Source organism: Acanthopagrus latus, chromosome 5 (assembly GCF_904848185.1).
Source record: "Acanthopagrus latus isolate v.2019 chromosome 5, fAcaLat1.1, whole genome shotgun sequence".
Lineage (NCBI taxonomy): Eukaryota > Metazoa > Chordata > Actinopteri > Spariformes > Sparidae > Acanthopagrus > Acanthopagrus latus.
Genome location: NC_051043.1, coordinates 1,386,927 through 1,531,105, shown reverse-complemented (window position 1 = coordinate 1,531,105; position 144,179 = coordinate 1,386,927). Strand labels below are relative to the sequence as shown.

At 40.7% G+C, this 144,179-nt stretch overlaps 4 protein-coding genes and 1 long non-coding RNA gene across 13 annotated transcripts in view; 3 read left to right on the top strand and 2 right to left on the bottom strand.

Annotated features, from left to right (window-relative positions):
* ydjc (YdjC chitooligosaccharide deacetylase homolog) overlaps nt 1-17,110 on the top strand; it is a 27,301-nt gene extending 10,191 nt beyond the window's left edge. The window contains exons 2-7 of one of the 2 annotated variants that reach the window (XM_037097988.1): nt 190-292; nt 1,125-1,300; nt 2,959-3,118; nt 5,099-5,198; nt 12,343-12,520; nt 16,302-17,110. In XM_037097988.1, the coding sequence (XP_036953883.1) occupies nt 1,137-1,300; nt 2,959-3,118; nt 5,099-5,198; nt 12,343-12,520; nt 16,302-16,632 (933 nt within the window). In that variant the 5' untranslated portion in view covers nt 190-292; nt 1,125-1,136 and the 3' untranslated portion in view covers nt 16,633-17,110. The remainder of the gene's footprint in view (nt 1-189; nt 293-1,124; nt 1,301-2,958; nt 3,119-5,098; nt 5,199-12,342; nt 12,521-16,301) is intronic. The other variant, XM_037097987.1, reaches the window with a different exon arrangement.
* A 10,025-nt stretch (nt 17,111-27,135) lies between these two features.
* Nucleotides 27,136-74,549, bottom strand: mamdc2a (MAM domain containing 2a). 4 transcript variants are annotated; one of them, XM_037097951.1, is made up of 17 exons: nt 74,514-74,543; nt 72,641-72,785; nt 59,726-59,991; nt 59,475-59,600; nt 53,299-53,549; nt 49,353-49,437; nt 48,737-48,871; nt 40,795-41,051; nt 39,656-39,749; nt 37,676-37,822; nt 34,602-34,867; nt 34,395-34,491; nt 32,203-32,349; nt 31,613-31,872; nt 30,363-30,447; nt 30,094-30,189; nt 27,136-27,491 (listed from the first exon to the last, which is right to left on the bottom strand). In XM_037097951.1, exons 3-16 carry the CDS (start codon nt 59,751-59,753, stop codon nt 30,128-30,130), a joined length of 2,040 nt encoding a protein of 679 aa, XP_036953846.1. In that variant the 5' UTR covers nt 59,754-59,991; nt 72,641-72,785; nt 74,514-74,543; the 3' UTR covers nt 27,136-27,491; nt 30,094-30,127. The 4 variants fall into 4 exon arrangements, with proteins under 4 accessions (XP_036953846.1, XP_036953843.1, XP_036953844.1 ...); XM_037097948.1 differs by having other exon boundaries at nt 30,184-30,189; XM_037097949.1 differs by lacking the exons at nt 72,641-72,785; nt 74,514-74,543 and having other exon boundaries at nt 30,184-30,189; nt 59,726-60,002.
* ptar1 (protein prenyltransferase alpha subunit repeat containing 1) lies at nt 74,538-90,634 on the top strand. The gene is made up of 7 exons (XM_037097980.1): nt 74,538-74,683; nt 78,171-78,340; nt 80,607-80,673; nt 80,948-81,052; nt 83,384-83,630; nt 84,650-85,002; nt 86,317-90,634. Exons 1-7 carry the CDS (start codon nt 74,598-74,600, stop codon nt 86,705-86,707), a joined length of 1,419 nt encoding a protein of 472 aa, XP_036953875.1. The 5' UTR covers nt 74,538-74,597; the 3' UTR covers nt 86,708-90,634.
* Nucleotides 90,635-91,816: 1,182 nt separating this feature from the next.
* apba1a (amyloid beta (A4) precursor protein-binding, family A, member 1a) lies at nt 91,817-142,566 on the top strand. 5 transcript variants are annotated; one of them, XR_005075035.1, is made up of 14 exons: nt 91,817-92,635; nt 112,621-114,237; nt 119,033-119,131; nt 119,247-119,286; nt 119,758-119,903; nt 125,641-125,673; nt 127,168-127,254; nt 127,806-127,991; nt 128,174-128,353; nt 128,666-128,878; nt 130,083-130,202; nt 130,312-130,452; nt 133,282-133,475; nt 141,253-142,566. XR_005075035.1 is itself a non-coding variant. In XM_037097940.1 (14 exons), the coding sequence occupies exons 3-14, from the start codon at nt 112,729-112,731 to the stop codon at nt 133,351-133,353; spliced, it is 2,826 nt and encodes a 941-aa protein (XP_036953835.1). In that variant the 5' UTR covers nt 91,817-92,635; nt 104,607-104,762; nt 112,621-112,728; the 3' UTR covers nt 133,354-137,636. The 5 variants fall into 5 exon arrangements, 4 of the variants coding, with proteins under 4 accessions (XP_036953835.1, XP_036953834.1, XP_036953836.1 ...); XM_037097940.1 differs by lacking the exon at nt 141,253-142,566 and adding an exon at nt 104,607-104,762 and having other exon boundaries at nt 133,282-137,636; XM_037097939.1 differs by lacking the exon at nt 141,253-142,566 and having other exon boundaries at nt 133,282-137,636.
* LOC119019433 lies at nt 99,967-106,304 on the bottom strand. Its single transcript, XR_005075049.1, has 3 exons — nt 106,221-106,304; nt 105,368-105,481; nt 99,967-100,089 (listed from the first exon to the last, which is right to left on the bottom strand). It is a non-coding gene; the product is annotated as an uncharacterized LOC119019433 (long non-coding RNA).
* Nucleotides 142,567-144,179: the final 1,613 nt, after the last annotated feature.

Sequence of the window (144,179 nt, the reverse complement as noted above, 5' to 3'; positions counted from 1 at the left end):
CATGATTTGCTCAGTGGGAACAACCTTCATCCCCTGGGCTAATCACTGTGAGAAAACAGCATCTGCTGCTGCTTTCCACTGGCCCTTTGTCCTCAGTGGTGTCATTGTTGCAGTTGATCGGTGCAGAGTCTGCACATAAGAGAAATAGACTACTTGAACATAAAGTCCTTCTACTCTGTCCTTCTTCAGGGGATTGTCAATGAGAAGGATTTTTCGACATTTTTGCTGGACCACCAGGCAGGGTTCATGTTGTGAGCCCCCAACTTTTACAGCACTTGGAAGGAGAAGATAGGCAAGTATAGCTTACAGTGTCTACATTGGACAGGCCTTCTCATTTGTCATTTGTCACTCCCAAACTTGACAGTTGGGTTTTCACGGACTCAGACTAGCTGCAGAACTCCTTGATCAGCCATGGGAGTGAGGTAGTTTAACAAGTCTTCAGAGTGATGAAATGCAAGTGGCAGACCATGCCGATGGTTTTCAACAGAGATGCCTGAACAACTCTACATGAGAAAAACTGTCAATAGTGAAAGCTAAATGTGTCACTGCACCTTCTATCTATAGGCCACAGTGAAATGTTAGTTTGAAAAAAAAGTGTAGGTAGACATCTACAATGTAATTTATCACAAAGTAAAAAAATATTACATATATAATTTACACTTGAAGAAACAGCAACAGTAAGACACATTTCTGTCAAAGTTCTGTTTCATTTTTATAACAATCCAGTATGCAGCATAGAGTGATTAAAATTCTGATACAGTACATGTGCTACAAGCAACATGAGAGCTGAGTCAGCAGCTTTATATCATCACATTTCTGGTTGATTTCAATATAGTTGATACAGATTTTGTTGATTAGCTGTGTCTAAAATGTTAATATGTTGTTGGATGTGTGTATGCCACATATGTAGGTTGGTGTTTTCTGTTTTAATGGATGACTCATTCACCCATTCACACAAACACACTGATAGCAGCAAGCTACTTGAGCGAGGACATTTTGACATGTGGACAGTAGGAGCTGGGGATCATACAACATATTCATTTATTGATTCATTTTAACCCGCTCAATCTGCTGAACCATAACCACCCTTATGATGTGTTCTGTCCCCTGTGTGTCCTCCACAGAGAACAGCAAGAATGCCACAGCCCAGAATGATGCTGGTGGTGACAGGAGATGATTTTGGCTACTGTCCCAGAAGGAACCAGGGGATTGTGGAGTGCTTCCAGGCTGGAGGCATTTCCAATGTGTCACTCCTGGTTAATGCATCTGCTGCAAAAGAGGCAGCGGATCTGGCAAAAAGGTAGTGCAGGATCTCATAAACGTGAGACATACACACATCTCCTTTAAAAAAAAAAAAAAAAAAGTAGTAGTAATATACCTGAACCTGTGTATTGATTGTTTGGTAGGTTTCTTACTCCCTCACATAACTAGCCAAACAACTGTAGCACAATGTCTGATGTGATGTGATATTTAGACACCTACAGCCAGTGCTTCATTTGCAAATCAGGAAGTTCCAGAAGCAGCAAGGCTGCTATTCTGGCAGGTCAGGGGGAGCAAAAAAGTGCCTGGAGCACAATGGACAATATTCAAGGGCTGGCAGAGAAAAAAATACTGGTTTGAAAACATAACAAACAGGATTATTTATTTACATATATTGATCAGAGCAGTTGCAGTAATCACACACAATCAATGTTATAAGACACGCCTGGGCAGCCAAAAACACCTGTCAGTCACATGTTCCAATAATTTTGCTAACTTGGGTTGGTTCAAACAAAAGGTGCTATCTTCTAAGTTTTTTTAACAGATCTTGGTGTAAATACCTGGAAATGGATGCTGACATATTGAGCTTGTTTCATATTCATATTTTGGCATCAAAACCAAATGTTTGTGTACAGCAAAAATAAAGGAATGGCCTTGCTGTTCCAATAGTTTTGGAGGGGCCTGTACATGAATGCATCAGAACTAACAATGAGTAGACTAACATTAAGTAGACTTAGACAAGCAGCCACACAGATGCATCAGCAGTCCAGCTGCAGTACTGTTCTTAAAGTTGTAGTCTGCAGCTGTTTTGTGGTGATATTTCCTAAAATTGTCATTATGATCTGACAGTAGACTACAGGTCAGCTGTGTAAAAATTCACCGTCTGTGGCTCCAGCCAGTCGCTCTTATTTGATTTGCAAGAATCCATCGCTCCTGAATCAATACAACCAATCAGAGCCAAGGGGAGTGTCTGAGAAGTGCCAATCATTCTCATGCATACACTGCTGGCAGCTCCCCTCCCTCACACAGTGCATACTAGGCATTCCCCCTCCCTCACATAGGCGCAGTGCCTGCTCTTACCTGATCAGATACTGTCATGTCCAAACTGTAAACAATGGCGGAGAACAGACAACAACAACAGAGCTGAAAAATGCCCCACCATTGCCCACATCAAAGAGAAGACATAAGAACACTGACAAACGCAGTATCAAAAGAAAGAATTAGACCGAGCCAGAAAGAAAACAAGGATAAATATCGGAGCGTCATTTCATAGGTGGAGGGACCTGCAGGATTTGTAAGGACTCAAGAGGGATGCAGTGTTGCAAAATATATTCTAGTGAGAGGTTCAAACAAAGGAATTGAATGAAATTAATTTTTAATATTTTGGATTGGATTACTGAATTGATGGAACAGCTAGTAGAATGTCACAAGAGACATGCAATACCATGAACAAGTCTATAATGGAATTACTTTCCTTGTATGTGAGATTAAGTGTTTTCTGACTGTGATTAAACAATTAAAATGTGTGCTTGGCAATTGCTAAATTGTTTCTAGGTGTTTGCGTAAGGAAAATTATTTGGTTGAAAAGTTGTTTTAAGTGGTTGCAAAGGCTTCCCAGGGCTTTTCGCCATAAAAAGTCTTGTCAGACATTTTCAGCCACCATCACATGATATTACAGAAAACTTTTTTTCCTGGCAGGCACGACATCCCCATCGGCCTCCATGCCAATCTGTCGGAAGGTTTTCCAGTATGCCAAAGCCTCCAGCAGGTTTCTACACTGATAAACCCACGAGGTGTCTTCCAAGGAAAGATGGGCTTCCGTCAGGCCCTGGAGAGGGGTCAGCTCAGCATGAAACAGGTATACTCATCCAAAGTCTTAGTTATGTTGTGTGCATGTATTCAGTGAGACCATAGAGCTACACCTGATCCATCCAGACTCTGGAAAAAATAAATATTTGTAAAAGTAAAACAAATGCAACAGAAATATTGCAATGACTAAAGAAACTGAAACTGAATATAATCTGCAAATGTGGGTCACTTCATGCTTCAAAAATCCAGAACTCTTCCCAGATCATGTTGTTGATGTTCTTGAATTTTTTTTATTAAATTCATGGCACCATGTACAATTCTATAGCAATACTCCAAATACTTTTTAAGTTAAGAATTTGAATTACACCCTCTGAGCTAAATTTCCACATTTTAGTAATTCCTTGTATGTATGTGTATGTGTGTAAACCACACCAATTTCTCTTTTTTCACTGGATTGAGTTGAAAACTGAACTTCCAAGAGAAAGTATGAAAACTTGGCAACTTACATGCATTTAAATAGTTGTTGCTGAATGGTTATGGTAATCAAATTGAAAACAGGAAGTCAAGTTTTGAAAATGAACTATATAGTTTTTTCATAAAGATCAATATTTTACAAAAGGGGACTTTAAAGTACTATGAGGACAAACAGCCTTTGTGGTAATAGATTGACATTTAGACCAAGAAATTCCAGTCCATTTTCATTTGAAACATGGATTTTAAGACAGTGAAAAATATATTTGACAAAAGAAGAATCTTTATTTGATCACCTATCATACAATGTATAACATAGTGTAACTGGTAATCTGCATTTAATCCATCTGGAGCAGTCGTGACTAGGGATCCACTCCAGATCTGAGGCAGTGCCTTTGGCAAGTGCCCCCATTAACTGGAGGATTAACTTGTTAGCATTGAGTTTGAGGTTAGAGCCATGCTACTTATGTTAGTCATGTTAACTTGATTGTATATTTGATCTGTAGCTTCATTAGAAATCATAGTCATAATTAGTGCTGGGCGGTTCACACTGAATAGCGGTGTATATTTTCGCTATGATATTAATTTTTAATATACCACCATAATGGTGAATATGATTACAAAATGTATGGAACGCCATGCTGCGCCGCGCGACACTGTTTCAGCCCGGATCCTTTTCAGTGCTCTTCTAAACAGGCATGCGATTATGAGGCATGGTGAGGGTAAACAGTAGTGCTTTGGTGTTACGTCACGGTGAAGATGTTCACGACTTCGTCCACGGATGCCAAGATGAGCAACTGAAAAGCCGCTGAGATCCAGGAGATGCCAGCTCTCTGTGATCTCTGTGGCTGTCAGCTTGTTGTAGTGGCAAGCTACTAACGGTCGCTACTGTCAAATTAAAAGCCCCCTCCAGGAACCCCGTTCTAAACTCCAGTGGGGTGCAATGTAAAGCTCTTATTTTGAAGACATATTTGACCTGCTTCCTGTTAACTGTCTGTTGCTTGAAGCAGCTAACGCGAGGCGCTCCGCTGCACGCTTCCTTTAATAGCGGGGGTTTAATGTCTGGGGGTGTGTGTCTGACTGAGGAGGCGAGAATATGGGCCACGGTCTATAATTAAGTAAATCTGTCAAGTGTCGCCACATTTCTTCCGATGCATATGTTGTACATCACTGTTCAGGTCCAACTTCGTGCTTCATGTCACATCACATGTTTATGCCTACCCCAGTGGTGGCTTTTTGGGAAAGAAGGAATATTAAACCTCCCTTTTAGATAGACAAGGCAGCCTTTACCTTGCAGCAAATGTGCCGCCTTTTCTATCTAAAAGGGGCTAGTAATTCCTCTTTCAACCTGTAGAAAATGCTGTTAACACCTGATTATGCATAAAAAAAAAATACCGTCATGTACCGTTAAACTGTTTTTTGATTTTTGAAAAATACAATGATAGGCATTTTTGGGCATACCACCCAGCACTAGTCATAATGGTAAAAGTCCCTTGCCACCCACTTAGAACTGACTTTTCTCAACAACCTAACCACCAGGTGTGTTTTTCCTTACCAGGTAGACCTGGAGTTGAGAGCCCAGGTGAGGCTTTTCAGGGAACTCACAGGTCAGCTGCCCCACCACATGGACGGACATCAGCATGTTCATGTACTGCCAGGTATGACAAGTCAATGATGAAAGCAAACAAACAAACCAAAAGTAAGGTGAAGTGAACAGTTGTATTGTAGACTCAGCCACATATCCCCAGTACATGACGAATCCTGCTAGTTGCTTCATGGCTGCAATTTTGAGTATTATATAAGGTACCAGTCTGTTTCCCATGTTAGTCCTTGGGGTGACTTTCCAAGAATGATGTATGTATGATTAATTATGTTTTTCATATTAAATAGATCATGATACTCATCACTTCAGAATGCAATTATGATTGATATGATGATTCAGTATTAGTTTTTTTATTTGTGAAAGTATATGAGTCAAACCCTCATGTAAATGCACAATTAAATTCATGTAAATGCATAATTACGACAAAAGAGGCACTTTTTAAGTGTCGATTCCTGAGTGAAACCTAACAGGTAGGAGGTTCACCATTACTCTACCTACTACCTGTTAGGTTGCACTCAGGAATCGACACTTTTTGTCTGCCATGATGGCATCATGCCAGAGATACAGCTGCTAAGGTGAGTTTTTCAAAAACCTTCTTTTTAGTAAACTCTGTGTACACAAATAATGTTCTCAATGCTAGTGTTCATGTGTAGAGACCCTGGTGATACTACAAGCAAAGTTTCATGTTGTGTCGAGCCTTCTTAGTGTTTTAAAAGTAGCGATTTTGATGCTATCGTAAAAGTGCCCCTGCACTCCATTGAAAATTAGCTTGCCTGAAAATGAAACCACAGTGAATCTTAAAAGTGCCTCTTTTGTTGTAATTATGCATTTACAGGAAGGTTTGACTCATATTCAATCACAAATAAAGCCTTGGTTGCTTTTTGGTTAGAGTTTCACTTTAAATTATATTTAAAAATATTACTATTAATATGGTGTTGGGGGAAATAATTAATGTAATTGAAAGGAAAGCATTAGCAAAATTATTGAGTGACCAAATTGTTTAGTGTGCATAAACCACTAACAATGACTTGAAACTCAAATCCTTGCTCACTAATCTACTAAGAAGTGACAACAACAAAGCACAAATTAAATTAAAGCTGCAAGCAGCGATGAACGGGCCCTCGCTGTCCGCGCACGTTGGGCTGCTAGTTGCATTTCACAATGGGGAGAAAACAAGCAGTAAACGTCATATCAATCGGACCATGTTTGTCTGACATCCTGTGTCCAGTGGGTGGCGCTGTGGATATGACACAGTTTTGATGCACAGATATATGCAGGGCTCCTTCCTCTACATTCCTGAGAGAGTTAAGTTACGAAGACTTGATGCTTCATGAAGAGGGACTGAAATAGACGGCACCACCACAGCCAGCAATTACGTCAGGCTGCGGCGCCGTCGGATCGCGCACTCACCTGTTACTTGCATGTCATGCTGGGGAGAAAACAAGCAGTAAACGTCATGTCAATCGGATGATGTTTGTCTGACTTTGTGTGTCCAGTGGGTGGCGCTATGGATATGACACAGTTTTGATGCACAGATTTACAGTGTGACTCCCTCTACATTCCTGAATAATCTGGTGAAGATGGGAAATTGTATGTTGAACTCATAAAGCCTTGATGCCTCACGGCGAAGGAAAAATTAGTTTCCACCGTCACACCCACCAGGTATGATGTAGCCAAAAGATTTCCATAACTTTTCATCTTCAAGGCGTGAATATGATACTGAGTGAGTGTGAAGACTGTGGTGTTAAAGCTCTAGGACAAGATAGTTTTCAAAGTAGGCATGAATTCGGGAAAAATGTCACCACACATCAAAATGACTGACTTCCTGTTGGAGTGACTGTATCGATCCCCAAGACTTTTTTGTGCGTCTGCTCATGATGAATCTGCGTAACGAATTTCGTTCATCTATACGCACATGGAAGGCAGGCAAGAACAATAGGGGGCACTACCGAGCCTGCAGGTCACGCTCACGCCCAATGACATTAAATTATCAAATTTTGCACCGGATGTGACTTATATTCCAAATTTGGTGAGTTTTGGGGTATGTTCAGGCTTCCAAAACAGCAGTTAAACCACAGAAGAATAAATCTTTCTCTTTCAATTACAATAGGGACCTCACAGGTCTGCGACCTGCTGCTTGTGTCCTAATTATGATGAAGAGATATTTATTGGGGTTTAAAGGGGTTCAGAGGTTTTTACCTGGTGTAAATGGAGCTGTAGTCAGCAGCACAACAGAGCTCTGAATGGAAGAATCTTAAAACACACTGTGCTTGCATCGTTCAAAGCTTAGAGTATATAGAGTCATTTTGGAGGAAACCTGGAAAGCTAAGTTTGAACTTAAAGCTGCAGTCTGGAGTTTTGAGATAGAAATTGACTTTTTGAAATTTAAATGATCCAGCTCCCAGGTCCCTCCTTCTTCCTCTCTGCTGCGCTGCCGCCCTGACTTCAAAGTCCCTCCCCACAGAGGAGCCTGCTGTGCATGAGCAGGCTTGTAACCACAGTTACCACTGATTTGCAAGTAATAGTAGGAAGCCAGATGACCAAGATGGCGCATTCAAAATAACAACAACCACATAAGCCCTGATTGTTCTATTTCTGACCAATACAACTAGATTACAAAGACAAGTGCCTCATGCTGACCACGGTATATATCCAGAGTAACAAACAATATTCCTCACATCGCGGTAGACAGAGTTACCAGCTAATCATTACCTGGTGCAACGCCATGCTGCATTTCTGAAGCATGAGTAACGTTATTTCTCCGAACCAATTCAACCACTTCAGAGTGTACTGAGCACAAACTAATGTTATAAGTGCCTGGTCACATGAAAGACACTTTTGCTAACCAGTAGCCATATAGACAAAGCCAAACACAGGAGTTAGCATACAAGCTAACAAGCTAGATTTACCAACAAGGTACACAGCTCGACTGCAACATTGGCGATATGCGCTATTGCGAGTATTACTGTAACCACCACCACCATAGCCTTTTGGTTAAAACTTGAACATATGTAAAGCAGGGGTCCTAACTTGTCCAGCAGAAATGCAATAAACTCTGCATCACTCTTGAGTCCTTACAAATCCCGCAGCTCCCTCCACCTCTGAAATGACAATTTTAGCAAATATAACAACAAAAATTGCTACAGACTACAGCTTTAATGTTTTATTATCATCGCCTATACTTACTAAACCGGTAAATCATCGACCATACCTGATGAGGCTGCAGGGAAAGGCCTTGCGTCAGTCCCCCAATTGGCCTTTGTAGGCAATATCGGCATCTCTCATGATCCATTCAGTATGTGAGGCAGCAGGACCAGGAAAGGTAGATGCGTCAGAGGGGAGGAGGAGGAGGAGGAGGATGAGGCCATAGAGAGTGAGAGAGCTACACAGCTTACAGATTGTAAACAAATCAAAAACAAAAGTTAGAAAAACGTTTATCAGAATAAACAGATTGTTTCTCGTCAGCAGGACAATGTAAATTTTAATACTACTGGTAACTCATTGAGACTGAGACCAACCCACTGAAGAAGCTAGCAATCGAAGTCAAGGACTTAGTAAAGGCTAAGTCAAAGAAGTGAGATTTGAGTTAAGGTGCCAATACAGCCAGATTGTCTGATGTCAGCTGGGAGGTTATTCCAGAGGAAGGGGGCATGATAAGAAAAAGCCCTGCAGCCAGCTGACTTCTTCTGAACCCCGGGAACTGTCAGGAGCCCTGAATCCTTAGAGTGTAATGCACAAGGTGGAATACATAGTGTAATAAGATCTGACATGTACAATGAGGCAAGTCATGTACAGTTTTGTATGTCATCAGCAGCAATTTATAGTCTGATCTTAGATGAATTGGTAGCCAGCTCAGTGAGGCTAGGATTGGTGGAATATGATAAACATTTCTTGTTTGTGTCAAGACTCTAGCTGTAGCATTCTGAACCATCTGAAGACTTTTAGTGCTCTCACATGGCAGACTCAAAAACAAAGCATTGCAATAATCTAGCCTAGATGAAAACAAAGACATGAATCAGGATCTCTGTGTCAGCCCTGGACAGGAAGGACCTAGTGTTAGCGATGTTGCGCAGGAGGTAAAAAGCAATCTTGGTTATCGTTTTGATGTGCTGACAAAAGAGTTACTGTCACCTGATCAAAGTGGTGTCTCTGTCAAGCAGGAGCAATGACCAACATCTAAGTTTTATCCGAATTCATGAGCTTGAATTTTTTGACATCCAATGAAAGGCTAAAAAAAAAAGGCTACAATTTACAACAACAGTATACGTCGCCCTGGGCTCTGGAACCCAACTCCTTGAGAGAGGCTGGACTCTCTTCTATTCTGGAGTTGCCCACGGTGAGAGGTGGCGAGCTGGTGTGGGCTTGTTTATAGCTCCTCAGCTCAGCAGAACAGCAGTGCAGAGTACCTGGCCTTCTTGGAGTCCCTGGAAGGGGTACTGGAGTGTGCTCCAACCAGGGACTCTGTCGTACTACTGGGGGACTTCAATGCTCACGTGGGCAGCGACAGTGTTACCTGGAGCAGTGTGATTGGGAGGAACAGCTTCCCCGATCTGAACCAGAGTGGTGTTTTGTTACTGGGATTCTGTGCTAGTCACAGTTTGTCCATAACGAACACCATGTTCAAGCATAAAGGTGTCCATATGTGCATGTGGCACCAGGACACCCTAGGCCGGAGGTCAATGATCGACTTTGTGGTCCTGTCATTTGACCTCCGGCTGTATGTCTTGGACACTTGGGTGAAAAGTGGGGCTGAGCTGTCAAATGACCAGATCCCGAGGGAGGCTTGGGACATTGAGTCTAAATGGACTATGTTCTCCACCTCTATTGTTGACGCGGCTGTCCGGAGCTGTGGCCGTAAGGTCTCCGGTGCCTGTCGTGGCAGCAATCCCCGAACCTGGTGGTGGACCTCAGAAGTGAGGGATGCTGTCAAGCTGAAGAAGGAGTCCTATCGAGCCTGGTTGGCCCGTGGAACCCCTGAGGCAGCTGACGGCTACCGGCAGGCCAAGCGAGCGGCAGCACGGGCAGTTACGGAAGCAAAAACTCGGGTCTGGGAAAAGTTTGGGGAGGCCATGGAGGAGGACTACCGGTCGGCCTCGAGGAAATTCTGGCAAACCACCGCCTCAGCGGTCCTCCACCAACACTGTCTACAGTGGAGATGGGGAGCTGTTGACCTCAACTGGGGACATTGTCAGGTGGTGGAAGGAATACTTCGAGGATCTCCTCAATCCCGCTGACATGCTTTCCATAGAGGAAGCAGGGGCTGGGGACTCAGAGGGTGACTCATTCATCACCCAAACTGAAATCACTGAGGTAGTCAGGAAGCTCCTCGGTGGCAAAGCACTGGGGGTGGATGAGATCCACCCTGAGTACCTCAAATCTCTGGATGTTGTGGGGGTGTCTTGGTTGACATATCTCTGCAGCATCGCATTGCAGTCGGGGATAGTGCCTCTGGACTGTCAGACCGGGTTGATGGTCCCCTAAGGGGGACCGGAGTGTGTGCTCCAACTATTCGGGGATCATATTCCTCAGCCTCCCTGAGAAAGTCTATTCCAGGGTACTGGAGAGGAGGAGAATTCGGCCGATATTCGAACATTGGATTCAGAAGGAACAATGCGGTTCGTCCAGGCCGCGGAACACTGGACCAGCTCTATATCCTCCGCAGGGTGCTCGAGGGTTCATGGGAGTTTGCCCAACCAGTCCACATGTGTTTTGTGGACCTGGAAAAAGCATTCGACCGTGTCCCTCATGGCATTCTGTGGGAGGTGCTCCAGGAGTACGGGGTCAGAGGCCCTCTGTTAAGGGCTGTACGGTCCCTGTACGAGCAGAGCAGGAGCTTGGTTCGCATTGCCGGCAGTAAGCCAGACCTGTTCCCGGTGCATGTTGGACTCCGGCAGGGCTGCCCTTTGTCACCAGTTCTGCTCATTATTTTTATGGACAGAATTTCTAGGCGCAGCCATGGGCTGGAGGGGGTCTGGTTCGGGAGCCATAGGATTTCATCTCTGCTTTTCGCGGATGATGTGGTCTTGTTGGCTCCTTCGAGCCAGGACCTCCAGCATGTGCTGGAGTGGTTTGAAGCCGAGTGTGAAGCAGCTGGAATGAGAATCAGCACCTCCAAGTCCGAGGCCATGGTTCTCGACCGGAAAAAGGTGGCTTGCTCCCTCCGGGTTGGGGGAGAGTTACTGCCTCAAGTGGAGGAGTTCAAGTATCTTGGGATCTTGTTCACGAGTGAGGCAAGGATGGAGCGTGAGATTGACAGGCGGATCAGTGCAGCGGCTGCAGTAATGCGGTCATTGTATCGGTCTGTCGTGGTGAAGAGAGATTTACCTGTCAGTCTATGTTCCTACCCTCACCTATGGTCATGAACTTTGGGTCATGACCAAAAGAATAAGATCCTGGATACAAGCGGCTGAAATGAGTGTCCTCTGCAGGGTGGCGGGGCGCTCCCTTAGAGATAGGGTGAGGAGCTCTGTCACCCGAGAGGAGCTTGGAGTAGAGCCGCTGCTCCTCCACATCGAGAGGAGCCAGCTGAGGTGGCTTGGGCATCTGTTTCGGATGCCCCCTGGACGCCTCCCTCAGGAGGTGTTCCTGACATGTCCTGCCGGAAGGAGACCCCGAGGAAGACCCAGGACACGCTGGAGTGACTATGTCACCCAGCTGGCCTGGGAATGCCTTGGGATCCTTCCGGAAGAGCTGGAGGAAGTGTCTGGAGAGAGGGAAGTCTGGGTGTCCCTGCTCAGGCAAGCAGACAAAAATGGATGGATGGATGGATGGATGGGCTACAACTGAGGTTTCAGAATCGCCTTCTCATAGTCCCGAATTAAACAACACTGAGGACTACCAGAAGCTTGTGGATAGACATCATCGGCACCTAACTCAAGTGAAAATGGCAGAGGGACATTTAAACAAATATTCAAAGTATTGTCTGTATATTGTTGATCCAGAAATTTTGGTCACATTAGACCTTTTAGACCAGGACCTATAATTAATTAATCACTGAACCAAGCTGTAGAAATAATTGGAACTCAAGCCTGTGCCATGATATATACATGTTCTTTATGAGTGGATGTAAGCCATTGAACATGAATGTATATAATACAATTTTCTATTGTTTGATTATTTTACATATATATTTGATATTCCAAATCATGAGTTGCTTGAGTGAGGCAAGAGAATTAACATTGATTTACTGTGTGTTGCAGAGGTGCGTGAGGTGTTTGCACAAGTCATGTCAGATCTCAGGATTCCGTATACTCGTGTTCCAAAGGAAGCAGGTTTACACAGCTGCCCATGGCTGCCAGCACACCTTCAAAGATTCTACACACAGGTGGAGAAGGATGCCACTGACTCTATCCCTGTCTTCACACGCTATGGAATCAGGTCTGTGTGTGTTTGTGTGTTTAAAAAAACAGTAAAATGAACACATTTAATTTTTTACATTCACATTTTACCACAATAGGTTTTCCTTTTCTGAAATAAAGTTAAGAGGAGGCTTTCTTTGTTAATGTTTACATTCATCATTATTTTTTTATTCACATTGCGGCCATTATTATTATTATTATTATTATTATTATTATTATTATTATGTTTGTCTGGTCTGGCAGAGGTCTGCGAGAAGTGAGAAGCCACAGCTAACATTAGCTAATGTCAAATATAGTAGTAGCTGCTGTCACCATTATTATGTTGTATTATGTTCTCTGAGCCTTTCTCCCTGTCTCCTGCTGCCCCTGTCAAGGTCACTCATCCTTTAGAGCCAATCCCGATATAGAATAAAACAATGTTATGTCTAATTGCTCTAGGTGTGATGCAAAAATCGTATCAAGCTTGCAATCGCGGGAGTTGAAAATGTTGGACAATTTTTGTATGACGCTATGTTCACACCTCAGAACTGTTTGACCTGAATTTCACCAGCATGTTCAGATCCCCACCAGATGAAGAAATATCCTGGACCTTGTGTATACAAGTATTCCAGACAGCTAAAAAATCCTCCCATATCCTCACTTTGGCCTGTCATAATATTTCTCTGCATCCTCTTCCTACTTACTAATAGTTGAAATGGACATTCAAACAATCAGTTAAAACTATCAAAGTACGGAAAGATGAAGCAACAGCAGCCCTACAGGACTGTTTTAAGGTGCACAGACTGGATGTGCAGATGTTCAGAGATGCTGCCACTCAGAATAACAACATCAGTCTTGAGGAATATACATCTTCAGTGACATCATATATCAAAAATGTGTTGATGACATGGTGATCACAGTAGGGTTGGGAGAAATAATCAGTTCTTAGATGCATCACAACGCAGACATGGACGATTTTGAATCGATTTACAAAAGTCAAAAAACGATTTTCTAAATTCTAAATTGACAACGTAATGTTGACGGAATGCAAGAGGCGGATTTTGTAATTGCGGAAGTGCAGCGCACGGACAGTCAATGGTGCGCACATTACAAAAAAACACGAGATGGCTCAGCACAACATTCAACCGGCAGCCTTTTTAACAGCAAGCGTGTGGAAGCATGGTTGTAGAAATCCACATTATGTTATAACCTAGTGAAATATTTTGCTTCAGTATTTATTTAATCACAAAAAACAACAGTTTCAATGTGGCAAAACAAAGTCTGCTCTCTGATTTACAGATTTCACTTCCATGCTGCTGAAAAACTAGAAGTTGAAGCATAATATTGATGACCTCCTGATATGATAGATAATGTTTAAATAAGCTCAGTCTGTGATCATTTTGTATTTGAAGTATATGGTTTGAATATTTCACTGGGTGTCAGTGGTCACAAGATGCATAAAGTTTTCTTTTCTAGTGTCATTTTAATCAGAAATTCCTCACCTAGAGGCAGAAGATAAAACAGATGCAATCAGTTTATAAAAGGTGTTCACAAACATCCTCTGCTTATCTTGGGAGGTGACCAAGGCCAAACACATCATCAGGATTATAGTTTATCTGTTTGTTATTATTCAGTTGAGATCCCAACAGGTCTCCCAGCACCTCACACTCATCCAGTGGCTGCAGAGCTGTTGAACCAACCCGATCCGCATTTTGTCATCGTGCGTCCACAAATACAAAGAGCTCAGACAGATCTCGAGACTGAGGGCCACCATGCACTCTCTAACCACTGATTAACTGTATAAACCTGGCTGTGCTGATAAGACATGAGGCAAGAAACTTTTACAAACCTGCCTATTGATCCGCTGATATGCTATTAGGAAGTTCAGTCTAGTGTATGTCACAGAACAGTTTTGGCTGATGCCCAGAAGGATGATCAGGTGCCCATGAAGTGCAAGTGCAAGCTTAGACCTTTGTCTAAGGATGTTTTTTTTTCTTGATGCAAAATTAAAACAATTAAAAAATAATAAAAAAAAACATTAATCAATACTATTTAAGCTTTTAACTCATCAGATCTACAATATACTGTGTGTCATCACACACATAAACACCTGTGTACAGCCCAGTAGCCAGGAAATTTAATGTATCTGCAAACCAGGTTCCAAGTAAGAAGGCCATTGTTCCAATATGTGTAAACATGAGACCACTGGAAATCTTTAAGGAGACTGTGTTACAATTGCCTGTGGATGGCCTCAACTAAATATACACATGCATGATTTAATAGTTAAATGCCTTAATAAATGAATAAATAGGTCATTACATAACAAAATGTTGTTGCATGCACTGTGACCTTCCGCTGGCACATTGCTACCTGATGAGCAGCAGGAGGGAAACAGAAACAGAAGAAATGCTTCAGGGATTTTATTTTATTTGTGTGGCAACAAAAGGAAAGACAGTCATTTTTTTCCATTAACAGATTACTTCTATGAAGAATTATTTGAATTGCTGAACTAAAGCATTACATTAATTGTTATAGCAAAAAAGTAATCCCAGTACTGTAATGGATTATTTTACATTACCCTCAACACTTCACATATAGTTTTATATGTTTAATTTTTGCTCTTACAACCCTCATAATTCCAGCTGAGGTTGCAAAGACAATTGTCTATTTGTTAAGGGAGGTTGGGAACATCTGTTGTTGTGCTTGTGGCTACAAAACCAGGTGTTTTCAACAAGTCATTGCGGTCCCTCCAGCCATGTCAACTAAAAACAGGACTTTCAAGTCAATACTACATGGTTTCCTACCCCTAACCAAGTGTTTGTCAAGTTTCAACACATCCTTTGCTGAGACATTAGCCAACATTTACTCTGTTGTTTGGGTTGGTGTGTAAGTTGAATACTGGACCAGGACTGAAAACAACCTTTTGTGTCAAACTTCTGTTGATCTGCTGATACTCTTATGAACCATAATTTTTCACTTTTTAAAAAATCTGTAATATATCCATCAATGCCTTGACTTGGATGGAATCCTACTTTAATAAGATGAAGCAGAGTAAGCAGGACCAGAGCATCTAATAGGATTCAATCTGCTTTTGAAATTACAGTGGTGCAGAATTGGATGTCCATACCTACAGCCATCAGAGACTCAGTTTAAAAACAGGCTCAGGTTTTGGCTAAACTAAAAAAAAAGGTACAAGTTACAAGTAATTTATATATCACTATACAACACACGGTTGTGTAAAAAGGTGAAAGTTCATAAAAACCTTAAAATCCTACAAATTACAAAACGTATATACAGTTATTAATATTCAATAATAAACACATAGTTTTGAATCTGCCTCAGGGTGTATTTACACAGCAGCAACACGGAGGTGATGGACTGAGACAGGTCTCTGTGGGCACAACACTCTCTAATTACATTTTGCCAGCCCGAGTCACATGTTGTCCAGTTTCTTTAGTTCATGTGCCACCATATTTTGATGCAATAGCATCAAAAATGTCATCACAAAAGATTGTCTTACCTATATGGTCTATCATACTGATTCTCCTTTTTTATAATTGTGGACTTGTGTGTAATATTTACATTTATGATCTTTTGTGTGTATTTTTTAGTGCTGATTTAGGAAGTGTGTTTGCTGTCCCTGTAAAAATTCAAAATTCAAATTTAAGTAAACAGGATTCTGACTGCAATATAGTATGATAGTGCTTTAGTGTTTCGGTATGTGTTTTATTAAATGTTCATTGACTGTGTTATTGCTTGTCAGTCAGCTATTATAATGACTGGCTGACAAACACTAATCAAGATCAAAACCATTTCCATAGGTGGCCTGATGTGTACCTGGGACTTACCACCATGGGCCAGAACATGTCCGTCCCCAACCTGCAGAGAGCCCTCAGTCATGCCTTGGCTTCATGGCCGTCAGGCTCTACCTCCAGCAGTGCATCAAGCTGTAATCAGTCTGTGATTACAGGAGAGCTCATGGTCCACCCCGGGTACCCCAGTCATTCCCAGGTGGGAGGCTGTGGAGAGGGCCCAGACGACTTCTCCCAGTCAGCTGACAGACAGCATGAGCTGAGCATGCTCAGAGACCCATCCCTGCTAGCACTATACAGCCAGAAGTGTGTGCAGCTCTGTGCTTTCAAAGACCTCTGACTGTCTACTGAAGTCTAAAAAAGGCAAACATGTATGTGTGTATGCTGTACTGTAGGGAACCACAGTGAAAGCCAGCTTCTCAATTTTTTTCTGTAAGTGAAACTACTGCCTCATGGACGCCTATGCCAACCAGTCAAGTTGCAGTTTACGTACATCCATGTCTGTGTACTCGTAACTGTAGTGAAGAATTTCAAGAAATGTAATTCAAAGTATTAAGTGTACTTTTTAGCAAAATGGAAGTTATCAGTATATTGACAGCTATGGTCCCTGTGAATGCTAATCTGATAGAACTGAGTGAATTGCTTCATCACACAGTGCAACGACAATCACAAGAAGCTCAATATCAGCAAAAACGGTCCTTGTGATAAGCGTAGTCAATTGGTAATATGACCCTTCTAAGTCATCGTAAGATACTTATAAACATTACTAAGACTATTTAAGTATGAATATTATTATAATAAACATATTTATTATTAAATTATGAGCCAGTTATAATTTGCCTCAAGGAGTGACTTTTTTATTATGTTGATAATTATTGATGTTTTAAATACATATCAGAATATCTTTTACAATGCACAGTTTTCCTCAATAATTGTGATGATTTTGATGATTTGCTTTCAAAGGACATTGCTGCATGGCTGTATGTGGCTGCAGCCAAACTGCAGTCACACCTCCTCTGCTCTGTTGTTGACCCCTAGAGCTGTTTGCTCTGCCCCCTCCATTTAATGCTTTCACAGATGTGACTGCAATCCTCTTGAAAAACTCCACTGTGAAGAATGCAGGCGACATAAACATTGTCAGCCTGATTAGAGTGATGAGTGTTCATATCAGGAGGAAATTAACTATCTTGAAGAGCGGCACTCAGAGGACAACCTTCTGTTCAGCATCAGTAAAATCTGATTGTTGATTCTAGAAAGCATTTTGTCAACAGCCTGGTCAGAATTTGTTACTGCACACTTCACCAGTTCCGGAAAGACTTTGACAGCGGAATCTGCTACAACTGTGGGAAAGTGTAAATTTAACAAGCGTTGTCTTGAACAACCAGAATTCAGTTGATTAAAAGCCACAAAATTGCATTGTGCATTGCATTGGATTTTGAACACCGTGTGTATGTACAGTTTTTAAAAAGTGTGTGTGTCACACCAGGGTTATTATCATTAACTAATTTTAATTCCCAGATAAAAACTTAACTAAAGCTACTTAATCACTTGTTAAACTAATTAAAACTAAACTGAAATAAAAAGCAAACTGAAAAAACAAATTCAAACTAGTGAAAGTTAAAAACTATAATAACCCTGACACACTAACTCACTCTATTCTTAATTGTTTGAGTTGGTCTGTGAATGGCAATAAATGTAGTTATTTTATTTATGTATTTATTTATTGAACTTTATTTTGCACTTTTTCATTAACAAACATACAGCTCACAGACATAGATACAAAAAGCAATGTATCCTCCCACCCCTCACCCTCAAGGCTCTCAAACAACAATTAAAAAAAAAAAAAGTAATAATAAACAGAAAAATACAAGGACAAGTACGAAAACAGTCAGACAGACTGGTGAACTGATGTTTTGAGCATGTTATAAGTAATTGTAACTATCCAATACACCTAGTGTCAGGATGTATCATTGAAAGGGAAAACCTTCCACAAATTCTATAAAGGAACTCCAGGTCAGGGTGAAGTTTTGTCGGGCTTTATATATGTTGTATCTCAGTTTCTCTAATGGCAGAAAAGATAGCACGTCCCTCAACCACTGCAGGAACGATGGGGCTGAATTTGATTTCCAATTAAAAAGTATAATTCTGCATGTAAGCAGGGAAGCAAATGCTAAAGCATCTGTTTGTAAATTTGAGACTTTGCAGCCTGGGGCGGTATGCCAAAGATGGCTGTGTGATAGTCAGGTGCTATAGTCTGACCACAGATTTTGGAAAATACATCAAATATCTGTCTCCAATAGTCGTTGAGGGCGATGCATGACCAGAACATATGTCCTGTTGTAGCGGGTACATAGCTGCACCTTGGACAACCAGGATCTGCAGTGGGAAAGAGTTTGGACAGTTTATCCCTTGAATAGTGCAGGTGATTGAGTACTTTAAATTGAATTAAACCATGGCTCATACACAATGATGAGGCATGAATACGTTCTAGACTATGTTGCTACATATCTTCAGAAAACTTAACCCCCAAATCTTTTTCCCGTGCCATTTTAGTTTTATCCCATGATATCGGTTTCACGTTCCTTATCATATTGTAAATCACAGATAGACATTTTCTCTCATAAGGATCCAGTTCTAGAATTGCATCTAAATGATTTCTAGGTGGTATGAAAGGAAATTAGGGGAACTTTTCTTTGGTAAAGCTACGTATCCAGAGAAACCTAAAATAATGTGATCTGGGTATATTGTGGTCATTTTCAAGTGTTTCAAATGAAATAAACATGTTATCAGAGTACAAATCACAGAAGAATATCAACACATTTCTATGCCAATATTGAAATGCATTGTTGACCCCAGATGGAAGAAAAAAGTGGTTATTTGCTACTGGGGAATACCTGCTATACTGCTTTAAATCAAAATGTCTCCTAAACTGAAACCATATCTTAAGTGAGGCTTTAACAACCGGGTTTGTGAAGTGTGTATAGTTGTGTGGTAACGTTGACTGAATAGTGGTTGGATAGTAGTTCCATGTGGACCCAGCCTGGACCCTGTTTATTCTCATATGTGTAAGTCCAGTGAATACATTTCACTATGTTAGCCGCCCAATAATACCAAAGAAAGTTGGGTACCAGCATCTTTAGGGACCTCCAGGTACATTTTTTTCATCCTATGATTAGAATTGTTCCATATAAATGAAGAGACTAGTCTATTTAGCTGTTTAAATGTTTTCAGAGGGATAAATATGGGGATCATCTGAAACACATCACGAAATCTAGGTAGAACTGTCATTTTAACTATATTGATGCAGCCTGCTAATGAAATCGGTAATGTTGACCATTTCCCCAGATCTTGTTTTGTTTGTTCTAATAATGACTTAAAGTTGTGTTTCTCCAAGTTCTCCATCTTGTGGGTAACTTTAATTCCTAGGCATGTGAACATATTACGTTCTATTTTAAATGGAAATTCGGAGTAATCTCCATCTGTGCAGTCAACTGGAAAAAGCGGACTATTTGAATAGTTCACTTTACAGCCTGAAATGTATCTAAAGTTCTCTAGCATCAACAATAGCTTTGGTATCAATACAGTCGGGTTGGATATGTACAAAAGTAGGTCATCCGCATATAGTGCCACCTGATGGACTTTACCACCACAGGAGATACCCGTAATACCCTCCTCTGCTCTAAGGGCTATAGCAAGGGGGTCGACCACTAGATCAAACAGATATGGGGAGAGGCCGCAGCCCTTCCTGCAGGCCCTGTGAAGGGGGAAATAGTCAGAGATATTGTTATTGGTCTACACAGCTGCAGTAGGTGCGTCATATATTATTTTGATCCATGTCAAGAATGATGATCCAAAGCCACATTTTTCCAAGACGGCAAACAGGTATTGCCACTCAACACGGTCAAATGCTTTTTCGGCATCCAAGGAGATCACCACATCTGTGGTCTCCTCAGGTGCCACATGCTGGGTGTACAGGACATTGAACAACCTGCACGTGTTATAAAATGATTGTCTACCTGGAATGAAGCCCGTTTGATCAGGGTCGATGACTGTTGGGATTACACTGTCGATAGGGGTGGCTAATATTTTAGTGAGAATTTTGTAGTTTAAAAGGATTACTGAGCCGCATAATAAAGGGTCTTTCTCTTTTTCTTTTTTGAGAAGTACTGACATTATCGCCTGAGTCTAGGGATGTATATTGATAAGGATTTAGTGATCCCGATGCATTGTCAATTCCTGCTTATCGATTCGGGTTTTTTTGGGTTTTTTTTTATGAATTCTCTTATCGATTCCCAAATAGGCTGAAAACCAAGTAGTACATGAGTACAGAAAAGAATGCAACCTGGTTCATTAAAATAAATCTCAGGTTTATTAATATAAATCTTAATTATTCACTGCTGAGAATAAACAATATTCAGATGAGTAAAATGAGTCCACAAGTCAAGAGGCTACTGGCTGGGGGCTAAACGAGGTCCTCCTGCTGCACTGCCACTGACGTTATCTCCAGACTGACTAACACAGCCAGCAGCAGCCTGACTCTGACTGCCTCTGCTATGTGAACATAGCTTAGCTAGCGGAGTTTTGATGCCTTGAACTATGTGCTGAGACCCAATTTGTACTTTTGCTGAAGTTTGGTGCTGTTCTGAGCATTATTTGTGACTTTTTGACGGCAGTTTCTTGCTAGAGGCATATACTGCAATGTATTTTTATCGTGCAGTCATTTCTGAGGTTGCTAAAACAATGCAAATTAGCAGTCTGCTAACTTGATCTCTCGAGGTGGGTCTTACTTGGTATCAGGGTGTGTTAAACCATGGATTAAACTTATACTGGAATATCCCTTTAAGTGTGAAAGAGAAATTTGGCTGTTGTTCATCCTAAGAACGTTATTGATGCTTGAAAAGGGCCAATAGAAATGATCTTTGGGCCACATGGGCTGCCCCAAGTAACCCTGGCTGCAGAACTGAGATCAGGGTGTAGGAGACACTACTGCTTGATAATAAGGGTAATTAATCACTGGCGATTAATCATACACTCGTGAATGGCGCACCACCTTTGTTGTTGAACTATTTTGAATAATCCGAAGGACATTATTCAAAACCCAACTGTACAAGTTTGGTTTGAACAGTTGGAATAAATTCCAAATCAGTTTATTCAGTCTCAGTATTCTGAAGCAGTGACTTCTTTGCACGTATCCATCGGTTCTCCACATTAAAATTAACTTCCAGACAAAGACAAACGCTTATATATGTTTATTAACTAAATAATTTGAGGTAAAATAAATGAAATGACAATTTTAGATGAACAACAACAGACAACAGAAAATGTAAAGACTGTAATTAGGAAAGTAATAAAGTTGTGTGACTGTCAACAGATGGTGAAGTTAAAGGGTAGGGTTTTATATATATTAAATATTACGGGAGTCATTTTTATTACTAATGAAACCCTAATCTCAATTCTCTTAAGTTCATAAGATAGAAGGAAGAACTTAGACAGAAATCAAAACTTTAGACCCCAACTCATTCTCACTCAGTAGCCAGAGGGAAGGCCGGTACTCTGCTGAGGAACTCTCGGTCCGAAGGCCCAGTGGGGTTTCCCCCTTGGAGCGCCGGGGGCAGAGTCGATCTCAACTGGGAGCACACAAAGTCTCTTTTGTTGGAGACTCCTTGCAAGGCTTCTGAAGCAAATAATGACTGCAGTGTTCTTCATCAAATGATCATAGTCTTGAAAAAGACTTTTTCTTTGTTGTTTCAAGTGGTGGTTCTCAAGTTCTGATTCTTACTAATTCAACTTCTTCTGGATCAGGCGGTGATACTTTAACGGTATATTAAAATCAAAAAGAAAATAATTTCATTCTATTAAAACTTGGATAAAGTAAAAGTGGTGGTTCAATTTGCATTTTTGGAGCTTGTTACAAAAAAAATGAAAGATTACTTAAAAATTAAAAAGAAAAAGAAATAAAGAAGAGAAGAGATAGAGGAGTGGGAGAAGTGAAGAGAAGAAATCAGGAGAAGAAGCAGGGGGAGAAGAGAGTAAAGGAGTGCAGAGAGTAAAGGAGTAGAGAGAAGAGAGAGCATGTTTCTCTGTTTTATGACCTGCAGCAGACGGACCAGAAGGGGATGGGGGCCGGCTGAGTGTCCCTCCTCCTGTGATCTGAGTTTAGGCTCACAAAAGTTTAATCTAACTAAACTATCGTATTTAATGTTCTGAAATCCTGTTTACCTTCCCAAAACTTCACCATGCTTACGAGTTGAATTTTTGTCTTTGTGAAAAGATGCAACATGATTATGATCACTTATCATTCAAAAAGAATTCAAACATGATTAAGGCATAAAACAATAAAGTATACAACATAAAAGAATAAAGTATACAATAAACAGTAGACACAGACTTACACATATTCCTTCTAGTTCTATCTTAACAAAACATATCAGACATTTTACTGGTAAATAAAACAAGTATTACACACAAAGAATAAGGATCTGTAAGTTTGTCCCCATCACCAAGGGGAGAGGCTGGTTTCTTCCAGACCTCAAACTCATTAAGTAATAAACTTCATTTGGGCTTGACAATTACAAGGGAAAGATCTATTGTATGTATCTTCTTAGGGTATTTGGGAATCTGCTAAAATTAAGAAGATGAAATTGTACTTTATTAGTTATTCAGAACGTATTGGAATTTGGATGAGGATAGAGACTGCAGTGGGATTGGAATGTCAGACCCAGGAACAACAACGGCCGTAATAAAAGTTTGACATGTGAGGTGGAAGAACACACAGATTAGGTTTCTCACCTAGCCTCCCCCCACTGGAGAATGTTGAGAGGGAGAGGGTTGTAGATCAGTAAGGCACATTAAATCACAACATCTGTGTTAGCAAAGAGTTCTCTTTTCTTCTGATGTAGAGAGAGAAGACTCTATCGTGCTTGACCTCATTTGACCTGAGGAAAAGGGGTCCATCTTCTGGATGGGGTGGGAAAACCAGATGTACTTAGTTGTTGTAAAATACTAAAAGAAGGTGATCTGTTTATAGCAAGAAAAACAACATCCTCCCACTCTGTGGGGAGGAGAAGATCTGCCAGGTCAAGAGGTTGGGGGGGGGGACTGGATCATGATGCTGGAAGAAGGGGCCAATTTGGGTCAAAGATAATCATGGCAGAACAGGACCACTTTAAGATGCAGAGACGAAGGGCTTGTGTTCCTACAAGGGAGTGGCACCATGTGGGCGGAGTTAAACTTTTAACTGTGCCCACACCCCCCACATTGAACCGCAGTACACTGATCGCAAAGTGACTTGTGTGGGCGGAGTAAAACGTTCATTTTGGCACCAAACCTGATCCTGATATAAATAATAATGAAAGGTGCCCCATACAAAAGCTTTTTATGTAATTATATGCCGAACCCAGAGGCGTAACATATCAGAGTTGATCAAACAATGGCACCTAATACATTTAACTAGATTATCAGCTCTCTCTGCGTATTTTAATTAAATCCAGCTAACAGGTGAATTTGGAATCGTATTTGTAACCTATACCTAGAAGAATATTTTTTTTACATCCCACAACAGATATTTATTTATTCATTAAAAAAACACACACACACAGAAAGGGCACTTTTTAAAGTGAAACTCTCGCCAAAAAGCAACCAAGGCTTTATTTGCAATTGAATATGAGTCAAACCTTCGTGTAAATGCTTAATTACGACAAAAGAGGCACAAGATTTACCATACTTTTGTTTTTGGGCAAGCTCATTTTCAATGGCAGATCTACAGGCACTTTTACGCTAGCATCAAAATTGCTATTTTTAAAATACTAAGAAGGCTCGACACAACATGACACTTTGCTTGTTGTATCACCAGCATCTCTACATATGAGCACGAGCATGAAGTGTACACTCAGGGAAAGTTCACACAAACAAGGAACCTGATGTAAGGGCCAAAGCAGCTCTAGGGCTTGTACACATAGATCTAGCAGGACCAATAGATCCACAGTCATCATTCACTGATGATTATTCAACTGCAGTGTCCATGTGCTTTCTAAAGAATAACGATAATGATAATGGTAATGATAATGATAATGATAATGATAATGATAATTATTATTATTATTATTATTATTATTATTATTATTATTATTATTATTTATTATTATTATTATTATTATTATTATTATTATTATTATTATTATTATTATTATTATATCATCACCCCTGCTCCACATGATGTTCTTGTTTTTTTTTTTTTCACCTGTGACTTCCATCTCAGCCATCAGTTTCGGACTGTTTTTCCCTAATCTCATTGCAAGACCTCATTAATCGTGGTCTGTTATTAATATGTCCCTACAATCTGGTTGTGTTCTCATTTTGAACAGGCTGTTGTTCATCTGCCTTTAAAGAAAGTAATATTGACTGATCACTTCCAAATAACTACAGGCCAATATCTAACCTGCCATTTTTATCAGAAATTCTTGAAAAAGTGGTTGCCAAACAGTTTACCAAAGACTGAATACAGGATCTTGAGACAGCTCTACTCAGAGTAACTAATGACACAATGGCGTCCTCATGACTGTTTGGTTTTGCTGGATCTTACCACAACCTTTTACACTGTGGATTACAGCATTTTTACTGAAAGACTTAAGCAATGGGTAGGTGTCTTTAGTGGCACCCTGGATTGGCTCTTCCTCTATCTGTCAGATGGGAGTTTTTCTATGTTTCTTCAATGTCCAATACTACTGCTTTGTGCTGTGGTGTGCCTCAGGCATCCTTCTTGGGTTGTATATTATTTGCATTGTACATGCTTCCCTTACGTGATGTTATTGGCAGTGTTACGACCCTAGAGGTCATAAATGTTTCTATTTGTGTTTTAATAACTTTTATCTGAGTGAGAGTATGTGTGCGTGTGATTGGTTGCAGGTGTGTTTGAGTGGTTGCAGGTTGCCCCATGGAGATGATTGGCTGCTGCCTTGGAACCAGAAGTTTAAAGGCTGGTTCCACCCTGTTCCTGGGGGCTCTCAACTGCTGTCCCAGACTGCCAACATGTGTGACTGTGTACCAGCTATGTATTCTTTTTTAAATAAAACTATATATAAAAACACTTTGCTGCTGGTGGTGTTTGGAGGATGGGAAGGGGGAGTCTCACTTTCACGTTGCGCCAGATTTTCCCCTAGGCCCTGGTCGCAATTGGCAAATTTAAAGACATTTCCTCAGATAAGACTGAGGTCCTTATCATTGGTTCAGACTGCCTGCTCTCTAAGGTCGCTCAATGTATTGGTTTGCTCACTGCACTGTCTGGTCTTAGAAAACTTGTGCTATTTTTGATCAGGCCAGGTATTTCGATAAACACATCACATCATTAACACTCATGTCTTATCCATCTGAGAAACATCGCCAAACTCAGATCTGTTTCACAGTCTGACCTACAAGTGATAGTTTATGCTTTTTTTCCATCCCCATCCCTTTTTACCTGTCCACCAAATTGTGAATTGATGTCTGTGATTAGTCCAGAATGTTGCAGCAACGCTGTTGATCAGGTCCAGCATGGCACACATCACGCCAATTTTATATTCTGTACATTGGCTTCCTGTAAATTATAAGATTCATTTTACGGTTCTTATCCGTATATACAGAGCCCTTTATTGTCAGGCTCCTGTGTATATTTCTGAGCTGCTCCATACCTTACATTCCAAGTAGGTCCTCTCATCAGGGCTTATTGGTTGTACCCTGCACTCGTCTGAAAATAAAAGGTAATCTTGGTTTGTGCAAAAGCCCTTGCAAGTGGTGGCTCCAAAACTGTCAGTAGCATTGTGTTATGCAGCTTGCATTAAAAAAAAACAAAACAAAAAAAAAAACTGAAAATGTATGTATTCAATTGATTTTTATTAATTATTACATTTTATTTTTCAAGCACTTTGTGACCTTGCTCTGTGAAAGGTGCAATATTAAATGAACTTCATAACAATTTACTTGTGTGTGCGGTGAGATGATTGGCTGCTGCCTTGGAACCAGAAGTTTAAAGGCTGGCTCCACCCTGTTCCTGGGGGCTCTCAACTGCTGTCCCAGACTGCCAACATGTGTGACTGTGTACCAGCTATGTATTCTTTTTTAAATAAAACTATATATAAAAACACTTTGCTGCTGGTGGTGTTTGGAGGATGGGAAGGAGGAGTCTCACTTTCACGTTGCGCTATATTAAATGAGCTTCATAACAATTTACTTGTGTGTGCGGTGTGTAACGTGACCTATAAAAGGAGAACAATGTGACTTAATGCAAGCCTCGCTCTGCTAACAGAGCAACAGTAGCTAACGTTAATTTAGAAATGGAGTGCACAGACAGCTGCACAGGTATTCAAATGTCATGGTGAGGTGATAATTACCATGCAACATATTTGAAATGTCTGTGAAATGATTCCAAATATAGCCCAATAATTACATCAGAATGTACTGAAAATTACTCCAACTTGAATTAATAATAATATTCTGTCTAACAGATTTCCAGGAAACTTACAACTGGTTTCTACTTACCTTCATTTGATCATACCATTTTAAGTTTAAACTGCTTTCTGACTAACTTCCTGAGGTACACAATATTATCATGTCATAATATTGGGGTCATTTTCAATATATTTTGGAATAATTATTGTGTTCATTTGAAGATGATTAAAAACATTGTATGCCATTTGTAACTATTTAATTACCTTAATTACCATGAAACAAAAACAAAACAGAAAAGAAAATGTAATAGAAAATGAAGGTGAATGTTAATATTATTACTCAAACCAAATATGGTTACTGTGTTCCCGTTTAGGTGAACATGCCCATGGTTTTCATACAAATAATGACGAATGACAAGCTGTAGTTGGGAATTATTCTTCAAGTGGCAATGGTGAATTAAGTTTATTGTCTAACATGGATGCTCCAGAAACACTCATGACAGGTTCATGCACTGTAGAGTCCAGAGTTTACAGAATGGTGAAATAATCCAGAAAATCTGAATCAGGCCAGTAGAGAAGCTACCTCTGAACCACTGCCCTAATATCTGATGCCCTCAGGAAATTTATCAAAATGGCAATCCAGTTTGGTTATCAGACTGAACAGGAAAGCATATGCACAGTTGAGTACTCATATTTTAATATCCTATATGATGCTAATGTGTCACAGCATGGATCCAACCTCTAGGGAAGGTTTCCAGCACCTCACTGAATCCAAGCCCTAAAAAGACACACACATGTACAAATGACACAGGATTCCAAAATCTATATGTGCTTTGATCAGGTCAGATCATGGTGAAATTATTAATTATTTAAAATCTGATTAAAAAATAATAATAACAATAAACAACCTTCATTATATTCTGAGATGAGATGTGTCAGAAATATCAGCAGAAGCGTATGTATTGGTATTCAAACATGAAACCTGTCCATAGTGAAGCATCTCCATCTCTTAAAGCAAAATTCAAACATCTCATACAAGAAACAAATATATACAGAGCTAATGAACAAACAGTGCAATGGTGAAAGCCTAAGTTAAAGAATTATTACAAACACAGGGTTTCAAGGTCTCAAGGTCTTATTTCTTAAAGGGAAATTCTAGTATTTTTAAACCCTATATTGATGTTTTTTGTGTATAAATAACCCATACTGACCAAATGTTTTGGAATCAGTCCAGTGGGTTGCCAAAGCTGGCGACCACGATACTGCTGCAATGTAATGGTTTGGGGCAGCTCCGTCTGTCAAAGTTCTGTCCGCTAAAATGCATGTTTTTGCCACTGACAGGCTGATGAGCTATTCAGAGTGTCGACAATAAGGAAATAATTCTTACAGAGAGAGACCTTTTTGTTAAATAATATGCTTCTTTTTGTAACCAGAAACAAAAATCGCACAAGATGTGAGATGTTGCAGGAGGATGACTAGAAACGATTATGTTTGCCACTTATGTTTAGCTCATTCGTGTTTTCTCTTTCATGTTGCCTCCCATGGGGCAGGGTCGCAACAATGATGGCGGAGCTTGAGAGAGGGCTTGAGAGAGGAGTTTGAAGTTTACCCAGAGCAACCAGCAGGAATCATTTCCACAGACATGGCTGATTGTTTCACTGATTTTGAGGTAACTACTGTAACCACTCACTTTGAGATTTCAGGGTGAGACTTGAATGAGACTTGTGTTTCTGGTTACAACAAGGATCATATGATTTAACAAGGTCTCTCTGTGGTAATCATGTCCGTAACATTCTCAGACAATCAAAGTAACAACCTTGGCCTGTTGCTGGCAAAAAGAAGCACTTTTCGAACACAGCTATACTGGACGGAATTGCCCCAAGGGATTATTCTGCAGTCGTTGGAGTCATGTCATTGAAAGCACTTACAATTCAACTAGATGGCAAGGCTGATTTGACAAATTATTTCATGTGGCTCTTTCTTGAGTGACCTATTGCAACATGGGGAAAAAATATGTGTTAATGGTGCAGATGAATGTAGTCCATAAGGAAGTTCAAAATTGTGAAAAAAAGACTGCAGTGGATTGGGATTATTATTAAATAGACTGTCACATGAGTTATTTGGCTAAACTGCTCCCCCATATTGTAGATTTTTAATGTTTTCATGGTGTTGTGTCCGTGTGTGCTTTGGGTATTTTGTTTCCTCCCAAACAAACTACTAGCCAAGGCCCAGCGCCACTGTGCACCAAAGTGCTCAAATGTTTCTTTCACCCTTTTTTTTTATTGCATGACAGTTTTCCAGTCCTGAGCTAAAAAGTTATCTGCCTGACATTTACATTGTTTTTATGTGTCCCTCTTGGGAAGGAATCAACTCATCAAACATCCAATCCATGAATTTCTGCCTGGAAATCAAGTGTGCCGTCAAGGATAGGTCTGCAATGTTCTATATTTCTCATCCTGTGAAAAGATCTCCTTAAAAACGAGCAATGTGTATCCAACACCTGACACATCTTTTCTTCTCTTTGCCATAGAACTCCACTGTTGTCCCAAAACATCAATGAGCCACAGTGTTTTTAAAGGGAATCAGAAGGTACACAGAGATAGACTAACACACTGTTGGACTTGGTCTTTTCATGGGATTTGTCCTTTAATACCTGTCCTTGGCTGTCATAAAATCCTGAGCTATTGTACCCTTTTTTCTGACATTGCAGGTTTAGTATCGTAGTCACTGTAAGCTGTCAGGTCTAGTCTTGTGTAGTAGTACAGTTGCTGGTGCTGCAAAGAGAAACAGGCCTTTATTTGAGACAGTCACTAAGAAAACAACCTTTTTAAAATGTTCTCCCTAGTATGTGCACTTACAACCTTGTCGTATAGTAACACTCTTAAGATGTAAGTGACTATCAGGCTTTAGAGGAATAATCTTATAGATCGTGTTCCTTTCAGGAGTCAGTCTTCCCAAAGAGGCATTTGTGTGCATTGCTATATAACTGTACCTCACCAACCCAAGCTGTAAATGAATATGACTGAAAAAGCTACTTTTCTAGATCTTAACAGTCTATCTATACATTTTTGTACAACTTGTTGTGCAAAAGGTCGACAGGGCTTAACACAAACACTGTGTAAAAAGAATGAGGTGTGACTGTTGTGAGATGTAACTGGATAATAATTTCCATATAAAATTTCTGTAATACAACTCCATTATTTTGCACTATGACAGATTAAAGAAGGATTAAAGCCTGTGAAATGAAGAAGGACAGCAGCACAGTATGGTGGAGGTCCTGCCAGCAACATTAGCATTGCTTTACAACTTTGTAAATTGTCTTGGTCAATTATTCACATTCATACTTCTGAAAGCCTCCCAGCCCAACTCTGAACAACTACCAAGCATTTATACAGAGAGATTCTTTGGCCTGGTTCAGTTCTCAATCTCATTGAAATACTCAGAGAAACCAGAGTATGGAGTGATGTCACCAGGATCTGAGGAAGAGGACAAGACAACACAGTGATTAGAATTTCACGCATAAAACAATGTATATAGAATTGCTTAAACACTGACATTATACACATATCTAAATCATTACAAATAACAATAATTAGGATTTTCTGTTTGTTAACAATGTATATGTTTAAGGGAGAGGTTATATACTAACCTTCACATGGTCCCCTTTTAAAACTGATGTCATCAATAGCAATATCACTTCGTAGTGATGGGCCTCGGATGGCCTCAAATATAATCTGCAGGAAACACAAAGTATGAGACTATGTTAAGCAAAACGATGTGAAATTGCATACACACTGTATCAAGCAGTTAAACTTGAGAAATGATGAACATTTGCATATTTTTATATTCATATTCTGGATCCATCCATCCATCCATCCATCCATCCATCCATCCATTTTCTTCCGCTTATCCGGGGCCGGGTCGCGGGGGCAGCTGCCTGAGCAGGGACACCCAGACTTCCCTCACCCCGGACACTTCCCCTAGCTCCTCCGGGAGGATCCCAAGGCGTTCCCAGGCCAGCCAAGCGAGATAGTCACTCCAGCGTGTCCTGGGTCTTCCTCAGGGTCTCCTCCCAGTGGGGCATGCCAGGAACACCTCCCGAGGAAGGCGTCCAGGGGGCATCTGATATAGATGTCCGAGCCACCTCAGCTGGCTCCTCTCGATGTGGAGGAGCAGTGGCTCTGCTCTGAGCTCCTCCCGGGTGACAGAGCTCCTCACCCTATCTCTAAGGGAGCACCCCGCCACCCTGCGGAGGAAACTCATTTCGGCCGCTTGTATCCGGGATCTTATTCTTTCAGTCATAGGCCTTGGGAGACCCTACCAGGGGCATTAAGCCCCAGACAACATAGCTCCTAGGATCATTTCAAACCCCTCCACCACGATAAGGTGGCGGTTCAGTGGAGGAGCCTATTAAGGATTTAATAGCTAAATGGACGCAGGATCCAACCATACGAATGCCATGGCCTCCCGTCAGGCCTCCCTCCAAAACACAAATATGCGAGGCCTGACTACACAGTCAGTAACTTATGAAACTCTCACTGGTCAACATCTGTATGAACAGCTAGTTCATTACATTCAACAAGCTTTTTTTAGTCTGGTCTAATACATAAATAAAAAACAACTCTTATGAATTCCTCAGTCATATGAACACAAGCAAATTAGCCATCATAAACATACCTCAGTCCCATAAGGCCAGCTGGAGCAACACTTACTTCATCCTGCTATTTACTATTGAGTTTGCTTTCAATGATGCAGATGTATATGTAAAAGATGTGTGGAGAAAAGTTAAGCTACCAGCAGTTGTTTAGTGTTTTATGGTGTTAGCCATAACACCATAAAGCCTACTGAGTGTAATCTACACACTGTAATGTGTAGACTATAATTTACACACTCACGTACCTGGTGTCGGACATCACACTTGTAGTCCACCATCGCCCTCATCCAGCTGATGCTCTGCTCACCTCGCCGCCGCCACAGCATCGTGTTGCGCTCTCTGCTGCCAGGATGCAGGAGCACACTCAGTATCCCGGTGCCAGATCCATACATGTGGTAGTAGAAGATCAAACACTGAGGGGACGAGGAACCCCGCAGGTCTGAGGTCAGCAGCCGAGCTTTGTGACCCGGACGCATGAGCGACCCTTCGATGTAAATGAAGTAGCCTGGAGGGGGCACACAGCAGACAAAACAATGATTGACACAGTGCAGAACTGTTGATACCAGTGGAGACAGCTGTACAAAAGACAAAACACAAAGGAGAACAGAATACTTTGTGAAGGAAAACAATTTGAACAGAGACATGTTCAACCGCTCCAGGACTCAGACATCTTCAACAGTATACACACACACACACACACACACACACACACACACACACACACACACACACACACACACACACCACACACAAACACACAGGGTTCCTTTGAGCCATGGTGTGGGAGTATGAACTCTGAATGGATTAATAAAGCAATGAATAAGAAATTACTCACCCACCCCAGTAGTGTGGTCTCCTCTTGGTCCTGTATAGGAGGTGGGAGTGTGTCCTTGGACTCGCAGCCAGTCTGCCTTGTCTTCCTTCTTATCCTGGATGTAGCCACACATTCCACTTTCAAAGTTGCACTGGCCTGGGAGGGAGCCTGTGGTGAAAACATGCACTGTCAATTCCTAAAATGGACAAGGACACTCGGGGCTACATTTGGAGCAGTTTTCATTCAAACTAAAGCATCACTCTTGGAGAGGAGAGCCTAGTAGGCACAGGTCAGGGGTGGGATTTCTATGGGATCACAATGTTCAAAGAAGAGGAAATAACACAGTGATCTTGTTCCAAAACATGTACTTGGCCACAGTTCATCCTTATAGCTTATTTGGTTATAATATTACCATCTTGAGGTTGAATTTCAGAAATGTATATGAAATAAAAATGAGATGGACAAGTTCTGAGAGAGACCAGGACAGGGCGGTTGATCCAGCAGCTCAGCGTGCAGAAGGTTGATGGGGAGATGCCACTACACTGCCATTAATTGAAAAAATGTTGCTAGATTATAGGTTACAAGGTTACAAGCCCTTGAGGTTTAAAGTCAGGATGCTTCCTATGGCTCCTCTGTAAAAGATGACCAGCGTCTTGCTCTGGACTGTAGCTTTCCTAAGTTTCCATAGAAAGTAGCGCCTTTTATTGTAATTTTTTTCTAACCAGCATGGTGATGCATGATGACTGAGATTTTCAGTGATGGTAATTCCAAGGAACCTAGAACTGCTGACCTGCTCCACCTCAGCTTCACTAGTATAGACAGGTGTGTGTGTCTTTGCCTCCTCCTTTCTAAAATCAACAAGCAGCTCCTTGGTTTTGATGACATTGAGCAGCAGACTGTTCTCTGTGCACCAGTGGCATCAGTAGGCCTATTTTAGAGGGGCTGCAAGGTAGAGAGAGCCCCTTCAGTGTGTCGTTATCCAGTCCATTCCACTGGTTCGTATAGAGAACGCCCACATCACTGAAAATCCAGTCCACGTTTTCGATCTTGCTTGCACTGGGTACCTGCAGCATGAGTACCTTGAAGCACACAGAGCGACTAGAACAGCATGAGGAGAGGAATGTGATGAAGAAGAATGGATATAAGGAAGTTTTTCAAAAAAGTAAGTATTCATCACTGCTGGCACTAACAGTTAGTGAGCTCCAGCCCCCAGCTAACAGCAGAAAGTCCCATGCAAGTAATGAACCAAGTGCTCCTGTTTGACAGATAAAAACCTAGCTTGCACACTATAGACGATCTCTGCGCACGTCTCACCTTTGTTGTTTCGCAGTCAAAAGTCACATTCCAGCTCTAAAAGAACGCTGGTACTTAGCTAGCTAGTTAGTCTGAACTGCATTGTGAAGGTCCAGGTTGTTTATAGAGTCAAGTGTGCACTCTTTTTACCATATACTATCTTTTGGTGAATTCCTTCAGGAGCCTCAGCTGTGTTTCTCACTTGACGCAGGAATACACATTGTGAAACAGGAGCTGAGCTCATTCATGTATGATTATCATCCGTGGATAATAATAAATAATAATAATAATAATAATAATAATAATAATAATAATAATAATAATAATAATAATAATCACTCCACCAGCCCTACTGACCTGTAGGAGTCAGGGCAGAGGAGCACAGGGAGTGAGAGGGAGAGACTTCTACTGGAAAAGGTGAGTCTAAAGGATTTCACAGGATAGAGTCATTTGTGATGCAGACAGTCTTGGAATTTTATGGAACTCAGTATGAATGAAATATGAAACATTTCAGTCAATGTGCACCATATAAGACTTATCTAACTTGAGCTTTTATTGAGGAGAGTAATGATTAGAAAGTGGAGGAAGCCAAAATATATATATAAAAGCTAAATTAGCCTGATCCAAATATTTTCAAGAGTATCTTAATATAACTTCAAGTAATTAAGTAATATCTTTCAGGGCTTGAAATTACAACCATTTTAGTTGTGTATGTGCCCAAAATGTAATCTGTGTGACTTCAAAATATTTGGGAGCAAACAGTTATTGTGTTGTGAGGCTCACAATTCCATTCCGGTAGTAGATTTTCTTGTGTTGACCTGGCCTAAGAAAACAATACAGTAATACAGAAGTTCAAGGGTCTCCTGGCTTATTTCGGACATCACCAATAGTTGTGGGTGCATTTCTTAGTGAGTTTTTACCTGCTGTGATTTGACAGTCTCCCAGCCTCACAGTGATGTCATCGATAGCTACTAGGCCACAATCCCAGAAGTTCCTACATATACTGGCAAACACTAACTGGGAAACACAGACAAATCCACAAATCCATTGGCTTGAATTTCAGTTCTTCAATTCAGGTCATTCAAAAACATCAACCTTCACATAGATCATCCATCAGTGCATTATACCTTGGAAAGCATGGGCTTCATGTAGGTGATCTCCACCTCAGTCCACACAGCCCTGGAAGTGTCAGCCAGGCTCCACACCTTCTCCTGGGCCACATTGTTCTCATCATATATGTAAAGAACCAGAGCATTGTCTACTTTCCTAAATCCATGAAGCAGGTAGTAGAACCTCACACAGTATTTGTAGTTCCCTGGTAAAAAAGGACCATGAAGCCTACCCATATAACCAGGCTTTGAGGTAAAAGGAGTGTTTGCCAGGAGGAAAGCACCTAGGAATGATCAGACAAAGAACATAATTCAAAACAAGTGTGGTAACGTTAGTTCAACAAGACATTACAAGCAGACTTTTCCTCAAAAAATATATTTAAAAAAAGAAATGAATCCTCCTCAGTCATCACTCAACACCCACTACATGTATCTCTATCTGCAGAGAAACTGAACTCTCACTGTATTCTTTTTTCTTTGAATTTCACTGTGTTTAGGATATTTCTGGGGGTCAACCTTTGGACAGTAGGTATAAAGCTACTAGCCAATAACAGCGTGTGGTCTGACTCTGTAGAAAACATAGTTATAACCCAATTCCCACAAATGCATCCATGTTTCTGTCATGCGTATGTTCCTTGCTTATAATTCCCTGCCACGGAGAATTCGTGGAGAGGCACGAGAAAACTGTGGGAGGAGAGAGGAAACAAGGAAATATGTTTTAAGAGAACTGAGAGGTCCTGTCCTCTGAAGCACCACATGATGCAAAGTCGTTTTTCTGATGACAGCTGTAACAGCTGTAGAGACTTCAAATAAATGTGTCTGAACAAAGCCTGTTGCCAAAAATGGATAACATTACTGAATTTATTTTTTTTTTTAAATAATAGCACAGAACTAAAAATTGCTGAAATTTAAATAATAAATGAAGTTACATTGAGGTGTGTAAGACATTAAAATATGCATATAAATTTAAATTTAAAAACAAGTAAGAATACACCAAGAAACACAACATTAAAACAAGTTAAGAAAAAGGGAAGTAGGCTGAAATAGAAAAGGTTTAAAATAATAAAAATTAAAAAAAAAAAATTAAAAAAAAAAAAAAAAAAAAAAAAAAAAAATATATATATATAAATATAAATATATATATATATATATATATATATATATATATATATATATATATATATATATACATACATAAATCATCTGATATGAGACATTTTCAAAACAAGAGAATGATTTAACTTCATGTGATTTAATAGACTGTGTATAGAGAGCTCTGACAAGATCTGCGGCTGTCTGTGATGGTGACCCTGCTGGAAAAACCAGCATAAACCAGCATAGACCAGCATATGTTTTGGTGTTATGTTTTGGTGCTGGTATGCTGGTGACCAGCATCCCATGCATGGGATGTGTCAACGACTTATTTCATATTGCAGAGTATGGGGAGGAGTGAATTTGGCTGTGAAAATCCAATACAGGGCACAAAGTCAGTGAGGTTGTCACAGAACACGTTTAATAAACAAGTTTATTGAATACAAGCTTCAAACCTGCAAGATTTTGGGCTCATTTGAGGGCACCCGAAACAAACTGTAAATACTGCAGTAAATATACAAAAATATAAATGCAACACTTTGTTGCTCCCATTTCTCTCAGTTTAAGTAAACAATTTTATAAAGTTTTTTTTTTTTTTTGTATGTCACCAGCATCCCATGCTACTGGCCAGGTTCATCAGCAACATCACCAGCAAGACTATGCTGGTAGGCCATCATAATTAATGGGACCTTGCTGGTGGACCAGCTTCATCATGCTGGTCCACCAGCTAAACCAGTATCAAACCAGCACTAACCAGCATAGACCAGCATGGAAATCGTGCTGGTCTATGCTATTTTTTCAGCAGGGAACTGGGACTTGGATATACTGAAAAGATCTAAGTAAAATGGTGTAATGTCTAAGAAATGGCCAGAATTCAATGGAAGCCCCAAAACTACTGAGGGCAGCATCATCGCTTACTGCTGCTCACTTTACACTTTGTTGTATCTATCTTTGGCTGTTCAAAGATAAGCTGCTGCTGATAGCACATAGCTTAGTTAGCTGTGGGGCTAAATTGCACTTATGGTCACAGTATAACACCAAGTCAGTTAAACTTCCGGGGTATCAATTTTTCCATTTAGGAAGCACAAGTGGTTGTGAATCAGTCTCACCTGCTTTAGTATAAATGAAAGTGACACCAGGTGCAATGGAGAGGCAGAACGTAGACAACTCCCAATAAAGGAATGGTTTTACATGTGGTGGCCTCAGACAGGTGCTCTCTCCTTATCCTTCCTGACTGATTCTTTGCTAGTTTTCTGTTCTGATATTGCAGATGTCTGCTCCTTCATGCGAGGAGGAACAGGAGGAGCACTGCCAGAGCCCTACATAATGACCTCCAGCAGGCTGCTGGGGTGCATGTTTCTGACTGTCAGAAACGGACTGCATGAGGGCCTGAAGTGGTTTGGCCAGACCTGTGCTCACAGCCCAGTATCATGCAGTTTGATTGGCATATGCAAGGGAACACTGGAATTGGCAGTTCTGCCATTTGCCCTGATAATGAATAATGCTTTCGTTGAGATTAGACGTGTGAGTGAAGTGTTCCCTTAATATTTTTAGCAGTGTATTACTAGCTGAGGGAGTCTGCCTGCACTGCAACCTCAGCTAACATCAACAGTGCTGTTTCTTCCCACTCTGTTGATAATGTAAGTTCATTTTCTTAATGTTTTAGAAGGACAGTGTTATGTGTTCACACTTATTTCTACTTGAGTATTTGTTTCAACAGTACTTTAATTTGAGTATAGTTTTTGGCTACTTCATCATTCTCCACTTATTGTCTCTCTGTATCTAAATTATGTGACAGTTATCAATAAGAGAGCTTATTGAACAGGAGAGACAAAATGCCTTACAAAGAAATCTTTCATTGTATCACACACACACACATACACACGCATGCACGCATGCACACACACACACACACACACACACACCAAACATTTAAATAATCCAGTAATCTACCTCAGAGCAGAGTCGGCTGTTGGAATCTGTGGTGCAATGTGACTCACCTGTTCCTGTGGTATGGTCTCCGGTCCTGTAGGCATTGGGCTTGACTGAAACTCTGTTCCACACTGTACTCTCTGCTCTCTCCTGATAGTACAAACAAAGCCCATTCTCAAAGTCACAGTTGGCTATAGAAGGGTCAAAGGTCGGCTCTGAAACACAAAACCCAGCATCTCCAAATGTGAATATTGTACATTGTTCAACTGAAATAGGAACGGTGTATTGTGGTTAGACTACCAGATCAAAAGGGTATTGTGCTATAATATCTTCCACAGTTTTAACACCATATTTACACATAAACATGCACAGAGAAATTCATTTTCATGTTTAGAGGAAGTCATATGTAGCAGTTTGCACAACTGTCATTAGTTCTGGGAGTCAAATATTCACAACATTATCTTTGTGACCTATTTGCTGTGCTAACAGGAGTGTGGTGAGTAGGGCACTGTCAATTTTATTGTGTTCAGTGCAGAGATTTGGAGTGTGTTACAGGACCAGTGTGTAGGATTTAGTGGCATCTAACCATGTGTTAATAGATTGCAGACAATAAAACATCATCACCCTCACCCATAATGGCTGTGGACAGACACAACACAATGGTTTGGTTTGTGGAGGAGGACCTGCCCCCTCCATAGATATAAAGGCTCATTCCAGGGTAACAACACGCAACAATTGTTAGTTTCAGTTGAGTACACATTAATGAAAAACATTTCTAGTCCTGTGGTGAACTGGCAACATGTCCAGGGTGCTTTCTGATTTACAGGCATACGGTAATTGCTGTGAATAATGGGTCTTGTGCTGCTGTAGTATCTACATTAATGTGACAACATTCAGTTCAGAGACCAGTGGTATTGGAAGTGTGTACACATCTGACCTACACATATTGTCATCCTGACTTTTGCAGAAATGTAAAGTCGACTTGCAAAAGTACCATCACAGTTAGGACTTTGTGTTGTGTCAAACATGTTTACACACAGACTTGGAAACTTTAGTCCATCAAGCAATTTTTGGTTACAGGTTCAATTTTCACATCCATCAAAAGCCTTTCGAGGGTTGTATGAAAATTTAGAGCCATTTAAAAAAGGAAAATACAAACGAATCACAACAGAAGGCCTGTCATGATCTCGTCTGAATATCTGCAGATCCCGGTGAATCTACAGCACACATTCATGACTTGATGTGATTTGACTCAGTGTGCGTAATGTTTTTTTTTTTTTATCAGATGGCAAATAGTTAAATGACAGGTTAAAAAACACATACAATAAACAGACTTGGTGTGCAAAGGCCTCTATTCCAATAAGAGGAGCATTTTTGAGCTGAATGACCTCATGAAGCACAAAGGCCTGTAAGACATACTCAAACCTTTTTAGTCCCTCAGCCTAAACCCACTTAAGCTTATCTAAACCTCACAGTTAGTTTAACACTGTGAGAGTTAACATAACAACCACTCTACTGTATGTTGGGCCCAAACAACTTGCTCTTTTCTCTCTCCTGTCATTTTTTCTTTCCCCTTTTGTCCTCCCTCTTCCTTTGTCCCTGGCCCTGCTTTTTATTGCATTTTTCTTAAATTCCTTCAGCTCTCCTCCTCATCCTCTAGTTTCCTCTTCTATCTTGTTTTCTCACTCTTCTTTTTCTGTTTAAAAATCTCTGCATGTTTCCTTTGTCATCTTTGTTCTATCCTGGAGTCTTTAGTGACAAGTGTCTTTGCTCTCCTTCAAGTGCCACCCAGAAAGATTGCAATTGTTGATGACTGCTGTGAGCTTACACTTCTTTAGTGTAATATCAATAACGGCATAGATAGCATATACTCCTCCATAAACTGAACATTTTTTCTTTGCAAGGTGTAATTTAAATATCAGCTTCTAGTGGCAACAAGCGCAACTTCAGACTTTGAGTCCAGCATATTTAACAGAGCCAGGACTGAGATACAGAACAGTCTGTGCCTGTGGTTAACCTTAAGCTCAGATCCACATTACTCTTCCAACCTGTGTCTGTGTGGCAGAACTCAGGGGAAAAGGAGATGTCATCGATCGCCACATATCCACCTCTGGCACTGTTGAATGCCACCTCAAACACCACCTGGTAACACACAGAGACATAAACAGCCACCATTAACAGATGGCTAATGAAGAGTATATAGCTTAGGCCTACTAATCCTGAGAATATGGGAAAAGGCATCTTGTGAGAGTATGACATATATACGGATAGATGAGACAGCTGTGGAAGCTAGACAGTGACATCAGTGCAAATTTAAGAACATGGAATAGTCAGCTAAGCGCTGCTTGATGGAAAAGCTCTGTATGACTTTTGGCTCGGCTTGGCAAAAAAAAAACGACCCAGTTACTAATGTTACGCAAGCTTCTTTCCACAGAGGCAGCAGCAGGCTGTGGGAGGCGTTCTGGCTGAAAGCACAAGGAAAGGAAACAGGAGAGACAGGGAAGAATACGCAATTCAAACTTCAGAGAAAAGCCACAGAGGAGTGAGAGCATATGTGAGTGTGTCTGTCTACTCAGCTGCACACAACAAAACAATGAGAGCGACGAGTACCATATGTTTTTTTCTTTCATGCTATCAGGAAAAATGTGATCTTTCATTAAAAAGAAATTAAACGAAGGCAATATCCGCCCGGACTGATGTGTCTGAAATGCACGCTAGAATAATAAAACAGAGACACTTTAAAAAATAAGTTCATGACAAAGAAAATGAGAAGGGTTAGCATCCACCACCTCACAAAAACAGCCTCCTGCCAGCTGAGAATAGAGCCAACTGCTTACTCACAGCATTCACAAAACTCACAGTGATTCCAGCAAAGGGGTTACCCTGCAATTAACATTAAATGATTTAAGCTGCTGTAAGCCTTGTTGTCATTTTATCTAACTGCGTGTCTGTTTTGGAATTGTAGTCCTCAATCTATCTTTACCTGACTCAGGCAGAAATGTACAGGACGAGCTTATGTTTTTATTCAGCCAAACAATGTTATTATAACCTATAGATATGATCGACAAAAAAAAAAAAAGCCTGGATTTGTAATAACTGGAATTAAACGTACTGATTCTTTTTAAACCAGTCATCATATGATGTTGACCTAGTTACTATGACTGTGGATACTAGCTCCAGTACTCACCTCTAGGGGGTGTGGGGCCTTGATGTCAACGCCCACCAGAGTCCAGCCAGTCGTAGCATACACCTCTGGCCTCCAGATCTCCTCATAGTGGCCAAGCTGGTCTCGGGTGAAAACTGAGAAGACGTTTCCCCTCTCCTGGTCTCTGTGGTAGTAGAAGGACAGGCATCCAGCCATGGGCACCGTTGTCATGGGTGAGGTCAGCTTGGCCACTTCCTGGAAGTGCTTGGCATACACAGAGTCCACATACATGTGGTGGCCTGCAACAGTGGACGATATACACAGATGAGCTGAGGGTACACAGTTATGGGCTGTTAGTCATATTTATCTGACACTTGTGAATTTCCAAATTGCCATAAGACTGTGCTCATGACAAAGACATTTACTAATGGATTGTTAGGATGACTGATGTATAGTGATTCTCATACACCTCCATCAGTGTTAGATCAAACAGAGATCAAACAGACATGTTCTTTACAGACTACAATGAGCACTGACTTCAGTATTTTGCTTTAAAGCATATAAAGCAGAGATATATAACCATGAGCCTCAGAGGTCCAAACATGCAGGGCTTCATTCTAACCAAACAATACAGCTGCTCATTTCACAGGCCAGCACACCTTCCTGATTACAGATTCTGCCTCCAGAACCATCAATCCAAGTAAACTGACTGTCAAACTACAAAGCCTCGGTCTCTGCAACCATGTATGCAGCTGGATCCTGGATATTTCCAACTGAACTGAAGTGGGAATGTTTTCTGACCCACATAGGTTGAGTCATGGCCAGGAATGTTTGCCTGATTCAAGTTTCTTTTAATGCAGCACATTACCACTGCTGTTGGTAGATGGTGATGGTGGCATTTGCACACAAGCGACAAGTAGCTCCCCTAAACATTGCTTCATATTTGCTGTTACCAAAGCAAATACTGCCTGTGACAAAACACCTCCTGAACATCGGGAAAGGAAGTGAGGGATTGGATTTAGTGCAATGGACCTTGAGACAATCTCTGTGCACCACATATTCTGACAAACCAGCCAGACCAGCCTAGAACACACACCACTGCTTGTTCGACTATCTAAGGGAGAGGGGGAGGAGCCCTCAGAAACAACTATACTTCTTAAGGAACATTAGGAAGGCTAAATTGCTGCCCTCTTGCTAGCTTTTACAGTGACAGTGATAGATAGCATTCTGACTGGGAACACCATAAACTGCCATGGCATGTTCACAGCCCAGGGAAGGAAGCCCACTGTCATAACACCAGACTACTTTTTTCAGGCTGAAAGACTCAATTTATCCACTACACTCCACTATTAATACTGTAAATGTCATGGAACACTGACATTGCGCATGCTATAAATAATTTCTCACTGTATATGTTTATAGATATATGGTCCAGAGGAGCCCTGCGATGGACTGGCGACCTGTCCAGGGTGTCCCCTGCCTTCGCCCTAAGTCAGCTGGGATAGGCTCCAGCCCCCCCGCGACCCTGCAGAGGATTAAGCGGCGTACATAGAATATGTACAGATGATGGATGGATGGATGGATGGATGGGTCCAGAGGATAAGCAGCCAATGTGTTTGAATATAACAGAATTCAGTTAATGATGTAGTATACAGTGTCACTGTTATCTGTGATCATCAAATCATGGAGGTAGACATAGCGCAACTGCACAGTCAGATTCCTCTTTACATGCCGAGCAGTATGTGCCTCAGTAGAGGAAAATACTCCCGAGCTGGAGGTGGGCATATGTGCGCAATGCTGCAATGCTCAAAGGAATTCACGACAGCGCTGGCCATCAGGGGCATTTTAGGAGCTTGAGCCTGGCCCATCAGAGATTCTTCTGGCCTCACATTGATCGAGATGTCAAAGACTGTCTGTCAGTGCCCGAGGTGTATCATCAGCAAGACCGCTGATCCAGAGGGGAGAGTGCCTCTGGAGAGTATAAAGACCTCTGCACCCTTGTAGATTGTGTGCATTGATTTCTGGACTGCAAAGGACTCTAACAACAAGTCTGTCGATGTGCAGGTAGTGACAGACCATTTTACCAGGCTAGCGCAGGCTTTCCCTTGACAAAATCAGTCCGCTAAACAGGTGGCGAAGCAACGCAGGGACAAGTACTTTTGCATTTATGGATTTCCTGAGAGGATCCACTCGGATCAGGGCGCCTCGTTCGAGAGTCAACTGATTAGCGAATTGTTGAAGGTTGCTGGTGTGAGGAAGCCCCGGACGACTCCCTACCATCCAATGGGCAATGGTAGTGTGGAACGCTTCAATAGGACACTAGGTAACATGATTCGAGCCCTCTCGCCTGATGCAAAGCACAACTGGCCCCAATAACTCCAAACCCTAACTTTCATGTATAACTGTACTGTACATGAGACCACCAGCTACCCCCCTTTCGACCTAATGTTTGGTAGAGTTCCGTGTCTCCCAGTCGATGTCCTTTTCAAGAACATCCTAAAAGATCCAGAGATTGGCAGTTATAACAGCTACGTGGTGTCTCTGACGAAGGACCTTCAAGAGGCCATGGCTATTGCTCAAGGGCATAGTGACAAGGAAAAGAGTCGCCAGGCTGAACTCTATAACCGCCGCACTAAGGGAAAGTCCATCACTACAGGTGAGTGAGTCCTGGTCTCAAACAAACGTGTCAGAGGGAAAGGAAAGACAGCGGACCGATGGGAGTCCACGATATACACTGTTGTGAGTGTGAATTCTTCCACTCACACATATCGGATCAGGAATCCTATGACTGGACAAGAGAGAGCTGTGCATCATAACCTGCTGATGCTTGTTAACTTCTTGTCTGTTAATGTGGACAGTGTCTCGGTTCACACCTTTCTGTCCTCCTGTGATAATGAGTCTGTTGATGTCATCGACATGTATGGAGTGATGTCTCTTGTGGAAGCGGGAGATGCTGGGAGCAGAACCCGGGAGTGGGTCGGCAATTTGACAAGCACATTTCACTTTCGGCCGTAATTCCATTTACCCACCCATTACCAATACCAGTACCAGTACCAATCCACAGAGAGAAAGGAAATGACAGGGAAGTGAAGGGACAGTCTGCGAGAGAGACAGAGAGAGAGAGAGAGAGAGAGAGAAATAGAGCACTGCTGCTTATACCGCTGCACTAGACTCTGCTCAAATTCACAACATGCTGGATACTTTTCTCAATACCCAGTATCAGCCTGAAAGGGAATACATAAATCTGGCCACACATCACTTAAACACAATATTTATTCATTTAGCAAAAGAATCTAAATTAAAAATCACACAAACTAAAAAATCCAGCATGAAACAAAAAGAGCAATGGTTTGATAGAGAATGTGCTGTATCCAGACAAAACCTGAGAAAACTATCAAACAGAAAACACAGGAACCCAAGTGACCTAATGGGACGGCTTGACAAATGACTCCTTCATGTGAAAAAAATGCATTATATGGAGGGAGAACTCAACAAAATTGAAAAAGCTATAAATGAAAACACCTTTTGGAAATTATGAAAAAACATCAACAGAAACCCATGTACAGAGACCAACCCGATTCAAAATAGCAGAATCTGGAAAAATTACTTTGATGACCTCTGTAAAAATCCAGAGTGTCACCATCTGATTCCCCACCAAATTTTAACAACAGACAAACTGAAAGAACTACAAATGACAGTGAAGGACACCCAGCTTGCGGTATAGACAGCAGTAACTCAGAGATGCTGAAACACAGTCATTTAAAACTCCAACTTGCCGTGCAAAAACACTTCAACTTGGTGTTGGCTGCTGGAAATTACCCCAGTGTTTGGAATAAAGGTTTAACTTCTCCTATATTCAAAAGTGGGGACAAGTACAACCCCAGCAATTACAGGGGCATCTGTGTTAACAGCAACCCGAGTAAACTCTTCTGTAGCATCTTTAACTCCAGATTAATCGCATATCTCACTGATCATCATATTCTGTCTAGAAGCCAAATTGGCTACTCTCTCCATACACTCATCCAACAGCATGTTCACAAAAAACACACAAAGATGTTTGCATGTTTTGTAGATCTAAAAAAGGCTTTTGACACAATTTGGTACAATGGGTTATTTTTTACAACTTCTACAAAATGGAATTGGGGGGGGTAACCAGTGCTGTGTCAAAATTGGAAACAAAAGAACAAAGTTCTTCAAACAAGGAAAAAGGGTGCTTCAGGGGTGCAACCTGTCTCCTACTCTGTTCAACATTTATATCAATAAACTGGCCACTCTTCTTGAACAGTCCCCAAGCCCAGGATCAGATCTACAAGGCAAAGAAATCAAATTCCTCATGTATGCAGATGACCTGGTTCTACTGTCCCCAACAGAACATGGTCTACAGCAGAACCTCTCTCTGCTAGAGACGTTCTGTCAAAACTGGGCGGTAGACATCAACCTTGACAAAACCAAAGTCATGGTATTCCAAAAAAAGGCCAGGCTACAGGAATCCAAACATGTTTTCAGAGTAAGAGGGACAACACTTCAGCATACAATAGAATATAATTATCTAGGCATCATCATCAGTGCAAAACCCACAGAGAAATTTAACCTTCAATTCTGCAAGGAAATCCTCAAGGTCCACAGAAACTGTCCAACCCATGCATGTAGAGCAGAGCTGGGACACTTCCCTCTCTCACTACACATGATCAAAAGGTCAATTAAGTTCCAGGTTCACTTAACACAAGCTGATCCTGATTCCTATCACCACAGATCCTTTCTCAGTCTCTGTTACTGAAAAACTCACCTGGCATCTATAGACAAAAACAACAAAATGATTTACATTGACAAATGGAAGAATGAAATTAAATCCATGCTATCACTCACTGGATAGAGAATATTCTCCAGCACAATATCTGGTCAGCATAAAAAAGTCCAAACAGAGATGCACATTAACAATGTACAGACTCATCGACCATCAACTACAGGTTGAAAAGGTCGGCATCAGAAAGAATGGAAGCCCAGAGAATTAAGAGTAAGTAAACACTGTTCTTCAGGAGAAATAGAAACTGAGGCCCATTTTCTCCTCTCCTGCCCCCTGCACCAAACTGAGAGAGAGGCTTTCCTCCAGCAGATAACTGATAACAGATCCATCATATCAGGGAACAAAATGTGATGAACTGTTAAAAGTATGTCTGGGAGAAGATCCACAATTTATAAAATTAGCTGCTCAATGTGTAACACTCTGTCATGATGCTAGAGAAACATACGAATGCTGATCAGAACCATTATTGCTATAGTATGATATTGTTGTTTTTATCATTATCATTATTATCATTTAATATGAACTATATGTGTATATATTTTTTTCATTGTATATGACAACTATGAGACTATGATATGAGAGAGAGAGAGAGGAGAGAGAGAGAGAGAGAGACTCTGTAAAACCCATGAAAGTCTTAAACAGCGCAGCACCGTGCGCAGGTGAGCTCTCATAGTCACATTTTTTTCCTTCGTCATCTCAGTTCTGCATGAGAAATTGTGCTTCTGCATGTGTCCTGTTTGTGTTTTCCAAATACAATTGTTAAAGATGCACTCATCCATTTTTGATATCAGCAATGGAACTAATAATAATACACGCACAAGAAGTCTCTTTATTTCTAAAGTTTCTTAAGTTTGCTATACGTTGTTTGACAAATGTTCAGCTTTATTGTTTTACCACATGTGATTCTTGAAGGGGTGTATATGAGAAGCAGAAGAACTTTGATTGTGTCCTCATGCTGATTTGTGATTTTTTTATTTATTCAATTAATTTTTTTACTCTGATGAATAGGGCTGTCAGGCGATTAAAAAAAAAAAATCTAATTTTTTACAGGATTTGTAATTAATTAATCTAATTAATCGCATTTTACTCTCTGCTCTCTCTTAATATCTGCTAAAGGTCCCCAAATAAAGAATTCGAATTTTAGGACATTACAAAATTGTATTGCATGACTAATCAACTGAATACACTAAGAAGAGGAGATTTGAAATTCACATATTTTTTGGTGAAGTGCGTTTCATTTATGAAATTTAAAAGAAAATGGTCAAGCACATCTCAGCAAACCAATTAGGTCAGATGCATTATTCAAAAATGCAATACAATTACACTTCAATAAATAAAATTCAGAAATAAAATAAGACTGAGTCTCAAATAGGCACTTAGGCAGACTCTCAATTCAAAATGAGCGCTAAAACTGACTCAATACAGCAATTTAAAATGAATACCAAAGCTGACTAAATATGGCAATTCAAAATGAATAGTAGAAGTATAAGGCTGTGAACAGTGACACAGAATTTGTCTTTAAAATAAGAGCTTTACATTGCACCCCATTTAGAACTGGGTTCTTAGCGGGGGGCTTTTAATTTGAAAGTAACGACCGTCCTTAGCTTGCCGACACAACAACAAGCTAACACAACCAAACAGCTACAGAGACCGAGGAGACGCTGCATCTCCTGGATCTCTGCGGCTGTCCAGTTGTTCATCTTCATGTCCGTGGATGAAGTGATCAGCTGTTCCTTGGTTTTAAAACTCCCTGGTTGTGGGTCGCACAACAGTGCAGGTCACTGACACCTCCGCCCACCTCAAGCAGAGACCAGCACATTTCTGCCTCATTTTTAGATAGAAAGCGAGGCGGAAATAAGTGTTCCCTTCAAGGCGGAAAATCGGAGGACCAAAACAGACCCCCAGTTTGCCGGCCTCTGTCTAAAACTGCGGACCGAGCCGCCTAAAGGCCCCCACACACCGCTCAGACGTCCAACTGTCTTATCCGACCACTCTGTTGCCTCTTGTCTGACCCGTTCGGCAGACAAGTTGCATTGAAACACACCGCATCGGCATGCTGCCTACTCCACAGTAGCGTGTACGTTCTGCACTTGCGCGAAATGTGATAAGGAGGTGGCGCTTGTGTTGTGAGTTGTAAACGAGAGGCTTATGCACATAACTCTCTTTACTTTCGATCAAAACGAAACTTAACTATTTCAGATACAGCTGCATACTAAACATGCAGTGAGGCATTACCAATCGAACGTAATGAATTCGGCCTGAATGGACAACAAAACATGAAAACAGGGAATGACGGAAGGGACTGCATAGGAGCTCCTGTTGTGATCTGTGTTGGGTTTTGGAATTTGACTTAAATTGCTGATTGATTGTCTGATTGATTGTCTTACCAAGCCAAAGTAAACCCCACAGTTTCCCACACATTCATTTATTTGTGGTGGTCCACCACAATATCAACATTGGCCACCACAAATTGACTTTCAGTTTTTGGAGTTACGTGTCTCGTGGTGAGTTTTTTTTAATCATTTCTGACAAATCTGGCAATGATATCAAATGTTTGATGCCTTGAAATATGTGCTGGGACCCTGTTTGTAATGTTGCTGAAGTCTGGTGCTGTTCTGAGCATTATTTGTGGTTTTTTTGATGGCGGTTTATTCTTGGACCCATTTACTGCAGTGTTTGTTGCTGTGCGGTCGTTTCTGAGGATGCTAAAACTACGTAAGCTAGCGGTCCACAAACTTTATCTCTCGGGGGGGGGGGCTACTCGGTATCAAGGTGTGTTAGACCATGGATTAAACTTACACCAGAATATCCCTTTAAAGGACTTGGATCGGGATTGGGGTAAAAAAAACCTGATCAGGACATCCCTAGTTGAAATCATGGCTATTACACGAACAGGCTCAAGGGGCTGTTCCTTTCATTTTACTTTCTCTTCTTTTGCATTAATTCCCTTTGATGCAAAGCCTGCGACAGGCTCCTCCACCAATTGTACTTGCTCAGTTCATTGAATAGCTGCTGACAACAGCCGACTAGTGCAAATGGTGCAGGACGGATCACAAAGACTAGAGTCACAGAAGCTTGCCGGCAGTCCAGACATTGGCCAATGCCTGACTGTCTGCCTGGCTTCCATGTAATGTCCCTACAAGTTATGGAAACAAGGCCAGTGTGTGAGTGTGCATATACCTCTCTGGTTATTGTGGGTGTAGTTTACCAGGTTAGACTCAGGCTCTCTTGCCACACTCCCCCCAACGTACCAGTTGACATTTGGGTTCCAACTGTTACTGTAGCCACACAGGTGATGCTCTTCAAAATTACACTCTATAACAGGAACAGCAAAGACAACCATTATTCATTACTCAGTCGTACTTATTTTATCATACATCCATCCATTTCCAACAATCATTATTAATAAATGGTAAATTTATAGTTAAATAAACCTTAGTTCATAATTATTTTACTGTTTTACTGTTACTGTTGACAAACAATTAACTATTCATGAAGCAATTGCAAAGGTTTATAATCATCAGTTTCACCTTTACAAAGACTATCCAAGTAATTTATATAGATGAATTACATAGTCTATTAACCATTTACATACCATTTAGTATTATAACTACTGGTTACAACTTACTTACTACAATAAACAATTGCTTACTCAATGGATTATGAAGCATGCATTCTTTGTTAACAGTGAGGTAACTATTAACCAAAGTTTAATCAACAATACATTAACCATTTATTAATGATGGTTAATATAAAGTGTTACCAACAAGTGACTTAACATAATCTCGATACTGACCTATGCAGTAACCAGGAACAATGTGAATTTCAAAGATGGCCACGCTGTTCCCTGAGCCATGTTCAGGTCGACCCTCCAGCAAAATCTGTGGCAGAGAGAAAACAGCCAGCAACATTACCAATGTTACATCAGATTAAATTAACATTGCTTAGTGCCAAAATCAACACATCATTGCGTGGCATATGACAAAATGCAGCTTCCCTTTGTTTTTCTGTTGGCCAGAGGACCACAGTGTTCAATTAGACTCGTATGGAAAAAACCATGTCAGAAATATGACTCGGTCCTAGCACAGTGACTGATCTGTAGACCAGTAGCACTATTTTAAAATAAATTCTCTGACTGGCTGGAAAACCATTAAGAGATTTTACAGTGGTGGAAAAAAGTTTTCAGACAGTGAACGGACACTTTTAGGTCTTCAAGTGCAATTTCTTTCAGTACAGTCACAACTAAAATACTAAACAAATCCTAAAGAAGCCATTGGAAACTTAAAATTGATTGGTTCCATAAAAATCCATAAGACATTTTGAGTATTGGGTAATTTTGGTACCAGTGATCCACTAATGAAAGTCGTCCTTTTTTATTAAAAGACACATTTTTATTTTTTTTTGCCGTGCATAGTGTCTATATAAAGCCAGCACATTTGAAAGTTCTCCAGAGACAAAAATGGCTAAGACAAGGAACCTAACGTAGGAAACATGCCTGAAGATTCAGATTCTCAGCCAGGAAGGGTACAGCTGCCGCCAGATAGCCAGGAAGTGCAGATGCAGTCCTTCAGCAGTTGGATACACAGAAATACAGACAAACCAACAGCTTGGAAGACAGACACAGATCTGGGCGTCCAAGGGTTTTTTCAGCAAGAAATGACCGCATCCTGATTCACATGTGCGGGGAAAACCGCCGAATGACATCAGCAGCAGTGGTCAAACCAAACCGGTGTCCAGTGTTCCACCTGCCCTGTGCATGGCCGACTTTTAGATCATGGGTTAAGGTCCTACAAGGCTGTCAAGAAGCCCCTGATCAATGAGAGACAAAGGTTAGCCCGGCGTCATTGGGCCCAAGCACACAAAAACTGGACAGCCAGGAATTGGAAGAAGATGCTGTGGTCAGATGAGTCCAGTTTCCAGCTTTATCTTCCTCCTGCTAATGTGAGGGTACGCAGAGGGCCAGGCAAAGCATTGTCACAAGCATGTACAGTACCTAATGTCAAGCATGGGGGGGCAGTATCATGGTTTGGGGATGCATGAGTGCTGCTGGTGTTGGTCATCTCACTGTCTGTGATGGCACACTGAACTCTGCCAAGTATTGTGCCATTCTCGAAAGCCACATGCTCCCATCTGCACGTGCACTGTTCCATCGAGGTCAAAACAACAAGATAATGCCCCTTGCCACGCATCCAGGACCAGTAGAACTTGACTGCAGGAGCACAGTATCCAGGTCTCAGACTGGCCAGCTCAATCCCCGGACATGAGCCCCATTGAAAATCTGGGGTGGATTATCAAAAGGTCCGTTTCAAAGCAAAAACCAAAGAGTTTAGATGAATTAAAGGCACTAATTCAAGAAGAACGGGACAAGATTACCCCTCAACAGTGGGAAAGGATCGTGGGGAAAATGCCAGCCAGGATTAGAGCCCTACTGCATGCTAATGGCAGGGCTTCTAAACATTAATTTGATAATGTGATGGTTTATTTATTTTTTGTTCCGTTTTGAACACATTCTCTGTTATTTGTTGACTTTGATACGGACAATGTTGAGGAACTGACATATTAAAACTGTCTGTCTAATGCAGCTGCACCTTTTGAAACACAAAAAAGATTTTTCCACAAATATTTCATGATAATATTTGAGATCGTGTAAAATCTTAAGGGTGTCCGAAAACTTTTTTCCACCACTGTAGAATGGCTTTGTTCATGGTTCTTAGCACATTTAAACATAAGGGCCTAGCCTAAATTATTCTTTAAACATCAAATCACGTGACACATTATGTCACTCGGCATGCACCAATTATCGGCTGAGCACTGTTATCGATATTTGATTACTTATTATTTGACACAATATTCATCTTGTTGACTGCTATAACTCGGTAGCAAATGTGTATCTGCTGCTTCACATCAATTTTGCGCTGGTACATTCACAAACCACTGCTTTGTGATATCTCTGCTGTTTATTGTCAAACATTTATTAACAAATCGTCTGACTAAGGCATGACAACAACAAAACACTAACTAATCTATGGTGACAAGACACTAAACAAAGAACAAAGAGGTGTGGTGGGGTTGGACGAGGTAGATGTAAATGTAGCTGTGTTCAGCAACACAGTAGAACCTGTAGTTCTGCAGTAATGCAGATTTTCTCTTCTGATTCTGATTATTTTTTTTCCCCAAAACTAAAAAGTACAGATTGTTTGATAAATTTGTCTGATGGAATTTGTGCTCCTTCAGAGATCGTGTAATTAAAGATTGACTGTTAAATCATATTTCGTGGAATAAGGATTAATTCATTTGTTTCCTTGGCACAAAAAATGGAATAAACAACAACAAAATCAACATTGGTGTCCTCATCAACTGTTGGCCATATTGTAATTGTACATATTAGTAGTGGTAATGGTCCAGAATCACAGAATCGGTGCATCCCTATATGTCACATCACACATCATATCGCACCCCATTATGTCATCATCTGACTATGCACATCCCAAGTCATATCACAATAACACCTCATTTGTCTTTAAAATTGAATTGCCCTCTAAGTTTGAAATATTGGTCTGCTACTGCGATCTAGGGAACAAACTCAGAGTCATCTACAAACTGTAGATGTATTCGTATCTGCCCAGACACAGACAACCCTTACAGTCAGTGCCTCAGAGCACACTGACCACTAATACAAGTTCTAAATATAGAGCTATAAACACTGGTCTGAAGCCATACTTAAGTCATTGGAGATAACTGTGTAGTCAGCCTATAAACGTTCCTTGTCTGCCTTTACTTTAAGAACCTATATATTGTTTTCTCATAATTCAGCATGGCATGTGGAACAACCACACAATCTGTCCCCATTACAGAGTTAATACCATGTTATACAATTTGTTCTTTTACAGGTTTGGTTTATTTATTTTAAGACTGGCTCGTTTCAAAGAATATTGTTATGGAAAGGCCACTGCTGTGGCTTATTATGACATCATTACTTCCTTTCAAGTACTTGTGGGCCTTGGCCTTAAACTCATCCTGTATTTAAGGGTGGTGAGCTTTCTTTGAATTTAGATTAGTAAGAAAAGCTAATACATATAAGTATATAACAAATACAACCACATTCCACAAAAGTTAGGACATTGTGTAAAACTTCAAAACAGAATGCACTGATTTACAAATCCATGTCAAACAAAGTTCAGTTGAATACAGTTCGAAGACAGAATACTGAATGTTTAAATTGATAATGTTTATTGTTTTACACTCAATACCTCAGCCAAGAAGGTTATAATTTTACCCCTGTCTGTTTGTTGTTAGCTGGTTGGTTGCCAGCAGTATTACAAAAAACTACTGAACAGATTTCCACAGAATTTGGATGGAAGCCCAGGATAGACCATGTAAACTTTTGGTTTGGATCAGGATAAAGGGACAGATCCAGAAACTTTGTTTCTAACTTTCTTGAACATTGGGCATATTTCAACATTGTTGTTAATTTCTCAGGAGATAATAATGCATGGATCTTGATGGAAGAAAAAATGATGCATATTCACTACATAGTGAAATTCTTGTTCTGATTTTGATGAGTGCAACATGTTCCAAAAAGGTGGGACAGGAGCATGTTCACTGCTGTGTTACATTGCCTTCTCTTTTCACAACACTCATCATTTAAGAATTTTGACTTAAAGAAAAAAATGGTCAAACTGAAAGTGACATCGTCTTAAAAAATGGATCACTGTGATTATGGTCTACACAGCCAAACCCACCTGGTAGGGGACTGTGGTGTTGGGTAGATCCACACTAGCGATTAGCCAGCTGTCAGAGGCTTTGTTGGCAGTCCAGATCCAGTAGTCAAAGTTATCACCATCTGGCCTGAGGTGGAGCTGCAGAGATCCCTGACCAGAGATCTGGTACACCAGCCTCACACAGCTCCACTCCTGCTGGTCCAGAACCGGACTGACAAGAACTGCCTGCTCTTGGTCTTGTAAGGAGGCTGAGTCCACTGTTATTAGATGCCCTATGACAACAAAATGAAACACATATGCATGTACAGAGATTATGAATTTTGTAATGCTAAGATTTTGAATCAATTTATAAACCAATCTTAATTTACATCGTCAAAAGATATGGTGTTCATACTTTGCTCATATCTAGAGAATTGTGAGTGTTTAATGAAGCAGTAACCCTAAATTAAGCTTCACAATAAATCTGTTTGACAGGCTTGTCTTTGGGTCCAAGTATAGCAGTAGTAATATAGTATGGTTCATTTTGCTGTTGACAGCCAGAAAACCCATTTACCAGCAACAGGATTTTGTGTTTTGAAGAAAAAAAAGGCAAAATGATGTGAAATGCAAGAAGCACTTTCCTTTTGGCCCAGCGCTCCATTGACTCAATGAGCTCTGGTGCTCCGTGTCAGCTTCTTGCAGAGACTGTCTGAAATGTGTCGGACTGAGAGGCTCTGAGTGAGGGCCATGCCAGTCTCTCAGAGTTGGATCTATTTTCACTATACTATTTGCTGTGCATCTCTTGGTCAGCACTGATGAAGTTATTGGTAGTTGTGAAGTTAACTTTTGTTTGTCACTATCCAGCAGTCAGAGCTAACGTTAGCGACGTCTGCCCTGGCTAGCTTGACCTTTAGTTAATACTCCTTCTTCTCAAGGTGCTTTACCATGCGTTCAGTCACAGTAACTCTCAATGAAATTACATACTCAAGCTTGAGGTACCAGACTAACTAGCAGCAGCGTGATCTTTGGCTGTGAGCCATCATGGCAGCATGCTGCTCATTCTTAATGTGGTACAGCATAGTGCTTATACTACTTCATAAGTGAAGAGTAGCATCATACATACTAATTAACATTTGACAATATTGCCTCTCTAGAGGAAATGTTCTTACACTGAGCTTCTGTTAGCACGCTTCACCTTTTACCTCAGACTGCCCTTGTGAAGCCATTAGTAGACAGAGTGTGGACAGGTAGGTTCTCCAGGTAGGATGAGAGATCATTTACAATAAATACATTTTTAACGTCCACTTTTAAAAGTAAGTGTGGAATGACCATTAAATAAAATTTGGCTGTGTCATTCTTAAGTTTAGACCAACATGCATAACTTTAACTTTACCAAAACTGTGGGGGTTACTTCACTACGGTGCCCCTGACTTCCCAAACAAGACATATGTAATGCTACTGAAATGATGAGGAACTCCACTTCACATGGGCTTTGAAAGTATATGGATAGGATTAGATTTTCAAAAGTTAATAAACATCTTGGAACAATAGCCGTTTTTAGCTGCTGTCTGGTTATTTGAGGGTTACTAAGCAAAATAGTGATGACCAGAACCCTGAGGTAGAGACTCCATCTTCATATCATGTCACAGATGAGAAGCTTTAATCCATTCATGCAGTCTGAAAGAGCAGAGGGGCAATTTAGCGGCTATAAAGTGTGTTTATGGAGAGTTGGTTTACGTGCCCTCAGTTCTAAATCAGGTTGGGGAGGGGAGGCAGGGGGATTTACAGTTGTATCAGTGAGCCCTTATTTGGTCAAATGAAGTTCATCAAGAAACTTACAAGCAGGAGAAGTGAGAATGCTGAACTGCAGAAGAGCAAAATCAACATATTGGACTCCACTGCTAACAGGGTACTGTGTATCCCAGTTCAATTGTCAGTCTCAAGGACTGCAACATGCATTTTCAGCAACACAATATGGTTCAGAGGAGAGGAGAGTTTTTGGAGTATTCTACAGACTAATGTGAAACTAACATTAGAAGAACTTTTCACCTCAAGTTGTCAACATATTTCAAATGAGAAAAGAGAGAAAAGAGAAGCTCTTAACAGACCAAAAAGAGATAAGAAGTATTTGTTGTGGTGCTCTGTGAAACAGCACTGAGTCCACTTCACCCTATCAGTCCCTGTCTATCTGTTTATCCTGTCCCAGCACAGCCAGAAGTCTTTGTCTCCGTTTGTCTCTGTTTAGAGAATATAATCACCTAGGACATCCATCCTGGTTTTAACCACAAACTCTGCCTTGGGTTCTTTTTCTGGTCCAGCCTCCTTAGCTCAAGCCCACATTGCCATGGAAACCAAATAGAAAACACTACTGTGGTCCCGTCCTCTTTTTATTGAGCCTATTTATTGCCACAATGGGTGTAGTCTATCACCATCTCTGAGCTCATTCCATCTCTGTCTGGTTAGGGGTTTTAGTGCAAACCACACTGGTACTCTGCTGAAGCTTCTGTTTGGGGTACAGCTCTATTTTTTTTAGCAGGGTGCTGTAGCACTGAGTGCACATTGAGCTCTGAAGGCTTGGCTAAGACACAGTTGGCACACACAATTCATGGTGCTGCCACTTATCTTAACAGTGAGAACATAAACTGCGCTGACAGATTATCATAAACAGAGACAGCTGCTTTGGGACACTGTGTGGCGTGATACGCACAACACAGCAGCCGGTGGAAAACAGAAAGGGAATAAAAAGTGATATTATTATGATAATAAAGTTGTATTATTACCAAAAAAGGTTGGTACATTTAAAATGTGTAATATTTCAACAATTACGTTTTAATTTCATAATGTGATGTGCCAAGTTGTCCCATACATGGTGGGCCTGCTAGAATCTGCAACTGTATGTTAACCTCGTAAGGAGCCACCATCGATAGATTCAAATGAACAGTTTTTTCATTGTTCATCACCTGTGTAGCGCTGGTGCCTCTGCTCAGTAACAGCAGGGACAGATGCCTCTGCCTGTGGAAACAAAGCTACCCTGGAATACTTTGTCTCAGCATCCAGTGTGTTTCACCTGCTTAGTGAATGTCAGTGCCACCACACTGCACTATACATGCAATGCTACAGTGATCTGCACTGCTTTTAACTAAAAGTTCTAAATGATAAAATATATAGTATAGTATTTATAAAATGGATACGTCAGACAGGGGCGATGGCGTCATCGATATGCAAAGTATGCGGATTCAACGTCCACACGAGAACGCGAGGGCTGCTTTTTTGGATTTTTCCACCCTGAGACAAGGTACAGGCACTGTGTTAAAAGATCCATGTGGACGATCAGCCAAAACAATGCAAAACGCGTTTACACACAAAAGCATTTCCACGTGGATGGCCCCTGAGACATTACTTACCCACTATCCACAATGCAGCACTGAGTTCTCTCCCCAGACAGTTTAACAACTATTAACACCTGAGCCCACCTAGCCCTAGAAGCCTACATGAGGGTTGGTTAAGTCAACAACCCACAAGTGGCCATAACGACTCTTAAACACAGAGCTCACGCATGTCCATTACAACTCTGTAAGGACACTCCCACACAGAGATTAAAAGCCTGCAACTTCCCTCCAGTTAGTGACAACTGAAGAAGCCTTCAGGATGAGAGGTGAAACATCCAGTCCAGCTGCCTACGATACAGCATATTATTCACATCCTTTTCTTCAGTAAAAGGACTAATGCTGTCAGTATTGCCACCATGTATTACTTCAAGTCTGTAGAACCACTTATCTGTAAAAAGTAATCTTGCATGCAGGCAGAAAAGCCTGTTGTCAGTTGTGACAATGCATTTTCATTCCAAGATGTTTTTTTAAGACTTTATTCATGTTAAAGGTGCACTATGGAACTTTATGGCCCCGGAACGCAGAGTGGGTGATGTTCTGACATTTTGGAGGGGGAGAAAGTCACTGAACTCCTCAAAAATCCATAGTGCCTGGAGAACTTTGGACCAAAACTAGGCAAAAAAGAACTACACAAAAAATAAACAAATTACAAACAAGTCATTATCTTTTTTTAGTGTTCAAAATAATAACTGATTACCAACAGGGATAGATGCTGTTGGGTACACTTGTACGGCAGGTGTGGTTATTAAAATTAACAGTAATGATTACAAATAATAGTAGAAATATGAATATATCCACCTTAACTCACCTCCATGTTATGTTGCATTCTGAGCTGAAACTAGAATACAGACTAGAGAACCTTAACAAAAACTACAACTATAATATACTATTTGCTGAGTATACACTGTTTAATTATGTTAATATTGCTACAGTGTAGGACACTGCATTAGTGCAAGTCAGGTGGATATTGCTATGGTAGCAAGGTGCATGATTGTCCATAGATGTTAGAATTAAATGTGCATTGATAGTTGAATAATACGATATACAAAATAGTGAGGGCACAGCTTATTGTTTAATAAACAATTGAATGTAACATTTTTGCCTGCTTATCTGTCTGATTGACAGATTTATTGATCACTGAGATAGCTTTGACTTGGAATGAAGCTGTTCCAATATATACAAAAATTGCTTCAATGTAGTTAAGCTACTTTTGCCGTATGTATGTGGCTTAGCTTGCTACATTTCTCTGGGGGGTAGCTTCGGTGTAGTGAAGCTTAATTCAATGTAGAGTAACTTGTAGCTTAGCTCACTACACTTTCCAAGTAGCTTGCCCAACACTGCATTTGACATAGGTGCATGTCTGTGTTTGTGTTCAGTTTTGTCTCTGAGTGCAGTGAGCTCTCACCAGATACTCTCTTTTCCCCATCTCTTCTGTACAATCATAGAGTAAGGAAGACTTCCTCTCTATTCAGCAGTCAGTCACGAGCATTACAGTAACTTGAAGTTAACTTAGGCATGTTCTTGGTTCGCTATGACATGAGAGTAAAGATGAATCCACTTTTTAATCCCAAGAGTTTCAAAAACAAACTTTGTTTAGTGTTTATTCTTCCAAAAGCTCTGGGCTCCAGCGGTCTCCTCCAGAGCTCACCAGCTCCAGCAGCTGTCTGCCTGGTAACCCCAACAGGGTCATCCAAAACATGTACATCTGTCCAGCGGTCCAAGTCTGTTAGTCCAATCAAATGCACAGTGAACTATGTCGGTTGTCCAATATCAGTATTGGAGAATTGTCCAAAAGGCATCAACACCACAATCACGGCTTTGAGCTCAAGTTTAGTTTGGCCGGTTGAAGTCTCTAGTAGAGCTGCATGATATATCGTTTGAGCATCATCATCATCACGATATACCTGTGAGCAATAGTCACATTGCAGGGCCTGCCATGTAGGAGGCAAATGAACTCATCTAATTTCAAGGGTACCTGACACACACTGTGCATGCAGACTCTGCATGCGCAGCAATCCACCAGTCACATTAGTTCTAATTCAGTGTGCCGAAGCAGACCACGCCCCTGAACATGGAGTGAGTCCTTGGTAACAACATTGAAAAATGAGCAACAGAGAAAATCGCTGGAAATTAAGACTTGGTGCCAAAAAGAAAAACAACATCAGTTATCTGGAATTATTTATTCATCAAAGTGGCTCCACCACCGTCTACTCGAGCTGTAAAGTTGGACATTTTAACACAGGGACTCATGGAGTTAACTTACTTCTCAAGCAGGTATCAACTGGCCATTTTAAGATCCGCAGGTTTTGGTACATCTGTGTTGGCTTAATATGTCGGCTTCTTGACTTGTCCTTGCCAAGTTTGATTTTCCAAATCAGTGAGTATATATTCAATATTGTTTTGAAATATCAATATATTTCTTCATGTCTAACGTTTTACTTTTGAGAGGTTATGGAGTATCTGTAGCCAGGTTCAACACCAGACCTGCACAGTATGGTAAAATGTTTTGATTATTTTATGATTGCAATATGATTCATGATAAGTGTGAATGATCACTGCTGCATGATCATTCTCATTTTCACTGGCAAAACTACTAAAATTGTGATTGTGACGTTTGTTTTATTACAGCTGGGCACTACAGCAGGCCTACACTTCAGTATAATGCTGAGTTTGTCACACATTTATGCTTTATCCAAAAAAAGAAAACGTGCATCTGACTTGGCCATATTTCGATTTGGCCTACATTACAATTAATTTGTGCAGACCTTACACAGTCACTCACAGGCCACAGACTGCATACGTCCCCAAATAGGTTGATTTACACTGTACCTTCTTCGTTCATGCTCCAGCTGCCATAGTCCAGGTCTGATGTGTAGCCACAGGTGCCCAGCTCAAAGTTGCAGGACCCGGGCAGCAGCTGCTCCTGCGCACTGACCAACCCGCACAGCACTAGAACTGCGAGAAGAAAAGAGCAGCGTTCATACACAACTAACAAGAACCCCAAAGTGAGAAGAACTCATCTGTGGCACACGCAGAAACAGTTGTAGGAAGCGTTCAGCTTCCAGGGAGAGAGACTTTACCGAGGGGAGAGAGGCAGGCGGCGCTCATCGTCTCCGCCGCTGCGCACAGTCTGAAGGATTGTCCTGATTGTCTCCCGTCCCAAAGAACTACAGCACCAACTGCTCGTCGAAATTGTCACCGACACCGGTTGTCCTGCACACAGTGTATGGATGTGAGCAGCATAGGCGGAGGGTTTATCCGGGTGGATGAATGGATGTCCCGGGGGCGGGGTGAGAGGCAGCGGCACAGATCGCAGCGCCTCTCCGCCTACATCTGCTGCCGTGCCCTGACACGAGGCAGCCACCCAACACACACACACACACACACACACACAGTAATTTACAGGCAGAAGAAAAACCAAAACACAGAGATTACACGGTTGGTGTCAATTGTCTGTAAATGTGGCATACATTGCGACACCTGTCACAATACACAGATCCGTGTGACCACCGTTAATGAGCAACTACAACTATTTCAGTGTCTCTAGAAACTTTATTGTCTATCACATTGTGACAGAAAATTACCTTCCAGTCAATAAATGCATGTGTGCAGAGCTAAACTGAAAAAAAAAAAGCATCTGTTTTGCCATATTGCAGGATGGGAACGGTCGTCGATGATGCACAATTAGATGTTTATTTATACATCTCACAAGAGAAGAATTTAAGTAAGTCAATAATGTTTCTGCCCCCATGGGTCTCTCTGTCAAAACAAAACATGATGGCTGCTGATCGATCTGCAGAGGTCATCTCCGCTTATGAACTGTAATGTTGACTGTGACTGGAAAGGGAAATTAAACCTGTTATCACATGGCCACGTTTCATACAGATGTGACAACTGGACAGATACAGTACTTAAGGGCCATATAATGAAAAGGGTTAAGTTGATGAACATGAGTCACATCCACCAATGTTGCAAAACATCAGCAGTCTCACAGCACTATGCAAATCAACAGAACGCTGAACTGTGCTCACGTGGGTTCACCCTCCGCTACATCTCTATGTATTCACTTTATTTCCTGTTTGGAAAACAAGGTGATTTTTCCAGGGGATGAAGCATCTAATCTGAAATATATTTGGGCGCTGCAGGATATACCAAGAGCTCAGAACTCCTCAGCTGCCTCGTGTGGAAACATATTACACATCTGGTCATGGTTATATTCAAAAACATCATATCCCAATGCAAATACAGCAAGTCTGCTTCTGCTTACTAAACAAAGTATGTGTTGCTTTGAGAAAGTAAAGAGGCTGCACCTCCATTCTAAACAGTCCTAAATAGTTCTTCTTTTAGTTTAACCTCAAAGGTTAAAACAGATATTTTTGATGGTGAGCAGGGACATGTTCATATTGAGGGGCTACTGCTTGTACTCATACAGCCAAGACAGCACAAAATAAAACAATTATTATATTAATTTCCTCTAGAGGAGCAGCTCAACCAACGAGGGGAAATGGGATGATGCTAGGGCAACTTGAACTTATTCTTGTACACATCCCTGATGGTGAAGTCTCAGGTCAGGTAATTGATTTTGAGCCGGGGAAACATAATTAGACGTTGATTAGTTGTCTCTCTACTAGAAAGAGACACAGACACCGACTCAAACTTGGTAAGGAAGGGCCGACAGGAACCACGACTGGTTGATGTAGCATTGAGGGAAGGAGCTGCAGCTGTAGCCTGACTTCAAAAATGATAAGACACTGGATCTGTTCTTGGATAGATTTCAGAACTTCAGAGATCAGAGAGCAGAGATACCTTGATTTCCGGTCCCTGCTGCTCATAGTTCTCACAAGAAGCTTGGCTGGGTTGGCAGGGGCAATGGAATTGACAGTAGCTTCTCTGGTCCCCAGGATACAAGCTAAAGTTGCTCCCAACGTGCACCTGTGACTCCAGCAGGCTAGTACCCACTGAATGATGCTCCTAGCTTTGTTTCTGGGCGTGACAACAGTGGGTATAACGAGGTCCTTTCTTTGACAGACACCTTTATTGCCTCTCCCTCCCACCCCCACTGTGGCAAACACTGTAATAGCTTTATGTGCAGTTTTAGCACAGCAGTACAGGACTCTATAGTCAGCATAAAGATGTGTGTTACAATGAGTTATAGAGGATGTAATATTGTTAATATAGATTATGAATAAGACCAGACCTGGTACTGAACCTTGTGGAACCCCTTTAGACAATGGTAAAAACACGAAACAGTCACACATTGTTGTCTATGACACAGGTAGTCTTTGAAACAATTGCAGGGATTACAATCAAAACCAATATCAGTTAACCTCTGTGAGTAAAGCATGGTCAACAGTGTCAAAAGCTTTTGTTAGATCCACAAAGAGGGCAGCACAGTATTTCCCCTTTTCAGCAGATATGATATCATTAGTAAGTGAGGTGATAGCAGTGCTATGCTTAGTTCTGAAACCAGACTGCTGAGGACTCAACACAGGATACACTGAGAGGAATGATATGAGCTGATTATTGACTCATGATTCCAGGACTTAAGCAAGACAAGGCAGTTTAGAAATCATCAATAGTTGTTAAGATCAGCTTTATCACAGCCTTTATGCAGTGGGACAACATGTGCAGCTTTCCAGATATTAGGGAAAACCCCAGAAGAAATGGATATATTAAAACGATAAGTAAGTTCATCAGAAATAAATGGAGCACAGATCTTTTAAAAAAAATATGGGTCTAGTTTGTCCTCCCCAGTTGCTTTCCTTGTATCTACACATTGAAGTATAGAATTAAAATTTTGTGCTTCCTCAAACCCATTTAGTTTGAAGCTTCTGCTGCTTAAATCGTAGCCAATGGCCTGATTGTTCAGATGGATCATTCATTTGCACAAACTAAAGTCTTGTCTTAAGAATAGTTTACCCAAAAGTAGGTTCATGTAAGCATTGGGTGACAAAAGCAACACTCCTTATGCTGTGCAAAAGGCATTCCAAAGTTTACCAGAACTTGAATGAGGTTTTTGCAGTCACTTGTTGAGAAATCAAATAGATATCTTCAAAAGTTAGTCTTTTACAGTCAGTAGTAGTGTTAACATATTTATGATTTGTATCAAATAGGTGCTGTATGCTAAGTCTGTGGCATGACTCAGTGTTAGTCTAGCTTTGTTAGAGCGTAACTGCCTTGCTATGTAGACTTTTGTTAATTTCATTTTAATTTACTTATTTAATTATCTTATCTAAGTCTGCACTTTCAACGTATCCATTAATGGTTTCTACTTGACATACAACTAATTCAATCATGAGTTCTGTAATCTGCTACTTTTACAGCTTGTTACTTGTTACTTGTCTTATTGTAGTCAAATCCAAGTGGGTAATTCAAGCCATTTGTGTTGGACCAGTTTCTTAAAACAAACAAAACAATTCCAGTTTAAGGAAGAGTCCTACAGAGTCTAGCTGCTGGAGGGAATGCTCAGCAAATGTTTCCAAAATGGTAGACTCTAAGCATTTTCCTCCAACTTTGATGAGCCAATAGCTGTTTTTATATTTCTGTACTTCCAAGGTACATAAAAGAAAATACACTGTGACAGCTTTCACAGTGTATTTTGGCTCTGTACTGAACACATAGTGACTGATATCAATCTAAACATCTCACTCTCTGTTATAACAAAATGAATTCATTTAAATATTTGTTTTTTTATATTTAAGGATTTTAGAATTTAAATTTGATCAAAAGTGTCAATTCAATTTATATCGCCCAAAATCTAAATTTGCCTCACTGGGCTTTACAATCTGATCTGTATACAACACCATCAAACCTTAGACTTTTGGATATGATAAGGTATACCAAAAACCTTTTTTGAAAAAGAAACCTCAGAAAAATCAACAGAGATGGGATCTCATGATCCAGTTCAAAGAGATGCACTGTGTACAGAATAGATCAAAATAAAAATAGTAAGATTACAATATGCAGAATGTGGAGCAAAATTTTAAAGACAGATTGTTACCATAAAAATAATGAAGATTGTGGTGAGAGCATGCTGATCTGGAACAAGAACGTGCATGGAGAACGTGAAAGTGGACACTCAAAAAACACAAGCACATCATTGACACAGAGGGAGAAGAGACAAGGACACCATTTAAACAAGGGGAGAGGGAGACGAGAGGTCAGATAAAAAATGTGCAAAATTTGTTTTGGATTGTTCAACAGGAAAAAGTGCTACAGGTCAGGGGATCATGAGAATTATTTCCTCACTGAATCTTGTTGGTCCTACATTATAGACAGAAGTACAAGCAGGACCAGAAGTGCAGCATTCTTGAACCTTTCAATCAGATGAGCTTAATGCATTTACGCTTATACTAGATTTAGATTTAGTAGAGTTACTTTTTTCAGCTTATTGAAACTATGAATATGGTACATATTTTTTGTATTGTGGTCACTTGTTGATATACCGTTGTATTTTCCCTAGACAATTTTCTCTAGTACTGGAGTTGGACAAGCCCACAGACCCATGGTCTGAAAATGGTATGGTTCACATTCTTAGACATCAGGGCAAAAGTAATCTGTAACAAAGCTGGAAAACAATGTGTATTTCTCATTTAACTCATGCAAGTCCATCCATCTATTACCTATAAAATACATTTTTGAATAGGCTGAATTATGTCATTGTGACACTTATTTTGATATATTATATTGTTTTAAGATTTTTCAAGGACCTGTGTGTGTTCTGTTGAAGACAATACAACACCTCTTACTTATCATTAACATATTTTCTGTCTTGTTGTATGTTCTGATAACATTAGAAGAAAGAAGGTTGAATCCATATCTGTGATGGTTTCTGTCCAGTCAACAATTGACTCCCCCACTATGGTTCCTCCACACCAGCACAACACACTTTTCCCACATGATCTCGATCTCTTATGTAACGCTGTTTGAAAGTTAAGTTTCAGGCCCTGCTCAGTTTCAGGTGGGGGAGTCAATGAGAAACTGTCATGTTGGTTCTTTCCTAAACACATATCTTTAGGATAATATATCTGTAATATATTTCTGTGACTCATTTCAAGTGTGGGATTTTGGATCAGAAACGATTGCAAAACAGGACATGTGTATAAAAAAAAAAAGATAAACTGCAGTAATAAAATTTTGGGAAGTTTAAACTATGTGGGACAAATTATGCATTAGATTACTTCAGTGATGAACTTCATACTGTTTTGCATACAACAAAAGGGACCCTATTTGGTTCAGGGTGAGAGTAGCAACATATCCCCCCCTTCTGGCAGATCTGTTTTGTGCTTTATACATATCCCCTAGTTGAATGGGGACACAGACAAGGGAAAAAATGTCAACACTTCACACACAGCGGTGGACTTCATGAATGTTTTTGTGACTATTGAGTATTTTGTGTTCTATTCATTCCATCCAAGAACAATGAGAGCTGAAGAAATCTGAAAATTTGAAGTGAAGACTGCCATGATATACATGTTGTTTACAAGTGTATTGCAAGTGCAATCTTCTGACCGTTACTGTAAGTCAACAGAGCTACTTGGGTAACAATCAGAGCCGGTCCTGACCTCCCTGGGGTCTGAAGCAAATTTCTGCTAAACAAAAGGGCCCTCTACCAAATGAGCTCAACCATAAACATCTACAGTAACTAAATGAAACATACATATTAATGCAGCTGTAATATTAATCCAAAATCCCAACCAAACCTTTTTCTTGCACTTGACACACAGGGGAGAGGCCCAAGAACAGAAAATATGAACGTATATAGCGACTCCAAACAAAAGATGACGTCACTGAGAGGTTAAGTGAGGGAGCATTGCACTGATGACTCGCTACACAAACAAGGAAGCCTTTTCCGTGTAGGCAATTGCTTTCGTATTTATTCTCCAAACAGCATAGCAAACAAACAAGGCAAGGCACGGCAAGATGTTCCTAATACCAAGTTTGCAGTTGGTTTGAGCCGTCAACAAAAAATACACTCTCCCTACTCACCCCCTCTCCATGCCACGGCCACCTACAACAGGTGAATATGTAGTCATTCAATCACTCAATCACTACTCCCGGCCCACACCCACATAACATGCGCAAAATGGCACCTACAACCCAGCCCCTAATTATTATCACTGTAATAATTACATCAGGGATGGGCAACTTTAATGATAAAGAGGGCCACAAAAATATTATCCTCACTACCTGAGGGCTTGTAATCGCAAACTTCCACAAGTGGGATGGTGTATCCCCATGATTCAATCAGCCAATTGAACACAGAGACAAAACATTCACATTCCTGAGTGATATACAATTATTTCAGTGCTACGACATCTCAAAAATCATCATTCAATAAAAAATAACACAGACACAAAGTGCAACAGTAATAACAAAAACCAATATTCATGTTTGATATTTCTACTCTCTGCCCTCCCATTCCGTGACATGTTTCATATTCATGCCGTGAAGGAGCAATGGGAGATTTTGAGCACAGAAAAATATATTTTGCTAACACATAAAAATTAAAGATGATTTCTCCCTGGGTAAAACGTGATTTCATTTGTGGAAACAGAAATATATTCTGTGCTCAATAAATGTATTTGCATGTTTGCTTTTATGCATTTTAAGGTGCAATAATAATCTCTGCGCTCTCACAGACTCTTGCTGGCTGCGCTGCAGACCGCTCACTCTTGCTCTCAATCTCTCCTTCTGTGCGCTCAACTTCGCATCCTTGTAGTGCGCTCCGGTGTCATCCATGGAGAGGCCATGGAGAGCAAGTGTGACATATGAAACAGGCTCCACTAATGCCTCTCTATTCATTAAAAAGGATAGATGTTTGTTCTTTGTGTTTTTGAGGCTGGAGGTATGGAGTGTGATCCGGGTGGAGAAGTAGCCCTATCTCTCTCATCAAGATACAAATTGTTTACATAATGTTCCTTCCGACAACACTGTGAATTATTGATATTTGGAAATTGACTCGCGGGCTGCACTGAGTAAGGATGAGGGCCGCATGGGGCCCATGGGCCGCCAGTTGCCCATCCATGAATTACATCATAACAAATAAACAAGAAACATGAAACCACGAAATCCAAAATTGTCCTCATTTACAGTCCATCAGTATAGTTCATCAGGATGTTCTTCTCCCTGGAATGCAAGTCAAGTCTAGTCAAGAAATTCAAACACACACACCTTCAAGAATAATCTTGACCATGTCTCACTGTCAGATGGTAAAGTCGATCAAACTGTCCAAGAACACTGTCCTTTCAGAACTGAGGGGTCAAACTTCCGCTTTCTGCAGGAGACATACTTTGGGTATGGGCCTTTCCAGAACTAGTCTTGGTCTTGATCAGCAACCGTCGCACAAATCCTCTCCCGTCTGGGAATGTTCCGCGGTGCTGTTTCCTCCACAAAGTTACGTTTGATGCCAGTCCACCCCTGACGTTCCTGCAACTGTGGTAGATATTCCTTGATATTCTATTGCTTCTAAAACAAATTGGACATGTACTGAACCTGCTTCCAGCATCGACAAGCATAGATGTCATCTCTTTGAAATTCCCCTGGTGGCAGGAAAGGGGAAGTTTTCAACAGCAAGAGATGATTGGGTGTTAAAGTCTCATGGTCATTAGGATCGGTGGAGGCCTTGGTGGACGACAATTAATGATGGCTTCTGCCTCACAGAGAACAGTATGAAGTCCCTCCTCATCAAGGGTTTGCACCTTAAAGATGGAATTCAAGACCTTTCGCACAGACCTGATCAACCTTTCCCAGGCACCACTGTGGTGCAAAGCAGCTGGAGGGTTGAAAATCCGCTTTATCCCCTTCTGAAGATGAACACCATTTATCTGAGTTTGATTCCAACCTCTAATGGCCTCTCTCAGCTCAAGTTCTCCTCCAGCTAACTTTGTTCCATCAACAGACCGTATTTCCTAAACTTGGCCACGCTTTGCCACAAATCGTCGTAGTGCCTTGATAAAGGAATCCATATCCAAAGAAGAAGCCACTTCGATGTGTATAGCTCGTATTGCCAGACAGGTGAATATCACTCCATATCTTTTTACTACGCTCCTCCAACTCCTGACCTCAAAAGGTCCAAAGTAGTCCACTCAACTCTGGTGAATGGTGCTTCATCTGGACAGACCATGTCAACAGGAACATCTGCCATCAGCTGGCACCCCGGAGCAGTTTGCAGCCTACGGCAGACAACGTACTTTGGCAAAATCCTGCTCATGGCTATACCAACCACTGGAATCCAGTACTTCTGACACAATTTAGACAACATGTAGTTTCATCCTCCATGACCAACTTGTTGATGTATGTGCCTTAGGAGAGTGTCCGAGATGTTGCATGGTGTTGCTATAGTATTGCTTCGCTAAATTTAATCTAAATTTACAAAGTTATGTGTAACTATTTACATTTAAATCAGTCAAAACGTTTCCTTTGGATGGTTGTAAATGTGCCCGCCAAGTCATTTTCACACTGCCAGACCTCAACACATATTCTCTCATACGTGGTGGCGATTTCAGTTGTTGGCCAGACCCGGTTTTAGATAGATAGTCCTCTACTAACCCCAACATGATAACTATGTAAGCCTCTCTCATTCAAGCCTCTCTCTCTGACTATGGTGCAATGTGTGGCACTCTCTACATCCAAAGTATAATAATTTCTGACCACTCTCCTGTTTTGACCATGTCCTTCCCTGTCCTCCAACAGACAAATGTACCTTGGGGGACAGAATATAGCATACGGCAATAATGGAACAGAAATCCTGCAAAGAGGAATCAGATCCTACACATGAAATTGAAGAGATTGCCAAGCAATCGAAGTCAAGTCCTGGACCTTTATAAAAAATAAAAAAAAGATTGGAGCTTAAAACCAAATTTTATCTGCTTACAGCTCATTCAACTGAACACTCAGTTTTACAAAATAAAGTGCTGTTTTACATATATGGAGACAAATCTGATTTTAATTTTTTTTTACTAGTTTACCAAAGCAGAGGCTCTAAAGTGAAACAAATATATGTCAGTGCATGCAAATAAATAAAACACTCAGGGACTTTTATTCCCAGCTCTACACCTCAGAGTCTCACAGTGATTATGATGCAATTCTTGACTTGACAGACAAGTAATTTTCTCAGTATTCCCAAACTTTCATTACAGAAGAGGTTGAAAGCGCCAGCATCTCTGGCAGAAATTTTTGTGGCTATTTCCTTGAAGCAGTCACGCAAGTGTCCAGGTCCTGATGGTTTTCTGCCAAAAAAGACCCCACAGAATACGCCTCCTGCAGGCCTATCTCCCTCATAAACATGGATGCAAAGATCTTAGCTAAAATCCTAGCTCGTAGACTTGAGAACATCCTCCCACAATTACATCCATAGACCAAACCGGTTCTGTTAAAAGCAGACACTCCTACTTTAACAAACAACGATTATTTGATATTGTTAATTTGGCCTCTGATAAAGTGCCTTAATGTGTAATTTCTCTTGATGCAGAGAAAGCATCTGATCGTGTTGAATGGAATTTCCTATTTGCTGTTCTGGATGAATATGATTTCTGACTAACTTTTCCTAATGGATGCTGTATTTGTGACCCTCAGCCTCAACTCATACCAACCCATGAGCAGTCAAGACCATTCGACTTACATCATGGAACCCACAAAAAAAAAAAGAGGAAACAAACAGAGGAAAATCTTGTTTGCCCTCTTGCAAATCTAATGGTCATTTGTAGAGAGGGAGCATACACACAAGTTATTAGCCTTGCACATCAGTTCAGATCAATTGATGCTTCTCCCCACTCAGATGTGGAACTTCCAGATGAAAAATCCATGCATCAGAATTGTGCTGCATGGCACAAAAACTGCCGTAAGCTTTACCAAACATCATTCTGAAAGATTGCTTCCTGCCACAAGAAGATCCTGACGGACTGGTGCACCTGTTAATCTTAATATATGTATCTTCTGTGGTGATGAAACAAATGCAGCAGACCATTCTTTCCAGAAGGTAGAAATATGCCATCAGATATGATGACAGAGAGATTGGAACGACATGGAATCCAGAAGACTGTGAACCGGACACACATAAAGAAATCAGTCCTCAAACACTTTCCAGATTTGACAGAAAAGAAAGCTGTGACCAAGTTTTCATCTTTTGTTCAAAGACTGCTAGGATGATCATATCAGTTGCATCTCAAACACCAAAAGAGGAAGTACATACATTATGTCTGGCAGCGCCTACTCTCAGAAAAGACGTTTTGAATCATGGCACTCCACTCAGGTTTGATGGTTAATTTTCCAAAGACTGCAAAGAATCATCTGTTCCACTACGTATGAAGTATTTCTTCCATCATCTCCTTGAAGGCCCCAAATCATCACCCGAACAAGAGAATTCTCGGGAGATACCCTGTGAGTCAAATGGCCATGCTAAATATGAGTTCTCTTTCCTCAAACTTGAATTGTGAGCCTCCACTTGCAGTGTTCCTGGCCCTCGAAATGCATTCGCAAACAAGAAGCAAGGTTGGTCGAACTTTCACACAAATATGATCTGAGCATGTCAGATTGATGCATACTGGAGACATGGATGTGATTGTAATCCTTCTGAGTAATCTCCATCACATCAAGGCTATGAATTTGCCTGTAGAAATCAAGATCTTCTTTAAAGCTGGAAAGTCAACCAGAATGATATCCCTGAACACAATCGCCACAAACCTGGGCATGACTACATGCAAAGCCATGGCTTTCTTCCATGCATTCACTGGATCAGACACCACATCTTCTTTTAAGTTCAAGGGCAAGAGATCCCTCTGCAAGTTGATGCACAAAGTGCCATTCCTCATGGTGGAATTCACAACCATCATCAACACTCCATTCCAAACATCACCAAGAATGAAAGAAATGGCGGCAATATTTATATATTTATATATTGGTATATATCTGTATTCGTGTATTGTGTAAATGTATTGTAGTGGACTGAGTGGACGTAATTCACCATTTGGTTAGTTTCCTTCTCACTGACAACAGACGGTTAGGCTAGGCACCTAGTAAGTGTCAGTGAGTAACCATGGCAACAGAGGTGGGTTACCTTGGCAACAGAGGAGATCGGGAGCTTAGCCGTTTTTTCAGCCGTTTTTCCAGTGGTTGGAGAGTTTTGAGTTTCTTGTTGAATAAACGACTGCAAAGCAGTCAAAGAGAGAAATTGTTTGTTTCCTATTTTTCCACAACTTCTTCAGTATGAACATTTCTAATTAATTAATACATTATTAATTAAACAGTTAATTGCGTTTTTAATTCAGGTCCATGATTCCTGTTCCGAACCCTACTGATCATGGATAAAATGAAGAGGATGGCAAATTGCTTCCCATTTGGACAACGCTGCCCCTCACCAAAGATGTATTGAATCTAGATGTAAAGTGTCATGGTGCCGCTGGACAGGGTTGTGTTTTGCTGTGTTTTGTTTTTCTCCTCTTCGTCTTCCTCTTCTTCCTCACCTGCCCTCTCCTCGTGGGTGTGGCCAAGGGCATGGAGACAACAGCGGAGTAGTGCACCTGCCTTCCATCATCTCATCACCTGCAGTCTACATATCGCGGTCTCCCCACTACTCGGTGCCAGACAACCAACGGTAATCACTCGTGCCGCTGAATTTATATTTCGTAAGTCGACGATTACTCACTCAGCTATTGTGAATTACCTTCTAACCCTTGTTCTGTCTGGCTCCCTCTGCTGGATCCAGGTGATCCGAAACCTTACACCTGTCTTTCTCCCCTGCTGAGATAATAGACAATTAACTCTTTTTCACCTCGCAGCTCTGTCTCTGGTCTCTCCATCTGGGTTCCCATAATCTGCCCCGCTGTAACAGTAAAGTGCAGTTGTGAAAGCATCTTGTTCAAGTAGGTCTACCAGCTCTTGGTGCCAGTGCATGACAGAAAAGTTGAAGTGTACACGACTGTGCTAGTGTAAGTGTGTGAAAAAGCTGGATCAGAGTAAATTCCAGGACTCTGTGTGTAACTGTAAACATTATTAAAAAGAATCACCTACTTTACATCACCAGTGATTTTCTGTCTATTTTTGAAGTGATACTGGGCAAAATATGGCTTATATCGGTTATATGATAAAGTTATCAGTTGCAACTCCTGATCCTGAATCAATACTTACTTATCATATTCAGATCAGATAATCTGATCAAGACTTATACCAGCTACCATATTTTATTAAGGCTGGTGGTGAGTTAGGAGCCATCAACACCCCCTAGAGAGCAATTTTTTGACCAGCCTGTCTGGCCCTCAGACCAAAATTGTTCTGTAGACCTTTAAACCAACTTTGAAGTGTAAACAAAACTTTTGCATCAAATGAATTTGTTTGCATTTGTTTGAAATGAAAATGACAAATTGCCTATACACAGAACCCCACTACAAACCTGATTTTTAAAAAACAAGTTTTCCTAACTGGGCACAGTTACAAGGAACTATAAAGATCCATTCAAAGAGAATTATATTGTTTTTAAACCAGATTATTCAAACATTAACACAGTGGTCACCCCATCCATGTCTCTTGTGGGGCGTATAAACTCAGTAAAATTTATCGTTCTACCTAAATTCATGTACCTCTTTCAAGTTTTACCACTTTGACTTGCTGGTGACTTGCATTGTCTTACGCTTTGGTCTTTTTTCTATATCCAGTCCAGTGGCTCTGACTGGGTAGTCAAAGAACAACACTAAGATGATAATATGTCTATTCCTGTGTTGCTTGGTTACTTACTTCTGCTCGCCTCACTGCAAAGTGACTGATTTATTTTTAAAATCAAGTGCAGCTTCAGCTAGCACTAGTGCAAATACTACTAGCACTAATGTTAGTGATACAGCTGAGTCAGCACACCAGGGAGACAGACAGGACAGAGAGGAATATGAGCAAGAGGAAGAACAAAACGTTTCACGTTTCTATTCTGTGACCAAACAGCACTGCACTTTTGTTATACCCTGCAAAACCATAATAAAAAGACAAAATTAAAAAAAACTAGAACTCACCATGTCTTTGTTACCCTCCATTATTGTGTTTTAGTAGTTCCCGTCTCTGGTAGCGTATATGAAAGGTATGGGGGAAAGTCATCATGACAGTCAGCCTTCCTGACCGAGGCCTCCGTGAACTTCTTCCAGAGGACAGCGTACATCTCTGGGAGCGAGAGCGAGACAGGATTTGCTATTAACTGTTGGCATAATTTAGAACAAAAATCTTCTCTTTGTCACTTTCCAAGATGCATAGTGGGTCAGGATCTCAATCACAACACATTATAACAGCATCTGTACGATATAATCTGTCTGTGGATTTTTCATTTACAGATGGAAACATGTCAAACAAAACAAAAAATAAAACCACACAGATCCTAATGGTGTAATGTGTACTGCCACACCTCTTTCAGTTCCACAACATTGGCCCGCAGTGCTAAGGGTGCTAATTTCCCAGTTTAATACATTGACATGTGCGTCGCTTCCTGCGGGAGGGAGGCAGGGCCCTTGTGTACCTCTTGGGGCCCTACCCAACTAGCATAGTTTGCGTATAGGGCTAACCGGCTCTAGAAACAGTTAAAAATGCTGCATCAAAGGTTACATTAGGTTAATGCTAGTTAATTCGATTTTCTCAGCTTTGAAAAGATGACCATCAGAACTTTGATATATGAGCACAGCTGGATTACCAACCAGTGACACAGAGGGAGCAGGGGATGGGGAAGCTAATTCTAGCTGTTGGAGCCATTTTTGTATTGCGTTCATTGGTATATGTATAAGCGGTAGGTGCAATAGAGAGAAAGGTACAAGTTCCTAAGGCAGTTTTGGACCATCAGAAAACATTTCTTTATTTTTTCGCAAGTCATAAGTTAATATAAGTGCTTGTAGATTGCTGTCTACATTGGATTGTGTTCAAATAAATACTCTTATGTGTGGCTATGGAAATTTGTGATCGCAAATTATTTAATTGACACATAAAGGTGACGTATCAACCAGGCAAGTACTGGTATAGTAGCCCCTTAGTGGCTTGAAGGTTTATTGTTTTGTCAAGTTAAGCCATTTTACTCACATCATACAATAATTATCATAAAAAAATCTCAACTGCAGCAACAAACAGCAGTCAAATAATGGTCAAAGTGCACACTGCTAATTAGCATGCAAAAATGTTTCTATGTCTAATAATAATACAACTATTCATTATGCTACAACTGCTGCTACTACTACTACTACTACTACTACTACTACTACTACTACTAGACTGTGTGACCCTACAGACTCTTAAAAACAGGTTTGTATCCATTAGCACTGAACAGTATCCATTAGCCAGTCTATACCGCCCCTATGAATTTCATTGACATAAGTGTTATGGTTCCAAATGCTAAAATAAACTGCCACCAGACAATGACCTCTTATATGACATATAAGACGCAGGCAGCCAGTGTGTTTCTGCCTTTAGTCATCCCCCAGACATGTAGAGAGGAAGTGCTGACAGTAGGACACACTATCCCCCTGGGCAAGTCAACTAGGCCTTATGAAAACCTTTATGAGGATTTGCAATAGGTTCTCCTGGTCAGGCATGTATAGTCTGGTGAAGGACTACTGTAAGACCTAAGCTAAAAACTATTTTAGTTTGGGCCATTTTAGTGTAGTGTGTTGTCAGTGGGGGCTTAACTTTTGATTTTGGTTGTTTGATTTCCAACTGGCTCGGTGCCATCTAACCCATATTGTTCTGTGTCATTTATTCTGTTTATATCCTTTATCTCATTTTGTTTGTTTTGCTGATTTCTCATTTGTCCATACTGCTTAGCTCCAACATTAATCCGCCAAAAACAAGGTAAGAAAAAAGTCAGAATGAAGAAACAATAACAGCAGATATAAAAGGAGTGGGCCTTCGTACGGCATTCATAGTCTGTCAATGACCTCTCCAGGCTTCCGTAGTAATGCTTTTCTTTTCCCCATGTGACGGTTCAGTGTCTATAAAATGGCGGAGTCGGAGGAGGAGGTGGACGTCTTGGTCCAGAGAGTCGTCAAAGACATCATTAACGCGTTCAAGAGAAACCCCAACATGTAAGTATCCGTGCCTGTGAACATGTCAGACCCACTGCAGCGGACTCAGCCACATCCAGCGGACGCTAAGCCAAACAACGGCTTGAACCAGCTTTTCAACTGCCTGGGCTTGGACTATTACCTGGAATATTGCGGTTTAGGGAAAATTGTCGACTTAGCCACATAGTTTAGCTGTAATTATGTTTTATAGGTGTATGAAATAGTAAATTAAAATACTCCGTGGACAAAGTTTCTCTCCGTTTGTTATATATATATTTATATATAATATAATTAACAGGGAGTCATTTGTGTTAGCCATCTGACGTAGTCGGATGTCTGATAAAGTGCCCCATTCTACACGGGCCAGTGACATAATGAATACATTTCGTAATTAACGAGGGTCAGAACCTTCTGATTTAACTTTGGTAGTCTATCAATTCTCCATGTCCCCTTGTTATGACAGTGCCTTGGTCTCATTACTAGAGAAATGCCGGCGTCAGGCTGTCAGGGTTAGCAAATGCTGAATGATGCTTTCTGGAGCACACGATAACTGTACTCACCAGCCGTCTGTGTATTAGTAATGCAAGTAACTAATTAATTGGTACTCAGTATGCTAACATCAAATATACATGGTTAGTGTACTCAGTGTGTGATATAAAGTGAAGAGCACACACCTTAAGTCCCTCTGAACATCTACAGTAATTATGATGACTATGTTTCCAGCCAAACCTGTTGATATGCCACACACCAACCAGATGAAAAACGTGGTAAAACGTGGTAAATATTCAATACACTGAGAATCAGAATCACAATCATCCAAGATATACATGCGTTGTTTGCAGTTACACTTGCATACAGCAGCCAACACAGACAAAATTGAAATCAAGTGCCATGTTTGATCTGACATGTACGAAAGTTCATTACAGAAAACCTGTCTAGTAAATGAGGATAAGGAGAAACTACATATATTGCTTGGACAGTTGTCTTATATCTGTCAGCCTTTCCTGTTCTGTTTACTTACTCAAAGTGCCCATTTCTTTACAAAACCTGTAAATAAGGAGATGTGGAGACCAGGGCAAAAACACTCTAACTGGACTCAGGACTTGAGAGCAGTAGTTTAAGACCCACCCAACACAGTATGATAGAGAAGCAAGTACATAATTTGATAATTGTCAGTTTTCATGTAATGGTATAGCTTGAGAGGTATATTGCTGCAACCCAGCCACAGGCATTTAGAAGTATCTAATATCTTGTATCTATGTTCTCTACAAATATCAACTGTGTCAGTGTTACCTTGTCCTTGGTGTTACAGCCTGAATTTGTGTCTGGCCGCCTTTTAGCTGCAGATTGATGATGCAAGTTGACAATGCGTCTCTGAATGCATTATGGTTATGTATTGATATATATCATAATTCTCCAGATAATCAAGTACTCTCTCATATGCCACATTATCATTATTACTAGCTGTATTTTGGTACACAAAACTCATGGTTTGGTTTCAATATGTTTTTAGTATACAGTGGAAAAATGCTGAAAATGAGATGTCATTTTTAAAAGTTAACATTCCACGTAATTCTTACCGTAATTCTTACTTTTCATTCAGTAAATGTTCAACTGTAATGCTACCAAAATATGGATCTTATGTCATTTACAGATCTGTTGTTTGCTGTGTTTGCTATTCAGGCAGCAACACTGCCATCAGTATGCCTGTCGCGATAACGAATTTTGCTGGACGATAAATTGTCCCAGAAATTATTGCAATAAACGATAATATTGTTGTTTTTAGACCATTTTTCAACTAATATAATGATAATGGCATAATAATGTAAGTACACCCTTTCAAAGATCAATGAACTTTTATTTCTAAAGAATATTTAACATTGGAATTGGAATGTGAAGAAGACATTTTAAATATCCAAAATAAACAAAACAACCAGAAACAATAAATAAAAAGGACTCTCAGTCTCGGTTAGCAAAAATTGTACTTGAATTACACACAACCAAAAACAATAACTTAACCCTTTAAGATGTCGTCTTTCACGCTCTACAGTTGTGGAATTGCCGTTTGTGACACATATGTTCTCCCAGGCAATTTGTATTGGCTGTCAGATGTTTGCAGCATTTGTCGAAATGCCGGCTTTTCAATGGTATTAAAGGGCTGCATCTCTTTAGCAATGTAGCAAACTACACTGTCTGTGAGTGCGCACCATTTTGCATTGTCCTGTTTGAATTTTGTTTGTCGACCAAACGCCCCAGTGATTGTGGACTGTCGAGAAGACGGAGACGGCCATTATAGCTTTAGTTGTAGTTTTTTTTTCCCCAGCTGGGAAAACTGCATCAGATGATTATGCTTTAGGTGCAGATGCATGTTTGTTGTGTTGACGCCTTTAGTTGTTACTGTTTTACAACAAATGCGACATACAGGCTCATCCAGGTTAAGTGGTTCACCACGGTCATTTTGTTTGAATCCGAAGTGTACCCACAGTGCAGCAGTCGCATTCGGCTTTCAAACCAATTCCATCTTTGTTGTTATTCCGTCAAATCTCAACTAGTGTTACCTCTGGCTTGCTACTCCTCACGGGGCTCTCCTGCTGCATGCTGTGTTATGTCAGGGGCAGGGCCCCGCCTCCCCACCCAGAGACAAAGTGACTGACAAGAGGCTTCACATGAGAGACATGAGGAAAACAAACAAGCATGCAAATGAAATTATCACTCTTACCACTGTTCTGCCAAAATTAGCGAGTCTACACAGGCTTTTTAAACATGGGTCAACCCGCTAAAAATGTACTATTGTCCCACTTTGTATAGGCAAGGCAGCCTGCTTGTGATTTTTATGTGAAGCCTTACGTTGTACGTCAGTGACCTCATGTTTTATGTCACAACTGGCCAGAAACAAGTGTATCAGAAGAAAAAAACAACAATAGACCATTTGTGAATAAAGTGTCTGTAAAACATGGATACATTCTTATGAGCATCACAACCCCCAGATAATTACTCTTTTTACTATCAGTATTTGAGCCATTCAGTCCAATGACATTTGGAAAGTCTAGAAGAAATGCATGATTTAATTATTTAATCCTCATTCAATTTAGCTGGGAGCGCTAAACCAGACGTTGGCCAGCTCGGTCTGCAATCCAGACCCGCTAGCACCAGATGTTAACAATGTGTCATCACTTGCACAGTGGAATTTAGTGTTTTCACCCGGATCTTGCGTTTAGATCAAAGCTGCGCTGAGGTTATATAGTGTCTATTGCAGAGTCAATCGACCTGGGTGTAAATAACAATTTTACCCATTCCCATTGCACACAAAGCCCTGATCTTAGAGGATTTAAGTGTTTGTTTGTTTTATTTTTCGGTTGAAAAGGGATATAAATATAAAGAAAAATGCTCCAGAAGACCAAGGTGGGCTGTGGCTGGTGGCTGTTACAGCAGCAAGTCAAGCTATTGCCTGTGGCACAAAACCAGTTGAACAAAGTAAACCTTGATTTTCAACTGTCTGCTCCCTCAGTGATGAAATTGGTGTGATCCCGTGTCCAGAGGCTCGCTACAACCGTAGTCCCATTGTGTTGGTGGAAAACAAACTGGGTGTTGAGAGCTGGTGTGTCAAGTTCCTGCTGCCGTATGTCCACAACAAGCTGCTCCTGTACCGCCAGCGCAAACACTGGCTAGACAGAGAAGGTAACTGAACACACTCAAAACATCTGCTCAACACAGTCCTTTTGGTGCTATAAGACCAGTGTGTCCCCTATATACAGATAGCATACACATGGACTTAAATGGTCGCCCAGTAGGTGAATTAATTAATTTCTTTTTTGATGCTGGCAGAGTGTCAGTGTTTGAGTTATGCCATTTACATTTGGTGTCCTTTTCAAGTTGCTGTGGAGAAAATTTGATTTATATATCTCCTCTAAAGGTGATATTAGATTTTCATCCATGAGTTTATAAAACTGGCTCATCACACCTCATATGTACTTTTTTTTGCTAGTGGACACAGTGAAACCACCCAGATGTCAGTTTGCAAACATACAAAAAAATGTTGTGCATGTGACACCTCCGCTGCTACAACTCCATCCTAGGGGAAACACTGAAAGCTGATGATTAAATATGAGTCTATCCTCAAGCATACCTGTTCCTTCCCTCCTGAAGTAAATGCTAGCTCTCCCAATTATATAATGGCAATACAATACAATGGAAATAACCCATAAGTCACATATTACCACATTTGAACATGTGTTACTTATACATGCTCATATATTTATTAATAGCACCTTCACTCAATTTATAAATAACATGTTTTTTTTCTTTGTAACATCAGCACATTTTAAAAAGTGTGGGAAATGTATTTTTGTCAATAAACACAGAGGTAGAATAAGAAGTGCAGTGCACTGTTGATGCACTCATGACATCATCAGTTTTTCCTCAACCCCTGCTGGTATTAACTACAGGCTGGAAAAAAGGAAATATACAAAAAAAAGTGAAAATATCAGTTTCGGCCATGAGAAGCATGTGATTATTAGTTACAGGAATCAGCTGAAAAAAATTATATGCTTCATCCTTACAGACCATGGCACTTTTCTTTCCTTTGGCTGTGAGACTGATTATTGACACCGTGTTCTCAAATGGCTCCTGGGACAATTGCAACTACGGCTTTTCTCCACACATGTGCTCACTCAGCTTAACTTAGTACACCAGCCCGGACTGGCATTTCAACAGGGCTGCCTGACTGTAGGTGTGTCTTGAACTAACGATGTTCTTGTCTTGAGTAGCTGTCAAACAAGCAGTACTCTCTCAGTCAGTGCGTTTACATGCACAGCTTAGTCAGATTACAGCTATAGTTCGACTATGCTGCTCAATCAGACAACTGCAATTGTCTGAGTATACATTCCAGTGAGAAAATCGAATTACTGGCTGAAGTATGTCATACCCCGGTACGCTAGGTGGCGCTGTACCCATTTCAACTAGTGGTAACAAACACCTCCGGCAGACCTCTTTACGTCACCAGCTGCCTCTGCATTCGAGAAAGATGGCGTACGAAGAGAGAGGAGAAGCTACATCTTTGTACATTTCTTATATGGTGCTGCCGTCCGTCTACTTCCGGTTCACGGCCCTGGGGAAAAAAATCTCGAGCCTGCGCAGAACACAAAATCCGATCTGATGGAACATATATACGCAGGAATAATGTGACTATCAATCGAATAATCTGGGTGTATTAATTCGACTATGAGAAATCCGATCTGGTCTGATTTTAGTCAGACTAAGGTGTATACATGCATCTTAAAGATCCGATCATAGTCGGACTAACACAGTAATTCGGTTTTCTTGAGTGTCATGTAAAAGCACTGACTGTTATTGCAGATTTGCCGCTAAAGAAGCTGAGTAAATCTGTAAAGAGCATGTTTTGCTTCACATAATTTCTTCACGATAAAAACCCTCGTGCTATTCAAAGTTATTCAAAGCTTTAACTATGAAGCAGTAAAATCAGAAAATGTTTGCATTTCACCTGCAGTAACAACACGACTCCTGATATAGCTGAGTGTTGAAACGGTAAATAAGGCAGATGTCTGAAGGTACAAACAGGGAAGCAGGAGAGAAATGGAGACTTTTTTTCTGTTTGCTGTTTAAGGGGTATAAAGGGGTTGTCACAGGTGGGCTGAGGTCATGATACGTCACCGCAGCCTGCTTGTAGAGAGTCGCTCTACGGTGAGGCATGGTGTGGCCCCAAATGAATCAGATTGTCGGCCAACAAGCTCCCAATTCTAACTTGGTGATTAAAGACAAGCCTTTTTATTTATTATTTTAAAACTTTTTTTGCTTTGTTATTGTACACAGAACAGCACATGATAAATGTTTGATGGCCAAATAATCATCCAAACCAAGTCTGGTCTCAAAATTGAAATAATGTAGATAATCAGAGAGGCTAACAGCTGATGTTTGTGTTCCTCAGCCTTGGTGGATATCACCTGCACTCTGTTGCTGCTTAACCCGGACTTCACCACTGCATGGAATGTCAGGTACAAATACATTCACTGCCCCTAACAACAACATAGCTGCAGAATGATTTGATGTTATGGATGCCAGCTGCATTGTCTGTCCTTAAAAATGTGTCCAGCATCTACACACTAGACCCAGTACACGCAAAACTGAACATGAGACTGCTGCAGAATGTTTATAGAAATGCTTACCACAGCTCAACACACCTGAAGGATGGTATTCATGTCCTGTGAGAAAAGGCTATAGTCTGCTGGGTAGACTTACTGTAATCCATGACTGATTGTTGTTGTGCAGGAAGGAGCTACTGCAGTCGGGAGTTCTTAACCCAGAGAAGGACCTCTACCTGGGCAAGCTGGCCCTCACCAAATTCCCCAAGAGCCCAGAGACGTGGATACACCGGTAAGGCTTTTCTAAACACCATCATTATCACTTCTTCACTTCAGATGCAGAATTCATTAATGACACCACAGGATTTTGTGAGACTATGGCAGGTTGACCTTGGACCCTCTAGGGGTTGCCTTGAATTAACAAATGTAGGCTATTGTCAGTCAGTTTATTGCTTTATGTGTTGCATTATTCCAGAGTTGTAAATAAACCTTCACTGAGAGACTGAAAGATAGTCACTGTTGTATTTTCACAGTGCTATTCCACACATATATTGTCTGGTCTTCTGTAGAGTGTGAGCTTCTTTTTACTCATGAGCATATAAACACATGCTTGTGTTGGTGATGTCAATGCGGTTATCTTTGCTGAGCTGTAGTTTAAAAGTACTGTTGCCCGTTGGTGTTTATTAAATGTAATGAATATTTTTATTTCACTCTCACTGTTGTCTAGGCATAAAGTCAGAGTACACACGCCAGGATATGTCTGGCAAATAATACCCAGACAGAGCAAGAGATGGTAAATGGACTTTCATTTATATAGTACTTTTCAAGTCTACTGACAACAGGAGCTTGGCAACACCCACTTTCACTCATGTATACACTAATGGCAGAGGCTGCCATGCAATGTGCTGACCTGCTCATCGGGAGCAATTTGAGGTTCAGTATGTTGCCCAACAAAACTTAAATATGCAACTGAGGGATCCAGAGAGCAACTGAACTTCCAATAGGTGGACAACCCGGTCCACTTCCCTAGCACATCACTGCAGAGTTGATGTGCCAAGTTAAGTTACTGGTCCATAGAGCCGTGTTTTTCTTAAAGAACAGCAGGACTTGGATGGGACTTGTTATGACATGTAACAGACAGACCTATGGGGGGTATTGCATATTAAGTTGTTGTTGTTGTTGTTGTTGTTTTAAAAATTGAGTGAAATATGCTTGATGTTTTAGGGAAAACTGATTAAACAGAACTAGATTAGTTTTAGTGAAAGCTTTGTGCTCATCCCTCCATGATAGTAAGTGTCACCTCCTAGGGCCAGTAGTTCAAAACATTTAATCTGGATCAAAATGATCTGGATTTGGAAATCCCATTTTTTGCTATCCAGGATCAGGTAATCTGTCTTACTTTATGCCGGTTTTTCAAAGCAACACTGGATTGGATCACCTTGTTCCAGATACACAGTTTTCATGATTACTAAGTCCGGATTACCAGTGCTCTATACCAACCGACCGGATGGCATAATATTAGGAGAGTGCCTATCCATTCCTACCATGGCTGATGACTCCTTGTCTTGCAGCAGCCACACCTGCGCAGGCAGGCCTCAACACTGCTCATTGTAAAACAAGATGTGCAATAGAGCGTTTAAATGGAGTTCTGAAGAGAAGCTTTGCATGCCTTAACTTCTTGCGAGTGGAACCACAGGGAGAATGCAACATAATACTTGCGTGTATTGTCCTGCACAACATCGCTACCAGGTGCAGTGTCCCTCTCTGTGATGATGTTTATGATGCACTTGAGCCTGTTGAAGAACCAGACCAACCTCTGGTGTTCTGTCAGAATGAGGGACTGACTGGATGTGTAGTCAGGGACGCAATTGTTAGAAATTATTTTTTGACAGGTTCATCTCTGATGATTGTTTCTTTGAAATTAATACACAGTGGTGAATGACAGAAACATTTAAAATATTATTTTGTTTGTTATTAAAATCTATTTGGGGGGATTGTTTCATGGAGACAAGATAATTTTTATTTTTATTTTATTTTTACTTTACTATACTGAAAGGCTTAATTGGTAGCCTATGTCTACTTTATCTACTTTATCACTGTAATGGTTAAACAAGTCTAGTGCAAAATTTAAGTATTTAAACTAAATGATAAAAATGTGTTATTTGACCAATTTTAAAGTTTTACTGCATTTTCTTCCTGAAATCCACCTTGAAATCCTACCTCCTGTTGGGATCAGGATAATCCTGTTTTTTTCGATCAAAGTTATCCAAATCCTACTGAAACGTTTTGAACAACACAAACGGAAGGTTTGATCCAGATCAAAACTAGGATTGGATTCTGTGATCTAATCCGAGTTCAGAATCCTCCTTTCCCTTTTGAACAACCCATTTTCAAGATTTGATCCAATCAGGTTACCTTTGAACAACTGGCCCCTAGTTAAGGTGGTGGTGGTGGTTGTTGTTGTTGTTGTTGTTGTTGTTGTTGTTGTTGTTGACTTTCAGATACCAACTGAATAGTTTTAGCAATTATAAAAGTGAGTGATTTTCATTGACAGATGGTTAAGCAGTAACAGTACACCAGGTTAATGTTTCTCTCTAATCCAGAAGTTGTTGTCTCCCTACAGACGCTGGGTGCTGCAGCAGATCCTGTGTCAGTTCTCTGCCAAGGGCCGGACCAGTAAGCAGCAGCAGCAGGGTGAGACAGAGCAGTCTGATGCAGAAAGGAGCCAGCAGCTCGGGGACCATCTGGCCAGGATGCTCCACCAAGAGATGAAGGTGTGCTGTGACGCTGCCTGCCTCTATCCCAGCAACTACAATGCCTGGTCCCACCGCATCTGGGTGCTGCAGCACATGGCCATGGGCAATGTCAAGGTGGGATGTGGAATAGATTTTCTTTTTATGTATTTTCCAAGATCAAAATAATGTGTTGAAAAGATTGCCCAATGCTATTTTTCTTTCTCCGATACTTGAACGGAAATATGATCATAGATTATTTTGTTTATCAGTGTTGGGATTAAGTTGCTAAAAATAATAAATTAAAGCAGTAACAGGGCAATATAACACATACTTATGGCAATGTTATAACAGTTAATAAATCCAGTAACATGCTACCACCCAAAAATAATTGTATATTAGACCTTTTCAACCTGGTCAGACCCCTCAGGTTGATGGCTGTAATGATGTAAATGTGATTTTTGTCAGTATGGATATTCGATGGCTTTTATGGCTTGGTAGTTGTGTTGCATGGAAGACAAGCAATTTCAATGCGTTTTGGTGCAAAGTCCTGCCTCATGCTTTAGGACCCAGTCAGATGGAGCAAAGTTTTTGCAGTAAGAGGCGTCTTTTTCCAATTGCACCGAACAGAAGAAAAATAACAAAACAATGTTTCTGAATGAACAACTAAGTGTTTATAGTCCATGGAGACCTGGTAAATATGGTTACAGTCACCAAACAATGTTACCTTCTTCCGTTTTATAATGACTAGCATAACTATGCCATTATTTTGGTAAAAGGAAAGGTAAATAGTGTTACTGTACTGTTAAGTAAAATGATAAGTAGTAATATGTACTACATTACATTTTGGAAGTAAGTTGCCCAACACTGCTGTTTATATCCTTTGCTAATTATTTCAAAATACTTGGAATAATTCTAAGAACAACACATCTAGACATCCTAGACATTTACAAAGTGTAAATTTGGATTATTTATTTTTTTTGCAGCTTGTCTTGGTCAATTACTCTACTTAGTCAATAGGTAAACTAAATCAAGATGTCCCGCTTAATAGACTAAATTGAAAACATGACAATTTCCGCAAGTACACATTGTATTTTCTCAATATTAAACTTCTATTTTTCACAAAAACCTGTCATCACTGCCATGTTTCCCCACAGGTTTTCCATGATGAGCTTTCCTCTATGCGACTGTGGGTGTCCATGCATGTGTCTGACCACAGTGGCTTCCACTACCGCCAGTTCCTGCTCAAGGAGCTGATCACTGAGCTCTCTCAGCCGCCGCCCTCCACCACCAATTCTCCCCAGCACAACGCCAGCACAGTCCCCAGCAGCAGCCCTAGCCATCACAGCCAAGCCCAGGCTAATGGAGTGCTGTCAGGAGCTGAGGCAGCTGGTGAGGAGGAGAGACAGCCCAGCTTCACCACAATTATTCAACTCTTCCACCAGGAGATGGAGCTGTGCTCCGACCTGATCCACTCCTTCCCGGGACATGAGACACTCTGGAGTCACCGGTAAGGCCACCGAGGTGAATGGAACACAGGACTTTAATCATAGGGCAGTTACTTAAAATAAGTTGTAAATATCCTAAAAGGTGAAACCAAAGCATAGCATAGCACAGCACAGTACCTAAACTATACTGAATGGTTTTTGTTATTACATCAGGAATTAGACAGGACACCTTCTGCTTTGAGATTTGTTTGTTGCTTTTAAGGGTTCAAGCCCAAGGAGTTCAATAGGGTTCCAGCTTGAAGGACAGAAAAGTTTAAAATTTGGCTCAGTCAGCACCAAACACAACTCACTACTTTCCTGCCGCAGCTTCCTGTTGTGGGGAAGTCTCTGCGAGTACAGTTAGAAATGCTCAATTCCATTCTTTTCCCTGTCTGCTCTCAATAATATTATTATAAAACTAGTAGGCAAGACACATATGAACTTTGATTGCATTTCCATGGAGTAATAATCATACATTTTCATCCTTGAGCTGCAGAACTCTACCGCACTCAGTAATCAACTTGTCAGGACCAAAGCACCACAAATTTTTTAGTTTTCACTAAATCTTGCTCATTGCTGCCTGTTGCTTAATTTTCGGCCTCTTGAGCTTCCATCGTGATGTAGGCTTGAACCCAGCAAATAGCCACTTGTGGCTATATTTTTGCTGCTGTTATTGGTATAAATCTGCCAAAAGCAGTTGTGGTATGTAAGTGAACATTTGAATTAAAGTTTTAATTTATGCAAGAACTGTCTGGAAATACAATGAAGAGGTACTGTTGGATGTTCTACTGCTTTCTATTGTACATGATCAACTTAGAGCTGTGCGATATTACGATATATATCTCGATATGAAAATCCTCTGTTGTTTATATTGTAATTTTAACGTGTAGGCTACTTGTTTAGCACTGTTGCTACACTAACATTAACGTACACTACGGTTGTGATTTAATACACCATGTAAAGCACAACTCGTCGTAATGACCGTTGGATATCCACATTTTGAGTTCGAAACAAGTTCATTGTATGAAGGCGAATGTAACTGCAGCAACGCTACTGCTTTGGTAGCATTTTTACGTCACCCGCAAGGACTCATTTACGGCACTGGTCACTTGATTCAGGTTTATAAATTATAAACGAAAAGTGTTTGGATACAAATATTACACCCATAGGTGACTGTTGGCAAAGAAACTAGGGAATTTAGCCTGATGCATAAAAAACCGCTCTAGACTGAAAATATTTGGACAGTGTTCACACATAATATACTTTTAGCCATATAGGGAATTTGTACATTGCAATCCAATGATAAGATGTTTGATGTATGCTTCCATTCCTTCAAGGCGGCATGTCTTCTACTTGTGGCACCATTGGAGGAGGGAACACCAGCACTACAGCAGCAGTGGCAGCAAAAGAGGCAGTGAGTTGGTCCACCTCAATGACACTGACCCAGGCCTGCAGACAGTTCGTGCGCAAAGCTGTGCAGGCCAGGGAGAGCGTGTGAATGGACAGCGGCATGCTACTGAAGCTATGGAGGTAGATGGGGTGTCCTTGCCAGAACTACGTGACAGCAAACGACTGAAGACAGGCATCCTGCTGCCTGACCCCCCTGCCCTGACCTCTGAGTATAGCTTTGTGAGCAGTATCCTGGATGACTGCTGTAACCCTGAGCAGAGACGATTTGCCCTGGCATATGAGAAGTGGTTAGACACTGTCATTGGTCATCAACCTTGAGAGAGAACAGATAGCTCCATCCTTTCTCAATATTAAAGTTGCCTTTAGACACAGATTTAGGATCAGCTTGCCTACCTGTAGTGCTGACTTTAACTAATAGTACTTCAGATGCAGTAATGACTTTAGAAAGCAGTCATGGGGCAGCCTGGTTACGTACCTGTCCTCCTGACGGTGAATAGAGAGGATAGTGTCCCCAGTCTCTTCCTTGGAAACACCTGGATTCTCTTGAGCTTCATCTGAGCCACAACCCCTTCAGAATAGAAATCTGTACACATAAAGGCAATTGGCTCACTATGTGTCTCAGTACTTTCTGTTCTTATTTCAGGTTTCTCAATGCCTCAGGTCAATTTTTCAGTTTTTTTTTATTTTTTTTATTTTTTTATTGCCAATTGGCATTCACCTGCACATTTTTTTTCTCCAATAATTCAGCAAAGAAACTAAATAAAGCTGCCACAGGAGGAGAAATAATGTCATTTGCAGAGGTGAGAGCTGAGCAGAATTTAGTTGACTCAATAAAGATCATGCTTGTTGGACCTGATTGTATGGAATGCCAAAGAGTCAGTATTAACTAAATTAATAACATAATTCATATAGATAAGAGGAGTACAATACAAAATGAATAATTGTTAAAACTCAATAAATGATTTATAAAATGTTATTTCATGATTCTTATTTTCATGGTAGCAGTTTGATTAGAGGGATATTTTATTTAACAATGTCTTTTTTAAATTTTTTATTTTTTATTTTTTTAAAAGTCCGTTTTGTCAAGTCATTAGTGCTGCCACCACTCCCCACCCACTCAGGTTTGAGCTCTCAAAAAAAGTGATAAAAAGAAATGCTAGTGAGAAAAATATTTTCAGGAAATAAAAACACAAAAAGGGCATTTTTAGTATTTTATCTCTATTGTAATTAAGTCCAGTGACAATACAAATTCTTAAGTTACCAAACATTTAACAATCATGAGTTGAGTTTTGATAATTAAAACACTATATGTTGGTTTCTCTTTTAATTAAATTTTTTTTTTTTATATTTTCAATGAATTGACCCTTTTTCCGATGATGAAACCTCTGGGGTGGAACAGAAAAATGGTGGCTCTGGTTAAAAATCTTTCCAACAAAATCAGAAGACTTCTCAGCTTCACATCTTATTTCATCTTTATATGTGTTCAAATTCACTCAGGCCTCACTTGTTGCAGTGACAGGTTTTAAGCACAGCCAGACTCCTGTTTTTCTTTGAGGTTTCTTAGATTTCCATTCTGAAGGTGGTTACATTTATTAACATTTTCATTTGCTTCTTCTGTTGGTTCATGTTCGCTGTTGGCAGTTGATTTATACCCTCTAATTTTACTGGTGATTATAATCAGTAAGTCTTAACAATGTAGCGAAGTCACAGTAGCTTGCAACAGAAAGCCAAAAAGCTAGTTGGTGGTGTTTGCTATGTGAAAGGGTAGTCAAAGCTAACTTAAATGTCTTACCTTTTGCCAACCTGAACCATTAAACACATAGCAGAGATGTTAACTTTAAGAGTTTGTTGGTACTGATGTTTGGCTTTGAAGGATAGAGTGACATTCACTGGTGCTACATGTTGCTGTTACTACAACTACTTCATCTGTTACGAAGGATAGTGTCCTACAGGTGAAAACTGAACAGCACTTTTGACTCTATGATGATAATAGGCAATCATTGCTTTGTGGAATATCATTGCTAAATGACAATATTACAATATTTTTAAAATGTTGTCTGTTATTTTGCACTGGGCTAGTTAACAGTTGGCCTAGCTCTTTAATGTAACTACTTTGTATAATGATAGACATACTGGTGGAAAAAGGTCAAAAATCTACACTATGTCTTGTGTTAATTTATAGCGTTACTTATATTATTGTAACATGCTGTATCTGCACTGTTTATCCCTTCAATAATGTAAAAGGTGAAAATGATAACTCCTCTCACTACTTTGTCTCATATATGTATATATATTTATTAAGGGAAGAATGGTTTTCTTGAATTTTAAGCTAACAAAATTCAGTTCACCTGTATTTCAGATTTTTGCCTAGAAAATAGAATAGATTGCACTTTGAATAGGATCCATCTTTTTGATGCCCAATAATATCATGGTTCATTATTGCTACTTGATTAGCTGTCAAAGACATATCGGTGCACAAATTACCAAATACATGAATTTAGACAGATGACATTGTTGTTCCATCAGTGTAGTCATGGACACATTAGCATTCACTGTGTGTACTAAGTGGTCATATGAACACACACACTGTTTGTGTCCTAGTGGGCCCTTGGTGATATTTGGGTACCTTCACATATGTATATAGAGGTTTGATAGGATCCCTGACATTGGCTCATCCATAAAAACAAAATGGTGTATATTGTGTTAGTGGCCGCAGAATGCACAGGCTAGCTAGCCAATGTTGCCTAGCTCGCTCTCCATTACAGCCTCCATGTGCTTCCATGTAACCCTTACCAAGTTGTACTTAACTTCTCTAAGAAACCAACAATATAAGGGTCATTGTGTAAGATGCTCTGTCACCTCATATCACTGTGTACATGATCATAGATAATCTTGCAACTAATATTTTTGAACCATGTATTCTTTAGGTTTGTTCATCACAAATGAGTGTATATCAGAACTGTATGTTGGGGATATTTTAACATCCATGTAGACCTAGAACACAAACTTTGAATACAAGACTATCTATGCAGAAATGTTTTTTAAAGGTTCAACAAGCTTTTAAAAAGAATAATGTAGCCTCTGTTTTTCTAATTTATTCTTTAGTTGACTTCAGTTGAGGGTATTTACCTAAGGAATAATCCCTAGCATCTTATTCATTTTCTATTTATTTATAGGGTTAAAGTCTTAACTTTTCAGTGTTTTGTCATCTGCTTACCAAGGAAATATAGCTCATCTGGGATAAACACTTTTTACCTGCTGTTTTTGTTTGTTTGAGGTGTGTGTGTGTTTGTGTATGTGCATATGTGAGGGTGGGTGGGGGCAGTTACTGCACTGATGCACAAGAATTTACCAAAGTCTGAGAAGTGACTAAAGAGGTTTACTGTTCTTGAGGCACCAGTATGCTCCATCAGAACTGCATGTTGAATGGTTAAATAGCTCTGTAAACCCCTCCCATGTTTGAAAATTCCTGTAACTTCCCAAAGCCAACGTTCCCACCCTTCACCTGTGTCAACAATGTGATTGGCCAGCTGTGCAGAGGTGAAAAGCCAGGGTTTGAATTCCTCTCTTAGTTATCTGTCTTTTGTTTTAACTGTAAATCTGATTGCAGCCTTTTCAACTTCAAATGTGGCCATTTTAGAAGCTCTACAGCTATACACACTTCAATTTCCAACTTTTACAATGTGTGAAAAAACCCAGTCATCTTTCACGTATAACCACTTCCATTAGCATTGACTGGATTTTTCTAACTTGATCATCAGGTGTAAAGTTAGAGTGTGACAAGGTACATACTGTAACTGTTAGTACAAATTGGTCTGTATGAAATGTACTTGTTTAAGCATGGCTTTTTATGGAGTTGACTACAAAATCTGAGCTCACAATCCTGAAAACTGGGTTTGTATTTATGCAGCTGTTAATCATTTTTTGAATTGTCTATTCTCGTCAGGTTTATTTTTTTAGCTGCTGATATCATGTCTCAGGATCTTGATATACCAGTATGTGAAGGAGTCCCACTGGGCACCTGTCTCAGCCCGCTTTTCTTGTACTTTACATGCTTCCACTGGGTGATTTCACCAATATCCATAACGTCAATTCTCATCAAAATCTTAGAGGAGCTTCACAAGACTAATAATTTGACCTGACCTACATGTTTGCTGTTAGTATTTTGTTGAAACGCAGTTGATATTTAAACAGTGACTATTTCTCTGAAGTTTGGCAAGCTGGATTAAAACAAATGTGAGAAGACGAGGGTTTTTTGGATTATGATTTTAAGAGGCTCTGTGGAACTTCTGTGTTGTCGTGGAAGCGGGTCATAAGTTTCTATTAGTGGAATTCATTCCTAAACTAATGCTATCTACTGTTTGTGGAGAAGAGGGAGGCATTGAGACAAAGATTTTAGAATTTGAAGGGATTATTATTATTAAAGGGATATCCCTTGGCTTGTCCTTTAGGGCAGTGGTCCCCAACCTTTTTTGCTCCACAGACCGGTTTCATGTAAGACATTATTTTAGGGACTGGGGGGGCGCACGTTTGATTACTCGGAAATAAAATATAATCATACAACAAAATACGTAAACACCCAAAGTGTGTTCCTCTCTCCAGTCTACTCTGTAACTTACTAAGGTAACATACTTTAAGGCCACCGTCATTTGCAGTTGTCCACTCGCCTTCCCCACAGCGGCAGCCACTTTATCAGCCAACTCGAATACAGTTGTCCTTTTTCCTCCGTCTCATCATTGGGCCTTTTCCTTTTTTCTTTGCAAAGTAGCTCTCTGAAGACGTTTGTTTTCCACGAATCACAGCTAGCAAGCACACCAAGAGAAACAGATGGATGTGAGAATCCATTTTTCAAAATAAAACAACTTTCCAAGTATGATCGTCAATATAATGGAAATAAAATAATGTATTTATTCTTTCTCTGCGGCCCGGTACTGGTCCGTGGCCCGGTGGTTGGGGACCACTGCTTTACTGCTTGTATAGGCAACTGAGAGGGACGGGGGAGATCTAATTTTTTCATGTCATCTGTTCACATATGGCCAAGTGCACGTATTTAAGTGTCAAAACTCATACCATCGCTGACCAAACGATGATCTTCCATCAGAGAAATGTTGCCTAGGTTGAACTCTTCTTGACACCAATTAATAATCAACTGAGGTGAAAGAAACATTTTGCAAAAATGTTGAAGACAAACATTGAGGAGCAATCCAGGCAACATTATAATTGTCCTAAATTCACCTGTACAGAATAGTTGCACATGCATGTAACTCATAGGGGGTGATACTGACTTCCTTAATGCTCTACTTTCAGTTACAGGAAACAGTTATTTGAAGAGACTTTAAAAGGTTTCTCTCGAGATTCCAATGAGCAGCGAAGAAGAATCTGTGGTAAATTCAGAAGAAACAGACTACTCAGCAAATTATTGTTTTTTGCAGTTCATTTATATTTATACTTTTCTTAAGAAGCAAAATGTGAGGAGAAAGAATTCTGAAAAATTTACATTGGAACGTTAATTTAAATAATCAGTGAAAACATAAAAAAGCAAATTCTGTGAGGTCCAAAACTAAATCCAATCATGAAATGGTTTACTCAGAGTAAAACTCAGTAGATGACAGTACACAAGTGTGATAAATGTATGTAGTTCACTCAGTCTGCATACTAAAATCATCCCCAGGGACTGAATTCTTAGCAGGGGCTCAGGTTGGCCTTAGCTCAGGGGGGCAGTGACACCCACTGAGGGCCCTGACATGGTGCCCTGGAACATCGTCTGTAAATTATAACATTTTAAAGACATGAGGAATTTTATACATATTGTACATGTTAGCTCCAAACGGTCCATACTTACATGTTTCAGACTAAACTGGAAATTTGGACGACTACTAACAGCTAAATAATGGAAGTAAAAAACTAAAATGTTAAAAAATAGGCCTTATATGAAATGATATGCCATGATTTGTAAAGATAAAGACTGTTAAGTAAATGTTCTGGATTCAGACGATTATTTCATACAGCCTGTTCGCTCCATGTGAAGTGCTGTGGACCCTGACACGGGCTGAGGGGGCTGCAGGCTGGCCTCGCGTCGTGGACAGGCTGTTTGTTGTGTCCTGATGATGTGACGGAGGGAGGAGGAGGGAGGGGCTGCGAGGCGCACACGCACACGCACGTAGAACCGCTTCATGGAAGATGGAGGACTGTGTGTCAGCGGCGGAGCGGATCCCCAGCCTGCAGCAACATCACCGCTAAAAGCAGGTGAGTACTCCAAGGGTCCGGCTCAGATACCGCTGCCTGTCACCCGACACCTCGGACCCAACAGGGCGGCCCAGAACCGCTCTGCTGCGGCGGTGTGTGGATGAGCGCTGGGTGTATCGTCGCCGCTCGGGTTGTTGACTTTGAGGAGTGGCTACAGGAAAAGATAACGGCTCGTTTCAGAGGAATGCCATACCGGGAATGAGCCTGGAACAAACGCAGCACCGGCTGTATCTACGAGGCTTTGTGCCGGGCTGAAGCGCGACCGCCCACCGGCTCGACATGAATGAATCGGTCCACAGAGGCCCTGTTGTTGGCAGGTGCACAGTCCCGGCAGGGCTAACCACAGTGTAGTCACAACTCCGGCTCGCTTGAGTCTTTTTTTTTGTGTGGTCCTTCCTGGGTGATGTTCCCACCACCTCGTGTAATGCTACAGCCTGAGTGTCACACATGTTATGCAGAGGCGGCGTGTCGCTGGCCTGGTGTTGTTGCCGCAGGTTAGATGCTTGTGCAGTCTGTCTTTGTTGCAGCACCTCCATCAAGTCCGGATAGAAACCATAGTGGAAAACATTTGGGGGCAAGTCCTGCTGCTAAGTTGGACTAAAATCAGATTTAGTCTCCCAATTTGCAGTCAAATATTTGTAAACAAGTATAGTTAAAAATAAATAAATAAATAAATAAATAAATAAATAAATAAATAAATAAATAAATAAAGCTCTTGGGGAAATGTGAAAAATGCAGTTTTCCTTGCAGCAGTTGGAGGGCGTTTCCCTGTCTGGGTTTGATTGACAGCATCTGACGGCCTGAGCCCAGCAGGGGACACATTAAACCTTGGAGCTGTTGCTTCAGGTCCCTGACACACATGACACCAGAGAGTGTTTAGGGCCCTGGTTGTTGAGGTGTGTCCCACATGCAGGGCCGTTGCTAGCCATTTGGGTGCCCTAAGCACAAATGCTTTGTAGTCCCCCCCCCCCCCCGGCCACGCCCCCTCCCCCCGGAATGAACAAGAACAAATTTATCAGTGCAATTTGCTTTAATTTCAAAACAACTTGTCAATAAGTACTTTTCAATTAACAAAAGATTAAAATTAATAAATAAATAAATTCCACCAACATTATTCTACTATTCTAAACAAAGATGTGCAATGACTGTAGACTGAACTGGACATAGTAAACACAGAACAAATTAGTCAAGTATATACCCTTGTAAGTAATAATGTGCAAATTTCTTAGGAAAAGAAAATATGCATAAGTACAAATAATTGCACAATAGGATTCACTCAATCAAGGAACTTTAAATAAGTTCCTTGAATAAATAATAATAATTTGAAAGTGCAAGTTTCTTCAGTAAAAAAACATAGATAAAAATAAAATAACTGCACAATAAAATACTCAACAGAGGGACTTTACCATCTCTGTACAGGAACCATTCTGCTATTCAAAAGAACTATGTTACAGACATTTTCACAACCACCAGTTGTCAGAGGCCCTAGAGAGGCACACGCCTGCATTTTCTAGCTGCAAAATCTGCTATGAGGTTATCATATGACAGTTTCTGAGCCACGTCCCCATTGATACTGATGGCAGCCAGACCACTTAAACGTTCCTGCCCCATTGATGAACGCAGGTACGTTTTAACGAGTTTGAGCTTTGAAAAGCTTCTCTCAACAGAGGCAGCTGTGACAGGCAGAGTCAGTGCAATACGAAGAACAATCCACAGATTGGGATATACCTCTTGAAGCTGATTGTCATGCAGGAATGACAGCATTTCCAAGGCAGATGTCTGTGGTGGTAACAGAGGAAGGTTGATGATTTCCTGCATCATCTCAGGTCCATCAATGTCAGCCATTCCCTTATCCGTCAGTGTCTTGTGCACTTCATCGCAGTGTTTTTTTTAAGTCCTCCTTGGACGTTCCATTCACTTTGCTGAAATCAAGCAGCACTCCATATTTTTCTTTGACTTGATTCATGGTCTCAAACCTCTCCTGTAGTGACATTAAAGCAGAGTCCACAACACAATTGAAAAATGTGACCTCAAGTTTTTTAAGGGCATCATTGAGGGGCTCATCAACAGCTTCATATGCAAACTGCCTTTTTGTGCTCCTGAGCCTTTTTTCCTTTAGCTCTGGTTCTATATTCAGGGCCTCACAGAGTTCCTTGGCAGTTGACACAGCCTCATCAAACCCAGATTGTCTGTAGTTGGTGAGGTTGCTTTTGGCACTGTCAATGAGCCTGACAGCAATGTCAAGCTGCATGGAGCTGGATTGCAGTAGCTTGTTCACCTGGTTTGTGATGGTAAGAAGTTCACACCACACAACAGAGCAAATCAAAAATCGAAATGACGCTACTTCCTCAGCAAGAGCTTGAGCCTCCACCTTTGCCACTGGATCACTTACAGCCTCCCTAGCCTCCAGGAGAGCATCTCTCACTTCTTTTGTCTGATTCCGGACAGCTGTTACGCTCTGAAGCCTGCTTTCCCATCTAACGTCACTCCAAGTTTTCAGTGTCAATTTGACATGCTTTGTCAAACTGGCCCATCGCTGGGTGGCACCTGAGAAGAAATTGAAGAGCTTCTGCAAATACCCAAAGTAGCCAGTGGCATCTTGAGAGGACTTGGCAGCATCAGCTATGACTAGATTCATAGTGTGAGCTCCACAAGGGACAAACAATGCTCGTGGGTTTAACTGTAGCAGTCTAGCCTGAACACCTTGTTTCTTCCCCTTCATGTTGGCTCCATTGTCATAGGCCTGTCCTCGACAATTTTCGAATGGAATGCCAAGCTCCTTCAACTTTTCAAGGATAGCATTGGACAGGTTAAGGCCAGTTGTTTGCTCCACATTAATATATCCAAGAAAGTATTCCTTAATGTCTGGTTGTGTTTGGAAACAGACAATGCGCACTATGACAAACATCTGCTCTGTGTGGCTCACATCTGGAGTACAATCAAGAATAATGGAGAAATATTTTGCCAACTGGATTTGTCTCACAATGGTGTGAAATGTTTCTGAAGAGATGATCTGAATTAGTTCATTTTGTATCTCAGGGCTGAGGTAATGTGTGTAGGAACTTTCATCTTTTATTCTGGCCAGGTGATTTTCCATGACAGGGTCATATGTTGCCATAAGCTCAACTTCCTTCAAAAAGTTGCCATTGTCTGCTTCATAAAGACGGTCAGAAGAGCCCCTAAAAGACAAATTTCTTGCAGCCAGTGAGAGAGTGATTGAGAGCAAGCGTTTGAGAATCTCTCGCCACCTTTTCCTTTCTGCCTCTAGTAATGTCAGTTCTTGTTGATCTATTGCCATGCCCTTCTTTAGCCGTATGTCCAGTTCTGTCCACTTCAGCATGCACTGTGTGTGGTCTGGGCTACACTCATGACCCCTCAAACAGGTGTTCATGTTGGACCAATCACTGTACCCCTCTGCAGTCAGCGTTATATCCTTTGAGCTAAAAAGCTTGCATGCAAAGCACAACACAGCATTGTTCTGTGGAGAGTACACTACCCAGCTCCTGTGGACCTTTTCTCCATTGGGAAGAATTTTGAACTGGAGGCTGGTATGAAATGCTCTTCCATCGGGTCCCTTTGGAAAATTAAAATCAGAGCTGACTTTAAAAGGTCCTCTCCGCACAATTTCCACACGATCAGCGTCTAAAATGTGGGCTGGCCATAGGGCAGGATCTGTTGGAGGGGGCACATATGTCTCTCCAGTGTCACTTGCCGATGGCCTCTCAGTGACAGGACTCACTACTCTTTCAGAAGCGGTAGCTGTGTGTGTAGTTGTATCTGTACCTGAACTGGTAGTTGATGGTTGTTGGTCAGGGCTGGGAGCTGTTGCAAAATCTGCAGACCAGCTGGTTGATGGTTGATGTGGGCTCGATCTGCTGGTTGATGGCTGCTCTAGATCTTCCTCCTGGCCTTGAGCTTCTCCTTGGACAAATTTAAGCATTGACCCTGCATTCAGAAATACAAGAAAAAATATTCAGGGATTGTGTTGAAAAAGTTTTAAACCACAGTCCAAAACATTTTGCATTAGGTTTATGTAGGCCTACATGTAAATCACTGGCATTTTTAAAAATTCAAAACTCAAATTTACATTTATGAAGGTTTCATAAGGAACAATAATTTTGCACATAATTAATAACTCTATATGAATATGAAGGAGAAATCTATAACTTTAAGGTTGATTCTTCTCATATTACAGTTTCACCAACAGATGTCGCCCTTGGCCTATGAACCTGTAAGTTTTCCCTATTTACAGGAGTATCTGAAGATGGACTTTTCATTTCAGAAATCTCCAATTTACCGGGTTTTCGAAAGTCACCGAGTCATGCAAAGTAAACTTGGCGAATAGGGTAGCGATACTTGACTGCACCTCTGACTGTAGCAAGCCCAGGTTAATCAGAAAAAGCATAGCTACCTTGCTAGCGATTTGAGGACGGATTGCTAGTCGTATGATCTACCGAATGCTAACGTTAACGGAACAGTCGACTGGCCATGATGAATTGCTTTCAATAATCCATATTCATTCCCACAACGTAAACTAGCTAGCAAGCATCAATAATTTCCAACATCAATCATTTGCAACACTTAACACAGTCTGAACGTGGCTAGTAGGAGCTATTGTTACAAAGTTTGTTGACGGTAGCAATATTAGCTGGCATGAGCACAGACATGCTTGCAAAGGCTACAAAATGAACATTTTTTGTTTAAAACATTGTCTTACCTGCAAGCGCCGCATTAGCATCATCTCGCTTTCGCTTCTTCTTTTTTTTCTCCGCTCCCGACTCCTGATGCCTTTTCGAGGCCATGTTAAAACAGCTGTCAAACTTAACTGAGGTTGAGGCATAATGGAACAGACCACTGGGACGTGGGGGAGGGGGGGCACCAAGAGGAGACAGGGGAGAGGGCAGCAAGATTCACCGTTTTCTCCAGCAAATTGTCATAGATGTTGCTTTTGTACTGCTTTATACATGTTAACATGCTTCATTTAATATTTATTTATAGTTACTAGTACCTAGACAATCATGTTGATTTTTCACAAGCCTGATTTTTTGGTCCCCCCCCAGGCACTTGGTGCCCTACGCGCTGTGCGTAATGTGCGTGTGCGGAGCTACGGCGCTGCCCACATGGCTGGTACAAGTCAGCCCTTTTTGGGATTTTAGGTAAATTGAGCATATAGAATTGGTCGCAAGTCTGTATAAGAAATCACTCTGACTTTACAGCTAAGAGAATAAGTACACAAGAAGAGAAAATAGAAAAAAAGGAAAAAACCCATTGAAAGAATGCTGCTTTACCATTACAGTGGTTTATAGCTATAAAAGCAGATCTCAAGAAGCAAATCAACAACTGAACAGACAAATATTTGGACATTCACAGACTATTTGCATTGTATTCTGTTTTCTGCACCTGAGAAGCTTGTTAGCCATTTAGCCTGCAATCTAGAGTTAGCAGTGCACTTTCCTGTGTAACAGTGTACTTTTGCTCTGTTTCTCAAGCAATGTAGGACACAGCTGAATGTTTTTAACATATTCAGAGAAGAAGTAGACTTTGGCAGGGTAATGGATGTGTTTCACATGTTGTGTGTCAGGCTGCTTTCTGCCTGGCTGTCTTTCGATGACATTTTAGGTGGCGCTGCACAATTCATCAAAATATTTTTGAAAGCACTGTTTGGCCAAATGCACCATCCAAAACACAGGAGCGGTAGATTTTTTGGACCATCGTAACATGTCACACATACCTGTCACAAAATACTGTGCTGCAACCGAGATGCCCTGCTGAAAGTGTTACACTGTAGAAGTGAGGAAACTTGCTGGTTTAGTGGGCTACAGACCCCAATTTCATCTTTATGTTTTCAGTGAGAAGTGACAGGATTGTCATCCTGTATTATGCTTTTTTTCCCTTCTGATTTTTGTTCTTAGATGTATGCTGTAGCAGAAACAAAAACTTTCAAACTGCTCGTTTCAGCTCCGTTTTGGTTTAAATCACAGTTTTGAAACTAGCACTTGCACAACTATGCTCCAGGAAGTTGTCAGGCTGTACATTGTTGCTCTTGCCATTCCCTCCAATACGATGTCTTCATGTAGCAGCAAACCAGTGACACACATCCAACAAATGGCGACCACACCACCAGGGAGGCATAGTCTTTTTTAAATGTTACAAATTGGGATCCAACAAGAATACTTGATCCAGAAATAGCCAGGGCTCCAGGAGCTCCTACTGTTTTCTTACCAGTCTACCTCTGACACAAGGTGTTTGTTGTGTTGTGAATCTCCCCCTGCTCTTTTCTGCTTCTATTTAAAGACACTGCGCGGGTGACCAAGCGGATGACTTGTTTTTTCTCACACAAGCCACTCAGTCACACTGAATCTGCATCTTCTGCTTGCAAGGTCTCAACTGCCCTCACAGTTCATCCCCAAAAAGTACAAATCTTTTGAGTGCATCACTGAGTGCACAGTACCTTGGCAGGTCAGCCACAGGTCTAAACTGAATTCTCCCCAATGGCAAACTTTTCTCTGTTGGAGTGAATGGAGTTTGACTACTTACATGTTTTGGGGCCATAGAGTGTTCTCAGCCAAGCCAGTTAAAAGTATGTGAGTCGAGGTGATGCGCTGACAAAGCCAGCTGACCTGACTTGCTTGTCCCTTGTGCGCAGTGAGCTAGTCTCAAAAACTGGGATGTTTGCAACCACACACCATGACGACTTGCAAAGCCTAAGCACTGATGCAAGAAGCCCAGTGTTGTCAACTTTGGCATGCGCACCCTGGAGCTGGGGACTTTTTGCTCAGGGGCCTCCTGGCAGGTTAATCCTTCCATGAGCCATACAGTTGTAGTTAGTGGGCTGTGCTCTTCAGCACTGGCGAGAATATCAATTTTTCGCGTCGCAAGACACGAAAAACTGCCAAACATTTCCCATAAGAAAGGAATGGGACGAGGTAAAAAAAGTTGCAAATCTTCAACATTTTTCAAGATTTAAAAACTGACATCTCTGGCATACGTTGACCTAGACACACCATTCGAACTTTAAAATGTAGATAAAAGTCCAAATTATCAACACGGGATTCAACTTTTGCTTTAGCTTTCATAGTTTATTCGTCACGGGGCAAAGCGCACAGCCCACTCTCACGATTTCCCGGCGGGGAATTGTCTAGTTGTAATATGTAATGCTATAATTCTTCTGATTCCATATTTTGGACCAGTTGCTGGAGCATGGTGTTTATATTTCCCAAAACAACAGTGAAAAAACAGTGAGTTAGGAATAACGAGGGTATATTTAGAAAAATGAGTCCTTCCGAGGTCATCATTGTTCCAGTTTGCTGCTTTGTTGGATTTTTCTGTCGATGTATTGGTCAGCAACCAACGCAGAGCTCCACTGCTGCCCACCAGCTTTAGTTTCAGCCTGTTTCTTCTCACTTTGTTTCTGTGTCTGTCGACAGTAGCTGTGGCAGCCTGCAGTCATCTCCCTGCTCACACAGAGTGAGGATAAAATAAGTGGACATCTTGGCAGACCTGGACAAAGAGCCCTTTGCTACTGATAAAAATCATCTCTATTTGTTTGAGATGTTTCTGCTGGTGTGTGTATCAGTGACCAGAGACTCGATTTCCTCTGAGGCCATCCAACCTTGTGCAGAAACAGTGACAGACTGAATCCATCTGGTGATGTAAATTTCTGCCTCCTCAAGCATTTACGGTAGCCGGAGGGAAATATTTCACCTCTAAAGGTTCTCTCATTGTAAGCTATGAAGTGGTGTACGATGGATTCATCATATAGCATGGGAAACATCTTTCATACAGGCTTTGTTTTTGTGATGCAGTGCTTGTATGATTGGGACGATAAAGGTGACAAGCTGAAAAAGCTGTTAAAACTAAGAAGTTAGCGTTGCAGTTTGGTTCCATTTTGGCAACAACACTATTTGCTTAGGTTTAGGAATAGATCATGGTTTGTTTTATAATAAGAAGCTAAGCATTACGTTTTTTTTATTTAACATAAGTTACAAATGTGACAAATTCCATATATTTTCTACATTATGTTTGTGATGTTATGCCTTTGACATTACTTACTTTGTAAGTTAACTTACTTGCTGTCATAAATTCCATAAGTCCATTATGTTGTGTACATTTGTAAGTAAACTTATGGACATACAGTACGTTAAAGAAGTCACCACTGACATTTTGTCTCACATAAAACACATTAAATAAGGAGTAATCTCCTGAGTGAGAGCCCTGCATTTGATCCATCCATCAACCTCAGCCTTCTCCATATGTGAGCTCTCTTGCTACTTGTACTACGTAAACTGACTTCTTTCCTTCAAATCAAATCAAATCAATCTTTATTTATATGGTGCTTTTCATACAAAAAAGTATCTCAAAGTGCCTTACAGAAATTTACAAACAGCAGAAAAAAAGAAACGGCAAATAAAATCAAGAGAAGAAAATTAGAAGAACCCAACCCTCCCACCCCCACAGACATGCAGAGACGTGCACAAATACATACACACACTCACACATGCGCACGCAAACACACAGACGCACACACACCCACACATACACTAGCTGCCACTAGAGAGACACGGCTGGGCAACGAGACCTGAGGCGCAGAGGAAGCTACCTTTGGGGAGCCAACCACACTGGGAGACATCCCGGTCCGAGGCTGCAGGGAGCACCACCACAGAGACCACCCCAACCCGGGCAGACAGGAGGCCCCGCACCAGGGTGCAGAGGCTCTGGTCACCTGGGCCGGAACCGTCCATGAGACAGCGCCCCCCGTGGCCAGACCAGAGACCACTCCCAGTCTGGCAGGCCCCCATGAGGAAACACTGGAGATTAAAAACTGACAGACTAAAACAGTAAAATAGGGCAAAGCATAGAAGCTAAAAACATGAGGGGCTAAAACATAAAAGCATAAAGGCTAAAAATGTGAGAGATTAAAACAGTAAAAAAGGATAATAAATAAATAAATAAATGAATAAAAAAATAAATAAATACAAGTGCTCTGGTTAGCACAGCATAAAAACAATTAAAAAGAATTTAAATTTCAATTAAAAGCCTGGTGTTTGTCTTGCATAGTGCCCACTAAGGGCTGCAGAAAGGTCTGGCTCAACCAATTCTCATTCTGGTACAGGGAAAAACAAACACTGTTTTTGTTTTCTTAAACCAATCACAGTCGTTTGGGTGCCGCTAAACAGAAGAAGCTTCTGCAAAATAGTGTCAGGATGAACTTGCTTTGCATGTGAAAAAAATGTTTACATTCATCCCATAAGTGACCAGGTCAGGCATACAGTAACTTCCCATTTTGAGTGTGTTGATTTCTAGCGCTATTGTTTTGTTGTTGTTGTGTGTAGGGACAAACGGTAACATGCAGATAGTGGAAGCGAGGAGAACGCGGCCTGAAAAAGCCGACCCATGACAAGCTTATATCAGCAGTCTGTATCCAGACAGCCAGACTGCTCCTGTCACAGTTACTATGGTCACTAGAGGTCACCACCAACACATCTTCTGCTTCAATAGTCAACCAGTGCTGTCATTTTTCTGGTGAGGTTGTCTATATAGAGATTTGTTTCTGCTTTACATTGAGTATAGAGTACACAGACAGAATGTGTTCAATCTCAATATGAATATAATATAATAAGTGTTTTAGTGATTATGTTTTTGTCCAGTGGCCTGGGGATTTGGGTCCAGCATTTTGGATTTTGATAAGATCTGGTACAGTTTTGAGATTTTGCAATACAGTGTATACCTTGTTAACTGTTCTTTTAGTACCTTTGAGTTAGGGCTGCGTGATATATCGTTTGAGCATCGTCATCGTGATGCACATGTGAGCTATAGTAACATCGCGGGGCCTGCAATGTAGGAGGCACTCATCTAATTTTAAGGGTACCTGACACACACTGCGCATGCATGTGCAGCGATCCACCAATCTTGTTAGTTCTTAATCAGAGTGCTGAAGCAGACCACGCCCTGCACTTGGAGTGAGTTGCTGGTAACAAGATTGAAAAATGAGCAAGGAACAAGAAAAAAATCGCCGAAAAAAGAAGACTCTGTGCCTAAAAGAAAAGCAGCGTCAGTTAACTGGAGTTATTTCAGCTACAAGAAGGATGATATTGACCAAACACTTATTCTGTGTCAACAGTGCCTTGTATCTGTTGCCACAACCAGAGGTAACACAACTAATTAGTCTGACCAGTTAAGTTAGTACCACACAGCTCAGTATGACAACAACAGGTAAGATCAGTGCAGGTTAATTGTCCACAAGATAGCAGCAGTTCAGCATAACATAACATGCTGTTCAGGTCATCTGATGACAATTCCTGTATTTTTTCATATCACAATATATATCGCAGGGTTTTTCCAATATCGTGCAGCCCTACTTTGAGTGTATTAGATGTGCAGGCAGTATGATAGTATTTCTGTTTTGATTTGTGCTTCAGTGTGATTAAATATTTGATTTGCTAATTATTTCATTTGCTAGAGTAGCTCAAACCAGACATCCCTTGTCATGTTGTCCAGGAAGTGACAGTGAACATGACAGATGAGTGAAACCCTTTGTTCGAAAATATATAGAGAAATGTTCTCAAACAGAAACCAAGCTAAAATTGGAGCAGGTCTCTTCAAGTCTCTGTTGCATTTCTGTCAGCCTGTCTGCTCTGCTGTGTGTTACTCGATTGAAGCTTCAGCCTCCCACAACCCCAGATGGCAGTGAGTGTATAAATCACACAGTTCCAATCTCACACTTGACCCATGTGAGAATGGAGGCAAGACTTGAAAAAAATTATGTGAAGATAAAGAGATGCCTCACCTCTATTTTGCATTTTGTTCTTTTATGGCCTCCTGTTTTATTGATAGGAACAGGACAGACTATAAACTGGACTACACCACTCCCAAACATTAAGGGAACACCAAGTCAGTTAAACTTCAAGGGTATCAGTTTCTCTATTTAGGATACACAAGTGGTTTTGAATCAGTTTCACCTGCTTTGGTATGAATGAAAGTGACACCAGGTGCAATGCTCCCAAAAAAAAGGGAATGGTTTTACATGTGGTGGCCTCAGACAGGTGCTCTCTCCCTATCCTTCCTGACTGATTCTTTGCTAGTTCTCTGTTCTGATAGTGTCCTTGTCACTACTGGTAGCATAAGGTGATACCTTCAGACCAGGTTGCACAGGTAGTCCAGCTCTCCCAGGATGGCACATCCATACTGGCGGCCACAAGAACGTTTGCTGTGTCTTCCAGCACAGTCTCAACAGCATTGAGGAGAAGACTGTCTGTTATACAACGAGGGCTGGACAGTACCGTAGAAAGGCAACATCCCAGCAGCAGGACCGGCATCTGCTCCTTTGTGCGAGATGAACCTGACAACCTGAGGCATTTGTGAGAGAACACCAGAATTGGCAGGTCTGCCATTTCTGCCCTGTTATGTTCACAGATGAGAGCACATGTTACAGGCGTGAAAGAGTGTGGAGGTGCCATGGTGAACATTGTGCTGCCAGTAATATCGTCCAGCAGGACTGGTTTGGTGGTGTTTCAGTGATGGTCTGAAGAGACATATTGTTGGAGGGTAACACATCCATGCCATAGCCTACAGTAGCCTGACTGCTGTCAGGTACTGGGATGAAATCCTCAGAGTGACTGTCAGACCTTATGCTGGTGCAGTGGATCCCGGGTTATTCCTGTCCTGCAGGACAATGCCCAGCCTCATGTGGACAGAGTGTGTAGGCAGTTCCTGGATGATGAAGGCACTGATGCCAGTGACTGGCCTATTTGTTCCCCTGACCTAAATCCAATTGAGTACCTATGGAACATTATGTATTAATGCATCTGTCACAGCCACATATCACCACAGACTAGGGGTGGGCTGATTGATATCGATAGTATCGATACCAAGGTGAGTATTGGTATGAGATTGATACTAGCATGATGAGATTGATATTTTTGTTGTAGTTTCTCTTCTATAAGTTCAGCAAATTACTCGTATTTCTTCACAGAGTTTGTGTGATGGCAGCATCTCTCTCAGTCCTTATGTGCAGTGCTCCTCTCCACCTCTCTTACTCGGCTCACTTGGGTTCACTGTGCCCCCGTCCTGGCACAGAGACAGACGTCACTGACAGAGGCCTTTCAACAAAAACCTCAACAATATCCAGGTAGCAATTTCTAGAAGTGAAAGGTATTTCCAGCGTTAATTAATGTTGTTTTTCAAAGTGTAAATGGAGGTCAGACATGTAATTTTAGCAGAGTGAATAAACTATTATCTTATATTTAGACAGTTGAAATAAATCTTATTGTTTTACTGGAACTCAAAAATATATACTTGTATTAAGATATATAACCTACCTTAAACCTGAAATATGAATATGGCAGAATATAATAACCCTTTTGTATATTTGTTGAAGGACCATTAATATTCCTTTTCAGGCTACATGCAGATAGGTTATAGATCTAATTATGTTAAATATTGTTTTATACTCTTGAGACTGTGCACAGAGACACAGCAAAACTTCTTGCACCAAAGCAGATGAAACTGTTTCACAACAGCTTTTGAAATGGACACACTGATGTCCCTGAAGTTTAAACTTGGTGTTTTTTGAGCGGTGTGTGTGTGTGTGTGTGTGTGTGTGTGTGTGTGTGTGTGTGTGTGTTACCAGGTTTGTACTGTGTTTGTATTGTGTGATGTGCTTTCCTCCACACACACTGTCTTTTCAATACATTTTGAAAGACCTCACCTGGTGTCACCGGTACACTATTTTACCTTGCTGTTTGATGCAGTGGAAATCACACTGTGCCTCTCCCCTCCCTCTCACACACTGGGCACTGGTGGAATCAGGACTGCTGATTGTCATGGAAACCACTGGGTAATTAGTTTCTGTGGGAGGGCAGAGTAGGAGGTTACCTCTCCAGAGGGCAGCAGTGTTACCTACGTATACCACCATGGCTGTCACTTGCTGCCCTTCCCTGTTGTCCCACATGGTGTCCTATCCCTGGCTGAACACTTGAGTGATTATCATTTTAAATTTCAGGCCTGTGTCCAAACTAATGTTAGTGAAAGAGTTTGTTATGAGATATTAAAGCATCAAACAAGCATTTGAGATTAACTAAATGTACATACTTTTACAATTAAATAGTCTCTAAGCTATAACTGTGATGCAAGTCCTTTCTGGCTGGAAATGACATAACAAACAGGGAGATCCGTTCTTTAACAACTGACCAAATGATCAACCTTTTGTGTCTTGGGTCAGTGTTGGTGCTCTCATCAAGCAGCAGACAGCAGCGTTCATCAAACAGGTTCTGATAAACCAACTGAACACTACCTGCATAGTACCAAACTGCACAGAGACAGAGACCAAAAGGCTCTCTGCAGGTTTGAATAGTGCTGGGCGGTATACCGGTGTACATTTTTGTTATGATATGAATTTTTGATATACCCCCACACCAGTGTATTACACAACATTCGGAAAGCTACGCTGCGCCGCGCGACACTGTTTCAGACCGGAGCCTTTTCAGTGTTGCGCTTCTTAACAGGCATGGTGCGACTGCGAGGCGTGGTGAGGGTAAACAGTAGTGCTCTGGTGTTAGCTGTCTGTTGCTTGACTCTGCGTTCTCACCAAAAGCGATAAAATCGCCTGTTGTCTCTCTGGTCGCTCACATCGTGTCACTGCAGTCGCTTGTGTGGCAGCGACTGAAGCGACCAAAGCGACCGAAGGGGCGGGTCTTTCAATGCCCATCCCCCCTGGGATGTCTGCCAATGGTCAGTTTAGTTTTAATTAGTTTAATAAGTGATTAAGTCGTTTCAGTTTGGTTTTTATCTGGGAATTTAATGTAGTTAACTATAATCCAAAGCACCTCCACTTTCATCATCGGAGGAGTTGAGCCGAAGATAGTTTGAATGTCGCTTGACTGGGAGATAGCAGAGGCAGCGCAGAGTTCAGGTCGAGCAGAACTACATGAACTTGGACTGGGAAATGGTGACAAAGGTGTACAGAAGTGTAAGACAGTATGACTTCGCTGGAGACTTTTAGATGCTAACTGGCGTTTTTCCGATTTTGTGTGTGACACCTGTGGTTTCACAAGTTTGCCCAAGTTGAGGGTCGTTCTGCAGAGCATACGCTGTGCTTCAAATTCATTATTAGGTTCAGCTTTAAACCAGCTCCCATAGTTGTAGCAGATTCCGCTGTCAAAGTCTTTCCAGAACCGGTGAAGTGTGCGGTAATAAATTCTGACCGGGCTGTTGACAAAATGCCACTTGTGTTCCTGGATACATCAGAAAGAATTACAACCCAGGGAACTAACTGTGAATCTCACCAACACATTCCCCCAAAACAAAAATCAAAAATGGAAAAAAAGGCAACAAGGGAAGCAGTAAATGAACGTACATATTTAAGACCTTACTAAATGTACAGTAATACAAGACCTATATACAAAATATGGATGTATTTAAGACTAAGGCCTAAAATTGAGATTGTCAAATTTTAGACTTTTAAAGACTTTTTAAGACCCTGCAGAAACCCTGGACATAGTGGAACATTTAGCAGCTTAAACGTCAATCATCAGCTGTGTTAGCTCGATCAACCATGTCAAACACACAGGCACAAAGCAGATGTGCCAGTAACTGGACCAGATTAGAGTCAAAAGGTCAGGCAACGCCTCTGGCTTAGTATCACAACAGAGTATATTGAAACTATCAGCAGGGTATTGATAACACAAGATACTGTATTATTGTATCAGAATATTAAGTATTTGCCCCACCCCTACTCTCATGTCAAAAGGCATCATTATTATTCAACGCCCTTGTTAGTGGTACAAGGGTGAGACGGGGGACAGAGTGTCTATTATTAGGGTTCTGACTTGAGGAACTAATTAGCAATAAGCTGACAAAAACACTGCAGCCAAGAATAGGCCAGAGCATGTGGAGCCTTATCTCATCGGGAACATTTTTATGCTGTGTTAGAGTTTTTCATGTACTGAGCCAGTGCTGTGTCTGCTCCATTTACAACTCATCATGAATTAGCAACAGAGCTAGAGCAGGCTGCCGGACGACAGCGGATAGGAAAGACCGATTGACAGGGTCCCTGACATGAAATCCTGTAGTAATTAGGGAGAATGCAGGAATGGTCTGAGAGATGCTCTGAGAAAGGTCACTGATAGAAATGTTTGCACTGCTGTAAATAAATAAATAACAGGCATTGTGCAGGAGTGTAAAAGCCTATCTATATGACAGAGATCAGAATACCTCTGGTCAGCTGCTGAGAAATGGCTCTGGTTCTATTATAAATAATATATATAATTCTATTATAAATAATGAAAAGCTGTACTCCTCCAGGAATCCATCCCTCAGGGATTACTTACGTCTTTTTCTTCATCCTACTAATGAACTGGCACACATGCTAAATGATGTTACGTACACACAACGCACAGTCTACAGGGTGAATTCCATAACCATAGCTGTCCACATTGGCTGCTTATGTACTGCATGATGGCTGCGTTGCTAAGCTGATGCTCACTGGTGTGTGTGTTCACATAGGCAGTGTAGTATCTGTTTACATGGAGTTTGACTCTATAATTATAATTATAAGTGATAATTATCAATAAAAATGATGATGTGGTTTTCTTTGACCCCAGATAAAAGAGCAAGAAAGCAGCAAGGTGAAAGAGAGGGAGGGAGGGACAGAGCAAAAGAGGGAGGGACACAAAAAAGAGTGCACCCTTCATTTGTTCTTGGTATTCTCTACATGTCTGTGAGCTGCTCTACAGATACAGACATTAAAACTATAGTGACACACTGGTATAAAGTTGATGTGACTGGCTACATGTCATTTTCAGGGCGTTTTTTTTCCCCAAGAACTGCCCGCAGATGCAGTAAAAATAACCGTGAGAACCTGAAAAACTATACACGCATGAGATGTACAAATTATGCCAGCAGTGTGGCTGCTTGAACCTGTTAACAGTGGCTGGACAGTGGAATGGGGAAGCACATGTAATAAAATGGTGTATAATGGTGTTACAACTAAGAACAAAAAACATAACAAAAGCAAAAGATAAAGGAGGGGAGACTCAGGTTTTCTATTCCTCAGCAAGAACTGGAGGTGAGAGATGTCTGTCAAGAGTAGTATGCTAGCTAGCAGTAGTAAGACTGTTTGTCGTTGCTTGGCAGCACTGTCAGCTGCTCCGGGATGCCCCTCCGTGGTTGTTGTGGTCCATCTTTGAAAGTGCCACTATATTCAGATTTTAAATGATAAATATCAAACAGCCCTGGTGATGCTGTGAGCAGTTCAGGATGCTTAAGACCATATGCTGACACCTAGCCACCTAATTTTCCACTAGCACCTCTGGTCAAGACAGTCTGGTTGCTCTGAGTCCACCTGTGCTGTGCTGATATGCTTTTCCATCCCCGTGTGCTGAGTTGAGGCTCAGTTGTGAAGGAAATGCGAAAACCTGGCTGCGCCGAGTCAAACTGAGTAGAAGCCAGGCTGGCAGATGTGACGGAAAAATGGCACTAGAGCAATTATTTCACTCGTTTCACACGTTTCTTACTTTGGTTTGATTTATGGGTAAAACTGGACAGCCATGAACACTACATTAATTATCACATATCGCTCTAGACACATACTATCCACTACTATCCACGCACTATCCGTGCCAATTAGCCACAATTTCAGATACTTCAGACTACTCACTTGATTATGGCGAATGTGTCCTTTCAGTAAGTATATTTTATTTAAGTGCGTTCCAGTGGTTCTTTAAATAGAATAAGAATATACTAATTTAAGGTAGAGTAGCAAAGTAGTATGATGTGGGCAGACTACAGAGGGTACACACAATAGACCTACAACATTTAATGTGGAACCACAATTTATTGCTATTATTTTTATATTATTTGCTATTATTTTTATATTATTCGCTATTATTTTTTAATTATTTTTTGTTGTTGCATTTACATGAATGAATGTTAAAAGATGTGACTGTAGGCCTTTAGGACTTTATTTATTATGTGTATATTCTTAGTTGTGTAGTAAAACAATAATAATTTTAAATTGTATATTCATTCAATATGTAACTCATATTTGGATTGAACATTTTAACTATGACCAAAACTCATAGAGAATGAACGTATGACATTCATACCCCAACAATCAGCAGAATAATTGTTACTTTTCATCATCAACCTTGTTTTCATAGTTCTGTAACCCACAAGGTGAATGAGGATGACAGATGAAGTCTGAGCTCGGCAGTCTTGGCATTTCTCCGCCTATCTGTAGGCTGAAGTGATGCACCTCCCCTAGATCTTTTATATGTTTTTTAAGTTATTAGTTATTTATGACACAGAAGCTGTGTTTACCGACCCAAATGAGGCCCAGCGATATATGAAGCAACACAGGCAAAGACAGCGAAGCAACAAACACTCACGGATACGTTCAAAAGAACAGAGAAATATCCTCGAGACAGCGACATGGCCGCAAATATTCTAGAGAAGGTGATTAAATTAATCGCTCTGGATAACCAGCTCATCTCAGCATTACATTACATTTCTTCCACTTTCGAGTTACGACAAGCCGGTACGCGCATTAGTTTGGTGGGTCTCATAGAGCAGAACATGTCAAACAGGCAATCGAGGAGATGCTGAACGCATGTGAAATAGGAATATATTAGTTAAGGCTAAGTATCGGATCGGGACTTGGTATCAGCAGATACTAAATATTAAAGGACTTGGATCAGGATCGGGGTAAAAAAAAAACCTGACAGGGACATCCCTAGTAGGCTTTAATAGATTTTAAATGAGTGAGATATATGAAATTCATCCACCAGACAGTTGTCATGTGGGGAAATTGGATATAGACACAGTAACCGTTTTATGTTTATTTCTGCTTTAGTTTAGCATTGTAACATGCCCTTGGCGCCAGCCTCAAGCGGCAATTCAAGGAACTGCATTTTTTGTTTTTTCCAGGCTCGATTCATTTTTCAGCCATGAGTGTTTGGGTTCAGTGAATATTTTTACTCATAGCAAAATGGTGACTTAGCTTGTTAACATGCTTACTTAATCAGCATCAGACAGAATAAACTAAGTAACTTTGTCATAAGCAGAAAAATTTGACAGATTACAGTATTATTTCTTGACAGTAGTTTTATATCAAACAGAGACAAAGGACGTGTTAACTGTGCACAACTTTTTCACTGAAGGAGAGTGTGTTTACCATAAATACCATAAGTTGTTATTAAAAAATAAAAACATTTCTGTAACACTCTAGTATTGAATGGAAACAGAGAAGACTCTCATTCAGAAGCCTACTCTATCTTCATCTCTGTGCAGAAACCAGAAATCTGGGTTACAGCTATCATTGTACTCAATGTTCATTTGAGTGATACTGTGTCTGTCCATCTGTCAGTCCATGTGCGGGTTTAGTGCTTCTTAAAGTGAATATTCACATTTAACATTGACAGAAAAATTACTGGAGAAAAGACAACTACTGTGTAAGGGTTTTCCCTCTTATCTTTATCTTTATTTATAGGTTTCTGTATCTTAGCCACATTTAAATATGTATACCGTATATATATATATATATATATATATATATATATATATATATATATATATATATGTGTGTGTGTGTATATATATATATATATATATATATATATATATATATATATATATATATATATATATATATATATATGTATATATATATATATGTATATGTGTATATATATATATATATATATATATATATATATATATATATATATATATGTGTATATTTTTATGTATATATGTGTGTATATATGTGTATATATATATATATATAAGTAGGAGCTACGCGATTTGATTAATGTCCGCTCCGCATCATAAGTGGATATTAGGTCAAATTCAGCCTGAATCAAATAAATAATTCCGGGGAGGGTTTTGCTTATTATTTTTGGTGAAGTTGGAGCATCGTAGATGTCAAATCATCACTCTTCTGCCCTCTAAGAAATGCCTTAAACAATTCCATTATCAAGGATGCCAAAATGGAATCAGTGGAAAATATTTGATAGAGTTTGAGATAAACTTGCAGAAGGCACAAACAGGTGATTGAATCTCCATAGTGGAGGGTTTCTGATACTAGCGGAGAAATTGACATCCAGGGAGAAAGGAGCATGGTCTGATATAACAATACTTAAGTATTCATTTATATATATACTATTATAATCCCAAATTGGAAAATTGTTTTTTCCACTCCCATCACACCTAGGTGCACGCACGCACACGCAGTGTAGAGGACATGAGTGAGGGGGCTGCCACACAATGCTACGGAAACCAACGAGCAGTGTTTAGGGGTCAGTGCCTTGCTCAAGGGCCTCTCGGCAATGCTCAGGGCGTGAACTTGCATTCTCCAACTGCCAGTCCACATGGTACTTTTTTGGTCTGAGTGGGACTTGAATCAGCAACCTTCAAGTCGCCAAGCCATGTCCCTATGGACTGAGCTCCAAATGTGTCTATGTGTCTAGAAAAGGAAGATTACTCTAATTAACATCATCAAAATTAGGGGCATACATATTGTCCAATAACACAGGGGTTTGATAAAGAACACCCATTACAAGAATGTACCAACCATTTTTATCAGCTATAACTTCAGTGGGGAAGAACTGTACTTGGTGCTGGGCGGTATGACCAAAAATGTATATCATGGTATTTTTCAAAATTATAACAGTTTCACGATATATGACGTTTTTTTTGTTGTTTTTTTTTTTTCATGCATAATCAGGTGTTTACAGAATTTTCTACTGGTTGAGAGAGGAATTACTAGCCACTTTTAGATAGAAAAGGCGGCACATTTGCTGCAAGGTAAAGGCTGCACTCTGCTGCCCTGTGTCCCTACAGGAGACACACTTAAAAATCAAGGACTCTACTTAACTTGGCTACCCAAATCTTTAATGTTCCAGGTTTAAACCATACTGGTGTACCTACTGCAACTGTATTATGGTTTGAAATATGGTCTGACATTTTATTCCCTTCTCTTCTGCTTTCAGTGTCTTTCCAACTTCTTTTGTCCGGACCTCATACATGCACTGGCTGACACTGACAAACTCCTAAACCTATCCTTGACACCAACCCAAACCAACCAGACCCAGAAGGCCATGAACCCCGAGGAGACAGAGCTTGGCCAGGAAGTGATGGAGGAGACCGATGCCGCTCCTTGCCACCGCCACAACAACCACAATAGTCGGTCCCACAACTACAGCAACCAAGAAAAGAGATATAGACGCTGTGAAGCCGCTGCTGGAGGAAGTGCTGGTGGTCGAGCCAAGCCACCACAGCAGCGCAGGCCACAGGAGGAGCAAGACATGGAGCTACAACATGGAGCCCAGTCTCCACAGCCACAGCTGCCCCAGCCCATTCCAAGACCTGCGGTGACACGATACCGCAGACAAGGAGACAGTGAGGCCCGGATCAGAGCTCAGCAGCAGAGGCATAGACAGAGACAGCAGAGAGAGGCAGAGAGAGCACAACAGTTAGCACAACAACTGGAGAAACAGCACCATACAGTGAGGTGTCAGGAAGATGAACGAGAGAGGGATGATTCGGCGCTGGCCCGCTCAGCAAGCACTGAGAGTGGCTTCCACACCCATACTGACCGGGCTGAGGGGGACGATGGTCTGGTGATGATGTCTCTGGAGCCTGAGGGGCAGCCAGAGCTGGAGGATGAGGCCGGGAACTACGGAATTCAGCTAAGGCCCGAGGCGGAGGGGTACACTGAGAGTGCCGAGGCTGAGCAGCAACATCTCCAATCACATCCCAACTATCCTCCTCAGCCCCCGCCCCTACCACATGACCCCCTGCCAGATATCCAAAATCCCCAGCTACAGGCCGAAGCAGAAGAGATGCTGAATGCTGGCTACTCAAACTATGTCTACACCCAGCCCCTCAGCCACGTTGGGAGACGGCCCAACATCTTGGCTGGTCAGAGCTTGGACAGTTTAGATGCTGGACTTGTGGATGAAGCCTACTCTGAGCCATATGATATTTACTCACTCTCTGAGCATGTCTACGAGGAAATCGGTGATGCCCCCCCATCAGTTTCATCCACTGCCAACACAGCTGAGGACACAGAGTCTCTCCAACAGAGGAGGGCTGGGTTTCAGCTGTTGGAGGGCCAGGTGGGAGGTGGAGACTACCATCAGCAGGAGGCCGTGGGCTCCCGCCTGCGCCACTATGATGAGCGTTCAGATGGTGAATCTGACAGCCCAGAGAAGGAGGCTGAGTTTGCACCGTACCCACGTGCTGACAGCTGTGACCAGGAAGAAGACATTGATAGCATCGTAGCTGAGGTCAAAGAAAGCCTCAGCTCTCAGAGTCTTCATTGTGCTGCTGAAGACATCATAGATGAAGAAAATGAATTACCTCAGGATGAAAGAAAGCCCCAACCTGAGCTCCAACCGGAGGCAGAGGCATTGAGGAACAGTAAGGAGAAGAGGGATGCCATATCCCTAGCCATCAAGGACATTAAGGAGGCCATAGAGGAGGTTAAGAACAGGACAGTGAGATCTCCCTACACGCCTGATGAGCCCAAGGAGCCCATTTGGGTAATGAGACAGGACCTGAGCCCCACTGCAGAGTGTGACCTGCAGCCAACACTGGGGGGCGATGTAAGTACTGCAGCTCTGACTATTATTGATCAACTTGTATCAGGTAACATGGCTGTTCTTTAAGTCAGCTGTTGTGCACATATGAATTTGTTACTTTTTGCACATTTAACATTTAAAGTCAACGCAGGCCAGAAATACCTGTTAATATCCTTGCTCAGTGTCTAAATGTCTCAGACACAATAACAAGCTGTGATAAAGTGAGCTGAAAGGGTACACTGGCACACCAATTCGACAAATTGCAGCTTAGAGCCTGCCTCAGCAGCAGGGAGTGGTAAAAGAACTCTTGGAGTCAGATTTATAAACAATGTCTATGCACAAAAAGCATGCATATGCCTTTTCCCACACAAAACCGATTATTCATAAAGGAAGAATGTGCAGTGAGAGAGGATGTAACTCACACATACTTCAGGTGTACACCAGGTTTTCTAGAGATATCTGCAGGTGAAATGATGAGATAGACGCATTATAAGGTAAAAGATGTAAGATTAGAGTGAACTAGAGACCATCTTACCATGAGATTACACCAGCCTCAACACCAGTCAGGATGTTAAGGTTCCAACTCATGCTTACTTAGTAGTGATTCATATATTATTCCCTCAATACTTAGTACACATGGGGCAGACCACACCAATTTCTGAACTTAGATTTCATTTTTATCTAAACTACACACCTCATGTTACTTGCGTCTTGCATGGTTGTGATGCTATGGTGCTGACAAAAATCTGTCCACAGACGCATAAGCACCTTTCAGAATACTCAAAATCGCATCTACAAAAGACATAACCAACACATTTTGCCATGCAGATACACGCAGAGAGACTCACAAACTGAAATCATTACCAGCTGACACCACTGCAGCTGGTTATTTGCCAGTTTCACTGATTGTGTCATTTATAAACTTAATTTAAAATGTATGAGTGATGAATTTGTTCATTATGTTGTTTACTTTCGAGCCATAACTTTAATGTTAATGAATGATCCTTAACTGTGAAATGTGTTGTTAAGCCTGTTTCAATATGAGGTCTATAGATTAATTATTGCTCATCCTTCTGATGTTTGATGATGATGGTTGAAATATTACATCATAATGGTTTACAGGTACACATGTGGGTGCAGCACTATAAATAGCAACAGTGTTTTGCTGTGTGTAATGACAGCTGCTCTGATTTATTGAAACACAGGTGGTTACACTGCATTGCGCCTCTTATCTGTAGTGAAGTGGGCACAAGTACTGATATGCAAACGGATGTAAAGGGGGAATTCTACATCTTTTCATGGATAAATGCGGGCGAAGAAATTAAGCTTGCGCATGTGCACCTGTTTCCACAATGGTTTGAGATTTATAAGCCAAAATCAGGTCTACATACATTTTTATATACACCACAGGATCGACATGGTCCCTTCAGAAATCTTCTCGGTGACCATCCCTGCATCAAGTGGAACCAACTTGTCTTTGGATAGTGCTGCCCCTCAAATTACATTACATTATGCAGCTGTACTCATCATGATAATTAATACAAATATTGTTCTCAGTCTGCTTAGAAATCTAAATCATGTGGCCCCCCCCCCCCCCCCCCCCCCCCCCCCCCCACACACACACACACACACACACACACACACACACACATACACACACCAAAAATGATTTATTGAGTGAGGGTGTGGGAGAAAGGTGAAGGGCAAGACAAGCTAAACTAAATAATTCAGTGAGGATCCAATAACACAATGACTGGTCTTGTTTTCATCGGCATGACCAGGACTCGCCTGCAGCCTGGGTTGGCTTGGTAACACTTCTGCTCTTAACTTACTTCATATTGAGGTTATTGCGTCCACAACAAACAATGTAAATTACTTTGATGAATAAATATAATATGACAATATGATGCCACACAGTCAGCAGGGCAGATCCAGGCCAACAAACTGTCCCAACCTGTTGATTCCATTACCAATCCTGTCACATAATCCGGAGTGTCACCTGAGCAGCTGACTCGCACCCTGTAGACTCTGGTGTTGCATGTACCATTGCACTGCCACTCTCAACACCAGCTTATCTGGCGGATTGGTTGAGGTTCTGTTGGGTTTGTGCATTCACCAGAAGCCATGGAAAACTTTTGGATGTATCAAGTAGAAAAGCTGGAGGAAGAACAAGTCAGGCAGATGCAGCAGACTGAGCGACATGATGAAGATGAGGTGGGGTCAGTTTGAAGAATTTAAGATGATGTTTCCATCAGTGTGGAAGCAATTGTTTGTGTTTGTAGCAGTGGTGGAATCAATTGTCTCAACTTGTGTGTTTGTAAGAGCATATTTCTAATTGTTTTGCTCTATCTCTTGGAAATAAGAGACATAATTGTCAGATGTTTCAACAATTAACTATTTGTGATCACGATTCAATCATCTTAATATCTTGGTACAAGAAATAGTGTATCATGACCATAACATAATGTTTATGTCAGCTGACCGTTGTCATAAGTTTTGGCATTGTTGGTCTTTTCTGTTCTGAGATGCCTCTTTCTCTCTCAGCAGAGAAAAATAACTTAAAGATGAAACCACTTTGGAGGATCCACTATGTAGAGAAGTCTGTCGTCTTGTGACAGTGACATTGATGTATTGAGATCCTTTACCTCAGTAAAATAACACCACACTGTAAAACTGGTTATTATTTATTTATAGTGAATATAGTGACGGGGAAATTTGTTTGTCTCAGCAGCAACAGAATGTTACAGAACAAAAACAATAGCAAGAATAAACAGTATGAAATAGAATAGGATACATATATATACATATTTACATTATATATTATATATAGATATATTATATATCATTTTACAAGAGATTTGTGGAGTTTTGACACAATGCTAAACTGTTCTCAGTTTTATCAGTTTTGGGAATTGAGCCATAGTTTCGAGAAACATATTTTAAGTTTAAGTTTAGAAAAACTGTAACTGCAAATGAACAAGCCTGTTTTGTACACCTTTATTGTATGCCATAGCTAATATGGCTATATATCACTACACAAACAGTGAAGTCTCATTGTTGTTGCAACGTGTGATGAAGCTCTAAGTGAAAACACCATTCATCAGAAGTTGTTCATATTCATGTCAGACTAGTGATAACTTCCATTTCGCCAACAACTGCAGGTAAAACCTTGTGCAACATTTTTTTTTAAAAAATCCTTCTTTTTTTTTAAATCTTACTACTTACTACATAGACTATATGAGTGTTGACAGGCATGGATGAAAACTGCATCCGACTGCCAGCAAGGCAATCATGAGGTGGTAATTTCGTTCACACTCTGTCGGCATCTATCTATACAAATACTTTGAGTTGTACCCATGTATCCAGGTTTGAAATCTTCTGCATGTTACTGTTGAATTTTTAAAGTCCTTTTTCAGTATTTAGATGGAGACGTAAATCTCCCAGCATGGAGAGATGTGAGCAGAGGGAAGCAAGAAGAGTGTGTTTTGAACCATTCCAACGAAATGATAGAAATCAAGGAGTTGAACAAAATAGAGAAGGTAGACTAAAACAGCCTAGTATAACAGACATAAAGCCTCCAGTTTGTCTGTGCTGTAGTCTACTGGATTCCTGCTGGTCTATGTTTTTGTGTTAAGGACATGTGCGAGCCTCTGTCCCACAGAGGTGAAGTGTTGTGATGTTTGGCCTCTGAGCTGCCATCTGTCCTGTCGAGGTATTGGTGTACCCTTTCAGCTCACCTCATCACAGTTTGTGTGTTTGTGTTTCTGCTGTCTGACACATTCAGACTCTGAACGAGATCAGATGAGTTGTGTTGTGTTACTAATGCTGTTGGCGTCGACGGTGTGGAGTGCCTGTTTTGATGTGAGTGGTCTTGACTTTCTGCCCTTTAAATGGGCTCTCAGTGTTCTTTCACACTTGCACACAATTTGCACAAATAGGGTGCAAGTGTGCACAGTTAAAACCCTTTGTGATGAGTTCACATCATTTTGACAAGCGTCACATTAAACTTTTTCTCCCCTTCAGGCTTTCCAAAATGTCATTGTGTCATGTCAGTTGATTTATATCTAGCTGTTAGACCATCAATTAAATAACCTGAGCCTGAGCAAATGAGGCATCCTTTGCAGACATCTAGCTTCTCCTCATTTAACTTATGTGTTGCTGTTGGGTGAACAGTGGCCCCTGATAATGCCAGAAGGTTACATATACTAGGCATACCTGCATGGCTCATATTGTACTCTGCAGTGCTAAGCTGCTCCCTGCCCTGCAGCAAAGGACCGCAGACCTATTCCTCAGTGAAAACGAGTTCTACAGTTGCATATGCACCTGGTCCTGCAATGGTAATGTACATGGTATGAACTCACATTTGAAGCCACATGATATGGCTTCAGATTTGTGATGAAAAAACTGAAACAAGACTCCAGTGTACACCAGGATACTAGGATTGACTCCACTGTATTAACAATTTACCTCTAACAAGAAGGGGCAAGCTACGTGTTTAGCATGTTGCTGAACGCATCAGAATCAGTCAAGTAAATAGTAAGTAAATAATCAGGTGCTGTTCACATTCCTCGATACAAGTGCACTTCAAAAATCATTTAACAAATTTAGGACAATAAAAGGCAAAAGTTACCACAATACAAAACAATAACAAACATACATTCCATTTTAATGTCCACAAGAGAATGAGACACAGATGCATTTTGGGTGGTTTATTTTGTGTTTATTTGGCAACACTTGGTGCGTTTGTGTTAAAGTGGTGTTCTGACTGAAAGAGCTCAAGTGACAGATTGTACTCTGTTTTTTTTTCCTCTCCCTGCAGTCTCTTGGTTCAGACTCGCCGTCTCCTCCAGGAGCAGAGTCATCCAGCAGACATCTGTTGCAGGACGACAGCTTGGAATCCTCTCCATCTAGTAAAGAGGTGTGCTCAGCATTTTACTTTTCAGGATTTTCACTGCATTATGGAACTTTATGTAAATTTCACCAAGGTTGAAATGATGTTTGAAAAACTCATTCTACTCTCTTTTTTTTAATAGTCCAGGAAAAGCCTTGCATCCTTCCCCACATATGTAGAAGGTGAGTGCTTCATCCTTGGGTGCTATGAAAATTTAAGCTGGGGGTGTTATTTTAGCTAACTTCCTGTCCATTATGCAGTTATCACTCCTCTTTATGTCATCAGGGGAATGTACAGCAGTAATCAATGTCTATAACAGCAAACAGAAGGATGCTGCTCTCTGCACACATGCACATTCTCTGGTGTGATTATTTTATGTTGGCAGGGAAATTGGAAAATGTATTTTCTCTTTTATTGAATGAGGAGGGGGAGGATAGACATAGATTACTGACCAAACACTATAACAGTGATTATTGTTGGAATACAGAGCTATTTAATACTTAAAAAAATATGTCACATACAGCAGTAAGTTCACCTCATTCTTCCAACTGGTAACTATGACCTGTTGTCGATATAAAAATATAGATTAGTACAGTTTATTCATCTCAAAGTGGGAGGGGGAAATGTGAGCCTGAACCCCTCCATTCCTCCAGTCCCAGGCCCATGTGACCCAGAGGACCTGATTGATGGGATCATCTTTGCAGCCAACTACCTGGGCTCCACCCAGCTGCTGTCAGATAAGACACCGTCCAAGAACATCCGCATGATGCAGGCACAGGAGGCTGTCAGCCGCATCAAGGTGAAAGCACAAGTATACACTTATTCACAGTCTTCACACGAAATTGGGTAAACTGTCTTGTGGGACTAGGGTACACATTTCTATTCAAATGAGCAAGACTGGTCAAAACAACATGGCCACTATCTCAAATAAGCTTTGGCCTGAGACCTTCAGGCCAAGGTAAGGAATATGTCTGTCATTTTCTGCCCCAACCATAGGCGGTGCCACAAATCCCACTGAAGCCCACTCACTGCTGCTTAGACTTAGACTTTACTATCCTGAGGTTAAATTCTCTTTCATAGCTTGCGGCTTCAGTTTTTACAGATCGGGGCTCATGACAGAGCCATGTTAACCCTTACACATTTAAATACAGTTAGATTGTACACGTGTTTTCCATTTACACTACAAAGAGTGACTTTTAATTGGTTAGTGTATAAACAGATATAAACTAATGCCTGATGTTTAGAATGTGTATCTTCTTACAGAGTTTGACTCAGAGAAAGGCTGTGGATAAATACTGCTGTTGATTGTAGTGTTCATGTGTTCGTCTGTGACTGTTCACCCAACTCACTCCTGTCCTGTGACATGACCAGGGTCCTCCCGTCCTCATTGCACCCACCCTCCAACCAGCTCTGTCAATAGCTCAATGACGCAGCATTTTTCAGCCTGTGTTAAACACCCATCGCCTTCAGCTATTCACACACACACACACACACACACACACACACACACACACACACACACACACACACACACACACACACACACGCACACACACACACACTGGTATAGCAGTAAGACATCCAGTCCGACTAATTTAATCATAGTAAGACATCTGTGTCATCTGTGACTTGCGTTTTAAGTTTAGCTACTCCTTGCAAATATATGTAAAAAAGCCTCTCTTACAGGCCTTCAAATGATATGCAGATTAACTCATGTCCACAATCGGCATCATTGAAAGAACTTAAGTAATTTCTTGGTCATTATATTTGATATTTACTTATGGTTATATTGTTAAGGTGTATTTCCCCAGATAGGCTGACATTACAGAAATGACTCTCATTTGTAAGGGTACATAAATAACAGAGGGTGTTCTTGAAAGTTGAATTAGACATGTTCTTCATGGAGACCGTCAACCAGCAGTGGATTTGCAACATCATTGCTGCATGTACCATATTGCACCATGCATGCAAGATGCAACAGTTTCATGATAATACAATGTTACTGGATAGAGCTAACAAGGATATGTCTCACAGGTTAGCCAAACTAATTTCAGTAGCTTCATTTTAGTCATCTGAGCTAAGTGCTAAGCAAATATCCACCAAATACGTCAGTGACATCCAAAAACCCTTCTCCTATTACATCGTTCACTTTTGACTCATCACTTTAATTTTGAAAACTCATCAGTGAGATCACCTCTGCCACATTACCAGTTCTTGCCCACTTTTAACACAGGCAGAAGAACAGTTCTCATCCATGCATTGATCTCCTCTAGACTCCACTTTTGTAAGGCACCATTGCCAACTCTTCCTCACTCCATCACAAAAAAGTCTGAAGTGCAGCCATTTGAACTTGCTATGAAGCAAAAACACATACCACAAATTCTTTCCTCGCCTCACTAGCTCCCCATTCCATTGAGGTCTGACTACAAATTGCTGCTGATTACCTACCAAACTCTTCATGGAAATTTCTCAGGGCCTACATTCCCAATTTCACACTCAGATTAGAGGATGCGGCTATCTAACTATCCTGAAGTTTAACAACAGCTCCACTGGTAGCAGAGCATTTCCAATTAAAGCTCCACGAGCTGTGGAATAATTTACCACATTACATCAGAGAGGCAAACAACAGAGACACCTTTTATACTGAGACTGAAGCATCTATTTTCACCAGCTCACCGTTGAATAATTAAACTCTGACTGTAAACCCCATACCTTCCTGAAATTGTTTTCTTCTCTGTTCTGATCTTTTTTTTTCTGTATTTTGTGTTTTATGTGTAACAGTCTATTGGTGAAACACATGTAATTGTTTAACTAAATTTGGATATACTTATTTACATTTTACCATGCAAATATTATAGGTAAATGTCAATATTTCATTTTAGATAGATATTTATTGGCATCATATTGTTGCATCATTTATAGCTTAGACAACTTAGATATGATATGATATGTGATATATAATATACTTCAGCTGCAACTGTCAGAAAACTAAGGGCCTGTGTTGTGATTAATAGGTAAATAACCAAATAGTTTCACAGTCCAAAACAACTAATGAAATAATTCACCTTGCAAAGGTCATCTCAGTGTGGTATCAGTTTCTCCCAGGTAGGTTACATCAGTGTTCCCTCTGTATGACATTAGCTGTGACCCTCCTAAGCATGTCCTGATCTACCAACCACAATATTTTTAAATTATGTTTTGACACTGATCTCTAAAATGTCCAATCAAAGTGACATTTTGAAATTCTTTCAGAAGGCACAGGTTTTCTGCTTGAGTGGGTTTGAATTGGTCGTCCTCAAACATCTCTGTGCAAGTGAACCTCATCAGTAAGAAGACTGTGCTGTACAGAGCACTGACAGTCAGTAGCCCCATTCACACCGGCTTTAGTACGCCAGTTCCCCACCTCCATCTCAGTGTGAATCTCTCGGAGGCGGCTAGGGGTGAAATTTCACTCCGGCCCTGATCCGCCTCTGGAAGTAGTATCACTACCTTATTATTGGTGAACCGAACCAGTGTGAATGAATAAGCCAGCTTCATGTATTGAGGGCATGTCAATCAGACCGAAACTACATGGGTCCTTCACTCAACTAGATACAGAGAAATGTCCCACAAAGCAATGTTACATGACCAAACAACAGAAACGTAGTAACTGTAACTGTCTTTGACAACTTATATGAGGAAAAAAATACCACAGATATACGTGGAGAAGCTTCTGTCCTCCCGCCTGTCCTACCAACTCTTCCTCACATTTCCCCCTATAAACAGCGTCTGTCCCCGGCAGAAAACTTTAACTCACCGAGTGCTTGTGATAAAAAATAAACCACTGTGAAAGTCATCGGCGGAGAACTGCCGAACCACAGCTGCGGCTTTTATGCGTCTTCGCCTGTGTGAATGGGGCTTGTGTCGCTGTCCTGAAGCCACACCCACAGAGACCCCAGCTGGTAGAGGAAGGCTCATGCAAAAAGACTTGTTCTTTCTCATACCTATTCTATGGTGACATGTCAAATGACTTTCAAAAGCACGTATTATTTTATATTGACCAGAGAATGAACACTCACAGCGGTCCAGTGTGTGCAGCTGGGCTGCGTTGGCAGGAAATATTCTACTGCCAGATAGTGACCTGAAGAGGTAAACTCCCCGATTCAGCTTCGATTCGAGGGCCAGTCAGAGGGTGACGGGGCTCCTTCCTGTAATTTCTCCGCCTGCCCTCCATGATCATTTTGAGATGGTAATCTGGGAACATCCAAAATGACTGCTGTAAACTGGATTGTTCAGCACACTAAGCATTGTGATAATCCGATGAATCACCACCTCCCCACACATTTACTACGTGTTAGTTACAAAATGAATCATGACCCTGCAGCTGCACAGCCACCTAGTGCAGGCTAATTATGGCTGAGTGTTGGCATTTTCCGCTGTGTTCTGGTCTGTTAATATCTACCAAATACTCAACATTACACCAGGATGATATACAGGTGAAACTCAAAAATGTATTTCAGTAATACCTTTCAATTTCAATTTCAATTACCTTTTGAGGCTTTCCCTCCTTGTGGAGGATGTCAATGATGCTTTTCTGCACAACTGTCAGGTCAGCTGAATTTGGGTTTCTTATAAGCTGTAAGCCATAATCATCAAAATTATAACAAATAAAGGCTTGAAATATCGCGCTTTGCATGTAATAAGTCTATATAATGTATTATTTTATTACATGTAATCCTGCTCAGAGCAGGACTGCAAGTTAGTGATGAAACTTCCTACAGTGACTTTAAGCAGCAGAAGGACTATTCCTCGGCATTGTTGTCAAAATGTTAGTAAAGAATGCAAGGGAGTATATATGCTCCACTCACCAGCAGTTACAAAGGACAAAGGTGAGACATGTGCAGAGATTGTCTATAGTGTGCAAGCTAGGTTTGTATTTGTCAAACAGGGAGCACTTAATTCCATGGGACTTTCTGCTGTTAGCTGGGGGCTGGAGCTAACTAACTGTTACTGCCAGCAGTGATGAATACTTACTTTCTTGAAAAACTTTCTTATATCCATTCTTCTTCATCATGTTCTTCTCCACATGCTGTTCTAGTCGCTCTGTGTGCTTCAAGGTACACATGCTGCAGGTACCGAGTGCAAGCAAGATCAAAAACATGGACTGGATTTTCAGTGATGTGGGCGTTCTCTATACGAACCAGTGGGATGGTTACCGACACACTGAAGGGGCTCTCTCTACCTATGAAGTGAAGGGAAACTGATAGATTTATGATCATATTTAAGTGAATAATGACAGGTTATATGATTATTTATTTAAACCCATCTGGCCACTCTATACTGAATTTGTCAGTACTTTTTTGTAAGAAAAACAAAACAAAACAAATTAAAATAGGCCTAATGACGCCACTGGATGTAACTGTCTTACAACCTTGCAAAGGAGAAATCACAACTAGTAGACAGCAGTTTAAAGTTCAGACGCACCCATGTTACTTTTATCATTTTGGGCATGTATGACTGTTTACAATATAGTAGCATAAATATGACCCTGAAATTAACAAATGATTCTAATCTTGCAATGAAATTTACTTAAAGTGAAACTCTTGTCAAAAAGCAACCGAGGCTTTATTTGTGATTATGAATATCTGAACATGAGTCAAACCTTTGTGTAAAAGCATAATTGTGACACTCACACTAAGGGATCACTTTTTGTCTGCCATGACAGCAGCTCGCAGGAGATCCTGCTCCTAAGGTGAGTAGTTCAGAAATGTTCTTTTTAGTAAACTCTGCGTACACAAACAATGTTCTCAATGCTCGTGTTTATGTGTAGAGACCCTGGTGATACTACGAGCAGAGATTCATGTTGTGTTGACCCTTCGTGTTTTAAAATTTTTGATGCTAGCGTAAAAGTGCCTCTGCACCCCAATGAAAATTAGCTTGCCCAAACACGAAACTATGGTAAGTCTTTAAAGTGCCTCTTTCATCATAATTATGCATTTACACGAAGGTTTGACTCATATTCAATCGCAAATAAAGCCTTGGTTTCTTTTTGGTGAGAGTTTTACTTTAAACACACTGAAGGCAGTCTTTGGGAAACAGAGTGGGTTAAACAATAACGATATGCACAAATGAAAATAATAGGAAATGTAATATTAGAAATCTAATATTAGGTCCTTGTGTCACCCATTTAATTTTATATCATAGTACGACAACATTTTTTTGAGATATTTTATAAGTGAACGTGATGTAACCATTGACTGTCAAAATGGTGGACATAGCCACCGTGACACCCATAGTCTTATGGGGATCGCTTTTGCAGCCAGCCTCAAGTGGCCATTTGAAGAACTGCAGTTTTGGTACTGCCCCAAATTCACCTCTTTAATGTGAACAATAGAACAAACACAGTGCAGTACAATGGCACTACAGTATGAGTATTATGTGATATAGACTGAACAACCCATCCCTGCCTCCCTCTTTGTGATCCAGGCAGGCTCTCCCTCTCCTGTGCACTGCTCTAACCCATTACTCTCCTGTCTGCTTTATTCCATGCCTGGCAGACGGCCCAGAAATTAGCCCAGAACAAGAAAAAGGTGCAGTACCTACATATCCGTCTCGTCCTCCACATGCCTAGCACTGCTTCTGTTGTTCCTCTGCTTGGCTCTTCCTATGTCTGTCAGTGTACATCACTGTCCTATCCTTTATTTCCTCTTCTGTCACTCTGATGAATTTTTGGCATTTTCCTGAATCCAGCAACCAGCTCTGTAGTGTCTGAGGCGAAGTTCATTGTTTTAGTCCCTCCCTCTTCACCATTTTTTTTAGTTCCACATCAGACATTTTGATGCTACTATAATCTGGAACACCATAGTTTTTGTCAAACTGGTTAACAGTTGGCGATGAAGGAATCCCATTTGCTGGATGCAGGAAACAGCTGCAATCTTTCTGACACTGTGAGGCCTAACTGGGTTTGTGATTGTATTCAATGTGTTTTCTCTGCTGCTGAGACTGTGATGTATTACTGTACTTAATGACTCAGTTGTCTTGTTTGCTAACCTAAGATTCAGGTGATAATGCAGTGTCAAATTATCTGTGTCTAGTACAGACACAGGTCTCAGATGTGAAAATAAGAGTAAAGCAATGCTCTGTGTAATTACACACTGCAGTTATTTAACATTAATGCCAATGACAGAATGCTAACATGTTCACTGTGATAACATGCTGATGTGATGTAGGTAATGTTTAACATGTTTACTTGCGTGAAACATTTTTGAAGCTAACCCAGCTAACTGGTTCCCTCAACAAAAGGTCAATGGGAATTTTCAGTTCATCTCATCTCAATATCTGCCGCTTTATCGGTGAGGGTCCCAGGGATGTTACCTTTATCTTTATTCAAGGGGTCGCGGGGGGTTACTGGAGCCAGTCCCAGTTGTCTCTCTTGGCGAAGGCAGGTGTACCCTGGACAAGTCATCAGCTCATCAGAGATAGGCAGAGATGATGGCAGAGGCCGCCACGCAAGGTGCCAACTGCACATCAAGAGCAATTTTGGGGTTACATAAGGATATAGATACTTCGAAATGCAGCTCAGCTCCGATTCGAACCAGCGACCGTCCGATCACTTGTCGACCGGCTCTACCCGCTGAGCTACAGCCGCCCCAATGTTCACTTGTATTCTGGATTACTACTGAAAATGAATGCTGTGGCAGTTACAAGTATGATTGTTACACAAGTGAACACCACTTTTGTGATTTTTGAGGCATAAATAAAACTGCCAGATGTAAAAAGCTAACATTAGGCATCAAATGAGCTACAGTGCCCATGTATGACTTTAATGTCACCACCACAAAGCCTGACTAAACTATATCATACACACTTGACTATTAATTGATCAATCTACAAGTTGTGTTACATGCTAAGAGACAAAAAGTACAGCTAAGGCTGATGGGGATATATCTGGCCATGAACCAAAGCAAAGGCCCACAGTTTGGATTTGAGCCCGGGGCAGCTTCATTAATGTGTGTCTAATAGTGCTTTGTGGGGTTGTGTGTGTGTGTGTGTGTGTGTGTGTGTGTGTGTGTGTGTGTGAATAGGCCTCCGAGGGTGAGCCTCAGCCCATGACAGAGGTGGATCTCTTCATCTCCACCCAGAGAATCAAAGTGCTCAACGCTGACTCCCAGGTACTCACCCTGACTGACATACAACACACAACTGTAGTGCATGTTGTTGTCATCTCAAGGGGACCCTCATATCAATTGCCATTTTAATATTACAAGATCTGTGCCAAAAGGGTTAAAAGTGAGCCCTGCAGTTTGACCAGGGGTTTGTTCAGGAAATAAAGCAGGCCACACAACTAATGGCTGAATTTGTAAATAGAAAAACAGCTGCAACATCAATTTGAGTCTTCAACCCATGCACATATCGTAAAATGTGTATCATAGCAAAGATAAGAAGCTCCTGATTTGACATCCATTACTGTTACAGTTATGTGAGTGGTATGCATAGCCTTTGATGGGCTAACAGTTGATGACTTATACATTAATGGGTGTTCAAGGTCCATTTAATTGGGATTCTTTTTTCTTTTTTTTTGCATGAATGTATACATTGTTTTGTTCTAACCCTTTCAGGAATATCCTACATATTAGGCTGTTGAAGTTGGTTAATTTTGTTGTTTAGTTTAGTTTCTTACCCCAGTTTTAGATGATATAAGTTACAGTTCTCTGACTACCAGGAGACCATGATGGACCACCCTTTGCGGACCATCTCCTACATTGCCGACATAGGCAACATTGTGGTTCTGATGGCCCGCCGCAGGATGCCTCGATCTGACTCTCAGGAGAACGTGGAGGCCTCAGACCCGGGCCAAGATAGCAAGCGCCAGTACAAGATGATTTGCCACGTATTTGAGTCTGAGGATGTGAGTCCAACAGCAGTAATGTACAGTATGTCTTTGCTCTTCATAAGGGTCACGATGCATGCATCCATCTCTGCAATGTTAATTTAGACAGTTCAATCAGCTGTGAAATTGACTACAATTTGTTAAAAAAGAACTTGAACTTGAGTGGACCAATTTCTCCCCCTGCCTATCCTGTCCTCCAGGCCCAGTTGATTGCCCAGTCCATTGGGCAGGCCTTCAGTGTGGCTTATCAGGAATTCTTACGGGCCAATGGCATAAACCCTGAGGACCTGAGCCAGAAGGAATACAGTGACCTGCTCAACACTCAGGACATGTACAATGATGACCTCATCCACTTCTCCAAGTCTGAAAACTGCAAAGATGTCAGTAGGACTCTGTAGGACTGTGAATCATTCAAAAAACATGGAATTAAAGTCATGTATTGGTAAAATAAAAACAAGGCATAATCATTTTCTTTACTACAGCTATTTGTTCTTACAGTGTTGCTGCTCAGAACTACCATATTAAAGTCACATTTACAATGAATCTGTACAATGAAATAACCACTGAAATTACACAGTAATAATTTGATATGTTTTCACTTTATGATGTGTAGAATTGTTAAACAAGTGAAAGACCATATTTGATTCAACTTTGAAATGGTTTTGTCTTGTTTCTGCCTACCTTGACCTCAGGTGTTCATAGAAAAAGCTAAGGGGGAGATTCTGGGTGTGGTCATTGTGGAGAGTGGGTGGGGCTCCATCCTGCCCACTGTTATCATTGCCAGCATGATGCATGCTGGACCTGCTGAGAGATCTGGCAGACTGAATATAGGAGACCAGATCATGTCCATTAATGGGACCAGTCTAGTGGGACTGCCGCTGTCCACCTGCCAGAGCATCATCAAGGTATGTGGATGTCATGGCTGGCTGTGGTTGACTGTACCTCCAGCTTGCTTGTGTTTAGGGCTGCACGATATTGGAAAAAAACTGACATAGTGATTTTTTTTAACCCTGCGATATATATTGTGATATGAAAAAATACCGGAATTTTCATCAGATGACCTGAACAGCATGTTATGTTATGCTGAACTGCTGCTATCTTGTGGACAATTAACCTGCACTGATCTAACCTGTTGTTGTCATACTGAGTTGTGTGGTACTAACTTAACTGGTCAGACTAATTAGTTGTGTTACCTCTGGTTGTGGCAACAGATACAAGGCACTGTTGACACAGAATAAGTGTTTGGTCAATATCATCCTTCTTGTAGCTGAAATAATTCCAGTTAACTGACGCTGCTTTTCTTTTTGGAACTGAGTCTTCATTTTCGGTGATTTTTTCTTGTTCCTTGCTCATTTTTCAAAGTTGTCACCAGCAACTCACTCCAAGTGCAGGGCGTGGTCTGCTTCAGCACTCTGATTAAGAACTAATGTGATTGGTGGATCGCTGCACATGCATGCGCAGTGTGTGTCTGGTACCCTTGAAATTAGATGAGTTCATTTGCCTCCTACATTGCAGGCCCCGTGATGTTACTATAGCTCACATGTACATTGCGATGACGATGCTCAAATGATATATCATGCAGCTCTACTTGTGTTTCCACAATACAGACAACATAACAAACATTATAGAGTGCGCAACAACATAAAAGCAAAATCTATTCAAAAATTGACAAAGTGCAATACAATGTGAAAACAGAAAAAGTGAGCATTGTTTTTTAAGCCGAAAAATGTGTTTCTTCATCTTTTGTTCATAGAGACCAACAAGAATCAGCAAAGCAGGACTGTTACAGTTCTTGCAGTAGCTTTTCAGCTAGCTAAAACAAGACTGAACAAGCTTACTGTGGCTAAAATTAAGTTAAGATTGAACATTTCAATGGTGCAAATGCAGTTAATTTAGGACAACTTGCAATTGGGATGAAAACTTTGAGGGAGAGTATGATTTATTTTAGGCTTATGTAAAAGAGGTTGTGTTTGTTGGTGGGAAGCCAGTGTAGGATCAGCACTGGCATTTTTCTACCAAAAGTACCAGTGGCATCTTATCATATGTATGATGGTGAAGTGATGTGCACCTTCTGACATTTCACTGTCATCACATGCTGTCTTTATGTAGGGTCTGAAGAACCAGTCTCGGATCAAGCTCAACATTGTCAGATGTCCCCCCGTCACCACTGTACTCATCAGACGGCCGGACCTGCGCTACCAGCTGGGCTTCAGCGTCCAGAATGGAATTGTCGGTAGCCCTGTGGTCCTGCCCTGATTCTATGAGAAATGATATTTGTTAAATTGCTTAAGCAATAATTAATCTGTCATGTAACAGAATTGATCCATCTCTTCGACAGATCTGTAGCCTTATGCGTGGGGGCATCGCTGAACGGGGCGGTGTTAGAGTGGGCCACCGCATTATTGAGATAAACAGCCAGAGCGTGGTTGCCACACCTCATGAAAGAATTGTCCACATCCTGTCCAATGCTGTGGGAGAGGTGAGACATTGAACTGGATATAGCAAACACTGAGATCTAGATCTTCAACAGGGAAATAAGTGGCGGTTATCCAATGGATTTGTGCATTGTATGGCTATAGAATTTTGTAGGAGATAAACTCTTTAATAACAAAGATAATTAATCACTGGTGATTAATAAGACACTTGTAAATGGGGCACCACCTCCATTTAACTATTTCAGTAATCTGGAAGAGATTACTCAGAATCCAACTGCGCAAGTTTGGCTTGAACAGTTCAAATCAATTTATTCAATTTCAAAATAAGATAGATAGATAGATAGATAGACAGATAGACAGACAGACAGACAGACAGACAGACAGACAGATTGATCCCAAGCTGGGAAATTTCGGTGTAGCAGCAGCATTATACACAGAGATAAGAAGAGGAGAGATAGAGGAGTGAGAGGAGTGAAAAGGTGACAGGAGAAGTGAAGTTAAAAAAGGATGGAGAGAACATGTCTCTCTGCCTTTCTGACCTTCAGCAGGTTCACCCAGGGGCAGGCTGACAGAGTTCACTTCTCCTGTGACATTGTGAGTTTAAGCTCACAAGACTTCATCAAACTAAACTATTGCTTTTAATGTTTCACGATCATGTTTTACCTGTCCCAGAATTTCACCATGGCTTAAAAGTGGGATTTTGTCTGCATGAAGACTAAATCACTTATCATTCAAAAAGAATTAAGCATGATTAAACACTTCAACATACAATATACAGAAGACCCAATACATATTCCTTCTAGTCCTACCTTAACAAAACATGTCAGAGACATTTTACTGGTAAATAACAAGTATTAAACACAGAGAGGAAGCTTCTGCAGTCTGTTCCCGTCACCAAAGGGAGGGCTGGTTTCTCCCAGACATCAAACTCATTAAGCAATAAAACTTCATCTTGGCTTAACAATAACATCGAGAAACGTGGAAACATCAGTTTTATGGATATATCCCACACTTTCATGATAAATTCAAATTAAGAAGATGAGACTGTAGTTTATTAATTATTCAGAACTTACTGGAAAATCTGAATGAGTATAGAGACTGCAGTGGGACTGGAATGTAACAGGCACGGGAACAACACCCTCATGAATAACGTTTTGACACGTGAGGGGTGAGGGACCAGATAAGGTTTCCCAGCTAGACTTCCCCCACTGTTGTTTCAGAGGGAGAGACGTAGACATCAGATGTCATTACCTAATTTACAATTGTTAAAGACACATTAAATGATAACATGTTAGACTCCATCGTGCTTGACCTCGTTTGACCTGAGGAAAAAGGAGTGCATCTTCTTTTGAGGGGGGAAAAGAACCAGATGTGGTTTGTTGTAAATTACTAAAATAGGTCTCTGGTGAGGTGTTTATAGCATAGAAAAACATCCTCCTCCTGCTCGATGGAGAGGAGAAGGGTCTGCCAGGTCAAGAGCTGAGGGGCTTTCCGGCCCATAAGCTGGAGCCAGTTTGGGTCAGAGGTAATCATGGCTGAACAGGACCTCTTTGAGATGCAGAGACGAGAGGACACATTCCTACAATTTTTAGAGTTATTAGCAGTGAATGCCTCATTTCAGTTACTATGCAGAAGAAGCAGCATTAAATGTCAAAATTAACACCAAGGACTTCAAACTGCAGTTTGCTTGGTTATAAACAGCTGTAGCAGCTACATGGCACCCAAAAGTATATACCAGTTCACCCAGTGTAAGCAGCTCTACACTTAATGCAAACTGCAAAAGACTATATCCTGACCTCTCTACGTATAATCCCAGGTCAGAAGACATCAGCCATTTTAAGTAATTACTCATATTTCATACGTCTTAATTTACTGAACCATAAAGGGACACAGTTAACCAGGGTAAATGCTGGACTTAAGCATGCACTACCAAGCCAGATGTATACAAACCCAAGTGCATGGTAAGGTATCGAAAACATCTTAGTCTTCTAGAAGAAGAGAGGGATTGTCACATGTACACCACTAACAGAATGATCCTCCACAAAATTATTATTTCCACTTTTGAGTAACATTTCATTAAAAGCTCACCCTACAAGATCATCTCTGAAACAGAATGATATTTATCGCTATATAAAAACTAAAGTAAACGGATTGTGTAAACACACCGCCTGGCTGGAGCAGCTGCAGTGTCTTCTGTCTCTTTAGGCAAAGCAGACAGGATGGATGGTGGAGTAGAACCTAACAAGTCTAGAGTCACTCTTGAAGCAAAAAGCAGCCCCAGAGAATGAGTGAGGAGATCGGCGTGTTACCACTGCTCAAACATTGCAAAAGACAGTTTGACACTGGAGCGTCTGTGTAAGATAACAGTTTGAGTCAAGCATTGAGAACAAAACAAACAAAGCAAGCTAAGCAATCAAAGCAGATTTGGTGACAATAAAAATGAGTAACACCAGCCCATACTTTAAAATCTAAAGAGCAGACTGCCATGAAACTGCCTGCCAAGAGGATCAATATCAACATTTTCCTGAGGTTTCCTCCAGCACAATGATTCAGAAAATCTTTACCGAATTTTCATATTAAGTGCATCATCGTTTGTATTGTATTCTTAATGAATAAGCGGCCACTGGTAGAAGTTCTGATTGTTGATTTTTTGTTTTTAACCACCTCTGTCATTTGCAGATGTCAGTTTGGCTGCTCTACTTTATTGAGAATTGAAGAGTATCATGGTGTTACTAAGAGGAGCTAATGACAGTTACTAGTGTTCTGTGGGATGTCTTGGGCTGGCAACACTGACTGTTCACCTTTGGCACATGATCTTCAAAGACATTTACTTTAATAATTCAATGAATTTAATGCTTTGTTCTGTTTGTCAGATCCACATGAAGACGATGCCTGCAGCCATGTACCGCCTGCTGACGGCCCAGGAACAGCCTGTTTACATTTAACAAGTCAAAACCCTGAACTCACCGACCCTTTAAACCTCCTCGAATCAACTGTCGCTCCCTAAGCCGACCCACTCAGCCCAGCACCCATCCTCTACCTTTCTAGCCACAGCTGATGGACTGCTGTAAGTTGTTTGCAGGATTGTTCTGTTGCACAGCCCCATTTCAAGTGCACAACACAGAACAACATAGAAACCCACATTATCCATCTATACTGATGAAAAGATTTGTTTTTGTACTTTGGCTAAAGGTACAATTATGTTTACAAATTATGCATTTTTAGAGGCTAGAAGTGCCTCAGAATCCTCTTCATTTTATTTTCGATGAAAAAATGGAAACTTCACACACGTTAGATACTTTATTTCTAAGAGATAAAAACTGAAACCTGATCGTGGACTTGAAGGCAATCAGCACATCCAGCCCTGACCTTCACACCCTGACTATACTTTCTGCCATGCTGCTATTTCATTGGCAGAACACTGCCTGTGTCTTGTTATTTTTCCTCCATCAATTTATTTATGTGCACTTTATGCACTCATGTTGTAGCTACATTCCATGGGACTGTAATCCTCTCAGTATACTTAACTTTGGTGGTTTTTGCACAACACTGAGTTCTCCACAAAAGGGAGTATGTGAATCTTGCTTACAAATGACTGTGTGAACACACAACCTTGTCACATTCCACACATGTTCTTCTGCATTTCTAAAGAGTCAACACTACAGCTCCATTTGCATGTCACAGTTCTACCAGGAAAGATTTACAACACTACTGCAGTGGGTTCTTACAGTAGTTGTTGTGCTTCCATTCAGTTTTACCTCTGTACATAGCACTAGCAGTAGCTCCAGTCAGCATGTAATATCCTCCATTATATTAATACCCCCCTTACACCACAGACTGGTGTCCAACCAGTGTGTCCAAACAAAGAGCTGACTCACATGAGAGCTTGTTACACCAAACCTGATGACCTAAGATGTCCCTGCTTCAAGATGTTTGTCCAAGATGCAGGAATAGAATGTTAGTCACCTGAATCCCATCTTTGTCTAAGTACAGTACAGGCTGATAAGTACATGGTATATGAATTCCAGAGAAAGTACAACTACACTATAATCTGTTGTACTGCACACAAAGGCATCATCATTTGGCTCCCACAGAAATATATTCTGCTGGTTGGACAATGTGGATCATATGGAGGAAACTTTGTGACTATAAAATACCACAAGGCGTTCACGTGCATAGTCAGTTTTCTTACTGAGTTTTGTGGTCTGTGCTCTGCCCCGCCACAAAACACCTTACACCAAATACAGTAACACTTAAACACACAGGAATACATTTCCACTGCACTGTTTCCATGTGTACAAAAGCAGTCATGTCATGCTCACCACTCTGCTGCTCTCATGTGCTTCCACTTAACTGTTTTTTTAACTGGTGTTGACTTGCTGTCAGTTAAACTTTTTTTACATAGAAAAATCTATTTGGAAAGAGCCACTCTATGGCTTTTAGTGTTTGGTAAAGGAGGTGTAATTAACAGTAGCTGATTGGTGAACTAAATAACGATAAAATAGAACCAGTGAGTGAAAAGCAGAGAGCAGCAGAGTTGTGAGTGTAGCATGAACTGCTGTACTGATGAATTAGTGCCGTGGAAATGGACACTATACTGAACTTATCAAGATGTCAGGTAAATAAAGTGGGATTCAAAATTAAAAAAGGAGCTGATGAGAAAATGTTTTCTTATCTTATGATTAACTGTACTCATAAATTAGGGGAAATAATGATTTATTTCCTGTCTCTAATATCTTATTAAGGCCCGACTTTCTTCATTCAGGGTAAATAATGGCCACAAACACCATTTGAGCATTTACAGTGACCAAGAAATCCCAAGTGCAACCATCACTGGTAACACCACTAGTTTTACTCATTGAAGTGTATTAAAAAGGTCTTTCGGGAGTTTTACTGCTTATATGAAATTTTTTTTAAAAGTCTTTCGTGTCTTCAGAAGAGGCTGCATTTAATCTCCAGTGATTTCACTCTGGGGCTTGGTTGCATTGTGGGTATTGTAGGCTACCAGGTTTTGAAATGTAGACTGGACTAGCATTGTACTCCTGTTAATTTTACTGTTAGACTCATTATGGACAGCTCAGAAGGAATGATCAAAATTGATAAAGCAGAACCAAAGCAGAGATTTCCATGAATTCTTCCTCCAGGTGCCTACATTACCCACAATGTAACTTGTGACTGAGTGACATCACTTGAGGCATACATTTGAAATGGTATCTTTTCATTAATATAAAACTTTTAGAATTAATTAATTTTAGACTTATTAAGTGTTGTTCATACATCATATCAAATATTACAGTGGCAGAAACAAAAATAAGTAAAACCTTAGTAAAAAAAAAAAGATGAAAGCATGGAGTTGAGGGGTTAGAAGCAGCTTTATAGAACTGTTTTACGGACTGGTTTAAAATGGGGTCCTGATTTACACATCTGATCTCTGATCTCTCAGGCAGGGCATTCCACACTCTGGGCTCTTAGAGCAAACACATCTTCACCTTCAGCTTTGTCTGATGATTTCAGGCTGCACATTTGGCCGTAAGGGGAGAACAGCTATTAGAAATAAGAAGGTGCCAATTCAGACAGAGCCTTAAAGTGCTTTAAGACACAGGCAGCCAATATAAGGAAGCTTAAATGGGGTGATGTGGTCACATTTGGTGGAAGCAGTTAATATTCTTTTTATGTGGATGTCTATTTTAAGGTCTCAATCAAATAAAACACCAAGAGGCTTTAGTTCACCCATGCAGTTGTACCCAAGACCTGTAAACACTTTAATATGTAAAATTAGTGAACTTACCCCTAAAAGTCAATAAACAGTGAAATGATGAATGTGTTAATTAACTTTCCATGAATTTGGTACATGCCAGAGAGTAGATCTGAAATATCACCAAAGACCTCTTCCATAAACATTCTTACATGTAGCATCATTTAATAGACACATTTGTGATTGGCTGACAGATTGTATTACCAGCTCAATATGTCATTTGATATTAACAGAGTCATTATCAGGAGGAAGGAGGAACATTAAATGTGAATGTAAAATAGATGATTAGATTGAAATGACACTTTTTGAGTGAAGGTGATAGTTGAAGTACAGTTCAGCTGACTTTTTCTCTGCAGTTATTCAGAAGTAATAAATGTCATTGATCTGACCATCAAGAAGAATAGAAAAAAAGAGCTGTGGGTCAGAAATATTTAGTTTGCCCTCAACGTCACTTCTCTGTTTCTGCAGTTCAAACTGGTCAGGGGTTCAACTCCCAAAAGAAGTGCAGTGGGTTTAAATGTTTTAAAATCTGAAACATGATTATTTTAAGGATCATGTAATAATATTGTGTATTTACACACCAAATAACACAATAACGTAGCTTGTTTTTCAAATTTGAATGGTGCTTATAAGACTGGATGACAACATGACTGTACCTTTAAATGACAACGTTACTATATGTTTTATCCCATTCTTTGCATTACTGTTGATCATTTCCAAAGTGCAATATGATGGATTTTTTTTCCCCATCTCCAACAAAATCAGCTCAGATTAACTTGAAACTTAGAGAAATCTGTCACAGTGGACATTGTAATCAAGGTCTCAGTCAAAGTTGGGAAGTAATTTGAAATAAAGCAGCTGCCTCTAAAAAAGGAAGGTTCTGTTGTGTAAAATGGAATGTAGAATGTAGAAGAAACATGATGGGCTAAAAGAGGATTGTGGATGTTCTTGATTATCTACTGTCTTGTGTAGAAGGTAAAAGTGCTGACCACACCTAACATGAGTCTCAAAGACAGAAGCAAAGCAAGCAGGGATTTTTTTTTTTTTGTTTTTTTTTTTTTTTGTTAAGCAAGCACTTTCTCGACATCATTTCTATTTACCAGGAGGTCAATTATGAACCTTATAAATACAGTAATACTATGTTAGTGCTCGAGTTGTCCCTACTGGCCAAGAATAGAAAGTTATCAAAAGTTGTCTTTCATGCCAATTAATTAACAAGTTGACTGGTAAATGCTAAGAGAGCAGTGGTCAGATAAAAAAAAAAAAGGTTTAATAAAATTGTTGGTTTGTATGCTGTATTACTGCAGTCACAAAAAAATATCCTAACCATTGTGCTTCATGTGCTTGTAAACTATATAAGAATAGCTACACATTTCATGTGAACTCAAGTGATATTAGTTTGTTTGGACCAGAAGAAGATGGGAATTCAAAAACGAGAATCTTATTTCGTCTAAAAGAGCAATTTGTAAGATATGGCTTGAATCTTTGTTTTCTTTTGTAACCCTGACCTAACATTATCAGCAGAATGTGAAGACACAACAGTGCCTACTGGCATTAGCATGATAACTGGCTAGTCCATGCCCATCCTGTCTCGTATTACCACAGTGAGGTAATAAGAAAGGGGCGACATTCAGATAGCACCGTTCATTTCAGCTTGGTGTCGCCAACCTTTAGTGTATTAAATAAACAACATAAACTCACAAAATGTTGAGAGGGTATATTTTACAGCTATTTTCCTTACGAAACAGAAAAATGACTAATTACACCGTTAAAGTGAAACTCTCACCATGAAAAAGCATAATTACGACAAAAGACGCACTTTTAATATTTACTGTGTTTTCGTTCGGGTCAAACTCATTTTCAATGGGAGTGCTAGGGGCAAATTAGCGATAGCATCAAAATCACTATTTTTAAAACACTAAGAAGCCTCGACACAACATGAAACTTTGCTCATAGTATCACCAGGGTCTCTACACATGAACACGAGCATTGAGAACATTGTCCGTGTCCACAGAGTTTACTAAAAAGAGAGTTTTTTAACAACTCACCTTAGCAGTTGCTTGTTCCGCGAACCACCGTCGTGGCAGCTGAGAAATATCGATCTCAGAATGCAATGTAACATGGAGGATAGTTAAGGTGGAACTACTGTCTTCCGGCAACAACTATCCACGCAAGATCTCACGTGCCTTTTCCTGCTTTTTATGTAAGTATTGTTTCTTATATGAGACTCCTCTTTCAACTTTGAGGTCAATATTATTTTTCGCTAACGACAAAACAGCGAATTATCTGTGCATTTATAAGGAACTAAGCTTTAGGAGCGTTCCACCTTAACTCTCACCCATGTTACGTTGCATTTGGAAATTGACACTTCTCATTGGCAGGACGGCAGCGAACGGAGTAAACATCTGCTAACGTGAGTTGTTCAAAAACTCTCTTTTCAGTAAACTGTGTACACAAACAATGTTCTCAATGCTGGTGTTCATGTGTAGAGACCCTGGTGATACTACCAGCAGAGTTTCATGTTGTGTTGAGCCTTCTTACTGTTTTAAAAATAGAGATTTTGTTGCTATCGTCTATTGCCCCAAGCACTCCCACTAAAAATGAGTTTGAACCAAAAACAAAAATACAGTGAATCTTAAAAGTGCCTTTTTCATCATGATTATGCTTTTACACATACATATTCACAAAAGAAGTCTAGATTGCTTTTTGGCGAGAGTTTCACTTTAAGGCTCAAAATATTCAAGATTATTTTAAGAAAGCTCATTCAATAAACTGTAAATGTAAGTGTACTTAAAAGGAGACAGGTACAGAGCTGTTGTTAAGTGTTTTGGACTAGACATCACCCAGAATTGATGTTTGCTATTAGGATTGACAGATTATTTTAAAGTTGGACAGTATTTTCCCTTTCTGTTCTCAAGTTTTTACATGATGAAGCTGGATGCTATCCTTCCTTTTTAAAACTAAACCAGTCTGAATAGGGGTTCGCCTCATGACGTGGACACTTACAGTGCAGATAAATGACTCATTTAAAGAAGGCTAGTAAATGTGGACAGTTGGGGTTCTTGATGAATCTGTGGAAGCGCTTTTCTCCAATTTAGCATTTGAGCTCAACATGAACTCACTGCCCCCTCCTGTTCCTCTGGGAATGTACCTGCCTAAACTACACAACTTTTTTGGATCTGACAGACTTTTAGTTTCCTATTGGATATTGTGAGCAGGACTTGTGTTATATTTTTACACCCCGAGGCTAAACTACCGTTCACCTCAACTTGAAAACCTACTCCTTATTCCAAATTTCTGTCCTCACTGATGAAACTCATCTTGGCCTTACTACTACTACTGGACTTTTTACGATGGTGAAACTGATATTGAGGAGGTATAGGGGTGATGGCAGCCATTTTGAAATTTTAACAGGGGCTTCTCTGGAGCCACACGCTTACGCTGTACCGTTACTCACTTCTAGTGTGTGTGTGTGGTGTGTGTGATAACAACCAATGTACTCCATGTTCAAAAACCAGCTGTATATATAAAATACACGTATGATGAAATATATAGAAAATTATGTAAAGGTATATACTTCTAATGGTTTTGTGTGTTTGGGTTAGCCTATAGGCACACTTCAGTCAATAGAAAGTGAGTGGTGAGTGGAATGTAGGATTGTGTGAAATAACATTCATGTAGGATATATATCTATATCTATATATCTATATCTATATATGTATATATGTATGTGTGTATATATATGTATATATATATATATATATATATATATATATATATATATATATATATATATATATATATATATATATATATATATATATATGTATATACATATATGTATATACATATATGTATATGTATGTATATGTATATGTATATATATGTATATGTATATATATGTATATGTATATATATGTATATGTATATATATATATGTACTGTATATGTGTATATATATATGTATATATATGTATATGATGTATATGTATATATATGTATATATATGTATACACGCACATATATATATATATATATATATATATATATATATATATGTATATATATATATATATATGTATATATATATATATATATATATATATATATATATGTGTGTGAGTGTATATATACACACACACAGACACACAGCTAGAGCATAAGAGGTGTGTGGTGTTACCCCTCCATGGTCCGTCAGGGATTGTACGCTAACGTGACACAATAAAGCTTCCCAAGGAAACACACACTTGCAGCAGATGCAGGCAGTAGGGTTGGCTAACATGTATCTATAAGTGCACTCATTTTGAATGTAACTGAAACATTAACTCTAAATGTGTCAAAAGATTAAAAAGAAAAACAAAAAAGTACAAGAAAAATACCATTTCTGTAAAGCAGCAGCAATGTTCATTTATTTGCTAGCTTTTTTTCTGTGATGTTCTAGCTATTGGAGCTACATTCCTGTACCAGAGCCAGAATGTTTGTTACAGTATTTACAACAATAAATGACTTGCAGAAGGACTTATGGTTGGACTATGGTGTAAAAAATGTCATAAATGCCATTTCTAACATTGTGGTTTTCTTGAAATTTTGTGACTGGAAATATTTGCTTTCCTCAGCTGGTCTTGCCAGTATTGTAGGTTATGGGATAATGTGGCAGTACATTTATTGACATTTTGATGTTTAAAAGCTGCAAAAAGTTAGATATTCTTCCAAACTGACTTTTCTTTGTAGGCTGTAGTGACTGTTGGATCAGTCACTTTGTTCTAGACTGAAACATCTCATCAAATATTAAACAGTAATCAATGGATCAAAATGGGTACATGCATGAATGCTCCCCAGAGGATAAGTACTGTTCAAGATTTATTAATTCAGGATTAATTTGTAATTATATAAGATTGTGAATCAGTTTCACCTGCTTTGGTATAAATGAAAGTGACACCAGCTGCAATGGAGAGGCAGAACGTAGACAACTCCCAATAAAGGAATGGTTTTACATGTGGTGGCCTCAGACAGGTGCTCTCTCCCTATCCTTCCTGACTGATTCTTTGCTAGTTTTCTGTTCTGATAGTGTCCTTGTCTCTACTTTTAGCATGAGGCAGTACCATCAGACCGATCAGGTTGCACAGGTAATCCAGCTCCTCCAAGACGGCACATCCATACTGGCGATCGCAAGAAGGTTTGCTGTGTCTTTGTGCACAGTCTCAAGAGTATGGAGGAGATACCAGGAAAATGACCGTTACACAAAGAGAGCTGGACAGGGCTGTAGAAGGGCAACATCCCAGCAGCAGGACCGGCATTTGCTCCTTTGTGCGAGGAGGAACAGGAGGAGCACTGCCAGAGCCCTACATAATGACCTCCAGCAGGCTGCTGGGGTGCATGTTTCTGACCAAATTGTCAGAAACAGATGGCATGATCTTTTGCCAAATAGCAGCAGGGTGAACAGACTGTGGCTGGGATGCTCTCTGAGTTTTGATTGAGAAACCAAGTGATAGAAAAATGAAAATACTGTACGTGATGTATGAGGGACGACACAGCAATTTTTCATGAACCTTACATGACACTATGTAATACATTTTGCAAAAAGATTTAACTCAACCTACAGCAGTCTTAACAGGAAACCCTGTCATTCAACCATTTAGAGTTTAATTTTGGAGCTAGGCTCACAAACTGTGTTTCAGGATTTCTGTGTTCAGGATTTAATGGGCGGGTCAAAATCATGCAAATCATGGCCGCGTTATGTAATGCATCAATAAAGTTCTTACACTCAGCACATTAACTTTGTGTTTTTTCCGCTCGCTCTAGTCTTGGATAGCATCTCTTAGAATAGTTTGCAGCTAGCTAACCAGTCAGCCAGTCAGCTAAACAGTCATGTCTCCTCCACATCACTGCTGCATCTTTCCTGGATGCCACAGTGTGCAGAGTAACAACACCGTTAGCTTATTTAAGTTTCCTAAGGACGACAATGTAAGGAAACTGTGGATCGATGCTGGAAGACTTGTGACATTTTCTTGATTTGAGAAAAACCTCCACTGGATGGACAGGAAAAGTACCTCTCCAGCTCTCCTGTTTCTGATTTTCCTGCCCTCATGGACAGTGACGGACTGATAATCTGGAATTTGGGCAGATGCCAGAGGGCTGTTTGGGCCAGCCGACCAATCAGAAAGCAGCCCCAAGATCATTTCTTTTGGCCCACGCAAAGCATCAATAAAGTTCTTACGCCAAATGAAAATCTCATTTCTCTAATTCTTTCCCTTCAACTCATACAGCAATCTAATCGGTCCTTACATACCACATCAAATCTTTATATCACAGTCAAGGTTACTTTTTACAGTCACAAACTTTTCTGTATTGTTTTATAGTGAAATTTCTTACTCAGATGTCCAAAAACGTGCTTGGTTTGAAATAAAACAAATCTACCTGCATTTTTTTTATTTGATTATTTGTTTGCAAAAGTTAAAACGAAGCAATGCCTTGTGGGAATTTCGAGACTGAGTCGGGTAGACCGTGTCTGCATGGTTGTTGGAAGTTGACTGAGATTAAGCTCACAAAAAAAATGAATCGAGGCGTCAAGCGACACAAGGAGGGAGCGGAGAAAAAGAGAGAGAAATCTCAGAGAGCACTGTTGGCTGACGTGAAAAATGCGGCAAACTGACTGAGTTGTTTTTAAAATCAAGTGCAGCTTCAGCTAGCACTAGCGCTAATACTGCTAGCACTAATGTTAGTTTAGCCAGCACACCAGGGAGAAAGACAGGACAGTGAGAAATATGAGCAAGCAGAACCGTAACCAGGGTTATGAAACTAGTGAGGTACAAACCATGTGAGCAAGCAAAGCATGCAAGCAAAAAAAATTCAAGCACTTATTTATGAATAAAAAGTAAAATAATTAGTGTTTTAAACTGTGCAGTTACACAAATACACAATCACATAATGTTGTTGACTGGATTTTTATGAACTTTTGGTACTCTCAGATACTGTATGTATACTGTGTGACCTTTTGGAGGGCTGACTCCAGAGGGTTCAACTCACTAAATGTACATAAAGAGGACAGACAGACAGACTTATGATCAGTTAATGCAAATGTGACAAATAATACTGCTTTTTTCATTTCAATTTTAACCAGGTAAGCATTTGAGAACAAATTCGTATTTACAAAGGCTGTCTAATCTTCACAGTATTACCTTTCGGAAGGCCAGGTGGATCCTCCTGCGTCCAGAGGCATCCCACCGTCTGAGTACGCTTTCCTTGTTGATATTTCGTTTGCTCTGTGAAGTGGAGATCTCCCCCAACGGAGTAGGGGAGAGAGCAAGTGGGACAGATCTGCCCAGTCCCTGAGCAGCACATGTTGTAGTGGCAAATAAATCTGGGTCACAATCATGCAGATAAATAGATTTGGGAAATATCCTGTGCAGTCCCAACTGTACTCTAATAATGAGTTTTGAGCCTGATAACCAATGTTTCTCGAAACAGTGGTGTTTCGGAGTGGGGGGGGGTTTCGAACAGCAGTGTGTCGGAGTGGAGAGCCTCCAGAGTCCCCCTCCTTCTCGTTATATTACACTAGCTAACGTTATCTAGTGAGATGAGATGACGATGAGATGAGATAAACTTTATTGTCCCCCCCGAGTTGAAATTTGTCTTGGGCAAGTTGCAGTTACATGCAGTTGCTGCAAAATAGTGTTTTCTTTTTGTTTCAACAAAACTATTATCATGACAGATGCGCGAACAGGCGAGTATGTTCGTTCCTTACCTCTCATTTAGGTCTCATCACACGCGGAGAATTTCTTCTTCTTCACCCCAAAACCAAAACATGTCCAGTCAGTGCCAGTACACGTGATGCGCTGCGGCGTGACGGCTGTGATGGTTAAAATAATTTGTGATCTTTCTATGAATTAGAATTTCATATTTTTTTGTAAAATATATATTTTTATAAAAAATCCCAGGAGATAGCAGCCGAGGTATTTACCTCAGGTACCTCATAGCTAGTTAAGGCCATGCTTATTATAGGAGTGACCACGCGCT

What these genes read in the sequence shown, in the direction of transcription:
- ptar1 (XM_037097980.1), top strand. Translation starts at nt 74,598, where the DNA reads ATGGCGGAGTCGGAGGAGGAGGTGGACGTCTTGGTCCAGAGAGTCGTC. An exon ending in TTCAAGAGAAACCCCAACAT is followed by an intron (nt 74,684 to 78,170) that starts GTAAGTATCCGT and finishes CTGCTCCCTCAG; the next exon opens with TGATGAAATTGGTGTGATCC. An exon ending in ACACTGGCTAGACAGAGAAG is followed by an intron (nt 78,341 to 80,606) that starts GTAACTGAACAC and finishes TGTGTTCCTCAG; the next exon opens with CCTTGGTGGATATCACCTGC.
- mamdc2a (XM_037097948.1), bottom strand. Translation starts at nt 59,753, where the DNA reads ATGAGCGCCGCCTGCCTCTCTCCCCTCG. An exon ending in CTGGAGCATGAACGAAGAAG is followed by an intron (nt 53,550 to 59,474) that starts GTACAGTGTAAA and finishes TTGTTGTCATAG; the next exon opens with GGCATCTAATAACAGTGGAC. An exon ending in AGTGTGATGTCCGACACCAG is followed by an intron (nt 30,448 to 31,612) that starts GTACGTGAGTGT and finishes TGTTTCCTGCAG; the next exon opens with ATTATATTTGAGGCCATCCG.
- apba1a (XM_037097939.1), top strand. Translation starts at nt 112,729, where the DNA reads ATGAACCCCGAGGAGACAGAGCTTGGCCAGGAAGTGATGGAGGAGACC. An exon ending in AGCCAACACTGGGGGGCGAT is followed by an intron (nt 114,238 to 119,032) that starts GTAAGTACTGCA and finishes CTCTCCCTGCAG; the next exon opens with TCTCTTGGTTCAGACTCGCC. An exon ending in TAGCCCAGAACAAGAAAAAG is followed by an intron (nt 125,674 to 127,167) that starts GTGCAGTACCTA and finishes GTGTGTGAATAG; the next exon opens with GCCTCCGAGGGTGAGCCTCA.